The sequence below is a fragment of the Trichosurus vulpecula genome, chromosome 5 (genome assembly GCF_011100635.1).
Source record: "Trichosurus vulpecula isolate mTriVul1 chromosome 5, mTriVul1.pri, whole genome shotgun sequence".
Lineage (NCBI taxonomy): Eukaryota > Metazoa > Chordata > Mammalia > Diprotodontia > Phalangeridae > Trichosurus > Trichosurus vulpecula.
In genome coordinates, this window is record NC_050577.1 from 198,620,208 (window position 1) to 198,764,386 (window position 144,179).

The 144,179-nt window shown below is 39.2% G+C and overlaps 1 protein-coding gene and 1 pseudogene across 1 annotated transcript; one reads left to right on the top strand and one right to left on the bottom strand.

The window, feature by feature from the left end:
* Window positions 1-23,137: 23,137 nt before the first annotated feature.
* On the bottom strand, window positions 23,138-65,340 carry LOC118851152 (annotated as a pseudogene).
* Window positions 65,341-65,592: 252 nt separating this feature from the next.
* YBX3 (Y-box binding protein 3) lies at window positions 65,593-98,706 on the top strand. Its single transcript, XM_036758544.1, has 10 exons — window positions 65,593-65,910; window positions 70,117-70,180; window positions 71,146-71,179; window positions 76,483-76,572; window positions 80,530-80,652; window positions 84,775-84,966; window positions 92,738-92,838; window positions 94,255-94,426; window positions 97,166-97,260; window positions 98,171-98,706. The coding sequence occupies exons 1-9, from the start codon at window positions 65,682-65,684 to the stop codon at window positions 97,223-97,225; spliced, it is 1,065 nt and encodes a 354-aa protein (XP_036614439.1). The 5' UTR covers window positions 65,593-65,681; the 3' UTR covers window positions 97,226-97,260; window positions 98,171-98,706.
* Window positions 98,707-144,179: the final 45,473 nt, after the last annotated feature.

The following is a 144,179-nucleotide window of genomic DNA, read 5'->3' on the forward strand; positions in this document are numbered from 1 at the left end:
GAAATCTTATAAGTTACTTTTGATTCGCAAACAATCTTTCACTGGTAATTTGCTACCAACCATATCTACTGTAAGTTTCTCCTTTGCCATTGGGTGACCTGTGACTTTAATTCCTTAGAGATAATAGTATTCCACAACATGATCATAAAAAATACCATAAGGATATTGGTGTTTTTAAAAATGGACTTTTGTTTAGGCAAGAACTTGGGATCATTACAATTATTATACAATATCTGAAATGTAATCCAGGCTGCTTGTTTCTGCCTATTAAATTCTGGACTCAATTTATTATCCATTTGCAATGCTGATCCAAGATTGCTCTACAAGTTGTCCATCTAATGGCATAGGATAATCTAGACAATAGCCATTCTTTGTTCACTTACTTTTTATATGTTGATAATTTGACAGAATCCTTTTTAGCGATTGTCTCTTAAGAGGTTTGGAATGCTTTGGGCTCAATACAGCAAGCACAACATCACAGGTAAACAAGATCATTTGCTTATCAAATCTGGATATAACATATATCTAGGAGCAATAGATAAGACATTGGACTACGGAGTCAATATCCAAATTATACCTTGATAGGCTAGAACATTGGGACTGAATTTGACATGATGAAATTTAATAGGTATAAATGTTAATTCTGAGTTAAAAAACTGGCTTCATATTTACAAGATAAGTGAAGCATGTCTAGATAGTTTGTATGAAAACATATTCAGGGGTTTCCAGTATTAGTGGATAGTGTGGTTTGGCAGTCAAAAAACAAACCAAAACACTAATGCAATATTAGACAGCATTGAGATTCATAACTTCTTATAATAAGGAGGTGATGTTTAAGCTGTACCCTGCCCTGGTCACATCACATCTGGAGCGTTGTATTGAGGTTTAGGTCCTACAGTTTAGTGGGACGGCACTCAGATGAGGGCAAGCAAGTCAAATCATCCAGCATTTATTAACTGATTACACTGTGCCAGGCACTTTGTTAAGCACTGACGATACAAAGAAAGGCAACCAAAATGGTAAAAAATCTTTAGTATACTCATCTGAAGGATTGGTTCAAAGAAACAGTTTGTTTAGCATGGAGAGGAGAAGACAGGGTGAAATTATGTCTCTCTTCATGTATTTGAAGGTCCATCATGTGGAAATGAGATTAGACTTGTCCTATTTGGCCCTCGGTGACAGAACAATAGGTACAAGTTGTAAAGGGGAAAAGTTACCTTTGTTCATAACCACTCAATCTATATTCTCTCACTGCAATTTGGGGGAATATGTAACTGGATGATAACCATAAGTAAGGTCAAATAGAAGAGGGCAAGTTTTTTGATCATCTCATCTGTCTCCATAAGGTAGTACCTTACATCCTCCACAGTAAGGGTTGGGATACTGAAGATTATCCAGCAAAAGAGATTGAGGAGTATCCAGACAGGTGGGAGGAGAACCTGGAGAGAGCCATATCATGAAAACCTAGGAAGCAGAGGGTGTCTAAAAGGAGGGGGTGGTCAACAGTGTCAAAATGCTACAGAGAGGTCAAGAAAGATAAAGACTAAGAAGAAGTTAATTGGATTTGTCAATTAGAACTCACTGGTAACTTTAAAGAGAGTCACTTCAGTTAGGTCATGCCAGATTGTAAGAATGATGTGTCAGTGGCAGACAAGAATATGAAGGTAAAGAATGCCTATTTTTAGATGCTTCTAGTCACTTAAGTTTTAAGAATCACCAAAGATTAAGTAATACCTCTATACTATCTGATAAATAGCCAACAAACATTTTTTAAGCTCTTACTATGAAGCAGTAACTGTGCCAAAAGCTGGGGATATGAAGAAAAGCAAAGCATAGTTCCTGCTCTCAAGAAGCTCATATTCTAGGGGGGAAGACAGTGCAAAATATTGTACATATAAGATGTATGCAATGCAAATGGAACGTAATAATGCCACAAGGAAGGCACAAACAATGGAGGTTGAGGAGGGAAAACAGAAAAGGGTTTCTGCTAAAGGTAAGATTTGAGCTGTGTCCTGAAAGAAGCCAAACAGGCTGGCTTAGAAACCATGAACAAGAAACATAAAACATGAAAGAGTCGAATTTGAGGATGTACAGGGTCCTTCCAGTTCTTGCTAAATATTCTATGTGTCTATGAAACTTTAGGATTATGGTCATTGCAGTTCCCTTCATTACATTGTAGGCAAGCCACCCCGAAAGCAAACTTTCACCCCCAACATTTTGCTATGATTTCTAGTCTTACCGCTGTCATCGAATAGCTGAGCAGAGTTTGGTAAAACCAGCAAGGCAGCGAAAAGAAGAATCCGCAGCATTTTGGTGTTGGTTTCTTCTGAGCTTTGGCGGTCCAGAGAGGCCTCTTTTAAAGGTCTTTGTTAGTCCCAAAGGAACAAAACTGGTATTGTTGAATATTAGAGTCCTTCTGTGCTGGAGCTCAGTTCATTTGCTTTGGATGACTTATCACTGATACTGCTTAAGTCGTTTATACGGTATGAAAGTCATCTAATGTCAGTTGGCAGTCCCTCTTCCTTAAAATTTCCTAATGATGAGAATATATAAGTAAAGATTAAAACAACATAATCCTTTACTTCATTTTTGGGAGCCTAGCAATTTTGGATGCTAAAAGGGATTAGAGATAAGGTTACCAGCTTTACCAGCTCCACTCAAACCTTTTCCATTCCACCCCAGAGTTAATTTGTGTAGCAACCAGGGACCTTTTAGTCTAGAATCTTGGCTTTTGGGTGCCATCACATTGAAAGGAGCAGTAGAGAAATTTTTTTTCCTTCTACATATTTTGTTCTTTTCTAGGCTAATTAGACAACAGGTTTTTTCTGTTTTGACTTTTACAGACCACAATCAGTGGTGGGATTCAGTTTGGCAAAACCAGTACCTAGTTTTAGGTTGAGTTCAGAGAACCAGTTGTTAGCAGGGCAGGGCCTGCACCTGCCAGTTCAGCAGTGGTGGCGGTGCCTGGGCTCAGTTCTGTGGAGAACTGGTTGTTAATTTATTTGAATCCCATCACTGACCACAGCCATTTTTTTTTTTACTATAACTGGTAACTATAAGTAGTTGTGTTTTATGGTGTTTTGACAACATGGTGTTTAACAATGGGGCAAGGTGGTACATGGCTATAATCTGGGCTCCTAAGGAGGCTAAGGTGATCAGATCTCTTGAACTTGGGAATTCTGAGTTGCTTTGGGCTGTGCTGATTGGGTGTCCCCAGTAAGTTCAGTATTAATATGGTAAGTGAGGGTACACCCGTTTGCCTAAGAAGGGGAGAACAGGTCTATGGAGCAAACCAAGTAGTTCAAAATCTCATGCTTGATCAGAGAGGTATCTGGCTGGGTATTTTGCCTGCACTTTTAGCCTATGAGAGGTAAGGAGAGCCAGTCTTAAAAAAATAATAACAAAAATACAAGCCATTGTCGAATTGCTACATTCATTCATTCATTCAACGTGCATTTGTTAAGCAACTATTATGTGCTCAACACTAGTGATATAAAGGAAAAAATGAAAGCATCGATACCCTTAAACAACTTTTTTATATTGGGGAAACAAAATATACACCCAAAATAAAATACAAAATATAGCCAAAGTTGAAACAAAGTAAATTTTGGAGGGGGAAGCACTGAACAACTAGAGAATTCAGGATAGGCTCCCTGAGTACTAACTCTGTTCCTCTGGGACTATAAAAGGGAAGTCTGAGTCTCCAGAGCATACAGGAAACTAACTTTAAATTTGAGGGAGCTAGGTGGTACTGTGAATAGCATGCTGGATTTGAAATCTGGAATACCAAGGGTCACACATTTACTTCATTGTGTGACCCAAGCAAGTTACTATAACGTCTGTCAACCTCAGTTTCTTCATTTGTAAAATGCAGAAAAATAACACCTATCTCTTAACCTGTAGTGAGGATCAAAGAGATTAGCTATATCAACTTGAAATAAAGAATACTTCTGAACTAGCAAAAGTAGGATCTTTAATGAAGGTGAGGGAATTACAATCTGGGACCACCATGCAGCACCAAAGTTCTGGAGTATCCAAGAGAAACGGAGGTGGGGAGGGGCAAGGTTAAGTATACTATAACAAGTAGGAAGTCCTAAGGGAAATACAACTTTGGAAAGCTATCACGCAAGTTATTTTGCAAAACAACAGAAAGTCCATAGAGAAAGGTGAGGGAGGCTGGGGTGTGCTACATCTAGTCTGGATGGGGACCCCTTTCTTTTTTTAGCTAGTTTTGAGAGTCTTCCTCTTTACTGGTTTAGACTGACCTCAGGCCGTTTGCAGTTCTGGGATCAGGCAAGGTCAGTTTATAGTCAATTGCATTCAACACACGTATAAAGCATTGTAAAAGCCTTAAAGCAATGCTGGTGGTTGTTATTATTATTATTATTATTATTAAATTTATGGAATAAAACAAGTATTTCCATAACATAGTATAATAAAAACGATGATTGCACATGAAAAGGAATGAATGAAAAAAATGTAAAGGAAGGAGGGTTAGCAGTACCAGATGGTAAACTAAGGCAGTAATTATCAAAACTATCTGGTACTGGTTAAGAAATTAAAAAGTAGATCAATGGAACAGAGTAGACATATAATTTATAGCAGCAAATAAATAAAGTAAGCTTGTATTTGACAAGTATGAAGATTTAAGATTTGGGGATAAGAATTTATTATTTGGTAAAAATTTCTGGGAAAACTGGAAAGCAGTATGGCATAAACTGGGCATCAACCACTATCTTACACCATTTATCAAGATAAGATAAGGTCAAAATGAATACATGATCTAAATATAAAGAGAGATATTACAAAAAAATTAGAAGAATGTGGAACACATTATTTAGCAGACTTATGGATAGGCAAATAATTTATGAATAAACAAGGGACAGAGAGTAAAGTTAGGTGTAAAATGGATAATTTTGATTACATTAAATTAAGAAGGTTTTGTACAAATAAAACAAATATAGCCAAGATTAGAAAGAAAGCAAAAAATTGGGGGAAATTTTTTACGATGTTTTCTCAGAAAAAGATCTCATATCTCAAATATATAAAGCACTTTGCCAAATATAAAAGAATATGAGTCATTCTCCAATTAATAAATAGTCAAAGGATACAAACAGGCAGTTTTCCAATGAACAATTTATAGTCATATGAAGAGTGTTATTATTTTTATTAATTATTAAAATTATTATCCCTGTACGAGGTGGTACCAGGGCTGTGTTTTTCATGCTGATATGAAGCTGAGGTGAGGAGAGAATGCATTCTAGGCATGAAAGTCAGCAGATGCAAAGTCACGAGGACAGAGATAGAATGTCATTGACAGGAAGCAAGAAGTAAGGCAATTTGGCAGGAATGTAGAGGGAATGAAGGAGAGTTCGATAAACTGGAAATGTAAGCTAGAGAAAGCTTGTAAAATGCAATGAATGCCAAAGAGAAGTTTGTTATTTTCTCTTTGAAGCAAGAGGTGTTTTTGCAAAAGGGGAAAAATGTGTTTTAGAAATATCAAATGGGCAGCTGTGCAAGGGTAGATTGGGGAAAGAAACTGGAGTCAGGGAAACCAATTAGCAGGCTATTATAATAATCCAGGAGAGAGGTGGTGATGGGCTTCAAATTAGTGTGGTCACTATATGGGTGGTGAAAAAAGGTTGGGGGTGGGAAGGAGATATTGTAGAGGTAGAATCAACAAGACTTGGTAACTGGTTGTGTAGGATGAGTAAGAATGAAGAGTTAAAAATGACAGTGAGGTTGAGATCCTGCATGATTGGCAGGGTAGTGGTGTCCTCCAGAGACAAATGGAATTTAGGAAAAAGGAGGAAGATAGTGGATTCTGTTTTGGGCATTGATCAGTCAAAAAGAATTTATCCAGTTGCTAGGCATTGTGCTAGGCACTGGGGATCCATAGACTGAAAATGAAATGAAAATGAAACAATCTCTGCTTATCTTTGTATATAAGACTATACAGAATAAAGATATAAAAAATAAATGAAAAAATAGTCAGGATAGGAGGGCACTAATAAACAGCATGTAAGGGTGGGAGGAATCAGGAAAGGCTTCCTACAGAAGGTGGTTCTTGAATCAAATAAAATCAACAAACATTTATTAAGCCTCATATTCCAGGTACTGTGGCAAGCACCAGGAATACAAAGAAAGGCAAAACAAACAAACTACCCCCCCAAAACCCCAAACCAATCCCTGCTCTCAAGGGGCTCATAATTGGATGGAGTAAACAACATACAAACAACTATGTACAAACAAGATATGCAAAGGAGGAATTGAAGATAATGTCAGAGGGCAGACACAGATTACAGAAGTCCTGGTAAGACTTCTTATAGAAGAAGCGACATATTTCTCCATCCTAACTGAAGACAAAAACAATGAGACTTCTGCTCCTGCGCTCACCATTCTATCCAGTCAGTCACCGCTCTAGGAGACCTGAGAACGAGAAAACTGAAAAATCCCTGATGCATATCAGAGATGAAACCTTTTCTATATAAAAAGGAAAAGCTTATGATGTATCTCTGTTGATACAATCCCTGTGAGGCATCAGGGTGTCGCCATCCTCCACTAGAGGGGTTCGAGACAGTAAGCTTGGATAACTAGATGAAAACTGGGGTTGTTGCTCCCATCCAATCTATGATGCTACTACCCCAATTCCTACATTAACTTCTTTGAGAACACAGGTCTATTTACTTTTTTTTTTTGGAGGGGGGAAGGCAGGGCAATTGAGGTTAAGTGACTTGCCCAAGGTCACACAGCTAGTAAGTGTTAAGTGTCTGAGGCCTGATTTGAACTCAGGTCCTCCTGACTCGAGGGCTGGTCCTCTACTCACTGCGCCACTAGCTGCCCCTTATGTACTTTTTAGATAGCTAATAAAGACATCTTGAGACACAGGCCCGAGAAATGTCCCATCACACCTTTAGCCCTTCTGAGAACTCTGCTGATTGCAAAGACTATATATATCAATAAACTTTACCAGGATATGTAAGTTCCACATCCATGGCCTTTATTTTTCTTCCAATGTGGTGGTTTGCTGATCACAAAATCATTTAGTTGGAAGTTTGATTGCTAATAAAGAAATAGTATGCACTAAAGAACCTGATGAATTTCCTTTTGGGTTATTTCCTAGGGACCACAAAACTACCATTAAAACTCATTTCAAAAAAGTTGTACAACACTAAAACAAATGGTGCTAAGAGTGAGAGAAATTTTGTGTAACACCCAACCCCTACACCAATTTTCCTCCCATGTAAAAACAGGTCTGTTTGAGGAACTGGAATAGAAGGCAACTCTCAATGACCAGTAGAAATCAGGGAGGAAACCATTAGTGAGGACTCAGTAATTGCTCTTAGACCAGTCAGAGGCTACTACCAGGGATGTCAGGATCCAGAAAGCCAGAACTGGGATCAAGTATACACCTCCCCATACTGGTTTTATGAGGGCTTTTTATTCTGGAAATGATTTTTGCTATGGCACAGTCAACTTCCCTTGGTGGGAATAATACATCAACCCTATCACTGACCCATAAATCAGAGAGATGACTAAGAGCTAGGACTAGTAACCTCTAAAGCCCTGTGATTTCTGGTGTCATAAACCTTGTGCTCATCTTGATATAGTTCCTGTTAGGTCTTATAAGTTGGGGGACCCTTTACACTAGACTTCTCTGCATGGATAGAATTTTGTCTGCTTTGATAGCTTCCTTTGAGAGCCCTAGGAAAGAAAATCTAAAAGCAAAGCCAACCATAAGAACTAGGAGGAGGACCCTTGTTAGACATAATATTTAGTGTCCTGGATGTGTAGTGTAAGCTGGGCAGCTAGGTGGTACAGTGAATTGAGTGCGTGGCCTGAAGTCAGGAAGACTCATCTCCATGAGTTCAAATTTGGCCTCAGACACTCACTGGCTGTGTGACCCTGGGCAAGTCACTTAGCCTGCTTGCCTCAGTTTCTTTATCTGAAAAATGAGCCAGAGAAGGAAATGGCAAGCCACTCCAGTATCTTTGCCAAGAAAAGAGTCAGACACAACTGAACAACAACCACCACCAAAATGTGTAGCATATGGATCGACAGGAGTTGTGGTTCTATGCCTACTCCCTTCTCCACTAGGTAGTAGAAGACCTGCGTTCAAAGCTGTGTGACCCTGGGCAAGTCACTTAACCTCTCTCTATCTCAGTTTTTTCATCTGTAAAAAGGGGGTGATAATAATATCTGCTACCTCCAAGGGTGGTTCCTTAATGTTAGAATTTCAAAAAAGAAAAAAATTCCCAGTCTGTTTAAAAGAGTCTAGCTGCTTCAGAACAACCCAAATTATTCTCAGTTTAGAGGGCTTAACAAAGCAAAAATAAACTTAATAGATTATACTGTCAAATTGAGAGAGGTATACAACCTAGTTCAGATCCTAGAAAAATTAAGTAGTTTTGTTTCAAGTTATCTGTTTATGTTAATGAGTTTACATGCACTGACACAAGTATTTGTTCATGTCTACCTGTGTAAAGATATGATCTATCCTCAAATGTGAAAAGGTAGACCTAATAAAATTGGAAGCAGGAAAGTTTTACTGATGAGGACAATGAGACAGGGACCTTAAGTAACTTGCTGAAAACCACAATAATCAAATCAAATCAACTGAAAGTCATGTCATCATTTCCCTGATGTCATTGTCCTCTTTGAAAATGGAGGACAAACACAACCTGTGAGTAGACCGAGCTGCCTGAAAGGGGACCCAGCTAGTTGGGTAACTCAGCTTGTCCTCTCCCTCTCCTCCTCCTCTCCAAAAGAAGGTAAATTTTGATGGCTGGAAGCTATCCACTTAACTTGCGGTTTACTGGCTAGATTTCTTTCTTTCTTTCTCTCTTTCTTTCCTTCTTTCCTTCTTCCTTCCTTTCCTTCTTTCCTTCTTCCTTCCTTTCTCTTTCTTTCTTTCTTTCTTTCTTTCTTTCTTTCTTTCTTTCTTTCTTTCTTTCTTTCTTTCTTTCTTTCTTTCTTTCTTCCTTCCTTCCTTCCTTCCTTCCTCCTTCCTTCCTTCCTTCCTTCCTTTCTTTCTTTCTTTCTTTCTTTCTTTCTTTCTTTCTTTCTTTCTTTCTATCTTCCTTCCTTCCTTCCTTCCTTCCTTCCTTCCTTTCTTTCTTTCTTTCTTTCTTTCTTTCTTTCTTTCTTTCTTTCTTTCTTTCTTTCTTTCTTTCTTTCTTTCTTTCTTTCTTTCTTTCTTTTCTGACTTTGCTGGTGGGAACTTCTATTTTCCCTTGGGCTTCTGGCTGACTTTTTGTAGAGTTCTGAGGTGAAGGAAGTCAACTCACCATATTCTCTTGTATTTCTTGATTTCTGGTAATAATTTCAGCTTTTGCTGGAGTATGATACACTTGGAAGCTAGGTGGTCTGTCTCCATTGAGACAGTAATTTTGGCTAGAAGCCTAAAGCATACTTCTCAAAGAAGAAGAGCACCTGCCACCAGAAGGATACTATAGCCAAAGAATTAAAGGTAGCCAGGCATGACCTGGTCTTCCAGGGGATGTTTGCCTTGTGAGTTGCTTGGATGCTATAGGTTCAAAGTGAATAGAAATATGACACATCTTTTTAGTAGTCTCAAAAAAATTGCCTTAACCTTTCTAGGAGGACTATAAATCTTGAGGGCCTTTCAAGATGTTTTACGTTTCACATTTATGTGCCCCTTTGAGTCCCTAGTATTTTCTGTAGTAAAGGAAATAAATTTCTGTCCTATAGATGACACCTGTATTGTACATTGAATCACCTTTTTTAGTTACTCACTTTTCTCGGAGACCTTATACATATCTAAACACTATTTTAGAGAATTCTCTGGAGTTTTACCTTGGAATAGAGGCAGATCTAGAAAGACAGAAAATCTGAACACTACTCACTTTGGGGTAAGAGCCCTCAGGAAGAACTTGGAACTAAGTGATCCTGGAACCAGAACTGTTGTCTTTGTTGGGAATCCCTAGACCATGGACTGCAAAAACATAATTCCAAATAGATTACCAGAATGGTTAGACAAATTCATGGTTCTGTGAACTATGTGCTTGCTTTTATGTAATGCCTCCAACATCAACTGTGCCTGTCTTTTGTCAACTTGGCAAATTTGCTGAGTGTGAGGTAAAATCTCAGAGTTTTTTTGATCTGCATTTTTCTTATTATTAGTAATTCGGAATACTTTATTTGATTGTTAATAGTTGCAATTATTCTCTTTAGAATTGTTGCTTTATATCCTTTGAGCACATATATTTGAGGGAATAGTTTTTGCCCACACTTTTTTAGGAAATAGTTATAATTGGTGTCAATGTCCATTAACAGGACCAAAAGATCATAGGATCATAGATATATAGTTGAAAGGGACCTTGGAGGTCAATTAGTACAATTCTGTCATTTTACAGATGAGGAAATGGAGGTACAGAAAAGCATAATACATTACTTACATAGTTCAGTTAAGAGTTGATTAGATCACATGCCACATCATTTTCTCATTTTTATTCTTCTGTTTTCTTTTAATTAATTTTAATCTTTGTTCTGGCAAATTGGTTGACTATACAGAATGAAATGGTTCCAACATCAATAACACATTTCCCATTTGTTAAAATAGAGTCAGTTGGGGGCAGAGCCAAGATGGCACTGTGAAAGGAAGGAACTACTGGAACTCTCTCACAAATTCAGTCAGATATGTCTAAAAAAGTGAATCTGAGCAGATTTGAGATTTGAGAGAGTTAGAAGCTACTAGTAGACTGAAAGGGGCAGGAGCACAGGGCACGTGCAAGGGTACCAGATCAAACCAACCAGGAACAGCAGAGGAATCCAGCCAATGTGCCGGTCTGGGAGAACACTGGGAGAGTGAAATGCTGGAGCAGGAACAGGCCCAGGGTGGAAGTACCAGCTATGCTGCGATTGAACCCCAGGCATCTCAGCCCAGGACAGGAGTCTGTCGGAGTTACAGGAGACACCAGCTTAGAGCTTGTGGCTGTGGGAGCAGCTAGCCTGGAGGCCTCCAACCCACAGTCTGAAGGAAACTCGCCTTCTTGAACTTCTGAGAGCCATGATGGCCAGGCAAAATGGCTCGCATCCCTCCCTTGAATAAATCCAGAGAATACTACCTCAGAAGAAACAGATGAGCCAGAAGAGGGGCTTCAGTAGAGAAAGAAGTTGGGGAGAGGGCCTTTCCTGTGATGGCGGAAGGAGACTAGTGCAGGAAGAGAGGTGTCCCAGTAGACCTCGCCTCAGCAGAACAAGGAGAGTAATTGAGCCCCAGGGGGGTAGAGCTAACAAACGTCAATGCCAGGACCCCATATGTGGCTTTGCACAGCTAGGGGAAGTGGCAGACACCAGCACAGACAACAGCTGAGACCACCTGTGCTGTAGAGCAGTACTGGGGAAGAGGAGACTCCCAGCAGCCATCCTGCCCCTCCCCCACACCTCACAAAACCAGAGGCCATAGCACATAAAGCTACATCCCAACACAAGAAACTTGGGACAGGGCCCCCTGAGCCCCGGAAGCAGAAATCCATTTTAGAAACCAGGAGAAAAAAAAACACCATGAAAAAGAAGACTAAGAAGTTTTCAAAGACCATTGATTCACATTATAGAGACAAGAAAGATCAAAATAGCAATTCAGAAGAGGACAGCATGGACACTACACCCACATCTGAAACCTCAAAAGGGAAAGTGAACTGGTCTCTAGACCAAAAAGCATTCCTGGAAGAACTCAAAGAGGACTTTAAAAACCAAATTAGGGAGGTAAAAGAAAAAATGGAAAAAAAAATCACTGATGAAAACAATTTTTTAAAAAGTAAAATTGTTGAAATGGTTAAGGAGAATCATAATACAAATGGAGAATATGTTTCAATGAAAAGTAAAATCAACCAAATGGAAAAGGAGATAGAGAAGCTAAAGGAAGAAAGCAATACATTAAAAATTAGAATTGGTCAAGTAGAAGCTAATGACTCTATGAGACATCAAGAATCAGTCAAACAAAATCTAAAGAATTAAAAAAAAATGTGAAATATCTGATTGGAAAAACAACTGACCTGGAAAACAGATCCAGGAGAGACAATCTAAGAATTATTGGTCTACTTGAAAGCCATGATGAAAAAAAGAGCCTGGACAGTATCTTCCAAGAAATCCTTAAGGAAAACTGCCCTGCGGTTCTAGAACCAGAGGGTAAAATTATCATCAAAAGAATCCACCCATCACCCCCTGAAAGAGATCCCAAATTGAAAACTCCAAGAAATATTATAACCAAATTCCAGAACTACCAGATCAAGGAGAAAATACTGCAACCAGCTAGAAAGAAACAATTCAAATATCATGGAACTACACTCAGGATCAAGCAGGATCTTTCAGCTTCTACATAAAATGATAAGAGAAATTGGAATATGATATTCTGAAAGGCAAAGGAGCTTGAACTACAGACAAGGATCAACCACCCAGAAAAACTGAGCATAATTTTCCAGGCAAGGAGATGGACATTCAATGAAATAAGGGAATTCCAGAGCTTACTGATGAAAAGGCCAGAGCTCAATGGAAAATTTGATCTTGAAACACAAAACTCAAGAGAGACATAAAAAGGTAAATGGGAAAAAACCCTACTTAATAAGGCAAATTGGTTCCATTCCTATATAGGATTATTTTGTTTTATTTATGTTTCATACATATGTCAATCTTGAGAACAGTACAGCTATTATGACAATTGAAAGGGATATACATAGACTGTGGGTGTCAGTATAAAATAACTGATGTAATGATAAAAATATAATTAAGAGACATAAAGGGATGGTCCTGGGAGAAGAGGTAAGGAGGTAGTAGAAAAGGGTAAATTATATCACATGAAGAGGCACAAAAACATATTATGGTAGGGGGATAGAAGGGAGGGAGAAGAGCTGTATTTGAGCTTTACTCTCATAGGATTTGGTTCAAGAAAGGAATAACATACTCTGATAAAAAGAGAAATCAAACTTGTCCAATAGGTGGTAGGAGGGGAAAGGGGAAAGCAAGGGAGAGGGGGGTGGTCAGAAGGGAGGGAAGAAGTATCAGGGGGAAAAAGGTAAGATAAGAGAGGGGAATCAAGAGGCAGGGTAAACTGAGGAAGGCAGCGGTCAAAAGCAAAACTCTGTTAAGGAGTGGAAGGGAGAAGGGAGAAAGAAAAGCATAAACAGGGGGGAAATAGGATGGACAAAAAGACACAGATAGTAATCATAACTGTGAATGTGAATGGGATGAACTCTCCCATAAAATGGAAGCAGATAGCAGAATGGATTAAAAACCATAATCCTACAATATGCTGTTTACAAGAAACACATTTGAAACAGGGGGATACACACAGGGTAAAGGTAAAAGGCTGGAGTAGAATATATTGTCCTTCAGCTAAAGTAAAAAAAAGCAGGGGTAGCAATTCTAATCTCAGACAAAGCAAAAGCAAAGGCAGATCTAATTAAAAGTGATAAGAAAGGACACTACATCCTGCTAAAAGGCACCATAAACAATGAAGCAATATCATTATTTAACATATATGCACCAAATGGTATGGCATGAAAATTCCTAGAGGAGAAGTTAAGGGTCTTACAGGAAGAAATAGACAGCAAAACTATAATAGTGGGGGACCTCAACCTCCCCCTCACTGAACTTGATAAATCTTACCTCAAAATAAACAAGAGAGAAGTTAAGGAGGTGAACAGAATTTTAGAAAAGGCAGATATGATAGGCCACTGGAGAAAATGAATGGAGATTAAAAAGGAATATACTTTTTTCTCAGTGGTACATGGCACATACTCAAAAATTGGCCATGTACTAGGGCATAAAAACCTCACAATCCAGTGCAGAAAGGCAGAAGTAGTCAAAGCATCTTTTAAGATCATGATGCGATAAAAATGATTTGTAATAAAGAACCATGGAAAATAAGCTAAAAATTAATTGGAAACTAAATAATCTAATTCTAGAGAATGAGTGGGACAAAGAACAAATCATAGAAACAATTAATAACTTCATTCAAGAGAATGACAATAATGAGACAACATACCAAAACTTAAGGGATGTGGCAAAAGCAGTTCTTAGGTGAAGTTTTATACCTGTAAATGCTTACATGAATAAAATAGAGAAAAAGGAGATCAATGAATTGGGCATGCAACTGCAAAAGTTAGAAAAAGAACAAATTGAAAATCCCCAATTAAATACCAAATTAGAAATACTGAAAATCAAAGCAGAAATTAATAAAATTGAAATCAAGAAAACTATTAAATTAATAAATAAAACCAAGAGCTAGTTTTATGAAAAAACCAATAAAATTGATAAGCCTTTGGTCAATTTGATTAAAAAAGGAAAGAAGAAAACTAAATTACCAGTATCAAAAATGAAAAGGGTAAATTCACCTCCAAGAAGAGGAAATTAAAACAATAATTAGGAATTATTTTGCCTGATTGTATGCCCATAAATTTAAAAACCTTAGGGAAATGGATGAATATTTACAAAAATATAAATTGCCCAGGTTAACAGAAAAGGAAGCAAAATACCTAAATAATCCCATCTCAGAAAAAGAAATTGAGCAAGTCATCAATGAACTCCCTAGTAAAAAATATCTCCAGGCCCTGATGGTTTTACAAGTGAATTTTATCAAATATTTAAACAACAATTAATTCCTATACTTTATAGACTATTTGGAAAAATAGGTGAAGAAGGAGTCCTACCAAATTCTTTTTATGACACAAATATGGTACTAATACCTAAAACAGGAAGAGTCAAAACAGAGAAAGAAAATTATAGACCAATTTCCCTAATGAATATTGATGCAAAAATTTTAAATAAAATATTAGCAAAAAGATTGCAGCAACTTATCAGGAGAATAATACAGGTAGAATTTATTCCAGGAATGGAAGGATGGTTCAATATTAGGAAAACTATCAGCATAATTGATCATATCAACAACAAAACTAGCAGAAACCATATGATCATCGCAAAAGTTGCAGAAAAAGCCTTCGACAAAATATAACACCCATTCCTATTAAAAACACTAGAAAGCATAGGAATAAATGGAGCCTTCCTTAAAAGTATAAATAGCATCCACCTAAAACCATCAACAAGCATTATTTGTAATGGGGATAAGCTAGATGCATCCCCAATAAGATCAAGGGTGAAACAAGGATGTCTGTTATCACCCCTACTATTCAATTTGGTCCTAGAAATGTTAGCTGTAGCAATAAGAGAAGAAAAAGAAATTGAAGGAATTAGAATAGGCAAAGAAGAAACTAAATTATCTCTTTTTTCAGATAATATTATGATTTACCTAGAGAATCAAGTAAAAAACTACTTGAAATAATGAACAACTTTAGCAAAGTTGCAGGACATAAAATAAATCCACATAAATCATAGGCATTCCTATACATTACTAACAAAGCTCAACAGCAAGAGATAGAAAGAGAAATTCCATTTAAAATTACTCTAGACACTATAAAATATTTGGGAGTCTACCTGCCAAGACAACTCCAGGGCCTATATGAAAAAAATTACCAAACACCTCTCACACAAATAAAGTTAGATCTAAATAAATGGAATAACATCAGTTGCTCATGGTTAGGCCAAGCTAAATTTTTTATTTTATTTATGTTTTATTTTATTTATTTATTTATTTATTTTATTGTCATAAAAATGACAATTTTACCTAAATTAATTTACTTATAGAGTGCCATACCAATCGAACTACCAAAAAATTATTTTACAGAGCTGGATAAAATAATAACGAAATTCATCTGGAAGAACAAGAGGTCCAGAATATCAAGGGAATTAATGAAAAGAAATGCTAGAGAAGGTGGCCTAGCCATACCAGATATTAAACTGTACTATAGAGCAGCAGTCATCAAAACTACTTGGTAGTGGCTGAGAAACAGAGTTGTGGATCAGTGGATTAGGTTAGATACACAAGACACAGTAGTCAATGACTATAGCAATCTACTCTTTGATAAACACAAAGAATCCAGCTTCTGGGCTAAGAATTCAGTATTTCACAAAAATTGCTGGGAACATTGGAATATGGTAGGGCAGAAACTGGGCATAGACCAATATCTTACACTGTATACCAAAATAAAGTCAAAATGGTTTCATGATTTAAGAATAAACACTGATACTATAAGCAATTTGGGAGAGCAAGGAATAGTTTACCTATCAGATTTATGGGAAAGGAAAGAATTTGTGACACAGCAAGAGATAGAGAGCATTACAAAATGCAAAATGGATAATTTTGATTATGTTAAATTGAAAAGTTTTTGTATAAACAAAGCCAATGCAACAAAGATTAGGAAGGAAACAGAAAATTGGGAGAAAATCTTTACAACTAGTGACTTTGATAAAGACCTCATCCCTAAAATATACAGGGAACTGAGCCAAATTTATAGGAATACAAGTCATTCCCCAATTGAGAAATGGTGAAAGGATATGAACAGGCAATTTTCAGAGGAAGAAATTAAAGATATCTATAGGCATATGAAAAAATACTCCAAATCACTACTGATTAGAGAAATGCAAATCAAAACAATTCTTAGGTACCACATCTCTACTGTCAGATTGGCTAACATGACTAAACAGGAAAATGATAAATGCTGCAGAGGATGTGGAAAAACTGGAACACTGTTATATTGTTGGTGGAGTTGTGAACTGATCCAGCCATTCTGGAAAGCAATTTGGAACTATGCCCAAAGGGCTATAAAAATGTGCATACCCCTGACCCAGTAGTACCACTTCTGGGGCTGTATCCCAAAGAGATGACACAAATGGGAAAGGGACACATATGTACAAAAATACTCATAGCAGCTCTTTTTGTGGTTGCAAAGAATTGGAAATCAAGGGAATGCCCATCAATTGGGGAATGGCTGAATGAGTTGTGGTATATGAAGGTAATGGAATACTATTGTGGTATAACAAATGGGGAAGATACGGACTTCATAATAACCTGGAAAAACCTACATGATATAATGCTGAGTGAGCAGAGCAGAAGCAGGAGAACATTATACACAACAACAGATATATTGATTCTGTAATGACTAACCTTGATAGACTTGGCTCTTCTCAGCAATACCAGTTTTAAAGACAACTCCAAATGACTCATGATGGAGAGAGCTAGCTACATCCAGAGAAAGAACTATGGAGTCTGAATACAGATTGAGGCAAACTATTTGCTCTCCTTTTTTTTTTTGTTTTGTTTCTTCTTTCTCATGACTCATTCCATTGGTCATAACTCTTCTTTACAACTTGACTATTGTGTAAATAAATTTAATGTGAATTTATATGTAGAAGATACACCGGATTCCATGCCATCTTGGGGAGGGAGGGGGTGGGAAAGAAAATCTGGAACTCAAAATCATGTGGAACTGAGTGTTATAAACTAAAAATTAAAAATATTAATTTAAAAAAGGAGAAATATTACAAAGGGAAAATAATTTTCTGTTCAACCTTTTGTCACAATGTAATAGCATTCATTCAATTGGCACTTATTCCTGTCTGGCTATATCAAAATCTAATGGGCATATTCATATATATTAGCAGCAAAGATTTTAAGCACACCAGATTAAATCAATGTTCACTGACAAAAAAATACAGTCAGTTTTATTTTTGGTATGTTATTTGGTATTCATCATGTCCAACATCTCTTTTTTTCATAGAAAATATTCACGGTATAAATGAGCTCGACTCTATCATTTCTTAATGAAACTCCTCTATAACTTCCAACTAATTTTTTGCTGAATAGAATGCAGAAAAGAATTTTTTCTCTATGCCAAGGATTATGTTAAATGCTAGAATGTAAATAGAAAACAAGACATTGTCTGCTCACATTCTAATTGGGAGAAATAACACTATGCCCACTTTTGCACTGATATCACTGCATGTTAAAATACACACACACACACACACACACACACACACACACACACACACATATATAGATTTAATTTGGAGGCTTTTATCAAGTTCTTTATCTCCATTTTTATTGAATTCAGATCTCTACTTCCTCATCTTCTACAACAGATGTTGATTCTTTTTGTATTTTTTTTGCAGGGGGCAAGGCAGGGCAATTGTGGTTAAGTGACTTGCCCAAGGTCACACAGATAGTAAATGCGTCAAGTGTCTGAGGCTGGATTTGAACTCAGGTCCTCCTGACTCCAGGGCCGGTGCTCTACTCACTGCACCACTAGCTGCCCCCAGATGTTGATTCTTAAGCTTTAATCCTTTACTTCTTTTTCCTTTTAAAGATTCTTAACAATAGCCCATGGCATAAATCCCAACACCCTACAAAAACTTATATGAAGACATGACAGTACAGCCACTCTCTGTCTTCAAGAGGTGGGGAGAATCTGTTGTGGTCTTAAAAGCTGTTTTCTTTGTGAAAGAAAGACATATCTAATATTCTTGAATGTAAGGCAAGGCGACTGTAATCCCAAGCTCCACAAGTGATCTGGGGTGATGGTGGGCACAAGGGCAGAGATGTTGTTCTTGTCCAAGACCAAAGCCCAGTCACTGTTACTTGTCCTGGAAGGAATAAAGTGAATAATCTGTGGGAGTGGCTGCCACTATCTAACTTTCCTGGCCACTGTTCTCCTCAGCTGAAACACTGGAAGAAAAGGCATGTTTTGCACAGGTGCAGCTGTAGATGTAAACATTATCTTTGGTACTGAGGGAAATGTGGCCCAGCTGGCTGAGGGTATGGTGTAGGATGACAGGTCCCATCACTGAGGCATGCTGGATAGAAATAGTGTGGTCCACCCCAAAGTTCATGACTATGCCTTCATGTAGCGTGGAGTATGACTGGTAATGCATTCAAGCGATATGTGAAAATGATATGAAGACAAAGGAGTGTTGTCTGAGTAATTGTCCTATTGGGAGAGATACTGAAAGGAGCTTTATAAAACCCATTGTGCAAATCTGTGGTGCAGGTTATAAAACAATGCCCGACTACCTACTTCTTCATCTCATGATATATTCCCTCTAATTCTGGCATTTCTTTTGCCCACCACCAGCAATTTTGGAAGGCAAAAGATCAGATGAGGCTGATATTCTAGGGTGCTTCTTAATGTATTTGCTATTGAAGAGAATGATAATGGCTTCAAAATTCTCTGTGGACTCCATCCTTGCAATGCCAACTCCTCTAGGGGTCCTCCTTGTGTCTCAAAAAATGAAGCTGGAGAGGACCTCTCCAACACCTGCTCATCCATAGTCACTGGGAAGTCTGAAATGTGTAAATTCTGGGGGAAGTGTCCTATTCCTGTTGCTTTGTCATCTGTATCTACACCCTGATGACCTGAGGTGCAGTTGTTCTTTGATGTCAGGGAGAATGGAGAGAGAAGAAAATGAAGAGGAGAGAGAGAGACAGAGAGACAGAGAGAGAACTAGGTGTGGCAATTAGCTTGGGTGTCATGGACCTGCCATGGAGCCACGATTTACTATTTATTACCTATTAGTGGAGTGACTGTTCTCTAACTCCCTCATTTCTTTCTTAGTTAATTAAAGGTCAAGCTTGTAGACTCTCAGGTATTCTTGACAAATGCATATAATTTGTCATTTGGACCACGGCCCTACAGGTCCCATGGTTGGGCAGGATGAGAAAGGTAGGGTATTAGTATCACTCTTTTATAGACATATAATTGCTAGCTTCAGATCTCAATGGCCAGTATTGTACCTTTTGTTGTAAAACATGCCACAATGTCACATGATTAAGAATGGTCCTTCCATCAAGGAAAGATTATGCTTATATGTTTATGTTTATAATGTCATTGAGATTGGAAAGACAATCATCAAAGGAAAGATTAAAATAACAATAATTAGTTTCACTAGGAAAAACAGGAACAAAGAGCTATTCAGGGCTGACTTAGTTTCCTGGTTTGTCTGAGGTGGTGAAGGGTACTTGAAATAACTCCCCTCCTCCATCCCTCCCTTCCCAACCCCATGACTGCCTTGTCATGGCAGAGGGGCTCGTATATCTCAATTAAACATCGAGCTATGCTGTACAGGGTGTTTTAACAACCCAGCTAGCAGCTTTGATGGGGGCGTAAGATCCCTCCCCCGCTGCCGGGACCCAGGGGGCTGCCGGGAAAGCACAGGTTCTTTTTATCTGCTTTAACAAGGAAAGCATGGTGAAGGGGTTGACCAGCTTACTTTAATCCAGCATTCAGTTAGCATACAGACAACATTCATTTAGTTCAGGGGAAAACGCCAGCATTCAGTTAGCATTCAGTTAGTTCAGGGGAGCATACAGACAAGCATCAACAGACTAAATACAGATTCATTGACTTACTTCAGGGGAAAAAACCAGCACCCTGAGGTTCAGAACATTCATTTAGTTTGGGGAAAAACCAGTACCTCAAAACCAAAATACAAACAAATTACAAATAACAGACAGACCCAATACAATTCATAGTTTCCAACATCTGGGCTCCGCCCGAGAGCAAGGGCTGGCCCAGAGTCACGCTTCCCTGCCGCTGCTCCCATACCAACCAGAAAATGAAAGAGGGAGCTTCAAGCTGTCCTCTCCCCTCTTATAGAGTTTTTGACATCATCAAGCACCGCCTGAATGACCAGGGCTGATTGGTTCTTGACTTGGCCCCTCCCCCTAGCGTAAACATTAACACCTCCCCTCAGCCAGCCCCATGACTCATCACACAGGAAGTTTTCTGCTTCCTGACATGCTCTCTGGGCTTCCTGCCCCGGAAGAGCAAGCCACAGCATCCAGAGGCTCAATGAGGTAAGCTGAGTCATTCAAAGAAAACAAAGGCCATTCTGGTTACACAGGGTTACCCAAGACAGATAGTTTTTAGTGAAAAGCTCTGACAAATAGCTGAAGAAAGAAAGAAAGTGAAAAGTAAAGGAGAAAGAGAAAGATACTCTCAACTGATTGCAGAATTCCAGAGAATAACAAGGAAAGAGAAGTTTTTCTTAAATGAACAATGCAAAGAAACTGAAGAAAATAATAGAATGGGAAAGACAAAAGATCCCTTTAAGAAAATTAGTGATATCGAGGGAAAATTTCATGGAAAAATGGGTGTGATAAAAGACTAAAATGGTAGGGATTTAACAGAAGCAGAAGAGATTAAGGAGAAATGGTAGGAATTCACAGAAGAACTATTCAAGAAAGATCTTAACATCACCAATAATCATAGTGGTGTGATTACTGATCTAGAGCCAGACATCCTAGAGAATGAAGTCAAGTGGGCCTTTGGAAGCATTGCAAACTATAAGGCTAGTGGAGGTGACGGAACTCCAGCTGAGCTATTTAAAATCCTAAAAGATGATGCTGTTAAAGTACTGTACTCAATACACCAGCAAATTTGGAAAACATAACAGTAGCCACTGAATTGGAAAAGATTAGTTTATGTCCCAATCCTAAAGAAGGGCAACGACAAGGAATGTTCAAATTACTGAACAATTGTACTCATTTCACATAATAGCAAGGTTATGTTTTAAGAGTCTGCAGGCTAGGCTTCAGAAATAGGTGAACCCAGAATTACTAGAAGACCAGAATGGTTTTCAGAGAGGCAAAGGAAATAGAGATCAAATTACCAACATTAGCTGGATTACGAAAGAAAGCAAGGGAGTTCCAGAAAATCATCTACTTCTGCTTCATTGACTACACTAAAGCCTTTGACTGTGTCGATCACAACAAAACATGACAAGTACTCAAAGAGATGGGAATACCAGTTAATCTCGTCTCCTGAGGAACTCGTATGCAGGTCGAGAAGCAACAGTTAAAACTAAACAGCTGATCGGTTTAAGGTTAGAAAAGGAGTATGACAAAGCTGTCTATTGTCATCTTAGCTATTTAAATGATATACAGGGTACATCATGCAAAATGCCAGGCTGGATGAATCAAAAGCAGGAATCAAAATGCCAGGAGAAATAGCAACAATCTCAGATATATAGATGATAGCCACTTTGATGGCAGAAAGTGAAAAGGAATTAAGAAGCCTCTTGATAAGGGTGAAAGAGGAGAGTATAAAAGCTAGCTTGAAGCTTAACATAAAAAAACCCAATATCTTGGTAACTGGTCCCATCACTTCTTAGTAAAATAGAGGGAAAAGGAATGGAAGCAGTGTCAGATTTTATATTCTTGGGCTCAAAGATCATTTCAGGCAGTGAAGGCAGCCATGAAATTAAAAGATGCTTGCTCCTTGGAAGGAAAGCTACAGCAAGTCTGGATGGTATACTAAAAAGAAGAGACATCACCTTGTTGACAAAGGTCCATATAGTCAAAACTATGATTTTTCTGGTGGCAATGTATGGCTCTGAGAGTTGGACTATAAGGAAAGCTGAGTACTGAAAAATCAACACTTTTTGAATTGTGGTACTGGAGAAGACTTTTGAAAGTCCTTTGGACAAAAAGGAGGTCAAGCCAGTCAATACATAAAGAAATTAATTTAGGCTAGTCACTGGAGGTCAAATACTGAAGCTGAAGCTTAAATACTTTGGCCACACAATGAGAAGACAGGACTCAATGGAAAAGACCTTGATGTTAGGAAAGATTGAAAGCAAAAGGAAAAGGGGATGGCAGAGGATGAGGTAGATAAATAGTATCATGGAAACAACAAACAGAAACTTGGACGGACATCTAGAGATTATGGAGGATAGAGGGGTCTGGCATGCTATAGTCCATGAGATCACAAAGAGTCAGATACAACTGAATGACAACAATACTTGAAATAAGAGACCACAACTCAAATTTTGCTAATATTCATGATATGTATAAGCAGTTTATCTAATCTGTGCTTCAAAGTTTAAGAAATCACAAAAGCCCAAATGTTAGATGTCAAATGCTTGTGAATAACCGTTCAACTTGAACTTTCTCTTCTGTTTGCTTTTATCTTCAAAAGTCTCCAAAAGGTGAGTCAGGGCCAGGGCTCCTCAGGAACCATTTTCAATCACCTTAGAGAGAGTGAATTGTTAAATTTTCAATGTCAACGTTTACAATTCCAAAATTGCCGCTGAAGAACCAGAGCTTGATTTATTGCTTTGTTGATCATCTTCCTAAACGTTTGCCAGTAAAGCCCTGACCAAGGTGATTCTCTTCTCTTTCCAGACAGAGCCAAAACTGAGGGAGGAGTGGGATGCACTCGAGATTTAAATTTAGAGCTGAAAAGAACCTTATATTATTGTATTATATTGTACTATTGTTTAGTTGTTCAGTCATCTCCTTTTGGATGAGCCCACACCAATTATCAAAAATTTCTTTGCAAAAGAATCCCAATGCCCCTGAAGGATCCAAATCCAGGATCTTCATTTGATTGGGATATGGAGGTGGAGGGAATTGCTAGCAAAGGAGACTCTGGTCAACCACTGTTCCATTCTACTCAGAGTCAACAAAAGATCCAGAAGATCCAGGTAGATGAGCTCGTCTCCTAAAAATCCTGTGAAATAACAGGTGCTATTTGGCTTTCCTCCTAATACATCTAAAGACCGTGGCATCCTAAAACACTTTGAATGCATCAGCATAGATGAGATTAATTTAGTTTATGCCGAAGCAAAGGGGCACAATAAGCAGAAGGGACTTGCAGTCAGATCTATGCCCAGGACAATTCCTACTCCCGCCAAGGGCATTCCAGGAACTGAGGGAACTGTCATGGGTCAGGTTGGAGGGCCACATGTAGTGTATTTATTTGATATCTTTGATGACCACTGTATTATCCATCAAAATATAAACAGCCAAAGAATTCTATTTGTTAAATAAAGCAAGTTTGTAGTTTTTTTTTTTTAATGCCTGTGCAACTGTATTTGGTCCAAACCATTCACCAGTTGATTTTCCTTCTCCTCTGCCTATTTGTGTCATTTGATGGATAGACTGACAGCGGTGCCTTTTCTGTATAAGAAGGGCTGTAAGAGTCAGTGATATTCTTCAGGCTATTCTTGGTGCTCCTCTCTATACCAATCCTTTCCCAGGTGCTCATATAAGGGCCTGGGCCAGCATCATTTATCCACAACGAAACATGCATCCGCAGCCAGCATCTGACTATAGACCTGTTCCTCTTGTTTATGAATATTTTCTTTGGTATGTAAACCAGAAATAACTAGCTCAGACAGCAGTTTTGACTTTTCTACCTTGAAGGTCATACTGCTTCCTCAAGATCCAAATGGGCTCATCTGTTTCAGGTAATTCTTCTAGAGTCTGATAAAATAGTTATATGCCTTTCACACCTGGATAAAAACCCCGCTTCTCCCCTGGGCTTAGGAGTGTGTCCCCAGAAACCTGAGCTCAGTCATTACTGCACCCATCACCTCTGGTGCTTCTCCAAGGCTTTCACTCCATTCTCCAACTATCATCAGTGCATTCTGCTGCACTTTTCACATTGCATGATGCTTAGTAAATTTTGTCCCAGTCTCACATTTTGATTCTGTATGTCTTTATTTTTTAGATGTACTTTTTGTGTACAACAGCTTTTACTGTGTTTTTTATATTTTTCCTATATTTTCTTTATTATGTATCTCCCCTTCTAATCTATTGTGAATTGTATTTTCTGATTCATGGAATATATCCTTATTTTTTCCTCCTTCATTCTTTCTCTGTCCTTCATGGAGTTAAACCATGTGAAGAATCAGGTTTGAACTCTCTTATAACTGATTTGTATTTTATTGCCCTTATAGATATTTCCCCACATTCTCTTTTTCTACTGTGCTCCAGTAGAAATCTCAATTATTGAGGGAAACAATATCAGGTAGTAGAAATTACCCTTTGCCCCAAATCATGTAACCAACTCAATTCCCTGACCTTATTATCATCATTCTTATTTCCAAAGGCTATGCCATTTTGTCTCAGCCTAGGGATCCTGCTGTTGTTGGTCATCTATTGTTTTTGAAGAGGACCAGTGACATCAAGGGGTGATGTCTTGACTTGCATGTGAATTGAATTTAAGTGAGGCACAGTTACACAAAGTCACCAGCCTCACTCTCTCTTCCAGAGTCATCGAAATCCAGTGGCAGGACAAAAGTCAAGATGATTGACAATGACCCAGGATGCAGTGGATGATCTTAGTACCTTTGATGTCTGACCAAGCTGTAAGTGCTCCACAGCACCCGTTTTAGCTGCCTTCATGGCCATTGGAACAAATTGCTCTCATCCACCCCGAACACTGGGGAAGTCTTCACCTGCTTGGGGTAGACATCCCCTTACCTCACCAACAGGTTTGAGGCTGTTGGTTACCCTCAACTTGGTTTAGTCTTTCTGGCAAGATGGTTTTACTGGGTTGTGGCCCCTGCACATGCTACAGCTTCTTGGAGCCACAGGTGAGAGTTTGGTGGCAGGTAGACACCATAGGTGGATAAGCAGCCCCAAAAAGGGTTTAGCAAGTCCTCACACCAGAGGTGCTAGTTCTCCCTGAACACCCATACACTCCAGGGATCCTACAACTCAGAATCAAAGGGATTCTCTTTACAAAAGCATTGGCAATGTTAATTTAATCATTTCTGATTAAAATTTGGAGGAACAGGGTACCACCAATAGTCGGTCTGCTTGTGGAAGCAAGGGTTTCTGTAGTCCTGGTGCTAGGTGCATAGAAAGGTAAGGCATGTTTAAATTATTCATCTTTTCCCCCACTCTATCCCTCACCTTAGCAACTTCCAGAGCATTTTGATACTAAGGCTCATTCCAATGTATTATCAAGTGTGTTTGGGGCGGAGCCAAGATGGCAGCTGGAAAGCTGGGACTAGCGTGACCTCCCTGCCGAGTCCCTCCAATGTATTATCAACATCCCCTGGAAGGTAAAGTCTGGTCCCACATTAGTGACTAACTCTATGGCCCTGTACTGTACCTTTTATCCCAGTCTTAGAAAATTCCTGTCTCAAATCATTGTAGTTGAGCACAAGAGAGACTAGTTGATTTATCTGGACAAAACTACTGTCATTATTGGGAAAATAACCCAAAGCTTATTTCCTATTGTTTTCCTATTGATTAGTAATTCTGTTCGTTTAATCAACATCAAAGGAAACACTAAATCAGTGTTTCTTTCTCTAGGCCCATTTATTTCTATCTGGTGCCACCTACTGTTATGGAGAAAAAATTCCCTGTTTCTGTTGAATCCCACTTAAATGTATATTAACTGAGTTCTCCAAGTAATTGAGAAAATGAGTTATATTTATAGCTTTACAAAGAAATATAACGAAGTATTGGGCAGCTAGGTGGGCACCTGGAGTCAGGAAGTCTTGGGTTCAAACTCAGCCTCAGACACTTGCTAACTGTATGATTCTGAGCAAGTTACTTAACCCTGTTTGCCTCAGTTTCTTCATCTGTAAAATGAATCGGAGAAGGAAATGGCAAACTGCTCCAGTATCTTTGCCAAGAACATCCCAAATGGGGTCATGAAGAACCCCACATAACTGAACAACAACAAAGAACTATTTGCACTTTATTGCTCCTTTAGGAGGTATGAAGAATTTCCCCCATTAATTTGACAGAATTATAGATAGACCAATTGCTTGCTTAGGATTCATAAGCACTAATGACCTTCACTTCTACCTGTCTTGTACGTAGTCATGTATGTAGTTTAGGGAAAATTAGGCTCCTCATTTTCATGTTCAGCAGCACATTAACCCTGAAATAACAGGGATACTGTTATTTTTAGGTTTAGGGAGATTTGGTTTTTTAAATTATATTTTATTATTGTATTTATTTATTTTGGTTTAGGCAGAATAGACCATTGAGTTCAGGAGGGAATGAAGAGCAGAACTATTTGTATAGGAAGATTTGAAGAACTAGAGAATGTCAAGGTTCCTATCTGGGGGACTATAGACAACAGAACCATTCTATGATTATGGTACAAAATGTAATTAACCTGCTCACAAAAAGAAGTTGAGTAAGCTAAGCAGAGGAACAGCTTGGAAGGAGAGAATAAGTGATATCCCCCAGCAGGTAGACTAATTAGACTAGGCAATGTCCAGTGAGAGTCATCAGTCAAACATTACTTAGATTGACTCAGTCTAGCAGTGGAAACATCTGGTCAACACATTAGTTAAGGAACTTGTATGTATAATTCTCGAGTTAGAAAGATGAAATATGAAAACGTCTTTCTAAGATGTCTTTCATCTTTCTAACAGAAAGATAAAATAGAACTGTGTAGTTCTGGAGCTGTGAATTGCCCCCAAGCACTTGGGTTTTCCTCATCCATATACTTCCCTATTGCTACTATTTAAGGAGAGAAAATTCCCTGTTTCTGGTGAACCTCATTTTAATGTATCTCAATTGAGTACCCTGGGTAGCAGGAGAAAGAAATTCCCTCTTTCCCTATTGCAGAGTTCCTCTAGCCAGAGGTCTTAAGATCCTCCCAGAGATAATTCCTCCCACCTTAGTCAGTGTGACTGGAAGTTAATAAATCAGGAAGCAAGAAGAGCATAAAAAGTTTAATTAGCACCACAGGATGGGCAGTTGCCAGGGTGTTGCAACAATTTGGCTAGCAGCTGCTGAGGGGGTGAAAAACGAACACAAGCCCAACAACAGGAATGCTGCAAACTCAGCTTCTTTTGACCTGCTTTACTAAGGAAAGCAACGTTAAGGGGTTAACAATCTTACTTTAATCCAGCATACAAATATTATTCACTTAGTTCAGGGGAAAAAGCCAGCACCCTGAGCTTCAGAGCAAATACAAACAAATTATAAACATCAGCAGACAGACCTTGTCTGATTCAAATCTCAATGCATAGTCACCAGAGTTTAACACAGTCTGAACATCCTGGTTTATAAGCTGGAGGGCTTTTAACTACAGCTGCCCAGAGTCCCCACTTCAACATGCCTCCAAAAGTGACAGCCCTAAGCAAATAGCTCTGTTGTCTCTTTTTATGCACTCTTTTATGCACTCTGAGGGACCAGAACTTAAGCTCTTACTATTGGCTCTGGTCTTAGTAACTCCCTTTAGGACTCTGAGGGCTTCACGCCCACATAGGCTTAGCACCTAGTAGATAGGGATTTGGGCCTGGGACTTAGCACCTAGTAATACTCAATCAAAGACACTCAACTTAATTGATATTATACAGGGACATAGTAACAGCTCCAACAAACGGAGATACACACATGCTTAGGGTTTTATACAGCTTTAGGGTGACGTTATAGGGCAAAAGAAAGCTCAATTGGCCTATCTGGTGATTCTGCTCGGCCACTTTCTCTATTTAAGAGGTTGAGTAATAGGGACAAGTTGTCTGGTGATTTGGGGCAGAATATATTAACATTGACTTTGGAATGTCTTAATCCTGGCCTTCCAGGAATGGCCAAAGTTCAGGTTTGTTATGGTTTCTCAGTAGTTAATCTCAGAATATTCTGTTTGGACAGGAAATCTCTGAATCAGTCAAATTTAGTTATTACCAATAAGGAGAATAGAATATAGCCTGAGGGTCTGTCTCTACACAACCCAGTAGTTTTGTTTGGCTACTCTTCTGGAGCAGATGTTTCCTCCTAAACTCAGTACATAGGTTCATCCAATTTTTTCCACAATCCCATGAGCTATTTCCTTTCAAAGACTAATTTTCTCTTCCACTACTAGCTTTTAGTTTGGATTCACTCAAATTGATAAAAATCCTTCAAAGATGAACAATTTAAAGGCCTGAAAAGGTATGTTCAATTTTTGCTTGTTTAATAGGTTTGCTGCCTTTGAGAGAACAGTGTTCATACTTCATAAAGAGATCGCTGGGTATTGACACCTTATTGACATGTTATCTCTTATTCACTCTTTGCTTTCTGTGATTTTCCTAACTACAGTGGGAAAGGGAATCAAATTTCCCCTCTTACAGTTACACACTTAGGTCTCTATCCTAGACCCTTATACTTTCTGTTTGTGATCTCATCAGCTCCCATGCATTTAGCTAACTTCTTAGTACAGCTGATTACTATATCTCTATGCCTTAATCTCTCTTCTAAGTTCCAGTCTATCACTCATTGCCTTTTTAGACATCTCAAATTGGACCTCCCAAAGGCATCTCAAACTCAACACGTCCAAAACAGAGATCGTTCTCTTTCCTCCAAAACCCTCCCCTCTTCCCTTTCCCATTACTATTGAGGGTATCACTATCCTCCTAGTCATACAGGCTCAAAAACTCTCATCTTTGATTCCTGACTCACATTCACCTGACATATCCAATGTGTTGTCAAATCTTGTCTCATCTACCTTCACAATATCTCTCATAGACAATCCTTTCTCTCTCCAGTCACTGCCACCACTTTGTTTCAGGCCCTCATCACCTGTTGCTGGACTATCTGAATAGTCTGCTAATTGGTTTCCTTGCCTCAAGTTTCTTTCTACTGCATTCCATCTACTCAACTGCAGAAGCGATATTCCTAAAGTGTAGGTCTGGCCATATTATTCTGCCCCTCGCCTTATTCAATTAACTCTAGTGATTCCTTATTACCTTTAGGATCAAATATAAACTCCTCTGACATTGAAATCTCTTCACAACCCAACTTCCCTATCTTTCCAGTCCTCTAATACATTACTTCCCTCTACTAGAGGATCTAGACAACTTGCTTACTTGCTCTTCACTCAGTTCCAGTGCACAATCTCCTGTCTCCATGTCTTTGCTCCTTCATCTGTAATGTGCACCTTCGTCATTGCTTCTTGGAATCCCTGGTTACCTTTAAGACAGCTCAAGCACCACCTTCTGATCACTGTATCTTCTAATGCTTTGCCACCCAAAACTACCTTGTATATATTCCGTATATGGGCACCTATGATCTGTCTTTCCTATTACAATCATAAGCATACTGTAATATCAATTAAGTTGGGTGTCTTTGATTGAGTCTTACTAGGTGCTAAACCCCAGGCCCAAACCCTTATCTACTAGGTGCTAAGCCTATGTGGGCGTGAAACCCTCAGGGTCCTAAGGGGAGTTGCTAAGACCAGAGCCAATAGTAGGAGCCTGAGTTCTGGTAGCTCAGATGATGGTTGATGATGGCTAAAGAGTGTATAAAAAGAGAGAACAGAGCTATTTGTGGAGAGCTCTCACTCTTGGAGGCGTGTTGAAGTGGAGACTCTGGGCAGCTGTGGTTAAGAGCCCTCCAGCTTGTAAACCCGGATGTTGGGACTTTGTTAAATTCTGGTAACTATGCATCGAGATTTGAATCAGACAAGGTCTGTCTGTTGATGTTTGTAATTTGTATTTGCTCTGAAGTTCAGGGTGCTGGCTTTTTCCCCTGAACTAAGTGAATGATATTTTTATGTTGGATTAAAGTAAGATTGTTAACCCCCTTAACATTGCTTTCCTTAGTAAAGCAGATCAAAAGAACCTGTGCTGGCAGCTTTCTGTGTGCTGGTTGTTGGTGGGTCTTACACCCCTACGGCAGCTGCTAGAGGATTGTTACAACACATACTGAAGCCAGGGTTTGTTTCATTTTTTCACATTCTTGTCATGTATGGTGCCTGGTACATTGTAGGTACTTAATAAAATGTTTTTGGATTGATTGGTTGGTTGATCGAAACTGTACATTTTGTAATTATAACAATCAAGCTTGCCCCTCCCCCAAGAGACACAAGTTCCTTTACAGACCTGTGGGACTATGGATGGTCAATGTTGGGTCTGCTCTTGGACTAGGCTGATGTGTTGGTCAGTTTTGCTTAATGGATTTCCCTCCATTGTTCTCTTATTCTTTATTTGAAGAGTTTCTTTTTTGAGTAGGTGACAGAGAGGGCTATAGTGGGATATGAAGGTGATGTTAAAATAAAAGTGATAGGGCTTAACTACTGGACCTATGATTTATTGATATAGGAATTAAAGGATTATTCATATTGGCACTTTCTCTGCAACTTACATTCTGAGAAAGTTGCCTAGAGCACTGAGAGGTTAAGAGGTTTTTCCCAGGGTCATAGAGCCAGTATGTGTCAGATTCGGGATTTGAATCCATCTCTTCCTGGCTGCAAGGTCACCTCTCTATGCATATGCTGCCATGCTGCATCTCACAGAACAAGATCTATCAATAAAATTTTAGAAAGTGCTGTCCTCATAGTAATCCTGTTAGTTTTCCCTTTTAATGACTAAGAAAACTGAGGTTCATTGACATTAAGGGATTTGTTCAAATTCCCTTAGCTAACATGTTGATGAGGCAGGATTCAAACCCTTCTTGTTCTCTTAAGTTCAGTGTTCTTTCCATCACATTTTTCCCCTCCCAGGGGAAGCAGGGTTTATAATGTATTCTTCATGCCCATACGGGGTAGTGTATGATTCAAGCCACAGAAAATTGATGGCAGGAAGCATTCATGAAAGTGTCCAGAAGAGGGAGTTCAGAATGAAGATTTACAGAGGTTTGCAAGTAGGAGTATCCTTTCCTGGAAATTGTGTTGCATTATCCACAAGATGGCGATAGAGCTAAACTACAAATAAAGCTATAGGTCTCACCATCCTCTGAAGAAGGATCCTTTTTCATAGAATGTCAAGAGTTGATAAGGATCCTATCTACACCTAAGGCTCCCAGTAATTTGCCAAAGGATACAGCAGGAAAGTGACAAAGCCAGGATCCAAATGCACATCTTTGGGCTCTTAAGTCCCAGTGCTGATAAGAAAAGACAACTTACTTCTTTGGCCAAAACATGGGACAGACTATTAGAACTCCTAATTCTTATTACTAACTTATGGCACGAATATTTCCCTATGCTTCAGTTTAGTATCTGTGAGCAGAAAATGAGAGACATCATGTTATAGCAGACATGAAGCCAACCTTGGATCTGCTGCTGGGTTCAAATCCTGCTTCAGACACTTACTAGCTGGGTGATGTTGGGCAAAGAAGTCACTTTTAACCTGTCAGGACTCTGGTAATACCATGAAGTTAGAAGTTTCAGAGGGATTTCCGATCTGTATTCACAGAGGGAGTTTCCACATGGCAAGTTCCCACACTGGTAAAATAACAAGTTATAACAGAACAAAATAAATAAAAAGTAGAAGATAAAAATAGAAGACAGATAAGGTAGACATGTGCTTAAAACTAGAAAAAAATGAGATATTAGTTGGATATGAAGAAAAACTTCTTGACAGAAGACTGAGAAGCACTGGAATAAGTCACCATTCCCAATGGAATCTTTTTCTCAAAACCAGAACTAGTACAAGGTAGCCAGGGCTTTGGCCCAGGCACTGATATTAGAATGGGGGAAGGCATTTCTCTACTTTCTCACCTGGTTTACAGGCTATCGCCCCTAGTGTCCTATGACCCTCTTGTCTCTCAAAGACTGCCTTCTCATCAAGGTTGACTGCCTGGGAACTTGAGGCAGTTGGTACACTGTGAATAAGAACAGAATCAGTGAAGGCATCAACAGGGAAGGTGATATGTTCCAATCATTCCTCCTTCCTCAAGCCCAGCCCAGGCCCTCCCTGGTCCTCATTTTCCTTTGCCTTCCCCTCAAACTTTCTTCATTACAAGCTCTCCATCATCCTTCCTCTTACAAACACCCTTTCATCCTAGATCTCTTTCATATTTCTTCCATCTTCTGGATGCCCCAAGGCATTGCGGTACAGTAGAAACAACTTGGAATTACAGGATCTAAATTTGAATTCTGTCTCTGCCCCATATCACTTATGTTACCTTAAGTAATTCATTTGACCTCTCGGTCATATGAATGTTTGTTGCCATCTTTTATAAGACTGGCTCCAATTGCCTACCTGCATGTCCCATGAGCATCTCAAAGGCACCTTGCCCAGAGCTGCTCATTTTCTCACTGCTGTTGACACACAAATACAGAATAACAGTATTTTTTAATCAAAGAGACCTTAGAGATCATTGAGTCCAGTCCCCCCATTTTACAGATACAGAAACTGAAGCCTAGAATGATTGAGTGACTTGTCCAGGGTCAAACAGCCAGTAAGTGTCCAAGGCAGGATTTAAACTCCTATCTTCCTGACTCCAAGCCTATCATTCTAACCACTCACTGCATCTTTCAGACCGTACTTCTGCAACCATCACTCAGCAACCCCCTGTCTTCTTTTATAAAACTCACTCCACTCTGCCCACATCCTGGTCAACTACGGATCTCTAGGTCCCTCTCCTTCTCCCCCCAAGAAGCTTAGTGCTTGGTTTACAGTCTTTTTTTCCACCCCAAGCCCTATCACCTTTGACCACGATGGTTTTCCATTTCTTAATCTTTTCAAGTCCCATGACCTGTGTTCTTCAGTCTACTGCAATAACAGATAGCAATAGTCATACCTTAGAAATTTGTCCTACTCTCCCCAACCTGACTCAGTTGAATTTGCTCTAGGTATTTATATTTATAGTATGGCTCAGCTCCTTGCCTGGAAATTTACTCACCAAAAGGGAAGAAAACTATCTAGGGGGAGGATTTAATACCACAATCATATCCAGAGCACAGGAACAATAATCCTGTTTTCTCCATTTCTTTTTCTTCTGCAGGAGCACTATAAATTCTTTGGTGAGGATTTTCTGTGAAGAAAACTAGAAATGCTTATAAAACCAAGATATTTTTTAAATACTAATGCTATTAGTTAAAATGAACTATTTCTACTCTGGACATTACATTAAGGATCATATCACATACACTTAAAGAAAAAACTCCATGGACAATACTCCTTGAGCTTGGGAAGGGTAAGAAAGTTTGTTTGGTTTTTGTTCTCTTTTTTGTTTGTTTGTTTTTGTATCCATGAATGATACCATATGCCTTCTCAAAGAAATGTAGGAGCTCAGCCCTAAAGCCGGGCTAATTCTGGGTAAACTTGTCAAATGTCTTGTTGAAAATCAGACATACTATGCCCATATCAAACCCCTGCTCTACAGATCTAATAATTGGTATTGAAAAATGAAAGGAGGTTAGAATGGTATGATTAGTTCTTTATAATCCCATGCTAGCTCTAAGTAATCGCCTTTCTCTTTTCTCACATTGTCCCTTCTTTTTAATAAAGCATTCTAGAATTTTACCAGGAATCAATGCCAAATAATAATAATAATTCACATTCATATATCTATAGATCTGTCTGCCTATCTATGTTTATATAGATATATGTATAAGAGGTTTACAAAGAACTTGCCTCACAACAACACTACAGGATAGGCAACAAGTGTTGTTTCCATTTTACAGATGAAGCTACTGAGGTTCACAGATGTTGAGGACCTTGCTACCAGTCACACAGAGACCGGATTTAAACCCAGATTTCTGACTATAAGTCTATTGTTCTTTCTACAACACCACAATGTTAAATTCATCAACCTATTGTTTGATACATACACTGGCATCTGAGGCCCTCCTCATGTGACCCCAATCCAATTTTCTAGCCTTATTTTAGAGTATTCCCTTTCACATATTCCATGATCCTATCTAAATGATCTATTGTGTTATGTTCTTATGTTCTCCTGTTCCCTCCTGCCTCCATGTGTCTTACACCGGTCCCTATGATAAGAAGAGATGTCCTCAATGTCTCTACTTATTGATATCTTTCCCATCCTTCAAGGCCCAGCACAAGTGCCACCTCCTCAGTGCCACTCACCTTCCTTCGCTTACCACTCCCTCCTTGACCTCTCAAAGCAATTGTTTTGGCTTTGCTTCTGAAGTTAATTATTTTTCTAATTTGTTTTATAATTATTTGTAGAAGTATCTCCTTATTTCTATTATAATCCATTAGATTATAAGCTCCATGAGAGCAAAAACTCTCTTTTTTTCTCTCGCTCCCACTTTTGTGATCTCATCTCCTAAGAAATTTTTATTGAATTGAATCAACTTCCTCACTTTTGACAGGCGTTTGTCCATTTCCAGTTCTATGTCACCTTTCTGTTTTATTTGTTGAAGATGAGCAGCTAATGGCTAATAATAATGGCTAGCATTCATATAGTGCTTTAAGGTTTGCAAAGAACTTTACATTCCTTTTGGTAATGGATATGGGAATAGAATGAGCAGCTAAGTGGCATGACTAGGTGACGCAGTGGAGAGAATAGTGGGCCTGGAGTCAGGAAGCTTCATCTTCCTGAGTTCAAATCTGGCCCCAGTACTTACTTGCTGTGTGACCCTGGGCAAGTCACTTAATCCAGTTTGTCTCAGTTTCCTCATCCCTAAAATGAGCTGGTGAAGGAAATGGCAAACCACTCAAGTATCTTTTGCCAAGAAAGCCCCAAATGAGGTCATGAAGAGTCAGCCACGACTGAATAATAATAACATAGCAACAGAGGAACAGCACCTACGGCCATCTGGTGGCCAAACATTTCAATAGTTTATACCCAGACCTGTGTTAGAGAAAAATTATATATCGGTAAGATCACTCTTGAAGGATAATGCTGGCATAAATATCAAATCAATTCATCTTTGGGGCCATCCATTGTGAAATGTACTGGAGAGTGCAGAAGTGAACTGCTTGGCATATCTGGGAGGAGTTCCTCCAAATTTCCTTCTGTACCTTCTGTATGACCCTTTGCATATGACTCCAGAGAAGATCTGGAGCCTACATGGCATGCCTGTGTTCCCATGGTATCTATGTAGTCAGGCCCAGAGTACCTCAGGAGTTAATGAATAAAAATTATGTGTGTCACAACTTCAGTCTGAAAACTGTTGTTACCTTAATCAGGAAGGCTAGGAAATAGATTTGTAAGGCAGAAGGCAGCAGCCATTGCCGCTTGCCCTGACAAGGGTACCAGCATCTCTCCTCCTCCTATCTGTAACTAGCTTACAAAAGCTAAACTCATGCACATTGCTGGACTGGTATTTCTAGGTTGGTCTTCATTTTGTTGGACATGCTGTCATGAGAGGGAGCAAGAGAGCTGGAGAGTATGATGAGAACTTGGTGTGGCCAGACTGTGTAGCCTGGGTAGCTTCTGGGTGTTTACCTGGGTAGCTTCTCCTGTATCCTGTATTGTGTCTCTTACCTTGTTTCATTGTGTTGTGTATGTCCCTGGAGAGCATCTATTTCTTCCAGATGTACTGAAAATCTCTAAAGAACTTGTTAAAGCAAACTATATGCCAAGGGACTTGGGCAGTGTTAAGAACTGAAAAACTGTTGGCTGGGAAGATGTACCTTGTAAAGTATCTTGTAAGGGGATTCATTTGGGTGTTAGTTAGAAAAAGTCTGTTGTGTCCAAGCAAAATATATCAATAAATTTTTGAAAAGAAAGAAAAATAAAAAAAAAACCTGGATCTGATAAAATTTTAGAGATTTTTAGATAGGACTATAAGAAGATACACATTTTTAAATACTCCATGAAACTCATTCAAAAATTAGTCATACTCTAGGGCACAAAGAATTAATAAACAAATGTAGAAAGGCAAAAATTTTAAATAATTTTACAGCTCTTAATACAATAATATTATGATTAATAAAGCAAATCCTAATTTTAAAAATACAGCCCTAAATAATGAATAAAAATTACATCCTCAATAATGAAAAAATTGTGGTTGTATGGTTTGTCCTTTGTTCTTGAGAGGACCACGACATCAGGAAGATGATGCCATAACTTGCAATTGAATTGGATTTAAGTGAGGGAGGGCTGTGCAAAGTCACCAGCCTCACTTTCTTCTCCAGAACCATGTGGGTCCAATGGTCAGATATAGATCAGGACAACTGGAGATGGCCCAGAATGAAAAAATAAACCAACAGGACCATGCAGATTCACAAATAAAATCTATCAAACACTTATAAGACAAGATAGTTCCTGTGCTACAAAAGCCGTCATTAAAATTAGATTAAAAAAATACAATCTACCAGATTTCCCATAAATTAACATGGTTTTATTGCCAAAACCTGGGAGTGGGGGAGTTTTTGTTTTGGGTTTTTTTTTTTGGTTCTGTTTCTTCTTTCTCATGATTCATTCCATTGGTCATAATTCTTCTCCACAACTTGACTACTGTGTAAATTAGTTCAACGCGAAGTTATATGTGGAAGATATATCAGATTCCATGCTATCCTGGGGAAGGAGGGAGGAGGGGGGGGAAGAAAATCTGGAACTCAAAATTATGTAGAACCAAGTGTTGTAAACTAAAAAAAACAATTATTATAAAAAAAGAGAAAAGAGAAATAATAATAATAATAAATATTAAATAAATAAATAATAGAATAATAAATAAATAGTAAGATAATAAACAAATAAATGAAATAAAAATAAAAGAAATAATAAAAAGAGAATAATATCAACCAGGAACACTGATGCAAAAATATTAAACTTTTAAAAATTCATTGTGATCAAGTTGTGTTTATACCAGTAATACAAGTATAAGGGTGGGAGTTGACTTAATAAATCAATCTAATTGCCCCACCCCAAGTAAAATAATGTATGAAGATACTAAGCCCTGATACCTTAACCAGGTGAGAAAATTTCACTGGCTTTAGATTAAGTATGAAAACATTCTTGATCAGCTACAGTAATGTTGTATAGGAAGTCTGTTCAGATTGTCCAAGAAAACTTAGATACACCCTATGAGTTGTCTATAAAATATGGAGCCAGTTCACTTCTGAAAGGTTCACGTGCCTGGCAGCGGGGAGAAGTAACCCTACTAAACCCTCAGTTAAACCCTGAGAAGGAAGCACTTGAAGGAAAGATGATAAGCTACAAAATAGAAGCCAAGGCTGGGAGAAGACCATGTGAGCTTTAAAGGGTCTGGAGAATTTTGGACATTTTCATCAATGTCCTAAGAGCTACCCAAGACAATAGTAGCTGGCAGCAGTGTCTGCATTATGAGCCAATCTGCTACAAATTGTACCAGACTACAAAAGGAAGAATCAAGGCTCTACAAAAAACCTAGCAGAAAATCTATACCACGTCTATGGAGAACATCTTGAGGAGTACATCAAAAGGATTTCTTGGAATTCTGTGTTACTCCTTTGCTATGTATGTGCTCTAAGCATGAGCCCACTTTATCCTGGGTTATGTATCTGCCTGTGGGAGACTACGGCCCAGACTTTTGGAAGGATTTTTGTACCAAATATTTTTACTATCCTAATTTAGCGAATATGCCTTTCTTAAAGCAAATGAGCCTGGCAAACTAATTGCCATCAACTAAAAATCATAGCAAGAAGCACGCCAATAAAGACTTGTGATCTATAGAGTTAGAACCACCCCCCCCCAACCCGCCAAGGAAAAACCCTCAGGGATATACCTAGAACTCTGAGGGGATATAGTAGCTTTGTGCTGAGGACTCACCTTGTCAGACAAGGAGGGAGTTGGGGTAGTTGCCCCAGAACATTGACTATACATGAGGTTAAATTAATATTAGTAAAATAACTAGCACAATAAAATAATATTAAGAGTAAAAATACATAATGCTGATATTCATAAATGCTGAAAAGGCCTTTGACAAACTACAATAGTAATTTCTGTTAAAAAAAAATACTAAGCATCATATGAATGGAAAGGACTTTTCTTAGAATTATCAGAAACATCTACCTAAAACTGAGAGCTAGCATTATTTTTAGCAGAGAAATACTGTAAGCTTTTCTAATAAGATCATGAATGAAGCAAGCATGCCCAGTGTTACCACTGTTATTTACCATTGTACTAGAAATGCTAGCAGCAGCAATAAGACACGAAAAAGAAATCAAGGAACTAAGCATTACAAAGGAAAGATAAAATTCACATTGACTTGCAGATAATATGACAGTTTTTAAAATAAAACTTTAAAATAATGGAGACAATTGTTTTAATAAAGTAATAGGGTATAAAATAAATACTCCAAAGTTATAAGGATTTCTCTACAGTCTAGACAAAAATTGGGTAGAAGAGAAAGAGAAATATAAGAGCTACATAGATATAAGAGAAAATAACAGCAGGATACACTAAATATGTGAGATCTGGATGTGTTTGTAAGCATCAAGACAGGAACCAATGGATAAAAGAAATTCCAATGACATTATGTAATGTCTTGAGTTGTGCATGAATTGGATTTAAGTGAAGACTGAAGTAGTAGGTCTCGATCTCTGAGACTCAGAGTCATTGGAATCCAGTGGCAAGACAAAAGTCAGGGGGACTGGTTGTGGTCTGGCATCTTCTATGTCTGACCAAGCTCTAAGTACTCCACAGCACCTGCTTCAGTCACCTTCGTGGCCTGTTGGAACAAATTGTTCTCATCCATCCATTCCTCAGGGTTAAGTCTTCATGTGCTTGGGGTAGGTATCTCCCTAACTCATAGATAGGTTCAAGGCCTCTTGGTTACCTTCAACCTGGTTTAGCCCATCTGCCAAAATGGTTTTACTAGTTATGGCTGCTGCACATTCTACAGCTTCTTGGAGTCACGGGGGAGAGTTGGGTGAAAGTGAACACCAAAGGTGGATGGATAGCCCTGGAAAAAGGTTCAGCAAGCCCTTACTCCAGAGATGCCAGTCTTCCATGAACATCTCATACACTACAAGGCTGCTCCCAAAGGATAGCCTGAATTATTTTAGGGAAGCATGAGGTAAGACCCTTTGCTGAGGAATGGGAAGAAAAGTATTATACTTTTATACACTTAGTGAGAAGAGGAGAGAAGAAGAGAGACTGGAAGAGGAGAGACTAGAAGAGTTGCTGCATGGAATGGGATAAGTAGTAAGTGGCAGTAAGGGCTCAGATGAGATTAGATAACAAATTTGTATTTGGCCTAGTCAACAAGCTTCTGTGGCTTCCTCCATCTCAGTTTAGTAGCATGAACAGGAGTGGAGAAGAGAGATGGTGATGGTAATCCAAGCTGCGTCTAAAAAGAGACCCCCAAGCAGCATGAGAGTAATGGGGCAAAGGTAGGACATACCAAAAAGGAGAACTACTTTACTAAAGGACCAAGATTTTGAAGGAAAGATATTGAGGCCAGAGGAGGGATGATAGCCTGGGAAAGCAAGGAGGGGTGGAGTAAATTGAGCTTGGGGTGAGGACAGAAAAATAGGCTTAGGAGGAGTGAGTCACAGGAAGAACCGGAAGGACAGGAGGTTGTGGTCAAATAGAGGAATTTCAAAGTTATGGATTGTGGAGGTGGAATAGCTGTGGGTGATAAGATCAAGGGTATTACTAGCCCTGTGTGTGGCTGAGGTAGAGTGAACATATAGCCCAAAGGAGTTAGGAAGTTGATAAACTGTGAAGCAAGGGTATTTAAGGGGATGTCAACATGTAAACTGAAGCTCAAATGTAACTAAGGGTAAATCTTGAGATAGAGAGGAAGACTATGAGACAGATATTGAACTCTTTGGGAAAAAAGGCAGGGAGGAGAGAATATCCTAAAGAAAAAGTAGATAGCCACCAGGATATGGAAAGAATTAAAGGGAGACACACACACATATGTAGAGATATATACACAATGCACACATTATATATAGCATATATCCATTATATATGTGATGTGTATATACATGCATGCACATAAAACATATACACATTCTATATTACAGGTATATACCCATTCTATATAATATGTGTTGTGTTATATGTTATATATGTATATACACAATACATATGCACATCATATACACAATGTATATATGCGTGTATATTTTTGTTGTTTAGTTATGTCCAACTCTTTATGACCCCATTTTGGGGTTTTCTTGGCAGAGATACCGGAGTGATTTCTCATTTCCTTCTCTGGCTCGTTTTACAGATGAGGAAAGTAAGGCAAACAGGATTAACTGACTTGCCCAGGGTCACATAGCTAGTAAGAGTCTGAGGCCAGATGTGAACTCAGGAAGATGAGTTTTCCTGACTCCAGGCCCAACACTCTATCTACTGTGCCACCCAGCTATGTTTTTTATGTGTTCATGCATGTGTCATTTGTAAGTATATACATACAAGTATATGCATGCAACATGTTACCGATAATATTAACATATAACATTTGTGTTATACATTGATATTGTTTTATATTAATTAACTATATTAATTATTGTAATGTATAATATATGTATGTGTGTGTATATAAATGTATGTATCAGTGATTCTCAAACTTCTTTTTGCTCACTGTGAGGATTATTGAATGTTTAAATTGGCAACAGGACAGGAGAATAGGGGGACCTGCACGTGTGTAGTTTCCCTTCAACAGGAGCAGCTGTTTATGTTGAGTTCTTTGCAAGTTCAAGGTCTGATGCATTTCAAGGTAAGCAAGAACATAAGGTAGACAAGTTTTATTTGTGTTACGAATACCATACAGATGCTGGGAAAATAAAACTTACATTAAACAAGATTACTTATAAATTTTCTTTTATCTGCAATCTTATCCAAAATTTCCATGGAATATTAGTGTATTATTGTACCAGCCTTTGAAAACCACTCATTTAGCTAGAGTAAAGGGGAAGAGAATCACAAGAAAAGGTGCATCCAGTCCTGGAAAGAATGGCTTGGAATTCGGTGTTTTTAGGAGAGAACCAGACTTTTGTTACTTCAAGGAGATGGAAAAAGTATGAGAAGAAACAGTATAATATGAAGGGTAGTTTGTTAATAATAGAACAAGAATTCCACAGAGAAGAATGGAAGGAGAAGGTAGAATTGGATAGGGACCCAATATAGAAAAAACATGAAATGGATAGATATGAGGGAGCTGGAAGTCATGGGCAAGGAAGAAAGCTTTGTTCTTGTGTTGCAGAATCACAAAAATTCTGATTAGTATTATAGGGCAATAGATTGTAACACGTTTTCTAGTAATAATGAAAACGCTAATTTAATAATTATTTTCCAAGTAAGAGCTGGAAATGGAAGATACATGCTGCAAGAAGTGCAAGTGGTATCCTAAAGGGACAAATTTCAGTCTGGGAAATGGATAGATATAGAATGGATATGAGGTTTCACTTACCTTCCAACTCTGGGCCAACGAGGCCCCAGCAAAATGGATTAACTGAGGAGGGGGAAAGAGGATAGGTTTTCTCGGAGGCCTGAATGATCAGAGGGTTCTTCCTTACTCCTAGTAGTGAGAAGCAGAGAAGTAGGGGGTAGGAATAGTCAGTCAATTAGCAAGCTTTTGTTAAGCATTTGCTATGTGCCCATGTACTGTGCCAAGCACTGAGGATACAAAGAAAGGTAAAATAAACAAATAACCCCCCCAAAAAAACCCAGTCCCTGACCCCAAGAAGCTCACATTCTGAGGGAGACAACATGCATGCAACTATATACAAACAAGATGTAGACAGGGTAAATTGGAAGTAATCTCAAAGGGAAAGTACTAGCATTAAGGGGGACCAGCAAAAGTTTCTGGCAAGTGACAAAATGTTGGGCCCTGTCATCACCGCGGGATTGCCATTGGATCTCAAAATTAGATCTAGTTCTTGCAAGTCCAAGGCTTGGGATTCTGGGCCACAATTTACATATATAAATATTAGGTATAGTAATAAATTAGGAAAAGAAATCAAAGAAACAAACAAGGAAAGAGGCTAAAATAGTTTTATTTGAGTATACTATGATGGCTTATTTAGATTAAACAAGTGAATTAATAAAGTGGTTTTAACAAATATTTGGATTGTAGTAGTATGGCCAAAAAATAGAAAAACTGACATAAATTTCATACCATATAGTGTAAATAAATTCTCAATGTATCCATTATCTGTTAAAATCACAAATCATAAAAGATTTTAAACAATTAATATTATAGCTATGGAGAGTTAGAATACTCTTAATTATTCAACACACAGAAGAAATTATGAGTAAAAATAAATTAATTCAGTTATATAAATAATTTTTATATAAAAAAGCAATGCATCCAAAATTTTAAAAATGGGAGAAACAGATTAGAAAAATACTTTTGACACAAACATTTCTAGTAAAAGTTTAAAATCACAAATCTGCAAGAATAGATAACATCCAGTCTTTAGTAAATAAGTGGTTAAAAGATATAATCAAGTGAATCTTGAAAAAAAATTATCAGTAACTGAAAAATTGTTCAAATTCTCTGATAATTAGTGAAATTCAAATTAAAGCCACTATGAGATACCATCCCTGTTAAATTGGAAAATATAATTTAAAATGATAAAATTCCATGCTGCTAGATCAATGGAAAGAAAAATTATGAAGCTTGCAGAGCTATGAAATTTTTCTATGGTTCAATCTTTTTGGAAAACATCATGGCATTATGTATATATACACACATAAATACATGCATACATACATATATATGCATATTTTGTTTTTCGTTTTAAGTCATTTTCAGTCATGTACAACTCTATGTGACTCCTTTGAGCGTTTTCCTAGCAAAGATACTGGAATGGTTTGCCATTTCCTTCTCCAGCTCATTTTACAGATGAGGAAACTGAGGCAAACAAAATTAAGTGACTTGCCCAGGGTCACACAGCTAGTAAGTGTCGAAGGCCAGATTTGAACTTAGGTCTTCCTGACTCCAGCCCCAGCACTCTATCCACTACTGTGCCCACCAAGCTACCCCATATATGCATATAAATATATGTAATTTATATGTCTAGATACATAGACATCTATATATACATATAGACACACATACATATGTATATATATATATATATATATGTATATGTATGTACATATACATATCTACATAGAGATACAATGGAAAACCACATAGGATTGTACTTGGCGTCCTCCACCTAAACTTCTACTCTTGATATCACAGCGAGCCTCCTGGGATTGTTCTTGGCTTCCTCTGCCCATCTACCTACCCTCCATGAAAGCTGGGAATGGAATTTTAGAATAGAAAAAAACTCTTGTAATTCACCAGGAGAGATGGGTCCCAGAGGACATCTGAGAACAAAACGAGATACTCCTGATACCTGGGCATACTTTCCAGAGGTAAGAATCAGGAAAAGGGAAAACCCTTCAGTAGGTACTTTTTTTTCTTCCACAGCCACAAAGCTGGATATAAGGAGAGGCTGAGTCTAGAACCACCAAGATCAGAACACATTTAGAAATGATAAGTTCAGAAGAGGATATGAAAGCAAACAGGGCAATGTTATGACTATATTGTTAAAGGTAATATAGATGAAAATTTTTTGAAATCTTCAAATAATAGTTTATACTTTCACATGAAATCTTTCGAAATTCTTGCTCACGCATACCCTATTCCTTTATCTAAGGAGCAGGAATGAAATTGGGACATAAAGGGGGACAGGAGTGTATGTGTATTTCAACGTTTTTGTTGATCTCAACTGTATTTGTAAATATTTGTTAGCATATAGCCCTCTGAGGCAACCTCCTAACTCATACTTATGGGAGAGATTTCCAAGAGCACCCTGGGTGCAGGGTACTCTGTGAGCCTATACTTTAAGATGTGGCTTATGAATCCCCAATGGGGTGTTCACATTTCACAGTAAACCAATGGCGTAATTAACAATGGCATTTGCTGAAATGGCATAGTAAGAGCAGTAGTAATAGCACATTCCCCTATAAACTTGGGATGTATATTCCCACAAATACAATTGGCATTAGTGGGAAGAGTCAACTTTGAACTTTCTGTACCACAAGCACCTCCTCACCCAAGAAGTTCATTCCACCCCAAAGGCAGCTAGGTGGTGCCGTGGATACAGTGCTAGGCCAAATACTTTAGATTGCCAAATATTTTATCCATCTGTAGTAATTTTGAGTGGAATCTTTTTGAAAATCTCATCTTGATGGGTTTTATCAGTGATATACAAAAGGCTGCTGATTTATGTTATTTTATTTTATATTCTGCAACTTTTATGAATTCATTGTTTCAAATAATTTTTAGTTGAGTTTTTAGGATTCTCGAGGTAGACCATCAGATCATCTGCAAGAAATTACAGTCTCATTTCCTCTTCGCCCATGTTTATTCCTTCTATTTATTTTCTTATTTTTATTCTAATAGTTAGCATTTCTAGCACTACGTTAAGCCGGAGAGGTGACAATAAGCATCATTTCTTTATCCTTTTTCTTACTGGAAACATCATTAACCTTTTTCCATTATATATGTTTGGTTTTTTTGGTTAAGATAGACAGAAAAAGTCCATGTATTACCACAGTTTCTAATTTTTTTAATCATAAATTGTTATTGAATTCTGTCAAAAGCATAATCACCATCAGTAATATCAATTAAGTTGGGACTTTCTTACTGTTTTAAAATGATTAATTAAGTGTCTTTGAATCTTACTAGGTGCTAAGCCCCAGGCCCAAACCCCAATTAGGTGCTAAACCTATGTGGGTGTGAATTGGTAACCAAGGTGGGGCCCCAGGTGGGGCTAACTAAGGGAGGGCCTAGTTTACATGGGTTTGAGTGGCATGTTCGTGACATCAGAGGCTTTTAGACCACTTGGGCTTAAGTCGCTTCTTTGTGACTATTTCAGGTCATGTGGGTGAGTGGCATGTGTGACTCACCCTTGACCCTGAAAAAGATATAAAAACAGGGGTTGGCTTTCTCTTTTTCAGAGCTCTTACCCACAGCCATGGTGGTGTGCGTGACTCTGGGCCAGCCCTTGTTATGAGCTCCCAGGCTGAACCCAGATGTTGGTAACTATGAATTATATTTGGTCTGTTTGTCGATGTTTGTAATTTGTTTGTATTTTGCCCCGAAGTTCAGGGTGCTGGCTTTTCCCCCTGAACTGAGTGAATGGTATTTGTATGCTGAATTAAAGTAAGCTTGTTAACCCCTTAATGTTGCTTTCCTTAGTAAAGCAGATCAAAAGAACCTGGGCTTTTGCAGCGTACTGGTAGTATGCTTGTTGTTGGGCTTATGTTGGTCTTTCACCCCCACAACAGCTGCCAGCCAGATTGTTGAAACACCATCTATTGACAGAAACATGTTTTGTTACTTATTAATATGGTCTCTTATGTTTTTAATTGTCCTTATCTTGAACCAATTCTGTATTCCTATCATAAATCAAATTTAGTCACAATGTTTATTTTTGTATATATTAAACTATTGGACATCTCAGATTGGATGTGCCATAGATATCTTAAGCTTAACATGTCCAAAACTAAATTCACTATTTCTCCCCACCCCCCAGCCATCCCCAGGGCTTCCTAACTTCTCTTTAACTTTTGAGGATACTTCCATCTTCTTAGTCATCCAGACTTAAAACTTAAGTGTTATCCTCAACTTCTCACTCTCTCATTCTCCCTTCCCCCCAATATCAATCAATCAACAAACATTCATTAGGTACCTACTTTATGCCAGGCAGTGCTAGGGACACAAAAATAGGCAAAAGGTAGTCCCTGTCCTCAAGGAGCTTACTGTCTAATGGAGGAGAGAATATGTAAACCAATACATACAAAGGAAGATATATACACACACAATAGGAAATGATTAACAGAGAGAAGCTATTAGAATTAAAAGGTTTCTTGTAAAAAAAGGGAGGGGGGGGGAAGGATTTTAGTTGGGCCATAAAGGAAACCAGGGAGGTCAGTAGGTGGAGTTCAAGAGAGACAGTGTTCCAAGCATAGGGGACAGCCAGGGAAAATGCCCGGAACTGAGAGATTGAGTGTATTGTTTGTGTAACAGCCAGGAGGCCAGTGTTACTGGATTGAAGCACACATGGCAGGAGTAAGGTATAAAAAGACTGGAAAGGTAGGAGAGGTTATGATGGGTATGAAGGCTTTTGAATTAGAATAAAGGATTGTATAGGTTATAGGGAGCCACTGGAGTTTATTGAGTGGGGGGCGGGGAATGACATGATCTGAACTGTTCTTTAGCAAATTTTAGGATAGATTGAAGTGGGGAGAAATTTGAGGCAGACATATCCACCAGCAGCCTATGGCGATAGTCTAGGCACAAGGTGACCAGGGCTTGCTCCAGAATGCTCCAGCAGCATCAGAGGATCAAGAGATGTAGCCAAGGTAAATCAGCAGGCCTTGGCAACGGTTTGGATATGAAGATGTGAGATAGTAAGGAAGGGAACATGCCTCCTAGATTTTGAGCCTGAGGGACTATGAGAATGCTGCTGCCTGCCCTCCACAGTAAAAATGAAGGTAGAAAGTGGGGAGGGTTTTGGGGGAAAAATAACCTTTTGCTAAGGCCTGTGGCTTTTACCTTCTTAATATTTAGAACATATCCCCTTCTCTCTTCTAATGCTGCCGCAAACCTATTAAAGACCCTCATCACATCACACCTGGACAATTTCAATAGCCTGACACAAGTCTCTTCCCATTCCACTTCATCCTCCATTCAGCCACCAGTGTGGTCTTACTAAAAAGCACAGGTATGACCATTTTATGGCCTAACTCAATAAACTCTAATAGCACCCTATCACCTCTGCTGATATAGAATCCACTGTTTGGCTACCACCTACCAACCTACCAACAAACATGAAATCTGCTATTTGACTTTTAAAGTCTTTCATAGCCTGCCCCCCCCCTTTTTTTAACCTTTCCAGGCCTTTTACACCTTCCTTCCTTCCATGTACTCTTCCCTCCAGTGACACTGGTCTCCTTGCTGTACCCAGAAAGCAGCTAGGTGGCAAAGTGGATAGAAATCTGTATCTGGAATTAGGAAGCCCTTAGTTCAATCCACACTCATATATTTACCAGCTATGTGAACCCTGGGCAAGCCAATTAACCTCCCCAACTCAATTTCCTTAAAGAGTGAAATAATAAATAACATCTGTCTAGAAGGATTGTTGTGAGGACCAAATGGGACAACTTCTGTGAAGTGCTTTACAAACCTTAAAGTACTATATAAGTGCTACTATTACTGTTAGCTGTAGCTATCCAGTGACCCTAGCTTCCTTGCTGTTCCTTGGACACAACACTCCTTCTTCTGACTGGTGACATTTTCATTGGCTGTCCTTCATGCCTAAAACTCTCTCCCTCCTGGGAGTGCTTAAGTGGATTGGGACATGACAGGAAGTGGAAAGTCAAATAAAACTCAGGGTTTTTGAGTTTCCCAGATTCTCCAGGGAGATTTTTGGTACCATCCAATAAATAGAGGGAAATTAAAAGAATGAATGAATGATAGATAAGCTTAGCTTTGAACTTCTTGAGTTGCAGGTACTAGTGGAGATGTCCACCAGGTAGTTGAAAATGCGGAACTGTATTTCTGGGAAACATTTGGGCATATACATTTAGATTTGTAAGTCATGCACATAAAGTGTATAAATGAAACCATGCGAGTTAATAAGTTCAAGCTAGAGAACATCAGTAAGAAAGATCTGAAGACTATGGACAGAGCCTTTGTGGATCCACACAAAACAGTTTAATTTAAAAAAAAAAGGAAGAAAGGTCAATGAAGGAGACAGAACAGGGAAATGTGTTGAAAACTAGGAAAACCAGGAAAGTGCAATGTTTCACCAAAAGCCAAGGGAGTGAGTATACAGAAATAGATGGTGGTTCATAGTGTCAAATACTGTAAGTTGGTCAAGGAGGATGAGAATCAAGAAAAGATCTGGTGATTAGGAAATGACCTTGGAGAAAGCAATTTAAGTAAAGTGATGAGAAGAGGATCCAAATGTCAAGTGGTTGTGCGAGTGGGTGGTAAAACATGGAAAGAAGGAATATTTCCTGGCACAATGGAAAGATCAATGCATTTGGAGTCATGAGCCTCTGCTACTGACTACACAATATATGTGACCTCTGTCAAGTCATTTAACTTTTTTGGGACTCAGTTTACTCCTCTACAGGTTGACTACTAGATAATATCTAAGATAATTTTTTTCCTCCACTTATTTGCGGAAAGAAGGGAGCCAGAGGAGAAGAAGGGAATTTGCAAGTGGGAGAAGAGGTGATTTATGGAGCAAGGTCTTGAAGGAGGTGAGAGTGGATGGGGTGCTCTGAAAATCCGAAAGCACTAGTGTACATTTGAATTATTATTAAATTTACAGTTTTATTTCTCACACACGGTACTATTTTACACAGGGTCATGGATTTAGATTTGGAATGGAATTTAAAGAGTTCTTACATCTCCTTTTACAGATGCGGAAACTGAGGCTCAGGTAGTTTAAGAGAGTCATTATTTGAACCCAGGTTGTCTGACTCTAAAGCCTGTGTCCTTTTTATTATAATATACTGCTTCTAAATGTTCTTTTCAAACTGAAAGTGTTCTCCCTTTCTCTCCTACCCGCTCTATTCTCTACGCCTTTGCTTATACTGTCTACAATTGTTGTAAAGTAATACTTACGAAGTGATTAACACAGTGTCTGGCATATAGCAGGTACTTAATAAATGCTTCTCCAACTCCTCTTCCTGGTCTTCTATGCATTTAATTGGCTCCTCCTTCATCCCCATCTCCACCTACCTGTTGAATGAATCCTTCTATTCCTTCCAAGCAAACTCAGGTGCCTCCATGAAGTTCTGATGGCTGCAGCTGGGAATGATCTCTCCCCGAAGTCTTCTAATACAAGTTTCAATGACCATTTGTTTCTGCTTAAAGACTAGGGGATGCTCCTTTTCAGAGAAGCACTTACTTTAAGTTGGCACCGTAAGCAAAAAAGTAAGTAGGTCAAGGAGGCGGGGCTAGAAACCGTCAGTATTTGATCTGATCTCTGTGTCAACTTCCAGATGGTATTCCAAAGCCCAAGTTGCTAAACCAAATCTCTTTTTGCAGGCATCTTTTGGACCTCACCTAAATTTCCTTTCCAATCCCTCTGCACTTGCACAGACAGCAGCTGCTGTCTGGGTCTCTTGGTTCCCAACTACTTACTATGCTCAGTCCGGCTCATCTCCTCTATGATGTGAAATGTGAAAATTCCTTATAAAGCATTACTCACATGACTTGGTTTGGTATCCCATAAAAAACAATTCACAGGTACAAAAGGATTATACAGTCACATTATAGATGAGCATACATTTATAGCAGTTATTCTTTTTTAAAAAAAATTAATTTGAGGGTTTTGTTTTAATTTGAAGGATTTCTTTACTTCTTCCTCTGTAATAGATTCTAGTGGTCTTTCTTTTTTTAATTATTTTATTTTTAATTTATGGAATAAAATAAGCATTTCCACAACACAGCGAGGAGATCCTAATAGAGCTGCCCTCAGCCCCAATATTCTAACTTCCTTATAGGTCCCACTGAACAGCAGGCCCACTGCCCCTACCTAGCCACCACCCCACCCCTGACTCAATATCCTAACTTCTTCATATATGCCTCACTGCCCACTAGAACAACAGGTGTGTCCAAGAACTCATATTTCTCACAGAACAGCAGGCGTGTCCTTGTGATGGGATCCCAGCCACTGCCTCTAGCTAGCCACTGTCCCCAGACCCATTCCTCATATTTCCCACAGAAACATCCTGTGTGTCCAATCACTCAACCACAACTACATCCACCTAGTCTCAGACGGGACCACAATACTTAGCCAATCAGAAAGCAGCACCACCAGGATGCCCAAGCAGGATATCGACCCCAAAACAACAGAAGGTACTTTCCCTAAGTAGGCACCTGCCCAATAATAGCAAAAGCTGTCCTTTAGGTGAACTTGTGACATAGAGAGGTTTATTATAATACCATTATCATATATACATACATTTTCTGTATGCATCATGTGTAATCACATGCACAGTTCCATTATGGCTGAGACCTCTCCCCTATTACCTGATCTCTTAAGAAACCCCTCCTGACTTTTTAATAATCATAATTTCTGTTATATAATTGCATCTTTACCCCATAAAAACCTATCTTGCTTTCTCTGAAGTTACTGGTTCCTCTTGGAATTCAGCCTGCTTCATGAGAGGTGACAATCTCAATAAATGCTTATACTTGGATTAGAGGTGGTCTGACTCTGAATTCTTTGAGATGGTTCCACCACAACACATCATGAAACCACAACAATAGTACTTTAAAAAATATGATTGCACTCAAAACTGCAAATCTAGAATATATAACTTGATATTCCTTTCAAATATACAACAAAATTTCGTGTAAATTTCTTTTTTCCCTTTTTTCCCTTCCTTCCCTGCCCTTCACACCCCTCCCCCTACACTCTAGAGATAGCTACCATTAGACGCAAATAGACATGTCTATATCTATAGACAGATATAATTATTCTATACATACTTCTATTTATTATTTCTTTCTCTGGATGCAGATAGAATCTTTCTTTATATGTCCTTTATGTTTTTATACCTCCCTCGCTTCTGTATATAAATATATATATTCTTCCCCTCTCCCACCTAGAGAGTCATCCTCTATAACAAACACTTTTTAAAGAGAAAAGAAGAAGTTCAACAAATCAACCATCATATCCACTAAGTTTTACAGTAGGTGTTACAGTATTTCACACCTTTGGTCTCTCACATCTGCAAAGAACGAAGGAGGGCATGTTATCATATCCTCTTTGTTCTCTTTATCCTTACGCCCTCTTTGGGGCTAGACTTGGTCATGACAATTATACTACATCTAATTTTAAGTTCTGTCCTTTCATTTACACTATTGTAGTTATCTTTGTGTACATTATTTTCCTGTTTCTTTTTGCTTTGCATCAGTTCATGTAAGTCTTCCTATGCTTCTCTTTATTGATCTTATCTCAGGGATAGATTAGATCTGTAATTTCACTGGTCTAGAGAACTTTGGTGAAAGAAAATCCCTCTATCAATGAAGGAAATCTTAGAGAGTTGCTTAGAACATTAAGAGGTTAAATGATTTGCCACGGTCTCCAAACAGTATTTCTCAGGCAAGACTTGAACTCTAGTCTCCCTGTCTTTGAGTCTGGCTCTCTGGCTACCATACCACACTGGCTCTCACTTCTTAAAACCCAATAATAATCCCAGTACATTCTTGTTCTGCATTTTTTCCAGCCATTCCCCAGTTGATGGAAACTATTTTGTTTCTAGTTCTTTCTTACTACAACAAGGCTACTATAAAATTTTTGTCTATTGGGGCCTATCTTTGACTCCAGATATATACTTAGAGGGATATGGGTCAAAGGTCATGGCTATTTGAGACATTTTCTTAGCATAATTCAAATGCTTTCCAGAATGGTCGGATTAATTCAAATTTCCACCAACAGTGTATTAATGTTCCAGTCTTTCCACAGTTTCTCCAACATCAAAATATTAGAGTTGGCTCATCTTGCATTTTTCTTATTATTGATTTGGACCAATCTTTCATGGCTTGAAGTTCTTTTAGGAGCTTGTTGAAATCCTTTGACCATTTATCCAATGGTAAGTAGGCTATTGGTCTTATATGTTTTTGAGATACTTCTCAAGATACATAGAAGGAGTTTTTGCAATTATCTTTAAGTTAAAATGCCCCAGGCAATTCAGCCTTCCACTTCTCGTACTTTTGGTGCTTTCAGCCTAAGAACAGCGCAAAGAATACAAGGGGAAAGGAAAAAAAAAACCCTGCAACAAACAGTACCACACATTTATCATTTAATTTCTATTATAGCTATTTATCTATGTCCTTTTTCTTCAAGTAGATTTTACTATTCTTTAGAGTAGGAACTATTTCTGGATTTGGTGTGTATACTTAGTATCTAGAATATTATCTTACACATGTCAGACATTTTACAGATGTTTATTGAATTGAAGAAAATGTGATTGAATTTTTTTAGCAAGAGTAAGCAGGTAAGGGCTGAAAGAAGATCCTAGGGTTATTTATCTCAGATCTGGAAGGTAGAGTCAAAATCTAAGGGATTTAGCAATTGCATGATAGTGGTTCAAATTGTTACTAGCAAAAATCCTACAGACACATTCTAGGTGGCATTAGGTGGTATTCTAGATGAATAGAGCCTTGGGCACAGAGTCAGGAAGACCTGAGTTCAAATTCAGCCTCAGACACTTACTAGCTGTGTGACCCTAGGCAAGTCACTTAACCTGTTTCCTTCAGTTTCCTCAGCTAAAAAGTGGGGATATTAGCAGCATCCACTTCACATGTTGTTGTGAGGATCAAAGGGATGTTTGAAAAAGGGCTTAACACAGCACCTGGCCTATAGTAGGCACTTAATAAATGTTAGCTATTTATTTTTACTAATCAATACCTATCCTAAACCCAGTTGGGTCTCATAGTTGGCCCCAAGAGAAGTGGGAGAGAAAAGCTGGAGACCGAAGGATCGTGTTGTCTCTGTCCTTCCACCTACCAGAAATAAAGGATGAAGAACTAAAGACGAGAGAAGAGTAGCTGCTTCCGTGCCTGCCATAAGAGAGAACGAAGAGACCAGCAGGAGTACTTTGTGTCTTTGGCTGCTTCTGTACATCCCCTTGGGTGGTGTAAGAGGGGATCAGCACTGGGCTACAAATAAAAAGAAGTCTCTCTTCAAAGCTTGGCTCCGGAACGTCCTAGCTGTGTTACTATGGGCAACCTTTCTGAGGTTCCTTTTCTGTAACGGAGGGAGGGAGGGGACGATAGAGGAGGGGAAGGAAACAGAATGTAGGGAAGGGCAACGTGGACTTAGTCCTTGGAGTTTGTACTATAAGCCCAGCCTGGTATTAATCCATGGGGAGGGTCGATGAACCTGCTTGCTTGGTGAGCCTTCTTCCAGAGGGGCCACCCTTTACCTTCCTCACTTTAGAACACGAACACACACACACACACACACACACACACACACACACACACATTTACTATCTCCTAGTACTTTTATATGTACACTCAGTAAGCCTCTTCATTGGCTGCCAGAACTGGGTGTACATAAACAAGGCGTCAACAGATACACACTCGGTCTGTGTTCGTGTCTCCGTCTGTCTCTGTCTCTTCTCCCCTCCAGCTCTCCGGGTTTTAAAGCGAGAAGGAATGCCCCTCCCCCACCTTGTCACCACTTGGTCTCGAATACATAGGACTTTAGTTTCTTTTTCTGTCTTAGTTGTGTGTATTCTTCCCTGAGGGACTATCAGAGATGGTTGTTAACCTTGTTGAGCTTCCAAAGACTGGAAGCCTCCCGAGGAGTTTAGACATGGGAGTTGCTAGTAAAATTTGCCAGAACTGTCGCAGTGAACCCAGTGAGCCAGCTCAGCCTAGAGGCCTGATCTCTTTGATTCAGCCCAACAGTGAATCTTCCTCCCCATAAGAACACTGTGTTCTGCAATCGAGGGAGTGACTCCCTCACTTTGGGATGAGGGATAACCAGAGGTTTGGGGGAGCTAACTTGGTCATGAAGGCAGCTCTTAGAAGCATTTACACCTCGGAAACAGGCAAATGCTACAAGTCAAGGCTTGAGTTATTATTTTGTTAATTATCTTATTGATTGATGGAGAAAGTGGTAATAATTCACAATAAACTTAAATGTGTTGTGTGTACATTTTTTTTGAGAGCCAGTTGTTAAACATTTGCTAGTACACCTCGAGGTTTAACTAATAGACGACCACTATTCTTCATTCATATCCCAGGTTTGTCAGAACTTGAGAAAGGCACCCATCAGGTTGGATCAACCCCGATATTAAACATGGACGAGAGTCTTACAGTATAGACAAACCAGGCTGCGATCTGTATTACTGGAAGCAAAAGCAACATCAATGAAACCAAGTATCCACTTGAATATTTGTGTATTGAGCAGAGCGGCAAAAAGAGATGAATAAAACACTTAATTCTGAGAAGTAAGGTGTTACTTGTCCTAGACTAGTCGCCCTCATCTCTGGTCGTCACTGCCCTGCCCATATTTCCAGGAATTTCCCTGTTCCCTTCTCAGCTCCACCCTGTTTTCAGTATGTAAGCTTCTAAACGGCCGGACAGTATTTCTTTTCTGCTTTTATTTGTATCCTCAGCACTTAGCACAAAGCCTAGCAGGTAGTAAGTATTTAATAAACATTGTAAAAATAAAAAACTTTGAATGATTTAAGATCTCATGTCAATGTAACCAACAAGCATGAATCCACAGGAGCAAAGGTGAAACAGAACACAGGTGACAGACTGCAGAATGAGACATTCATTTTTGAACACGACCAATGTGGGGATTTATTTTATTTGACACACATAGGAGAGTTTTGTCTTGTTTTGCTTTGTTTTTTCAGCTTTGGTTGGGGAGAGTTGGGGGAGGATGAAGGTGAAAGGGAAAGGAAATAAATGTTTATTAACTGAAAAAATTTTTTTCCAAGACCCTCCCCCCAACACACCAACACATGCAGAGGCAAAGAGAATCATTTCTTTTTCCTCCATAGAAATCAGCAGTGACTCTTGGAGCTCAAATCGCTTGATAGACATGTTCTTACAATATGCCTGAGATGTTGTAAGAGGTACCTATTAATTTCTCTGGTGTGTGCGTGAGCACGAGCACCCTCGGTGGGGGGTGGGGGGTGGGGAGTATCTCCCTGAGTTCAAATGTGGCCTTAGATACTTACTAGTTGTGTGACCATGGGCAAGTCACTTAACCGTGTTTGCCTCAGTTTCCTCATCTGTCAAATGAGCTGGAGAAGGAAATAGCAAACCACTCCAGTGTCTTTGCCAGGAAAACCCCAAATAGGGTCACAAAGAGTCAAAAATGACTGAACAACAACAAGGCATAGGTGATTGTTGAATATTTGCTATTGATGCCGTTCATGCTGATGACCTAGTTCATGTGCCTAGGTTGCTCAGGACCTGTAACTGTATGTAACAGTAGTCCTAAGAATGCCTTGGCCTGCTCTGAGTACCTCTTGCCTTAATCTAGGTACATCTAGGACTAGGATCTTTATGATAAACATGAAAGGATTTACTGAATGTTATTTGATGGTCATGATATGTGCCCACATTTTTTTTTTACTTAGTTTCATAATAACTTTCTTCGTTCTGGTAATCGCCTTTCCCATTTGGAATATGAGACACAATGACAGAATGAACACAGCACTACTCAGGATTTCATTATCTAATAGTTCTACTTTATGGCAACGAAATGAAAATATAGGTTATAAAGGGCTTGCCTGTTTTCCGTTTGACCTAATGGTAAGGAGACCAGAATTTGTGGGAAAAGGGAAGCCAATATCTATTTTATATCTAACTAATCTTTGATTTCTCTTTCCCAAGTTGAGTTTCCACTCCCATTATACAGTCACACACACACACACACATAGAGTCTCATATTTATGCCTACTCACCCAGTCTCACCCACAGTCTGTTTCTGTCTCTCTTTCTGTCTGTCTGTCTCTCTCACACAGACATACCCCCCTTATCTCTAGAATATAGGTTGGGGGGAGAGTAAAGTATAAGAAAACTGAAAAGGTAGGAGTGGCCAGGTTATGAAGGGCTTTGAAAGCCAAACAAAAGATTTTATATTTGATCCTATAGTTATAATCATAGGGAGTTCCCGGAGTTTGCTGAAGAGGGTGTGTGTGTGTGTGTGTGTGTGTGTGTGAGAGAGAGAGAGAGAGAGAGAGAGAGAGAGAGAGAGAGAAAGAGAGAGTGAGAGAGAGAGAGAGAGACAGAGAGAAAGAGGGAGAGAGAGGGGGAGAGAGGGGGGGAGAGAGAGAGGGAGAGAGAGACACACAGAGAGAGGGAGGGAGGGAGGGAGAGAGAGAGATGGGCAGACTTTTGCTTTAGGGATGTTAATTTGACATCTGAATGGAGGATAGACTGGTAGAGGTGGGACTTGAAGCAGGAAGACCAATCAGCAGGCTATTGCGATAATTCAAGTGGGATGATGAGGACCTGCCCCAGGGTGATGGCTGTGTCAGAAGAGAAAAGGGTATAGGAGAGATGCTATGTTGGTAGAAGTGATGGGCTTGTCAACTAATTGGATAAGGAGTATGAAAGTAAAGAGTCTAGGCTGACACATGTTAAGGAACCTCTGTAATTGGGAGGATGCTGGTGCCTTTGACAAAAATAGTAAAGTTAAGGAGAGGAAAGAATTTAGAAGAAAAGATAATTAAATTTTGGACATTTTGAATTTCAGATCTTTACAGGCCATAGAGTTCCAGATGTCCAATAGGCAGTTGGAGATGTGAGGCTGGAGATCAGGAGAGAGACTAGGGCAGGATTAATAGATCTGAAAATCATCTACACATGGATGATAATTAAATCTATTGGAGCTGATGAGATTACCATGCAAAATAGTATAAAGGTAAAAGTGAAGAGGGCCCAGGATAAGAGGGACACCCACCAGTAGTAGGCATGGACCTGGATGAAGATCCAGCAAAGGAGACTGAGATGGAGTGGTCAGACAGGTAGGAGAACCGGGAGGGAGTAGTGTCACAAAAAGCTAGAAAGAAGAGGGTGGTCTACTGTATCATAAGCTGCAGAGAGGTTCGGAAGAATGAGGAATGAGAAATGTCCATTAGATTTGGCAACTTTAGTAACTTTGGAGAGAACAGATTCATTTGAATGATGAGGTCAGAAACTAGATTATATAGAATTAAGAAATGAAAGGAAAAAGGAAATGGCCTTCTCAAGAGGTTTAACCACAAAAGAGAGGAGAGATATAGGAAGATTGCTCTATAATACATCTAGGTTCTGATTAGTGCCAATAATGAAGTAATCTCATGGATTCCAATTCCACTTCACACTACTCAAAGTTATTGTGTAAAATAAGTACTTTACAAAGACAAAGTAGACATTTAGAGCAAATAAAGGAAAACAAGATTTCTGGTGCCAGGAAGTAAGTCTTTAGGCTCCTGTGAGGAAACCCAAGGAGCAGTAGGGAACACAGAATAACTGCTTTGGGGTCTGTAGTCCAGAGAGTGGTTTTAGCAGCAAAATATCAGTCCTAACACTGCACATACCTAACAAACCTGAATAACATCCCATTGTCTTGCTTCTTGCACCAGCTGACTCTGCATGGCCTTTGCCTCTCCTAGCTCTGGCTAGCTCCTCATGGCTTCCTTCTCCAAATTCATGAATCTTCTGTTTCTCAAGAAGCTGTTCTTTGAATCACATCTGAACTGACTTATTTTTTTCATTCTTTTTTTTTTGGGAGGGGGGAAGGCAGGGCAATTGGGGTTAAGTGATTTGCCCAAGATCACACAGCCAGTAAGTGTGTCAAGTGTCTGAGGCCGCATTTGAACTCAGGTCCTCCTGACTCCAGGGCCGGTGCTCTACTCATTGCACCACCTAGCTGCCCCTGGACAGACTTTTAAGGTTTACTTGTAGAAGTGGCCTCTCATTGTTCTTCCTTTCATGTTGTTTTCTTTCTGATTAACTCAAGGGACCTCATACTTCATAAAGGGATCACCTTGAATGGCTGAAATTTTATACTTAGTTTAATATCTTGTCACAGGCCCCTTTCATGTTGTTAGGTCCTTGGCTTTCAGGGCAGCAAGGTGGTTGAGTGGATAGAGCCCTGGGGCCTGAAGTCAGAAAGACCTAAGTTCAAATTTGACCTCAGACACTTACTAGTTGTGTGACTCAGAGCAAGTCACTTAAGTTTGCCTCCGTTTACTCAGCAGTAAAGTGTGTGTGGGGGGGAAGTACCTACCCCCCAGGGTTTTTGTGATTTTTAAGTCCTAAGGGGTTTTTCTGCAAGGAGCATGGTGAGGTGGTATGGTGTAATAGAAAAAGGACTCACCTTAGAGTAAGGAATATGTGAATTCATCCCTTGTACCTTCTTAGAAGGCTGGGGTTGTCAGGGCTTAGCACTATGGTTGCCACATAGTAAATGCTTAATAAATTCTTATCGACTAACTAACACACATTACATTGGTGACCCTGAGCAAGTTACTTAACTTCTTATCCCTTCAGGGACCTGAGACTATAAATGATAGACCACAAAGGGAGAAATCACTGGTATCGACCAAAAGAAAATAAAAAAGGTGGGGAGGGTGTATGTGGGGAGAGAGGGAGAGAAGGAAACAAGGAGGGTGAGGGAATTATTGGGAAATGAATGTACTGTAAAAGTAAAAATGTATTAATAAAACATTAGAAGTATTACTTTTCAATGATGTCAACTACTGACCCTAGAAGAACTAGGCAACTAGTATATTGAAAATATTGGGGAATAGTGGAAAGAGGGCTCTATTTAGAGTCAGAGGTATCTGTGGTTGAATTCTGAATCATCTACTTACTCACTCTCTGTAAAATCTTGAGTATGTCGCTTAACCATTGTTTGCCTCAGTTTCTTCATACGTAAAATGAGGGAGCTGGACTAAAAGGACCTCTTAGGTTCCTTCTAGCTTCTATGCATCTATGAATATAAATATAGTAGATTCAAATAATTGTTTGAACTACTTAACAAGGTTTTCTAATAACGATACCTTATATTTAAATAGTAATTACAAGATAGTTTCTCATGTGTTATTTTATTTGACGCTCATAACAATTCTATGAGATAGGCAGAGAAAACACTATTTTCTTTAATTTACAGATGAAAAAATTCAGGTGCCTAGAAGTTAAGTGACAGAGGTAGGACTGGACGCGTAGAATCTTAGAATTGCCAGGGCCTTTCAAGGTCATTTAGTCCAATTTGAACCTGGGGGTGGTGGGAATCCTATTTACAAATGGACTTCCAGCCTCTGGCTTGAAGATCGTTTGGTGACGGTGCTAGTGATGAGCTGAACCCCGTTCCTATGGGCTAGCAACTGATTGCTAAATTTTCAGTGTGAGCATTTACGCCTTGAAAATTGGCAAATACTACAAATTGGCATTTGGTTTATTGATTTGTTGATTTCTAGACTTAAGAAAGTGATGACGAAAATGTTAATAAAGATCAAACTTCATAGTATGTCCTGTTTACATTCTTCCCTTCCTCTCTCCCTCCCCCGCCTCCAGACCTAAAGGGGGTTGTTAAATGTTTACCAGCTCACTAATCTACTTCCTGGGGACAGCCAATTTCAGTTTTCTTTATATCAAGTTGAAATTTTCCTCTTTTTGCAACGTTCACACATTGTTGATAGTTCTACCATTTGGGATGAATAGAACAAACCAAATCTCCTTCATATGGGACAATTCCTCAAATATTTGATGAAAGTTATCAAAAGATCATAGAGATAGAGTTGAAAGGTCAACTGGTCCAATCCTTTACAGATGACTTCCCTTCTTTTCTTTTCCTAAGTAGAGTCCCAGTTCCTTCAACTGATCCTCACCAAGCATGACCTGTAGGAACTTTATCATCTGACTCATCTTCTGGATGCTCTTAATCCTAAAATGTAGCACCCATGACTGAGCATACTAGAACAATAATAAAGCAAAGTATGGGGTAGCTAAATGGCACAGCAGGTAGAGTGCTGGGGCTGGATTCAGGAAGATTCACTTTTCTGAGTTCAAATCTGGTCTCAGACACTAACCATGTGACCCTGGGCAAGGCATTTAACTCTTCTTGCCTCAGTTTCCTCATCTGAAAAATGAGCTGGAGAAAGAAATGGCAAAACACTCCCAAAAGGGGTCATGAAGAGTCAGACACGACTGAGCAACAAAAACCAGAGTATAACAAATATTTATAAAGTACTTGCCAGGAATAGTGTTACCTAATTCAATTTAATAGACATTTATTAAGTGCCTATTTTGTGCCACTGCACCTGAGTGCTTTCCCAGTGTTCAGGAGTCTATGATTTTCTTCTGAAGCTACTGTTTTGTAACTTCTCTCTGCAAACACTTGAGAGGTCTCAATTCCTAGTTTGAAAAACACTGTCAAAGACTGATGACATCAACCCTAATCCACATCCTCATTACTTCTTGCCTGGGCTAACATAATAGCTTCCAAATTGGCTCTGTCTATGCATTTCCTTTTCTGTAAGCTATCATCCCCATAGTTGCCAAATTGATATTTCTAAGCTCACAGGGCACAGCTCTGACCATGTCTGACTTCTGCTCAAGAAGTTTCAGTGGCTCCCTACTTTCATCAGGATCAAATACAAACTCCCCCTTTGGCCTTTAAAACCTTTTTAAAAAATCTTACTTATCTGTGAATATGTTCTATCCCCTCAAATAGAATATAAATTCCTGGTGGGCAAGGACTATCTCAGCAGATTTAGTGCCTGGTATAGTGTCTGACACGTAGTAGGCACTTAATAAATGTTTGCTGATTGATCTTAAGAAAAATAAATTGATTTCGTATCCAAGTTTTATTAAGGTTAGGGATAGGGACGGGATCTGTGATTTCAGTGGTCTAGAGTATTTTTGTTCATTCTGTATAATAGTTATCTAACACTACAGCATGTAGACCCAGCTGCTCAGTGCTTTTTTTGGATGAAGAAAATGAGTCCTTATGGGAGCCCTTCCAGCACGAATTCTGGGAAAGCCCAGGGTGAACCGGCTCCATGATTGTGTTAGACTCTCTCAAAGGGTGGGAGCCTCACCTGTTTATTTCTGAAGGGCTTGTCCTAAGGCTCTGAATTGGAATCCATCTGCCCCTTTCCTTTCTCAGTCAAAGTCAGTCCAGGTTTGTGAACGGGACACCCTTTCCAAAGGAAAAGCTTCATGCAGAATAAATGCTTGTCAATAGTGAATAACAATCATAATCATCTCTTTGGACCAGAAGGTCAATGAATATTGGTCAGTCTCCAGTAGCCTGATTATAATTAATCAAACTTAAAATCAAAATAATATTTATTTAAAGTTCTTATAGGAAGATATTATTGTAGTATTCACTTGCCTTAAAGCACTACATAAACGCTAACTACTGTTGTACTACTCTCTGTTATTGTTCAGGGATTTCAGTTGTGTCTAACTCTTCCTGACCCCATTTGGGGTTTTCTTGGCAAAGATACTAGAGTAGTTTGTTATTTAATTGTCCAGCTCATTTTACAGATGAGGAACCGAGGCAAACAGGGTTAAATGACTTACCCAGAGTCACACAGCTAGGAAGTGTCTGAGGCTAGCTTTGAATTCAGGAAGGTGAGTCATCCTGATTCTAAGCCCAGTGCTTTCTCCACTGTAAGTGCCACATAGCTGTATTCTCTACACAGGAACTAAGCTAAAACATGACTGTGTGTGTTAGGAGGTTATGAGCTAACAAATGTAGATAGACAACATAGGTATGATCAGTAGTATTACATGTAGAAGAGAGTTCATTTAGATTTTCTGTGTTTCTGATTTGTTTTCTGTGAATATATTTTAGTTTTGGTTATCTTAGAATAGGTAGAAGTCAGGAAAGAGTAAGATAAAAGACAGGATAGTTCTAGTACATGCAAAGCCAATGGACTCACGATGAAGGCAAGATATTAGGCTATTTGGTACTATTACACTTACTCGCCAAACCACCTTCTATTCATTTCTAATGCATAAGTATATACTTATATATACACTTGATGTCCCACTCTCCTCAACCTGAATTGTAAACTCCAAAAGGGCAGGGACTGGTTCAATTCACTCACTTTCGTCTTATATCCCTAGAGTTTAGTGCTTTGCCTGGCTTATAGTAAGCCTTAATAAAAGCTTGTTGATTGGTTGGGGGAAATTTATCATTTCGAAGGACTCCATTCTTTTAGGGTTTGGTAGAACACCTTTAAGCAGGATATTTTAGCGTATTTTCTCCTGGTAAAGTGGAAAACCCAGCTGAAGATAAAGATGGCTGGACTGCCTGCTTCACTCCCTGTTCTTATCTTTTTTGGTTAGTAAATTCTTTTTTTTTTTTGGAGGGGGGAAGGCAAGGCAATTGGGGTTAAGTGACCTGCCCAAAGTTATACAGCTAATAAGTGTGTCAAGTGTCTAAGGCTGGATTTGAATTCAGATCCTCCTGACTCCCAGGCTGGTGCCCTACTCACCGTGCCACCTAGCTGCCCTTTAGTAAATTCTATTGTCCACTGTAAGCAGTTTCTTCTCCCACCAAAATGGCATTATAGGCAAAGCTATGTGAGAGTGGTAGGTAGGAAGAAAGGTGTGAATTAGTTTTGTCCTGGGTAAATGAATGAAAGAAACTAGAGAAGGCATCAAAGTTTGTGCTTGGTTCCCAAAATTAATTCCAGAAAAGCAGAAAGGTTTCTCAAACCTGTATCTCCCTGGATTTAATGAGGATAACTAGCTTAGAAAGTATCTTCATTCACAAGTTCTAATGCACTTTGTTTTGAAACTCTCAACTATTATCATTTAATTGTGTATTTTAACTGTCTATGTGGGTTATCTTATCCCCCTCCTAGATTATAATCTTCCTGAAGGCAGGGACTGGTTTTTGCCTGAACTCTATGTCCCCCCAAGACACAGTAGAGTTCCCTCTACACTATAGGTTCTTAATAAGACTTTGTGGCATTGCATTTCATCAAGTAGAAATTCTTTTGCTTGGCCTTTTGAGGTGCCTTACTCTCTCACTCCAACTTGATTTCTCACTACTGTTCAACATGTTTCTCTTTCTCCTTCCCCTCCCCCAAGCAAGTCTCTTCACTGTCCCACAAACAAGTCGTGCTCACTCCTCCCTCTGTGCCTTAGATCATGTTACACTCCCTCCCTCTCATTTTGCTCAACAACCTACAACCCACATTTATATAACACTTTTAAAAAGCACTCTCCTCACAAGTCTGCCACACAGGTAGTATAATTATCCCCATTTTACAGATGAGTAAACTGAGATTCAGGAAGACAGAATGATTTACTCCTGGTTACAGGTTTAACATGTGGCAGAGCTGGGGATATTATCCAGGTTTTCTGTCTCAATACTTTCACTCCTAAACAAATTTTACTCATTATTCAAGGCCTTTCCAAGTGTAGCCTCCTGACTTCAGGTCCTCACAGTTCTGTTTCTTCTCTGAATACTTGTAACACTTGTACTGCAATTTACCACTTAATTATATGCCATTAAGACAGAGATGATTCCATTTGAGCATGTGCTTTGGCTCTGGGAGGGATGGGACAGAGGTGGCAATCCTTTGCTAATGAACACATAAAACCAAGGGTTTCTGCTAACCTTTCCTCTAAAAAAACATTCCCAAACAGGAGAATAGGCCACATGCCCAGGAAAGATAAATCACTAAATAGACTTCAAAAGGAAAAGTCTTTCTGTCATCTGTCAAGTTACCCTATGTAACTCTCTCAGATTTCCAGCAAAGTGGTGGGAGGAGAGGAAGGAGGATTGCCCGGTGGTGGTGGCTCATACATGGCAGTGAGAATGTTTTCCCTAATAGATGAACTTTAGCCTAGACCTCCAGTACTTAGATGACTCTTCTTTGCTTTTATTGCCCTGAATGTAGGTGACTGAAAAGTGATTTAGACATGGCTTTTTCTCCCCCTTGGCAAGAGTCTTGTGAGTTTGAGAAGGAGCTGGATGCTGGTTGCCCAACTGTCTTCTGCATCTACTACAATGCTCCTTGGAAAGGATGATTACTGACAGGAAGCTAAGCCCAAGCCTTGCTGTGGCCTCTCAGAAGCTACAAACCCTAGAATGAGCTGCTCAGACAGTGCAGATCCAAGGTGAAATGAAATGCCTGCTTGGCAGACAAGACCGCCAAGTGTTTCCTGTTTCCATGTTTTTAAATATCATATTGCCAGGATGGTGTAAAAGGAGTTATTGTTTGATGCTGTTCAATGTCCATTTTGGTTTTAAGCATTTCTTTTTGTTCTGCAGGAAGTAAAGAGCTGTCTTATATCTGGTCTACTTTGTATCCTTATAATCCATTTTGGGGAAACCACAGGCAGGCATCAACAACCCTAAGATTTAAGAGACTTTCCATAGCGATCCAGAGTGGGGGGGGGTGTAATATGCTGGGATTGGAGGAGAGCTTGTTTCACTTAAGGACGGAACTCTTTGTGAACCCAGAACTAGTGGTCCTGAGTCCATGCTTTCTGAAATATTGTTGTTCCACACATGATAATCTTGTAAGGCTTGATCCATTCATTGTATTTTATTGGAAACACTTATCAGGTGCTTTAATAGACGAAGAGTAGAAATTGAAGGGTCTAAATCCAAATCCCAAGTTGTTAGATCTAGCAAAGAGAATACAGTGGTCTAAAATGCAGCAATGGTGTGTGTGTGTGTGTGTGTGTTGGGAGGGAGGAGAGCTAGGGTCTGACTGTATCCTGTTGAGTTTTAAATGTCTACTTAGCCTTTGTTACAGAGAGATAGCAAATACATAGGTGCCCCACTTAGGGTCATAGATTTCAAGCTGGAAGGGACCTCAGAGGTCCTCTAGTCCAGCTCCCTCAATTTACAGATGAGTTAAGTGACTTGTCCAAGGCTAGGAAGGTAGCAAATGTCAAGAGGTGGGGTGGGAGCAGAAATCCTCTGATTCCAGTTAGTGCCGTTTCCTTGAAAGAAGCCGACTTCTAAATTCCTAACACTAGGATCCTAAGAAACTGGACCGTTTGAGGATCTGTCAGAAAACATTTTAACCGAGGTAGTCCATGTGGCCAGGGGGCTGGGGTCCTGAGTACAAGGATAGCCACTCCTCTGCTTCCTCACTTCCAGTAATGAAGGAGTGGAGGAAAGAGGACTGGTATTGAGAGTCATAAAGCGACTCTTTTCATTCTACTTCTGCTATTAAGCACCTTGGGCAAATCACGCAGTCTCTCTGGAACTCAGCGTCTTCATTCCAAAACCTTGGGGTTTGGACTCAATGAGCTCTGAGGTCCCCCCTCCAGCTCTAGGGACTTCGGGTTCCCTCAACAACTCTAGAGACTTCAGATTCCCCCACCCACACTCACACTCCAGCGCTGGGGACTTCGGATCCCCCACCCCAGCTCTTCGAGCTTCCCCGTCCCCGCCAGCAGCCGACTCTCATAAAGCAGACGAGAGGTCCTCGGGGTTGGGGTCAAGCGGCAGCCTTGACCAAGACTTAGACCTCAAGCAGGAATCCCATCCGGGAGGGCTCTCAGCGGCTCCTTTAAATGCTAATGAGGACTCACCAGGGCTGGCAGCAAAACAGCCCGAGCTTCTCTTCCCTCCTCCCACCATAGCCCCCACCCCACCCCGCCCGGTCCGGCCCGGCCCGCCCCGCCCCGCCTCTTCCCCATCTCCCCTCCCCCCACCCCCTCCCGGGCACCTAGAAAAACTTGAGCGGGCCATTTTCCGGGCAGTAAGATCGAGCGCGCGCGCCGCCCCGACAGCTCGAGCCGCCGCTGGCAACATCCCCGCGTCCCCCCCCAGACGCGAAACCGGCCCCCTCCCCGAGCCCCGGGCCGCCTACCCCAGCATCTCCAGCAGCAGCCGCGGCCGCGCCGGTACCGCTGCCACCACTACCACCAACCGCCGACCAACCGCCGCGGGTGGCCGAGGGAAGAGCGACGGACGGCGGCATGAGCGAGGCGGGCGAGACCACCCCCCAGACCCCGGCGGCGGCCCCAGACCCCGCGCCCAAGAGCCCCGCAAGCAGCGGCGCCCCCCCGGCTCCCGGCCCGGCCGCCGCCGTCCAGGGGAGCAACCCCAGCGGCGACGCGGCGGCAGCCCCGGCCCCGGCTCAAGCTCCAACTCCAGCCCCAGCCGCCGCCTCCGCAACCACGGAAGATCCGGAAAAGAAAGTTCTCGGTGAGAGCCCCTCTCCCCGGGCGCGCGCGGCACTGCGGTCGTGGCTGCCCCCGGGAGAGCGCGGCCCCACGTGGGGGGTCCGGAGGAGTCCAGAGCTGCGAGCACGTGCTGGGTAGCCGGGCCCCGCGCGTGTGAGTGTGCGCACGTGTGAGTGCGCGAGTGTGTGTGTGCGTGGTTGACAAGCGTCTGCCCCCATCCCCTTGAACCAGGCAAACCCCCTCCCACCATTCCTCAGGTGAGCACACCCGGAACCGTCCACGTGCTCTTCTGTATGTGCGGGCCCCCCCCCCCCCCACCAAGTTCAAGTTTTGTGCTCCAGTCCAGCTCCCAGTTCCTTTCCCTCCCCCCGCCCCCCCCCCCCGGACCATCCCTAGTGAGGAGAGAGAAGCGTCGGAGAAAGTCTCGTGGAGGGGGTTTTAAGGAAGGTGAAAGACTGGGAAGGGAATTCAAGTTCACCTTCCCGTGGAGAGGATCGAGCGCGTTTGTATTGGAGGAAACAGAAGGATTCTATTAAAAGGGAGGCAGGCAAAGGGGGGCGACTTTTCCCTTGCAAGGTGCATGTGTCGGGTCCCGTACGCCCTTTCCCTCGTGGGATAGACGCCATTTCTTGGCCGAGCCACGCATCTTACCGACAAAGGGGTGTTGCTTTCCTGTCGGAGAATCCTTCCCAACTCGCTGACACAAGCCTTTCCATCATCTGTTCTTACCCCTCCCCCACAGTGAGAATCCCTTATGGCTAACCCGGTTGGGTTGGGCTTTCTGCTTCCCTGCCAGCTCTTTGCCCCTCCGCTTCAGGACCCGCATATGCTTACAACTGCTGTGACACAAAATCCTGTTAATGTGGATGGTAATCAGCCTTATCCTGGAATGGTTGGCAGGAAAATGGGCGAAATCTGTCGGTTGGACAGGAATAGAAATCCTTTAAAGGCTTGGGCACATGGTGCTCCTCCCCTCCTCCCCTGTTGTTACACGCTGTTGACGGTTTTTAGGGAAGGCAAGAACCAGGCTGTAATCAGGTGTGTATGCTTGCGTGTGGGTGGCGAGTGAGATGACTAAAGGGTGTGTGTGCGCTGTCATTTACTCTTTTAAACTCAAAAGTTAGTCTGTGGGTGTGAGCTGCGTGTATAGAAAAACATATGCCACTCCCCTGATACTTACTTTTCTGACCTGGCTTCTAGAGCCATTAATGGGGGTGGAGTGGGACTGGTGAAGACCTGAGAAAAGAGTGAAGGGCTGCTGATGAGACTACCCCTACCCTGAATATTGCGTTCATAGCAACCGAGGAGCATCAGTTGGGCATAAGGAAGCTTGATTAAAAAGTTAAATGCACAGTCTTTTGCATATGCAAAAAAAAAGTCTTGAATGTCATTAAAATTGATGGTATTTCACGTGCTTAAAATATGCCTCATTGAGAGATGACTGCAAGAAAGTATTCCTGGGCACCAAGTCCTAGGAATTTCTTAGATAAGTATTTTTCTAGTATCCCTACCTTATCCCCCATAGGCATTTTGTTCTCTGCCTCTTAGCTTCGGTAAACAAAACTTGGGTGGAAAAAAAATTTGAGTGAAATCATGAACATGGAAATCCTGCACGTACACACCCACACACCCTTTTTTTTCGGGGGGGGGGGGGTGCCGCGGATCGGTGCATGTGAAGATAATCTTCCCTGAATGGTATGGGGAAGGTGTTGCATGTGTATTGGGTTGGGAGAACTGGATTTAGGTTTAGGGTGGGGGAAAAAAGTTAAATTTACAACTTTTCTCCAGCAATAAGGACCTTCCCCCGCCCCCTGCCCCCCCCCCACATATGTTGGATCTACTCTGCAGAACGGTATAGTGATAGTGTAACCTAAGTTTCATGCTGTTATGCCTCCTAGTCGAGGGATAAAATACACCCGTAACTACAATACAAAATATTCTAAGAGAAATGCATTTAAAAATAAAGTGTTCACAGATTCCTTTGTTTCTAATCTAGTCTTTAGTAATAGCCACATTTGCAAAGGAGAAAGTGGTGAATGAGATGCCAGAGAAAGAATGGTAAACGCTGTCTTCTTAGTTGTCCTCAGTCTTCATGTTGAAAATCTGAATACTAAGATAAATTACTAGTTAAATTACTAAGATAAATTACTAGTTAAATTAAGGACTACATTACCATATTTGAGGAAATTGGTTTAAAAACGGTTTGGAGGGGTGGATTCAGACTGGTGGCATCTTTCCTTATATCTTCAAACTCATTCCACCCCTCTTAATAGACAAGAGATTATGCTTCCTTTCCCCCACACAGATGAAGGGCTTATTGGCTAAAACCCCACAACTCTAAATCTTTTATTGTAGTCATGGTTAATAGATATGCTTAATTCAAACCTTTGGATTGGTGTCATTCAGAATAAGCCTTTGATTCAGTGGGATTTCTATACAGTTTATGCATTTATGCTCATTATAGAAAGGCAACACAGATCTTTGTCAGTTACCAGGTACACGCTAAGACTGGTGTGGTCTTCTGTCCCTGATACATTCCCACACTTATTACGCTTAAGACAGAATAAAGTGAGAGCCAAAAAAATACATTTTGTTAAAACTGTGACTTTTAATAGCATATACAAAATAGTCTTTTTTCCGATTCTTTTATTTGATACCACTTAAATGAAATTTCCAGACTACAGTTGCTGAAATCACTTACCTAGTACTTGTTATATTGAGGACTATAGAATGAATTTGTCATGTCTGAATTGGAACTTTTTTTGCCAGCAGAAAAACTGGAAAAATGAAATCCTTCCTTCAACTATCTTTTAGGTTAGGTCAGAGATGTCCGAGAGTAGAGGCAGCATTATTCCTTTGGTCTTCACTTAATTCCTCCTTTATTCTGCTTCAATTGAAACAGGAGGCAAAGTCTGTTTGCACTTAGTGTTGCTGATTCTTCCTTAGACAACTAGGAATACAACTGCAAAAGCACATCAGCATGAGTGCATTATAATCACCCTGGTTGAAGTTAAGAGTAAAATAACAACTTGATGCAGATTTTTAGAGAATTAGTGATTTAACACTAGAGTCCTGAATTTACAAACTAATAGCTGAGCAACTCTAAACTTTTCTGTGAGGAAGCGTGTACATTGTTATCCACATGTTGACTAGAAAGAGTTGCTCTGTCATGATGCCTCAGTCTTCCTTGTTCATTAAAAAGGATAGTTCTATCTAGGTGATTCAGATATTCAGAAGATAAGTGATAGTTTCACTTCTGTTGGTACTGCTTATGTAAACTTGTGTCTGTGCTTCTGAAAAATATTTCATTCTGATGTATCCTCTGAATTTTAGTACTAGCTTGTTGAAGTTTTAATTAAAATACAAATTTCACCAAGAGGCAGATTTTTGATGGCATGCAGAGTTGGTTTAAAAATCTTGCAAAGGCCTTGTGTGTAAGAGGAGTGAATAAATCAAAAATGGACTGTTAGGAGGACAGGTTATCCTACTGTAGTAATAAGTTACCTAAAGCTTGATAAATAGCCCTGTAACATGGTAGGTGTGGTGGTGGAGGAGGAAGAAGAGGAGTAGGGGATGGGCAGCAAATTTGAGAGAGTTCAGAGAATGTAGAAGGAAGAAAAATGGTTTTTACTTCAATTAGCTACAGGAGGATATATAAACTTGATTCATTTAGAAAAGGCCTGTTACATCATGTCTTATGGTTTTTGTACCAGGACCACACCAGGGCAGCCTCAGTTCTGTTTTTGACTTGGTGGCTCATGTTTAGTCACCTATTTGGACAGCCCCCTCTCTATTCCTGTGCCTCGTTCTGCCATGAAAATGGGGATGCTATAAGGCATTAATTATATATCAAAATGAGAAAAGATAGATCTTGTTAGTTCATCTATCTCTGTTTTATCTGAGTATACTCTTATGCTTTAAAATCTTTGGATATTGAACATAAAGAGCACTTTCCTGTATTCTTTTTTAGTTACTACAATAATAATCTAGAATATTCTGGCTAATCTTGAAATCTATTTCTGTTGAGTGACTACTTCTATTTTATACCAAGAGCAAGGCCTACCTATTCTCATTCTTTTGCTCATTTTCTTCTGTCTTTTGTATTTAAACTGGTAGTGTTTCATCCTGTGTGTTTGGGTTTTGAATAATGCCTAGATTTCCGTTAATGGGAATCCTTATCTGTTTGTAGGCTATCAACTGACTTAATATCTCCTTAATCTTACTTTAGCCACCAAAGTCCTTGGCACTGTCAAATGGTTCAACGTCAGAAACGGATATGGTTTTATCAATCGGTATGTATTTTAATTTTACAGTGGCTTCTGTGGTCCAGCAAGTAGTTTTATCAGACACTTTCATTTAAGACTTATTAATTAATGACTGTTAAGGTTTTTGAGTGCTATAAAACTATTGCTTCCTAAAAGTAAAGAATAAATTTATTCTTAAAGTAGTCTCTGCAAGAAAAACTGTTTTAAAAGATAAAGTGGGGAGAAATTTTGAACTGGAAAATACTATAGAGGTTACCAAGTTCAATTCCCTCAGTTTATATATATGAGGAAATGGAGGGCGGCCCAGAGAACTTAAATGACTTAATATCATAAAACTTGTAGAGGCAGAGTTGGAATTAAAACCCAGGTGGTAGATTCAATATAGTATCTTGCCAAACTAGATTGTCTTTTGCCCTCATAGGAATTGGAAGGGGATTTGGGTCTCCTTGGAGTAGCTCTGAGAAGATAATATTATTTTTGACATTTTCCCTGTGGTTTCCCACCCCCTTCATTTGGGGGGGCTGTTTTGAATATCAGTGTAAGGAGAGCCTAGCTCACAGCTGTGCCCTGTCCTTTTGACAGCCGCTCTCTGCCTTTGCTGAGAGAACAAACTGGAGCTCTGGTTACATACCACGTGGGGTAAAAAGTGAAGGGAGAAGAGGTGCTTGTGTGTGTGAAGTGTTTTAAAGTTTGGATCTCAGTCCATTGATTGTGTGGGTGTCAGGGGTTGACATTGGGGGTAGTCTTTGTTGTTAATTAGCATGAGGAATATTAAGTCTTTAGAGTTGCAGGGGTAGAGTGATTCCTAGAGAGCTTTGAAAAATTATTTGTATGTTCTTTTACCTTAGAAAGAGGTGCTGAACTATTTTCTTAGTTATTCTCTAGAGTAGGATTCTTGTTCTTTATGAACACAATCTAAAAAAAAAATTAATCCATACTTAGTAATTGCTTTTTAATTGTGAGATTGTTTTTTTTCTTTTTTCCTCCCACAGAAATGACACTAAAGAAGATGTGTTTGTACATCAGGTAAGAGGGATGGATGATAGTAGAGCTGTGCATTTCCTAACCCAGAATATTATACAACTTTACATTTAAATAATACAAATCTAAGAACTCATCTGGGGTACTCAGCGTTATGAGACTTTATGATAAATTGTGGAGGAATGGATAAAATGGTTAAATAAATGCCCCTATTTTGCTTGTTAAAGTGACTTATTCTTATCATCCCATCATTCTTACACAGACATACCTTTTGAAGTTTTTGTCCTTGGCGTAATAATTTTCTATCTTTTGTTGCCCGTATTACTATTAGCAAACGTCCTGCTTCAACTCAACAAACACTTAAGTGCCTTCCCTGTTCCTTGCTTGGCATGGGGAGATATAAAGGGATATAAAGACAAAAACAAAAAACAATCCCTGCCCTGAGTGAGGCACTTTATATTTTATGAAGTCACAGGTTTTTAACCCCTGGGACCATGGATAGATTTCAGGGGACTTCATAAACTTAGAAGGGCAAAAATTCATCTTTATTCTTACAGTTGTCTAACTGAAATTTAGTGTTAGGCTTCACCTAATGTCAAAAGGGTCCATGGCACAGAAAAGGCTAAGAATGCCTGTGCTACATGAATCCTATACACAGATCCCCACCAGTAAGGATCTTATGGTCTACTAGAAGGAATGTACCCAGATATGTATAATATAAATAAAATAGAGGGAGAGCACAAATAATGGGGAATCCAGGAATTGAGGGAAGAATTCTTGAATGATTCAGAGAGGCAGAGATGGAGAGTGGCTTGTGCAAATGGAGAGGGGTAGGCAGGAGGTGAAGTGTGGGATTTGGGGAATGTCTAGTAATTGTCTAGAACATAGTTTCTGAAGAGTTAGTAGCATGCAATAAGGCTGCAAAAGTAGGTGGGAGTCTGCTGAGCCTGAAATGTCAGGCTTAGGATTTGTATCTTATCCTGTAAAGCAGTGGGGGAGCTAATGAAATCATTAACTCCTCTGCTTCAGAATGCTTTCTACTGTCTTTTAGCCTATCTTTCAAGTGTGACCATGCCCTTCTTTGTGGCCCTTACCTTGTATTTTCTGCTTTGTCCTTTGCTGAAGGAGCCATTCATTCTCTTAGCCAGTTGGTCGATTCTGTCTATAGCTACAAATGAATATATTGAAGGGACTGCGAGACTAAAGCTTCAGTTCACAGTGCATTATTCAGCCTTGTTAAGAAAGCTAAGGGTAGTAGTATGGTATTCTGGTCGCATGATTTGGATAAGTCATGTGACAGGAGCATATCCTGTGGGTTTCATTTGAAAATAGTTCTAAATCCTCTGGTGGTTAAGACTGGAGGAGTAGGAATGGGCACAAAACAAAACACAGATCTCTTTCCTGCAAGTGATGCTCATCCGTACATCAGCGAGGCATTCAGGGCTTGGCCGCATTCAGGATTGCAGAAAGAGGTTCCTCTTTACTTACTAGAAAAGTTGTGTTTTTTAAAAAGCTTTTGTGTGGATTGATACATGTTTGAAATAACTGTCCACAAACCTTTTTCTTAAGTCTATGATAATAAGTAGGAAGAGGTTTAGTTGATTGGGACCCTGTTCTGGAATCAGAGGTCAGGACCACCCTGGGCAAGTTGCTTGACCTCTCAATGCCTGAGGCAACTCTAGCAGGTCTGCTTTGGTTGGTAGCCCTACATCAAAGAAATCTCAGGTCTAGACAAAAAAATTGGGAAATTGAAATATTGATTCAATCTGTAATCTCTTAGCCCTTTGTCACTACTGAACTGGTAATTCTCAGTCTTGGTGAGGAGGAACATCTGGTTTACTCTACTTGTACCTCCTGTTACCTGCACTTGGGTTGCTTAGCAGAGAACAGGTGCAAAATCCTGTCTGCTTTTGTCACTCCCTGAAAGTTTATGCTGTATAACCTGAGCTAGGGCTTCACTGTTGCTTGATAATTCAGGGCTGTAACAAGCATGGTGCTGGCTTTAGTAAAGATCAGGGGTGTAGAAAAATCACAAAATGTATCTGCTGTCTCAAGCATGTGCTGACCCCCTCCCTATTATGAAGGGGGGGAGATAATTTTATATTCTTGCCTTAGGCACAGAATTAGCTAGTTGTGGTGCATGAGGCAATCAGATGCTAGCTCCTTCAGCTCCACTGTAAAAGTGTCATAGAATCCTTTCAATTTTTTCTTCCTGTCTAGGTAGGGCAATTAATCCCTTTATCTGCTTTAGTAATTTTCCTTGTCCCCTTCCCTTTTGTCTTTCTTTTTATTGTCTTCCTTTCCTTCTGCTTGTAAGTCCCATTCCCACCCTCTCGCCTCCTTTTTAAGGCTTACCATGACTCTGCTGCCTCATTCATCTACCATCTCATTTCTCCTTACCCATCATGGCCAAATTTTGGGCCAGGAAAAAGTGGCATTCACATGATATTCCTCCTCATATCCCTGCAGCTAGCTCCTTTCAGTATCCTTAACCTCCTTGACCTCTATGTAGCAGTTGTCATTACTGGCTCCCTCCTAAACAGTTGCCTTTTTCTTGGGTTTTGGGATACTGTACTTTCCTGATTCTCTTCCCACCTCTTTAAAAGCTCTTTTTTGTCTGCTCGTCTTTGTCCCATCTCAGTAAAGTCCTTAAAATTCTGTCTTTGCTCTCCCTGAACAATCTCATTTACTCCCATGACTTCACTTCCCACATATATATTTATTGTTCTGATCCCTCTCTAGACTTCATAGAGTCATAGATCTAAGAGCTGGAAGGGATCTCAGGACCTCTAGTCTACCACCTCCCTCATTTTTCAGAGGAGGAAACTAAGAACCTTTCTAACATTACCTGTAGTACCTTAAACTGACTGTAGGACATTGCCACTGGAATCTTCCCCTTTAGGCTGGCTATGTCAAAATAAAGTGGATCCGATTGTACCCTCAAACTTGCTTTTCATTTACTACAACTTTCTGTCTGGGGCATGACCCAGGTCTCCCCTATTGGCCACTTTGCTGGTATCTTGCGCTCTTCTGTTTCTCTTATGCCCACATCCAGTCAGTTAATCCAGTATTATGGTCCTGACCTCTCCATTCAAACCTTTCTCCCTTGTAGAGTCCTTCTTAGCCCCCTTTCTGTACTATCGTAGTAGCCTTACACCTATAGTAGTATTAAGGATGGTCTTCTTCAGCACAAACTAGGTCACATCAGTGCTACTCAAAACTTTTAAATAGTTTCTTATTGAGTGAACAGTAAGTAAAGTTTAGATTCCTTAGGGTGCTGTTGTGAGGCCTCTTGTACTCTGCCCTTACTTTTTAATCTTATCTTCCCTCTGCAGTCCAGCCAAACTGGGTTATTTGCCATCCCCTTTATGCACGTTCCCCTCCTTCTTTGGTTCTTCCTGTCCCTGTGACTGGAGTGCTATCCCTATCATACCCTCTGTGTGTTGAAAATTCTTAAAGGCAGTATGGTACAGTGGAAAGAGCCCTCACTGGCCTTGCAGTCAGGGGCCCTGGGTGCAAAGCCTGAATCTGACCCAGACTATTTGTGTGACCTTGGGGCAAGTCAGCCTAACTTCCTTAGATCTCAGTTTCCTATTGAGAATTAAAGTAAAGAGGCTGGCCTAAGTGGCATTGTAGCCAACATTTACAGATCACTTGAAAGTGGTCAAAGCACGGTATAGACGTTATTTCACAGGTCTGGCTGTAAGGTTTCTTTTTGGAGCCATTTCCATTCGACCTAGAAACCTTTTATTGGATTAATTTAGTGTGGCTTCTACCTACCTCCTAAGGCCTACACATCCTAAGTAAATAAAGCACTCTCTGGAATTGTCTCTGTTTCAATAAGGAATCTCTAAGTTCTCTGTCTAGTGTCCAGTCTTGATTAGCCTGTAAAAATGATCTGATTACAATGATGCAAGGTTGTGATTCATCCAGATGTGCCGAGGCCTGCCCTGTTTAACAGGAAAAAGGAACTAGGAGACAGGGAGGAGTTGTTATTAGAATAGTAGCTGCATATGTATAAGCACACATCCTGTCTTTAATTGCTTCCCCCGCCCCCCTTCTGTGGGTGATGCCTCTGCCCTGTTGGCTAACTCTCCCTCTCCTTCTCCCTCCTACTCACTGAGAATAGGGGAGGGTCTGGATTACACATACTTAATCGCTTTAAAATAAGATTGGCCTAGTTGTATAGAAACTGGGCCTCTGTTATCTTATAAGTTACACTGTAGCTCTTCAAAAGGGAGAGTTGGACATTAAAAGAAATTATGTTTTCCCTTCTTTCTTTTCCCTTAAGTGTGGGAGGATGGGAAGCAAGTGAGAATTTGTACAAAAATAATGTTGAGCTATTTTGACTTGTGGTTACAATATTTTCATTAATCTGATCATTCGAGGGAACATTTAGGAATAGGAAGCTATGTGGTGTGGTTGAAGTCAGGAGACAGGAAAATGAGGCTATCAACAAAATGATATTTAAATTATGTATCATTTCTATCTTCTTAATTTTCCCATACAACTTCTAAATGAATCCAAGGAGGGGGTGAGTTTTTCTAGTATCAAAATATTTTCTCAAGCTTTTCAACCCTCTGTATATTTTTTATTCCTCTGGTTTACACTTTGTATCTCGTATTGACTTATTAGCATGCTTTGCCTGTCTGACTGTGGAAGAAACTCTCCATTTGAGATTGTAGATATCCTCCCTATGCCCCCAATACACACTTCGACCAAGCACTGTTAAAGGAGCCTTCATTTTAAGTTTTTTTTTTTGAGGGGGGAAAGCAGGGCAGTTGGAGTTAAGTGACTTGGCTCAAGGTCACACAGCAAGTGTCTGAGGCCAGATTTGAACTCAGGTCCTCCTGACTCCAGGGTGGTGCTGTACTCACTGCACCACCTAGCTGCTCCAGGACCCTTCATTCTAGCTGAAGAAATCACCAGGTACAATTTTAAAAGGCTATGTGTGTGGTATGAAATCCCTCGTTTTAAGAGGGAACTTGAGGATGTTTCTCTATCATGATATGGATTGCACTTATTTTTAAATAACAGGAAAAATAAATTTGTCAATCCTGGTTAATAATGATAATAATGTTAGTCCTACCAAGTTGAATTTTGAGACTAAGAAATAGTATCCCATTCACTTTAAAAACTAATTACTTACATGCTAACCCTTTAAGTAAAGCACTGCTCTCTTATCCTTATTGGTATATCACCCTAGTTGGGGAGTGGCAACTTTTTAAATGTCAGTAACTGCTGGTGTTCTATTAAAAAAAAAAAGCCTTCTCAGAGAAACAGTTTGGGACCATGGGAGCAAAAAAAAAGGGATTCTATTGGTAATTTTTCTCTGTTTCTCTCAACAGACGGCCATCAAGAAAAATAATCCACGGAAATATTTACGTAGTGTGGGTGATGGAGAAATTGTAGAGTTTGATGTGGTCGAAGGAGAGAAGGTAAGAACAAATTTATCATTTACATCTTCTCTAACTGTATGTGATCCCTTATGTAATGCAGGTCTTTATACCATTTTCTTGTCCCCTTTGCAACACCTTCTTGGACAGAGTAGGATGATTTTAATTATCTGATCTTAACTTCAGGATTTGGCTTTAGAGAAATTCTCGGTGGGGTAATGTTACAACCTGTCCTCTTGTAGAATAATCTCCAAAACTAAGGTGGTCAATTAGAGTTAGGCATGACAGTTTAAACCTGGAAAGTGCTCTCGGCCCAGCCTCTGTCTTTGTGGAGCGGCACTGGCTATTTTTTACTTTGGCCAGACTAAAGCAGAATGTAGAATGTTCATCCACATTGAACAGGAATCTGCCCCCTTCTAACTTCTACGCTTTGGCCAGTAATTGAATAATCTCCTCTCTGTCCTTTCCCCCAATGCCTCAATTATCTTTCCCACATGAATATGGAGGTGAGTATGCTTTTCATCCCAAGCTAATCTAACTTGAGAGTTGACCTGAAAAAAGAAAGAACAATGCAAAGATGGAATGAAATGTTGTAAGTGATGACCCTGCTGTTGCCATTCAGGTTTTGATTGTGAAATCAGTTAGATACAAAGCAAACAATAACCTTAGTAGTAATGAAGGATTGGCTGGGGATTCTGGAGGGTCTATAGCAGGGGTTCTTAATCTTTTTCTGACTTAGGTAGTAAAAACACCCTCTCATAGAAATGTTTTTTTTTTTTTTAATTAAGATTTTTTATTTTTAGTTTACAACACTCAGTTCTGCATGATTTTGAGTTTCAGATTTTCTTCCCCCCACCTCCCCCCCAAGAAGGCATGGAATCCGATATATTTTATGCATATACCTTTGCATTAAACTTATTTACGCAATAGTTAAGTTGTAAAGAAGAATTATGACCAATGAATGAATCATGAGAAAGAAGAAACAAAACAAACAAAAAAAGAGAGTAAATAGTTCTTTCTCTGGATGTAGATAGCTCTTTCCATCATGGGTCCTTTGGAGTTGTAATTGAACCTTGTATTGCTGAGAAGAGCTAAGTCTATCGAAGTTAGTCATCACAAAATCAATATATCTGTGATTGTGTACAATGTTCTGGTTCTGCTGCTGTCACTCAGCATCAGATCGTGTAGGTCTTTCCAGGTTATTATGAAGTCCGTATCTTCCCCATTTCTTATAGCTCACTAGTATTCCATTACATTCATATACCACAACTTGTTTAGCCATTCCCCAATTGTTGGGCATTCCCTTGATTTCCAGTTCTTTGCTACCACAAAAAGAGCTGCTATAAATATTTTTGTGCATATGGGTCCCTTTTCCACTTGTGTGATCTCTTTGGGATACAGCCCTAGAAGTGGTATTGCTGGGTCAAAGCTGTGCACTTTGGGCAAGTTTCAAATTGCTCTCCAGAATGGCTGAATTAGTTCACAGTTCCACCAACAATGTAACAGTGTTCCAGTTTTCCCACATCCTCTCCAGCATTTATCATTTTCCTGTTTTGTCGTATTAGCCAATCTGATAGGAGAGATGTGGCACCTGAGAGTTGTTTTGATTTGCATTTCTCTAATCAATAGTGATTTTGAGCATTTTTTCATATGCCTATAGATATCTTTAATTTCTTTCTCTGAAAACTGCCTGTTGATATCCTTTGACCATTTCTCAATTGGGGAATGACTTGTATTCCTATAAATTTGGCTCAGTTCCCTGTATATTTTAGAACAATGTTTTTACATGCATAAAATACATAAGATTACATAGGAAATCTTTTATTGAATTACAGTTATGAAAACATTGAGGGGAAAAGAATTTTAAAAACCCCTGGACTATAAGAAGTCTTTGCAGTAAGATACAACATATTACTAAACTGAGTATGTCTCTTTTGTTGCATTTTTCAGTCATTTTGGTCCATGAATTAAAGTAACATTTTAAATCCAGTACTATATCATCACACTTAAGGTATTATCTGGTAGTTTTGCCCATTGATGGATATTTATTTTTCAATTGCTTTAATTAGGAAAAAATGCTTTCAAAAGCATGCTACAACTGAAACTGAGCTAAGAGTGGGTCTAAAACAAGTTAAATGATAATTTTGCTATATGCTTTGCCTTAGTTAGACCACACTGGGAGTAACTAGAGAAGAGAAGACTTTGGAGGAAGACATCATAGCTGTTTTCAATTATTTGAAGGGTTCTGATGGGCAAAACTAGTATTACTGTGGATGGTTGAGGCAGAGAGGCAAATTTAGTCCTGTGTAGATTGGTCAGCAAGCACTTATGAAGCCCTTACATATTAAGCTGGGGATGCTAGAGCAAGGGGAAAAAAAAGAAGCCCTCTATCCCCAGAAGTGTGCATTCTTTTGGAGAGACAATATGCAGACATAAAAGTATGTATGAAATAATTTTATGTGAGAAGCATCAGATTGTTGTTGTTCAGTTTCTTTCAGTCATGTCTGACTCTTCGTGACTGCATTGGGGGTTTTCTTGGCAAAGATAGGGAGTGATGTGCCATTTCCTTCTCCAGCTCATTTTACAGGTGAGGAAATTGAGGCAGACAGGTTAAAGTGACTGGCCCAGGGTCACACAGCCAGTAAGTGTCTAAGGCTGGATTTGAACTCAGGAAGTTGTCTTCCTGACTCCAGCCAGCCCAGTGCTGTATCCATTAGATTAGATAAAGCTTTTTTGGGCTTACTGGGGGTTCAGCGCTGTGTTAAGTGCTGGAAATCCAAATTACAACCCCTTTCCCTCCCAAAAAAGACTGTCCCTATCCTCAGGAAAAGGAAGTTGGGGAGGGTAGAGGGGCAGATAGGAATAAGGTAGGAAAAGTAGTTAGAAGATAGAGTCAGGAGCGGAGCCATGTTGGAGGTGAGCTTCTTGAATTAGAAAAAGCCTCATGTAGGATATGGTACCTGACATGACCTTTGAAGGATACCAGGGATTCTGAGAGGCAGAGATGAAGGAGGGAATTAATTCTAGGCATGGGGCACAGCCTGTGCAAAGGAACAGGAACAAAGGCTGAGCTGTTATGTGTGAACAGACAGTTGGGCTGTATGTCAGTGTATGGTGAAGGGAATAATATATGGCTAATAGCCAGGCTGTGTGAGGAGCAGGGCACTAATGTGCTTGTGGAATGTCATTTAGTTGTGTGGAGGACTTTTTGAGAGAGAAGAGACACCAATTAGTAGTCTGTTAGTAGTCTAGTTGTGAGGGCTTGATACCCTAAAAGAGAGGTGGTAGCTGTGTAGAGAGAGGGCTTGAGATGTAAAGAAAACTCGAGCTATCCAAAAGTGGGATGGGTGGCCTTGGAAGGTGACAGTTGTAGTCTTTTTTTTTTTCATGAAAGGCCAAAAAGGAAAGATGGGGTATCTACTTAGCAGAGATGTCAGAACAGTGGTTTATAACCTTTTCAAGCATGTAGACCCCCTTTTAATGTCAAATTTTGTAAGTGCCCAGTGATCATACTGTGTTCTATGAAATGACAAAGCTGTACTAAATCCAGGGGAAAAAAGCAATATATCATTCTGTCTATAGAAAGTATGTTAATTTGAGTCATTTTTCGAGTTCTACTCATTGCATATAAATTCAACTCCAGGGGTCTCTGGTCCATCGATTGGCATTAGATGACCTGAGATCTAATTCCTGAACATCTGTTATGTTTGTGTGTTACTTCATAATAATGCGAAGGTTCCAATTCCATTTGTAAGGCGGCTGAAGCTCAGAGGTCACCTAACCTAGCCTGGGACCAAGAGGGTGAGATGTGGGTGTAGGTCTCAGCTGGCTGCACATCCAGGGTCCAGTAGGCACATTCCATGCTGTAACTGTCCACATATTTTAAAACTATCGTCATTTCAGTTCATAAGCAGTTAATCCACGTTATCCACATATCCATACTAACTTCTTAATGCCGTTGTTTCTTATGGTTTGTTAAAAGTAGAATTTTCTTTTCAGGGGGCAGAAGCAGCCAACGTAACTGGCCCAGATGGAGTTCCTGTGGAAGGTAGCCGCTATGCTGCAGATCGGCGCCGTTACCGACGTGGTTATTATGGCCGGCGTCGTGGGCCTCCTCGTAGTGTGAGTAGCCACAGAATCTCAAAGGCCAGTTCATATCTGAATAAAAATCCCTTCAATGACATACCCAATAAATCATGATCTGGTTGGAGGAAGACCTGGTGATGGAACACCTACCATTTTGTGAGATGGCCATCACCACTCCCTTAGTGTTTATTCCAGGATGCACATCCTTAGTTCCTTTGACCAGTGCTCATGGAATTAATGATCATACCTTTCATCCTTTTACTTGTCATTGTGGTTGCTCTCCTGGAAGCACTGCAGTTTATCAATGTCATTCCTTAAATATGATGCCTCAGAATGTAACATAATAATCAGTGTGGTCTGAACAGGGCACAGTACAGTGGAACTGTCAGCATTCATTGTCTTCTTACAGCCTAAGATTATGTTAAATTTTTTTGGTTCCATATTATATATTTGATTCATATTGTACTTGCAATTTGTTGAAGCTCACTGAATCCACTGAAGGTCTTTTTCACGTAAACTTTTCGTCGTCATGCCTCCTCAGAGATGACTTTGCACATCACTATTACATTTTATTTAGCCTGCTGAGATCTTTTTGGATTCAGACTGTTAGCTTTCTCTCCTAGCTTTGAATCATCTTCAGATTTTATAAATGCATTGTCAGTGTCTTTATCCAAGTCATTGTTGAAGAATGAGATACATCAAAAAGAGAAGTGAGGTTTGTTTGTAATTGCAAGCTGTTTATGAAGCTCTTGTTGGCTTTTCCATTTCTAGCTGTTTACTCATCCTCCCTTTCAGTAATTACTTCTATAATTTTGCCAGGGATTGAAGTGAACCTTACTGGACTATAATTTGTAGATGCCATTTTCTTTTATGTAAGTAAGGACAAAGTTTGCCCTTTACAGGTTTTAAAACATTTATTAATTGATGAGTTTTCTCTGTATCCATGTTGATTTCTTTATGTATCCCTTCAATTAAAATTGTTTCTTTTTGTCTGTAGGATTTAATTTTTGAGTATTTTTTCCCTTTGGGGCTGGCTTAGGCTATGTAATGCTAGTGCATGGGATTTCAGCTATCTAGCTTTGTGTGCATGAACAATTTATGATGCATCTTACAGCATTCCGTACTTACCTCTCCACTAATCACTACTGTAAGACCCTAGATCATCTGTGAATATTTGGAATTGAAGATTATCAGATGATAATTTTCTGTTAAGACTTTTGAAGTCCTGGAATTAGGACCTGAGTCCAAATCCAATCTCAGCCACTTACTAGCTATTTGACCCTGGTCAAGTCACTTAACCCTGATTGCTTTCCACCCCTACCCCCCAAAAAAGACTTGCCAAGTAAGCCTTTTATTTTTGTAGAAATCAATTGCTAGATACCATTATTGGTTAACCCACAGATATTTTGGCTAATTTGAACTTTCAGATATCCTTCCTTGATTAAGCGTTGATGATTTCATTGTGGAATCCACATCACGCACATTGAACTTATTTAATATCAATTAGGTAGTGTAGTCCTACCATTCCACTTGGTGTGTATGCCTTGAAGTCAGCATGAGATGAAAATTGTGAATTTGCACTTCGCTCTGTTTTTTTATGGTCCAGTCTAACTTTAGAACCAGTCTTTTTCCTGAAGTTACACTTTAGGCTCGCTGACTTCTATTAATCTGCATTGTTCAAAGGTGATATGCTGTTGGATATGCCTTGGAGACCTGCTGTAGAGAGAGGACAATTTTAACTGATTTTTTACCTCATGCAGCTTGTTTTTTTAAAGAACCTAACTCTCACATATGACAACTTTCAATGTCAATCTTAAAGGTTATAAAATCAAATGCAATCCCCAGTGGTTTTTCTTTGTTAAGGTTCTGTTCCTTTGGGTTTTGATTTGACTGGAGCTCTCTTGGAAGACACGATGTCATTTGTATTTATCTGAAGGGATCAAAGGTGGCCCAGGTCCATAATCATAATAATAATAACCTAACATAGATATATCCTCCCTCTCCGCCTGTCTCTCCCTCCCCCCTCATCTCTTCCCTCTTCCTCCCTCCTCCGTCTGAAGCAGGATTCAGACTTAGGGCTTCCTGATTCCCAAGTTCACTGCTCTATGCAGCACACCACCAAGAACACTCCTCATCTTAAGTACCCAAGGAAGATTAGGTTCTGGTTTGGAGACGCATATGCAGAATTTTTTTTGTCGCCATAAGGGATCCAGCAAATATCTCAAAGGATTAAGTTATCTGGCAATTATTCCATCAAGAATTATGCTATCACAACTATTCCAGGGTTCTAGAAATACCTGATAGATTTATTTCATGATCCTTCACTAACTAATCCCATTACCTCATGTCTATTCTCCTTTGTGTTATACTGTCTTCGCCCTTCTGCCTTTCTCTTTCCCCCTTTTCCACTCCTTCTACACTCTTGGATTTTTTAGGTGTTTCCTTTATTCTCTCCCTTCCCCATCTACTCTCTCTTTAAAAAAAAAATCTTCCCTTAATCCCTTGCACAGTAAGATGTAGTTTTGGGGTGAGGAGGATGTTAGCCGTCAAACTGGGGCCCCTCCAAGTCCTCAAAATGCTCTAGAGCTGCCCCTACAAGATTAAAATGTCATTGGGAAATGTTTAGCAAAAGGAATAAAACTAAGTACTTTACAACATAAACAAGGCTAATATTGGTTTTCCAAGTCCGTGTGCTGCCTGCAGGGATGTTCCTTAGCTATACTATATTGCTGGTTTGAAGGGGCAGCTAGGTGGCGCAGTGAGTAGAGCACCGGCCCTGGAGTCAGGAGGACCTGAGTTCAAATTCGGCTTCAGACACTTGACACATATAGTAGCTGTGTGACCTTGGGCAAGTCACTTAGCCCCAATTGCCCTGCCCTGCCCCTCCACAAAGTTCTAGTTTGAGATTTATAAGCTTCCCTAGGTGGAAATTACTCTTGAGGAAATAAACCTAATTTAATTATTAAACATAACAAAAGAATCTTTAAACACTTTAAAGTGTAATTGCACTTTAAAAATTCTAGTTGTTTAAGCTATCTCAAGAAAGTTTGCTGAGAAGCAGGAATAAAACTTCTTTATTTCCTAGGTCTAGACTAGTGATAACATTCTCTGCTACTGTAAAATTTTAAAAATCCTAGCCCTCTGGTGGCCACATTTTCTTTTATGGGTTTGAGCAAGTGTAAAATATAGGTTCAGTAGCTGAATCTTTTTTTTTTTTCCTTTCTTTTTCTAAACATCCTTTAATAGAGGAAGCTTCACTTAGAGTATTTTCTTCCTATTTCCTAAAGACTAGGAAGACCAGAGAATAGTTGGGATTCCCTTGGTAGTCACCTGAGTGGTTTTTTTTAACCTTTGGAGATTTTTGACATCTTGGATTGTATATATGGAGATTGCTATTAAACTTCTATGAAGAATATGGACTGGCTTTAAATAACTTTTTACTAATAACAATATTTTTTCCATATTGGTATATTGTCGAAATAAGTTAACGTGTTTTTTGATGTTTATATTATTTTACTTATATCATGTTACTTGCCTTGTTTTTGCAAAATAAGAATTTGAGATAACATCTTAAAATGTTGATCTGTGTTTTTATATATGTGTAAGTCAAATAATTGAGTGCAACTTACAAAAAGCTAACCTATTCAACCTTCAGGTCCCATTTTCAGCAGTTGCTTGCCACATTCTATCATTATGAAGGGATAGGACTTAGCATGATTTTTATGCCTAAGTTATAGTGTAGCTAGATGAAGAATACTTGAGTGAAATGCTTACATTCTTGTCTGCCACCTTGGATTGGAATTAAAACTAATTAGGAATAGTGGTGGTATGATATTTCAGGGTATTGATGGAAGTAATTTTGTTTTGCAAAATCAGGAGTACTTGGGATTGTGGATCAGCAAATATTAAACATTTACCCAAATAGCCATCAAATCTACCATGAATTGCTTTCATTCTACTTTGTGCCTACCACCTCACTTGCATAGATTGGATGTCCTATGCTTGTCAGCTTGGATGCATAGGGTAATCTCTTCTAGATATAGGAAGCTTCTTTTTCTTGGGACTCATACTCTGCAGTATTCCTGTAGCCTTTGCTGCTGCCCTTGCTTAGCTTTCTTCCTTGCTATTCTGATTCTTTGCATTTCTTTGCTTCGCTAGTACCCTGGGGAGGAGGAGGAAGGGAGTGGCAGCAGTGAAGGATTCGATCCCCCTACCGCTGATGGGCAGTTCCCTGGGGCTCGGAGTCAGCTTCGCCGCCCACAGTACCAGCAGCGGCGGTTCCCGCCGTACCACGTGGGACAGACCTTTGACCGTCGCTCACGGGTCTTTCCCCATGCCAACAGCATGCAGGTAAAATGGTACCCAAGTTCTCATTGCCCTGCCGCTGCTCTTACCCTTCGATCCGTCCTGTTTCACCATCCTTCTCCTACTACTCTCTTCTTCCTCCTCCTCCAGCTGGGTGAGAGCAGAACCTTTTCTTTGCCCCTCCTAAAAGCTACAAAGTAGCCCATACTCCTAGGTACTTCTGCATGGCCATCATATCTAACAGCAGTACTGCTTTAAAAAACAAACCACTTTTGGATTTGCAGAGTCTCCTTGGGTAGGGGGAAAAAAACTGGAGTGGGGTTGCAATTTGCAGTCTGCCGCCTACCTATGATTCTCTAAGAACCTTTTAGATTGCACTGAAGCTATTTGGTTTCCCTCTTTGGCTATATCATCACCATCAGTGTTTACTCTTTCTCATTGACCATGAAACTTGCATCTTTTTCTTTCCTTCACCTCAAAAAAAAAAAGTATAATGACAGAATGAAGACCTTTTTTAGGTCTGCAGAATTTTTTTTTTTTTTAACCTTTGATGTGTTAAATTTTAGTGATGAGGTGGAGGAGAAGAGAAAGTACTGGCCCATGGAGGAATTAGCATAGCGCTTGTGTAGAAGGTGATCCTTGAGGTGAACCTTGCAAGAAGGTAACATTTCTAAGAGGTGGAAGTGAGGAGGAAGTGCATTCCAGACATGGAAGAGCCTATGGAAAGACAAATAGATGGGAAATGGAATGTCATGTAGTAATAAGCAGGCCAATTTGGCTTGAACATAAAGTGTGTGGAAGAGATTAACATGTCGTAAATAAAGTTGGAAAGGTAGGATGGAGCCAAAGTGTGAAGGGCTTTAAGTACTGCGCAGAAGCTGTTTGACCCTAGAGGCAGTATCAAGCCACTGGAGCTTTTTGAACCGGGAAGCGATTAGTTTGGCATCTGTGTGAAGGATGGATAGGAGCAAGGATAGATTAGACTAACTGGCAGTCGATTAGAATTTTGTAGCTCATTCATTTCAGTCATGTCTGACTCTGCGTGGCAGAGATACTGGAATGTTTGCCACTTCCTTCTCCAACTCTTTTCACAAGTGAAGAAGCTGAGGCAAACAAAGTTAAGTGACTTGCCCAGGGTCGCGCAGTAAGTGACTAAGGCTAGATTTGAATTCAGGAAGATGAGTCTTCCTGACTCCAGGCCTGGCACTCTATCCAGTGTACCCCTTAGCTGCCTAGGCTATTGGAGTAGTCTAGGCCTAGTTCAGCCCAGGCCTGAACTAGGATGGTGACCATGTAAATGGAGATGAGCTGGAGGAAATAAACATAATCACAACTGGGAAATGGAAGTTTTGGGCATGACTCTTAACAGGTCATGAACCTGGGTGATGGTGGTACCCTTGAGAAATAAGTGAGTTAAGGAGGATTTGAATGAAAAATTATTTCTGTGTTAGACATATTAATCTTCAAAAGGTGGAGATATCTACAGGGGGGAATTATTATTCTGCATTTGAAGTTTCCTCAGGGAGAAAATAGTCACTAGCATGGAAATTATAGGAAGAAGCCACTTCCTTTCTAGAATTTTTGATAGAAAAGGAGAAGAAATCTGAGTATGGTTTGCACTCTATATTTGGGGGAAAGCGTGTTTCAAAGGATTCAAAAGAAAAATAGGGTTCGGTGGGATGGAGATGCTCAAGAATGAGATGCTGAAGATACGAAGGGAAACATTTACAATACGGAAGAAAAATAACCTCGTACAAAGAATGGTCAGGGGGCTTTTCAACCAACTCAAGAGAAATTAATGGAGCACGGAAGCAAGGCCAGGGAAAAGAAGAAAGAGGTCTATAACAAGTGCCAGGAGTGATGAAGCTCAAGATGAGCTGAGGTTGGTGAGGGAAGCCAAGGAATGCTTATTTGTATAGCCATGTTGGGAGAAAGAGGAGGCTCCAAGAAGTGAAGCCCTCTGCTTGGGTGGGCAGGATGATGGGGGATACCTGAAGAATGAGCTGGTCAGTTCTAATTTTGTTTTCTTTATCAAGGATAAAGTTCTTTTGAACTGGAGAAATGACCAGTCAGGAAACACTGCCCAAATGAAGTATAACCTTGAGTACTGGCAGATAGGATTGCTGAGCACTGCTGTTGGTAATTTGAAAGATCATTGAAAATAAGAGAGACACCTCAAAATCGAAAGGCAGATGTCCTGATTTTCAAAAAGAGGAGAACGGGGATCTGGAAGTGACAGGCCAGTGAGTTTGACTTTGATCTCTGAGAGAATTCTAGAAGAGATCATAAAGGAAATGTTTTGTGACATTTAAAAAAAGGAAACAAGATAACCAGTTGGAACCATAATTCCATTGAGAATGGCTTGTGCCAGACTAACCTCAGTTTCTTTTTGACAGGATTACTGAAACTGGTAGATGAGGAGAATATTATGGTAGATAGTTTTATCTAGATTTTAGCAAAATTTTGGATGAAATATCTCAGAGGAGCTGGAAAGAATAATTAGACAATAATGTATTATAGTTTCAAAATTTGTTGAATGGTCATACTTGGTAGTTAATGGTTTAATGTTGATATGATGTATGTCTCATGTGGTACTCTGGGAATATGCTTGGCCCTGTGATTTAACTTGGATAAATGCGCAGATGCCTGGGTGTGCTTATGACAAATGTGGTAGGGATAGCTAACATACTGGATGAAAGATCCAAAAAGTTCTTTGACAGGCCATTGGGCTGACTTTAATAAATTCAGTAGGGAGAGATGTTAACTCTTGTACTTGGGTTGCCTCGTAAGTAGAAGATGAGGGGAAACATGGTTAGATAGCAATTTTGAACAAGATATGGTTGCTTAGTGGACCCACAAGTTCATTATGAGCCAGCAGGGTAATGTAATATTGAGCTACATTATGAGGGCCCTATCTTTCATGAATGGGAAGGTGATAGTTCCACTGTATTCTGTCTTCATAAGATTTCATTTAGAGTATTGTCTTCAGTTTTGGGGGTCATGGTTTTAAAAAGGCATTGATAAGCTGGAGGGTCTACAGAGAAGGAAAACCATAGTGAAGGGCCTTGTGTTTATAACGTGAGGATCAGTTGAAGGAACTGAGAATACTTAGCTTGTAGAGGAGACAACCCAAGGCCACGTTCAAGTTTTGAAGGGCTGTCATTTGGTGAAGGAATGAGATGCGTTCTGTTATATACCACAGGGCAGAACCAAGAGCAGTGGTGAAAGGTGCACAGTTTTGGAAAACTTCTGCACAGATAGAACTTTCAACGTGGAATGAGATGCCACGATAGTCTCCCTTTTTTGGGAAGTCTTCAAGCAGAATTTAGATGAGAGGTGTCAGTATCCCTCTGCTGTTTGCATTCTTATTGCATATGGGTGGGACTAGTTGGCCGCTAGTTGGGTTCTTTGAACTCTTGAATTCTGTGATTCTGGACAAAAGAAAGACAGTATCAAATGATAGTGTTTTTTTTTAATGGTGTTTGTGGATATTTGTAGTTGGAAGAAAAAGAGCCAGTAAATGGAGAGAGCAAATTAGAAAGGGATTGATTTATTGCACAGGCAAACTCCTGCAGAGCATAGTATCCTAGCACACAAGCAGAGGGTAAGGGAGAGAAAATCAGAGATGAGAACGAAAGAGAAGGTGCAATAGTGATGTCATGGGGGTTTGAGGTATAGGGTATCATGGAAGAGGGAGCTCATTGTGAATAGCTACTTTTCTCAGGTAAGAAAGAGGCAGAAAGGGAGTGCTGAGGTAGGGAATGTAGGAGGCTTGAGGAGAAAGGAAACGGTTTGTTTATTCAGTAAGCATTTATTAAGTGCTAACTGTGTACCAGGCTCTGTGCTGAGCAATAAGCCAAAAGATAGCCCTTGCCTTCAAGGAGATTATATTCAAATGGAGGAAGACAACACGTACAAAGAGAGCTGAAAAACAGGAGTAGGACGGAGAGAAGGAGGTATAGATACCTCTTTCTGGTGGGGCTTGATGGTGTGGTAGCATGGTGGCTGCTTCTAACGGTAAGGGGTGGCTGGTCTGGGGCCTCTTGCAAAACAGATTCCACTCAACCGGTGGGAGAAGGGGTCCTTAGAAGCCGAGTCAGGAGGCAGCTGAAGTATGAGCTATTTGGAGTCCCTAATGGAGAATATGGTAGCAAGTGTGTTTGGAGATTGCCTCGTGACAGTGAGGGCCCACTTGAATTGGTAAGAGATTTTTGGTGATCCAGTCAGCCAGCACAGTTAAGTGACTTCAAGTGCTATTCAGCAACTGCAGTGAATATAAGCAGAGAAAATGGCAAGATGGGGATATCCACAACTGGAAGAATGAATAGAATGCAGGGGATTTGGGCCGAGAGAGTATCATCAAGTTGGACTGGTAAATTATAAGGTCAAAATTGTGAGGGAAGGAAAATGAAGCCAGAGTTGGGGTTATGGTTCATGGGAATGAACGCTTTTTAATGGATGAAGGTTACAGGGAGGCTGAAGAGTTAAGTTTAGGATGAGTAAAACACCGGAGAGGGAGTTATCAATTATGTCCCATTGTATAATTGGATATTGTTCTTTTCTTCAGCTTCTTGTCTGTCCCACATGTATGTTTGTGCTTTTTGAGTCTCCATTTTCTCCCTCCCCTCCTTTAGCAGCTGCCCCTGACAAGAATGCTAAAAATAACTGACAGATGACATATACGGGAGGACGAGTACATGACACAGTAGATTCCTCTAGGGCTCCGCTCTGGGCTTCTAGGAAATGGAGCTGGGAGGAGTCGGTGAGGTTTGTCATGGACTTTTATTTTTAGTGAGTTAGTACTGCATGCTTGAAGTCATCTACTTAGTATTTAGCATTTGCATAACACTTGTGTTTGCTCAGAGTATTTTTAGGTATTCCTTGCCAGACCTTTAAGGTGGTAGGTTTTATAGACTGGCACACTTCTGACTCTGAGTAGTGAGACATCTTGTGGGCAAGGTCACTTGACTGCAGAACCTCAGTTTATTTACTGTTTGTACAGTGGGGCTCCTGATGCCATGAGTAACTGCCCTTCCTCACAGAGCTGCTCTGGAGATTCACTGAGCTTGTGGAAAGCAGCTTTGTGGAGTTCAAATGTGGCCTCAGGCGTCTACTAGCTGTGTGACCCTGGGCAAGTCACTTAACCCCATTTGCTTTAGTTTCCTCATCTGTAAAATGAGCTGGAGAAGGAAATGGCAAACCACGCCGTTGTCTTTGCCAAGAAAACCCCAAATAGGGTCACAAAGAATTGGACATGACTGAATAATGACCGAATAGTAATAATAAGTATACCCAGACACCAGAGGGAGGAGGCAGCCAGGAATTGTATGCTTTGTCCCAAGTCTCAGAGATTTGAAAGGGATGTCAGAAGTAACTTAGTCCAGCCTGTACCTGAGTATAAAATTCTCTTAGCCTCTACAAATAATTATCTGTGTTGGAAAATTGACTTGTTCTTCATCTGGATGTGTTCTGTTCAAATTCTGTAGCGTAAGTATGTTGTAGACCTACGTATACAGTGTCAGCAAGGTTTAAAGTTGGTATACTTGGAGTCCAGAGACTCGAGTTGGAACCTTCCTTTGACACTTGAGTGACTGGCTGAGTGTCCCACAATTAGTGCTCTAATTTTCCCCTTCCATAAGATGGGGATAATACTAAATGAGCTACCAGCCTTGCAAGGCTATTGCGAGGCAAGCACTTCATAATCCTTTAGGTGTTATATAAATATGAATTATTATAGACACATTGGCATGGTGCCGAGGAAAGTCCAGCGTGGTGTGCTTAGTACGTCAGACTTCAGCATGCTATGCTTCAAAGCACGTTTAGGTGCTGACATTATACTGCTGACTATGTCATCTTGTGGGTGGGAAAATGCAGGTTAGAAATCTTTATATAATTTGTATTTAAGAGAAGTCTGTGTACTCTGAAGTATTTTGAGGTGGGAGAAGAAATCTTCCTTTGGTGTTTCAGGAATGGTTCATGAAAGGTATTATTTGAGTCAGACCTTGAAGCAAGTAAAGAATGGATAAAAAGAGATGGGTAGATTGAAGAAAGAACAGTCTATTCCTGAAGATAAGACAGTTGGAGCAAAAGAAAGCAGAGACTAATTAGATACACAGAGTATTCCAAAAGTCATAATGCTGTTTTAAGCTCAATGTGTGGGACATGAGAAAGAAGGAAGAATTGGACAAGGGCAGAGAGGAAGAGGAGTTCAGTTTTGGACACTTTGAGATATTAGTGGAACATCCTTTTTAGAAAAAGAAGACTGGAGAAATCCACATTATTTTATCATGGTGAACAACAGTCTTGCAAGTTAGGAGTTTTTCAGCTCCTACAATCCAGGGTAGTGGACCAAAAGAGGAAAAGGGAGCATTGGAGAGAAAGTGAGAGCTTCTTATATTGATGAAATGCCCATGTCTTCTCCACCTTTCCCTGCCTCTCAAAATAGTTTAGGGTAATTATGAGAATCTAGTGAGGGTATCTTAAATCTAAAAGTGCTAAATAAATGTCAGCTGTCAGGGGAGAGGTATTTTTCTTTTTTCATATTCCTGAATAATTTTAAGTGTTATGCACCTATTATGGCCAGACTGCTAAAATGTGGGATACAAAGCCCTCAAGGAGCTTATTATCTTTTATCAAGGGAAACAACATGCACACTTTATTTATTTTTAAATTTTGAGTTATAAATTCAAAAAGGCCACGTTTGGTTAGATCATAGAGTGTGTCATTTAGTAAGGCTGGGAAAATAGTAAGTTGGAGCCAGTTTGTGAAAGGTCTAAATGCCATACAGAGGAGTTAGCATTTGACCCAGGAGTTAATTGGAAATCCACAAGAATTTTACCAAGAGTGGAGTGACATGAAAAGATGAAGGGATGGAGGTAGGGTGGGGTGGTCTACTCTCCTTAGGAAGGAATAACTTATTTAGACTATGAATATTTATTTGAGATCAAGGAATAAGAGAGATGCATAATACAAAGCAGGGAAGCCAGTTACTGGTTTGGTCTTGAGTAAGTGTCATATTTTCTCCAAATCTGACTTAGGTAAAACTTTGAGTGTGAGTATTTCAGTGTAAAATGTATATAACTTTTTAACCCTTCCAAGGAAATTTTAGCATGATACAGTGGAAAAAGCACTGGCTCTGAGGTTGGAGGATCTAGACTCAAATTCTGCATTTGATGCTTGATTTTGGGGAAGCCATTCCATCTTTTTGGACTTCTTAGACTTCTCTTTACTCACTCACCTGTAAAATGATCTTTGAGGTTCCTTCCTGTTCTAGTACTATGAGCCTGTTTACCTCAATGCAACAAAAAGATTGTAGGATCATATTAATAGGAGTTGAGGAAAATAAAATAAGGCTTGTATTTGAAACTTGTCTAGTTGAGCCATCTTCATTCTGTAGGGAAATCTCAACTTCAGTGTATACCTCCATCCCTTTCTCTTGAGTACCAGGTCATATTTTATAAGGTAGAGGATACAGTTCAAATATGAGTTATTGTATAACTGCAGTGCTGTACAAATCTTGTTTGATGCTTTGGGATAAAGCAATAGATACTTCTAGTGTTACTAAATAGTTGGGCAATGTTTTTCCTTGGCATATAACTTTAGAAATATCCTCCCTCTTTTTTCCTTTGCCTGCCCAGTAGTTTTACTATTTTATTATTAATAGTAATAGCTTTACAAGTTGGTCATTGACCTTAACATACTTGGTGTTCTTTTGTATTGCAACTATAACTTTGAATCCTGCAGTCTAGAGAAGGCACTGCCTGTCTCTGCTACTCTTTTGTTGGTTATCTTGACTCTCCTACTTGTGTCCCTTTAGGGTGGTGAGATCGGGGAGATGAAGGATGGAATCTCAGAAGGGACACAACTTCAGTCAGCATCAGCACACCGGAATCCCAACTATCGTCCACGATATCGAAGGTAACAATGGTCATCCATCTGGCCTTAGAATGGAGGGGCAAGAAGGTATTGTGGGATTATTTGGTGTGACTTAATTACGTTAGAGGGCAAATACTGCTCCATCCTTCTGAAAGAAAATTAAAGGCATGTACAAGTACCTGGGGTTCCCGATGTCTCATTTTATATTTCTCTATGATGTACAGTCGTATACTGTGCCAGAGCACCTAGGTTGCTGAATTTTTGAGTGATTTGTCCTTGTAACATGGGAGAAAAATCACTCTACTGTTTCCAAAGTAATTAAAAAAAAGACAACATTGGGAGATTGATTAGCCACATTTCAGGTGTTCTCCACAGGTAATGATTAAAACCCACATATGCCTGCACACCTTTTGTTCCTGTCATCTGTGGCTCTTTATTGGGGACCTTTTCTGTTGTGTGCTGAAGGCCTTCTCTAGGAATATGTGTGTTCTGTGGATGTCAGTGAAGGAAGGAGATCCTTCTGCTGTCTGAGCAGCCGCCTCCCTTTTCTAGGCACTCATCTTGAATGATGTGTGCTAATTGTGGTGCTTGATATTTCTATAGCACTTTCATGCACATGATTTAATTTGTGTCTCACCACAGTCAGGTTGAAGTGAGGCAGAAATAGGTCCTAGTATTGCCTCCATTTTATAAACAAGAAAACTCTAGCTTAGAGAAGTCAAACCTAGGGCTCTGACCACGAGGCCGGCACTTGACAATGATACTGGGCTGCCGAGTCATTGCTTCTAATGTAGTCTGCAACCACATATTATGTTAGATTCACTTTTTATTACTATCTTTGGTTTTCCTGTCACCCATGTTTCCCCCTGTATTTTCCCTCCCCTCTCCCAAAAAGCCATCCCTTATAACAAATTAACTTAAGAAAAAAGAGGAGCAAGAGAAATCATGTATTTTTTCTTTTTGGTCACCTGTAGTTTTGCTTCCTCTGACATCATGGTGTTCCATGATTAGCATCATGGAGAGAATATTGGTGTTGGAAAGATGAGCCTTATTGTGAAGGTTATGCATTGAAATTGGATGTTCAGCCTGTTGAGTTGGTATAGCTTTTATTTGGAGATTTCGGTCTACTTTGCGCATGGTACCTCAGGCATTGCAGTAAACAGGGTTCTGCAAAGGGGGTGGAGGTGGGGTCCAGTACCCACAGACTTTTGTAACCGAGTTACACAACTGGCCAAGGTAGAGCTGGGAGTGCCTAATGCTGGTCACTTGATTCTATCAGTCAAATTATAACTATCCCAGCAAGTTAAAAAAACAAAACAAAACAAATGCCATATTTTAAACGTTTCTTTCTACTTCTGCCATTTTTTAGATGTTCAGATTTTTAAACACCTCCCCCCACCCCCCATTCTGTAACCCCATTGCCTTTATTTTTTTTATTCTTAATGCAATCCTCTGCAGGGGCCCTTCTCGACCACGCCCTGTCCCACCTATTGGAGAGGCAGAAGACAAGGAGAACCAGCATGGGGCCAACGGCCCCCAGCAGCCGTCAGTCCGTCGTGGTTACCGGCGCCCATACAACTATCGTCGCCGACCTCGTCCTCCAAATGCTTCTTCACAAGATAGCAAAGAGGTAATGCAGACTTTGGAGAAGTTAGAAAGACGGTTTTTAGTTCAGTTAGGCGTGGACGCAGGAGATCTGTGATACAGTGGAAAAAAAGAGTAGTCTTTTTAATTAGAATCCTGCCTTGGCTGCTCACTGCCCACAAAGCAATGGTGAGTTATCTAACCTTGGGCGAATCATTCTGACCTCTGGGCCTCAGTTTCTTTTGTAAACTGAGTTAAGACTCCTGGAAAAGACCAGAAGTCTCTTTCACCTCTTACCTTTCAAGTAACCACCCTGCGAAGAGACTCCTTTACCCATTCAAATGACAAATTAGTGATCTTTTCAAAAGATATTAACTTGTTAAATGAGAAGCATAAAGAAGTTTAGTAACAGAGGGTGGTACTTCAGCAACGTAAGGAAAATGTCAGCTGTATCTAAACACAAACCCCATAAATGCCTTTTCCTGCTGAAGGGCAGGTGCTTTGTTTGTGTCACATCGGCAGAAAGATCGTGATTTTAAATTCAACTGAAATGTGTTGCCACTGTAATGAAGATTGCAAAGGGGCTATTATGTTCTCCATTCCCATTTGAACCTTACTGCGTTCCTTTGAAATTCATGACTTCTAGTTCCTTGCACATAGTAACTAATAAATTCAGTAGGGATCAAAAGATGGAAAGGAACGTTAGAGGTTATGTACTGCAGCTCCTTTGCTTTAAAAAATGGATATCTTCCTTTTTTTTTTTTTTTAAATTCCCACTGCTTCTGAAGAGCTAAAAATAAATATCCCATAAAGGTAGTGGAAAGTTGTGTGGGTAGGGTGGGGTGTTAAGCAGCCTCCAGCATATAATCAACTAGGAATTCTTGCGTTTGTCCTTCATTCTTGAAGAGGACCATGACATCAGGGAAATGATGATGACTTGCAGTTGACTTTGGTTTGAGTGAGGGAGGGCTGTGCAAGGTCACTAGCCTCACTTCCTCCTCCAGAGCCATCTGGATCCAGTGACCAGATACTCATCAGGACAACTGGAGATGACCCAGGATGCAATGGGAGACCCTGTATCTTTTAGGCTAAGGTCTTTTCAGGTTCTCACTTTGAGTGAGGCAACACCCTTTCAGCAAATAGGCCTCTTTAAGAAGTGAGTCAAGGGATGGCCCCTTTAATTAAAAAAAAATAAACTGGGAGGGGAAGACCCTCAGAGTTGCTGATCAAAAGAGAAATAGTATTTACCATCACTCTAGGAGGGCCCAAAAAATAGCCATTAAGTAGAACTTGGACAGGGATCTATTGTTGTCCGATCTATGAGCTCCAGAGTGAAATGGGTTTAAAGTTTGGTCTTTGAGAGACTGACGGACAGACAGAGACACACACACACACACACACAGAAGAGAAAGGCACAGAGAGACAGAGACACACATACAGACAGAGAGAGATCTATCTAGCCAGTAAGCCCCAAATTAATTGGGTGTCAAAATTTACCTTAACAAGAATAAAGGGGTGAGTGAAGAATGAGAAGCAGACAGCTATACTTCTCCGCTGGTGTGCGTAAGAGGTTAGAAGAAAGGAAAGAAAAGTCTGGCACGTTGGGTGGAGTCCCTAGGGCTCAGGAAAGGCAGGCATGGAAGGGAGCAGTCTGTATCATCAGAACTCCTGAGTTAGTGAGATACCAGATCTATCTTAGTATTTGAGTGGTAGAGTAAAAAAAGGCCTAGGAATTTGGATATGTGGATTTTCATTTGAGCTTTCTCATAATTTGCCCAAGTTCGCTGCGCCCCTGAGGAACTGGTCACTCATCTGTAAAACAGAAGTGTTGCAGAAAATAATAGCTAGCATTTTTTACAATGCTTTAAAAGCTGAGAAACACTGTATACATGTGAATTTTTTGTATTTTCCTGGGCGAGGTGAGTACTCTTATCCTCGTTTTACAGATGAGATCGTCTAAGTGACTTGTATAAGAAGGGTGCCCATATTTGGTCTTGGGGAACTATCCTGAAGAAAGGGTGTGTAGACAGACCCAGATACTGCTGATTGGGAGGTAGCCCCAGTGTCACTTCCAAGCAAATTAGTCCCTTTTGTAGCTTCCCATTTACATTAATTCTTGATAACTAGGTGTTGATGTCAGTTCATGCTTGTCACCCAAGAAATCTTAGTATTTGGGAGGGTGACATGGCCTGAGATGGCATGTGTTAACTCTTATATCAAACAGATTTTTTGGGGGGAGGGATTCAGGTGATTGAAAAAAGTCTTGAAACAAACCCCCATCATGTTAAGGATCATCTAGTCCATTAAAGGGTGGTGAAATTGTAGTTAGAGGTCCTGAGTTTTAATTTTGTCTATCACTGCCTTAGTGACTACAGATCTATCCAGTGGCCCTGCTGAGGACTGCCCTACCTGCCACCCTTTTTTCTTTGGAGGAATAAATTTTCCACTATGGAGCAAATTTCTTGGACAAAGGATAATTGCTAAAGGCTCATGTTGCCCTTTGTAGTTGACAAATCCATTTAGAGTATATTGGCTTTTCAGATATCTCACTTTTTAAAAAGCATTTCCTCTTTTTTTTTGGAGGGGGTAAGGCAGAACAATCGGGGTTAAGTGACTTGCCCAAGGTCACATAGCTAGTAAGAGTGTCAAGTGTCTGAAGCCAGATTTGAACTCAGGTCCTCCTGATTCCAGGGCCAGTGCTCTGCTCACTGTACCACCTAGCTGCCTGGCATTTCCTTTATTAAGGTAACAATCTGACCTGATTTCCCCCATGTTTTCTCCCAAGGTGGCTGAAGCACCAACTGAAAACCCTGCTCCAACCACTCAGCAGAGCAGTGCTGAGTGAGGTCTGGCTCTCTATAGACACCTTTACCATTACAGGTAAAAAAATAAAGCCAGGATGTGTCCTGTCCTGGTTTCCTCTAACTATTCTCAAATGTGTAATCCTTCTTTCACAAATTGAATCTAACTGGAGTTCATAGCCTGAACTCTCGGTTTTGGGGTAGTATAGATGTAATGAGGGGAGAATGTTTAATTGTTTGAATTTCTTAGTGCTGGTTATGGGGGAATTACATAAATAATTCTATGACTGTTGCTCTAATCTGAATTTGTCCATTCTCAGAATAATACCATTTGTTACAGCCGAAGTTCTAAATATTCCCCAGTGCAGCCAGTCAGCTAACATTAAAGTACCTTTCCTGTACCCAGCCCTCAAGAACAACAGTGTTGTAACTTTGCCCAGTTTGGACATAGCCTGCTCTTTACCTTAAACTGTGCAGAATGAAATTGCCCATTTTGGAGGAGGAGGCAGCAGGACAACCCATTTATTTATTGTGTTTCTGGCTCTACCATAACTTTCACCATAAAGTGGGGAGCTATAGTGAAATTCAAGTCGCTTGATTTTTTTTTTACCTTTTTAATTCATAATAAAATTGTTTTGAATGTGATACCTTATGATTTGTCTTGTGCCGTAGACTTTTTCCCCTATGTTTTCAAAGTTGCATTATAAATTGACTTTCTTACTAGCTGAAAATTTGTCAGAGGAACTTTTCCAACTCTGGGTAGTAAGCAATTTCTTCATTGACTCTTAGGAAAAAGCCATTTCCAAGGGAGACAGCTACCATGCAGTAGCTTTTTTTTTTTAAGTAGTAATATTTAAAAAGTAGATTTAAAGTAGGAATAGTTTAAATAGCTTTTTATGCTTCAAATGATTGTACGCATTTTATATTTTCATAGTGCTTTTGTGCTTTTAAGTTCAGATATTTGAAGTTTGACTCTGTTTACTTTACAGGTGTACTAAAACAAACAAAAAACATGAAACCTTAAACACTTTACCAACACCAAAGAAACATCCAAGCAATAAAAAAGAAGAAACTAACCAAGATTTTTGAGAAGATCAAAACTTTTTTATTCTTAAATTACAAACATGGAAAAAAAAATCCTTACCAGCAAGCTTGAGATCCCAGGAACGTCTGCACAAAAAATAATAGAAAAGGAACAGCCTCCTCAATTTCAGCAGCAACTGTGGTTTTTTCTGGCTTTACCATTTTGCTATTGTGAATCGAAAGAGAAAATTTTGGCACCAACTCTAAAGGGAAGGACCCCAACCAAAGAAATTATAGTAAATGCTTTGTTTTTATTTTTATTTTTATGCTGGTGCTAAACCTTTACAGGTGTGGTTTAATTTTTTTCTTTTGCCAATCCTGTATTCTCAGGATGTGGGGAGGAGAAATTTTCTGCTTTATACTATGTGACAACTATTGGAAAATGTGCAGCATGAATGACCTTCCTCAGAAATAAAATGACTTCACTGAGGGGAAAAAGAAATCTAGCTTTGATGTAGTTCTTTTGTGTTGGATCTCTCTTCTCTTCCTGAAATCTGTATACTTTTGAGGTGCAACTGTGTTACTCATACGGGTTATAAATAGACTAATAAAGAGAAACTAGTGAGGTGCCCTAGGAAAAGACTGAGGGAGCAGTGTCATTCAATCTCCATTTAACCAACCTGGAATCCTACTCTGATCGTGGTCGGTGAATCCTGAATCCGTGAGATGAGATGAGTAATTCTAGTCTTCAGAGAATGTCAGACCTTCTAAGATTCATTGATCCAGTAGAAAGATTCTTGTAAAGAGCTGGTTTCTAGTTCAGGGTTTTAAGCCTGAGGCTAAGGGGAATGAACTTCAAGATTTTTGGGAAATATAAGGCATTTTGTGAAGTAATCTTCAAATAGGAACCACCCTGGTAATCTTGCATAAGTCACAAATTTCTTGGGTCTGTTTCTTCTGCAAAATAAAACTCTCATTTTTCAGATCTAAAATCTCTGAAAAGGGAAATACAAAATTAATCCTTCCTGGAAGCTAGAAGTATCTGGATGATCTCACCTTGTCTTTCCTTCTTTCCTTGTTCCCTCCCTAGCTAAAATTTGTAGAGGTAAGGGAACAGGAGTATATTAGTTAAATACATACTGTATGTGAATGTTCTGAAAATTCAAAAATTATATATGCAGAAGATAATTGTATCTCTCAGATTTATCCATGGTGCTTTCAGTCTTCGCTTCCAGGTTTAACAGGACTTTTTGTTCTGCCCCAATATATGTCCCTGTATCCCAGTTACTAATTAGGAGAACCAAACAAATCTAGAAAAGTTTATCTGTGCCACTTTTAAGCTACACAGGAGCCACAGACTTAAGGCTATGAAATTTTACCTGTGTTAAGTATCAGAATTTAGTCATTTAGTCAGTGCCTTGTGTCCTTTCTGTGTATGTATTCATTAATTTAAGATCTTGATGTCTCCTTGATAATTTATATGTGGATGTTAAAGGTTTATAGGATCGGCAGGTACTTCATATTTAATAACTTAAGTAAAAACTTGAATTCGTGCGTATATATATGTGTAATACATATATGTATGTATATATAAAATCTCACAGTTATAAGGATTGCCCACAGCCGTTAGCACTCAGATGGATTAGAATGAACTTAAACTTGTCTGAATACCAATACACTTTACTATAGATCTGGGCCAAGTTCTGTTTCTTTTTCTTTAAAGTGGCACTCTAGTTCATATGTAAACTGTAGCCTCTGATCATCTCTGTTTTTGGCCTCATTTGCCAGGAATATAGTTAAAATAAGCCTTACACAATTCTGTTCTAAACTTTTGGGTACAGAGTGGACCTGGTGTGTTAAAAGATGGTAGCATTGTAAAGCTGGAGGTTACTTGAGATTAGAGGAGGACGAAATTTGGAGTACCTTCATCCTATAAGGTGGTAGTATGAGTGGATATCAGCAAAATAGGTAATCACATTATTATATCTTAGATTGTAGCCAGAGGAGATAGAAAACTGCTTTGGGCAAGGAAGAACGTTTTGAAATACCATGACGCCAATATGACAGTTTCACTCCCCTGATCACATCTACTGTGAATCACTAATAACCACCCTATCAAATTCCATTTTGAGCCTTGGTGGTAGCAGCTTCTGTCCTGTTTGGTTCATGACAATGACCCAGTTTGACCCTTCCCTAAATGTCAGTGGAGAGGACAAGCTTTGAGCTCATTCATCCACCATCATCCACCAATGCAAAACTGGCTTGGTTTAAATGGGGTGGGAACAAAGCCATGGTATTGTAAACATAACTGCTCTTACCTCTCGTCCACACTTCGATACCTTGACCCCTTAGTTCTAGGCTGTTTCCAGGCTATCAGCCCCGACACTGGCTACATCCCTTTCCCTAGCAACTTCTTGGTGAACCAGTGAAGCTCTGTGCTTGAGTTCCCTTGCTCACTTGTGTCGGCCTTTGTGTCCTGCGAAGCCTTGGTCTGATCTGCTTGTCTATGTGTGTCATGGACTGAGTCTGCCTTTTGGAAAGGGTGAGATGGAGTAGATTGGTGGCATTCTGAGTGAGATATTACTGGAAATGGAGGTGGGATAGAAAGTGTGATGTGCACACCATGGAAAGAAGCCATGGCCACTTTACCTGCCCCATAGACCTAGCTCAACTGGATCATGCAAGAAGATGTAGGTTTAAGATGCTGTGCCCTTTGATGTTAGGTTCACTTCCATCCCTTGAATATAGAGTTTTATATTCATTCCTATTCAGTTTTATCTTTTTTAGGTTTGGTCAATTCTAAGATCACTTTGTATCCTGATTCTGTCATTAGTATTAGTTTCTTGTTATCTATTTGATAAATTTGCCTTGTTATGTTTGTCTTCATCTAGGAACAGGGCCAATGATAAACTGTAGTGTTAAGGTCTGCTGCCCTCTAGGCTGGTATTGATAAATCCAGTCAATCATATCATTCAGACTTTCTCTCCTTTCCTCATTTCAGCACAAAGATGTGATGAGACACTTTGTTACCTCATTGAGATCCAGATATGCCATGTCTATAATACTGAGTCCTAGGATAGATGTCCTATGGAGAGAGGCAACATGTGGACTGGCCTTGGAATCAGGGATTGCCTGTGTTCAAGTGCTGTTTCTGAAATGCTGGTTCTATGTGATCATGAATCATGGTTAATTGACTTAATCTGAAGGGACCCTAAACAACTCCATGAGTTATAATTGCTGATTAATTTCCATGCTGGTTGAAATAACCCAGAACTTGACCTCCACCCTGGTTCCCCAGCGATCCCCCTTCCCCCCCCCCACCCGCCTGCAAAAAAAAATGACCCTAAGATTTGCCTGAGCTTTTCTTTTTCACAACAGGCATGGAGAAACAGAAGCATGAGGTCTTTGTTGTGCCCACAAACACCCATATGCTATGAAAGGTTTCCAGTTTAAATGTGGAAGTAAGTTTTGTGGGGTAATTGATTTATTTTTGGAATTTGTCAAGCTTTGTGGTGATAACCCAGTCATAATGAGCTCATAGTTAATTGCACCCTCAGGGTTGAGAAATTGAAGGACACAAGGAAATGTTTCCCAAATTTCATAAAGAAAAAATAGAGTTTGAAGGAAATAAGGTAGCCATCTAGTCCTTTGTTTTATAGGTAAGACCCTGAGAATTTAAGTGACTTGGCCAATGTGACACAGAGAGACAGAGGCAAGGTTTGAACCCAGACTCTCTGATTCCAAAACCAGGGTGCTTTCCGTATTGCTTCCATGTATCATACACATCATCTTTCATATAACCAATCAATGGGTGAAATGTTCCTTGACCTTTCCAGCCTTTTGCAGTATTTGAAAATGTGATGCCTTAAGGCAGTGATGTAGATCATCTCCATTTTTTCTTTTTAAATACTTAACTCTTGTCTTAGATTTTCCTGGTGCAATGACAAGTCTTTTTTTTTAAATAATATTTATTTTTCACCAATTACTTGTAAAAACAATTTTAGCATTCATTTTTAAAAATTGAGTTCCAAATTCTCTCCCTCCCTATATGTCTCCCCCTCCCTGAGACGGCAAGCAATTTGATATAGGCTATACATGTGTAATCATGTAAAACATTTCCATATTAGTCATGTTGTGAAAGAAGACAGACAAACCCCACAAAAAAAAGTGAAAAATTGTCTGCTTCGATCTGCATTCAGACTCCATTAGTTCTTTCTCTAGAGTTGGATAGCATTTTTCATCATGAGTCCTTTGGGATTGTCTTGGATCATTGTATTGCTGAGAATAGCTAAGTCATCCACAGATGATCACATAATACTGTGGTTACTGTGTACAATGATCTGGTTCTGCTCACTGCATTTTGCATCAGTTCATGTAAGTCCAGGCAAATCAGCATGTATCTGGGTGAAAGTATTGTTCTTTGATAGCTGTGTGGCATGTTTCATGTGAACCTGATACTCCAAAAAGCAAAATGTTACATTTATGTTACTAGGAAACCAACAATAACATTGCAAAAATTAGAGTGGACCAAGTTCACACTCAGCAAGGATGAAACAGCTCATCTGCTCAGTGTCAGATGGAAAACAAGTTTATTAAAATAGGCTATAAAAATTAAGCCAGCTGTTCTCTGACACCTAAAGGTGTCACTGGGGCTATGGTAGTGACAAAATCAAAGGAGTTAGGAGGGGCCTTACAGAACATCTAATTCAAATAACATTTTACAAATGTTGGAACTAAGGGGTGGGAAATTTAATTTTTGTTGTTCAGTTGTTTCAGTTGTGCCTAACTCTTCATGACCCCGTTTGTGATTTTCTTGGCAAAGACATTTGAGTGGTTTACCCTTTCTTTCTCCAGTTCATTTTACAGATGAGGAACTGAGACAAATAGGGTTAAGTGAGTTACCCAGGGTCACTCAGCTAGTAAGTGCCTGAGGCTGCATTTGAACTTGGGAAGATGAGTCTTCCTGACTCCAGGACCAGCATTCTATCCACCAAGCTACATAGTTGAGGTGGCTAGGTGGATAAAATTACATCAAATTACAAATTACATAGGTGGTGGTAAGTGGTAGAAGTAACAGTTGAACCCAGGTCTAATGACATAAGCTAGACCACTTCCTGATAGCAACCTAGCTTTATTGAAACTTTTTACTTCGTAGTCTTCTTATTTTGAGGGGAAATTATGGTTGGTTTCATGGATCGTTTTCCTTAAATCGTCATCCCTAGAAAGCAGATTGTTAAGATGATTGAGAAAGGGCCAGTCCTCTCCATTTTCTTTATAATTAAGATTTTTTTATTTTTAGTTTACAACACTCAGTTCCACATAATTTTTGAGTTCCAGCTTTTACCCCCTCCCCAAGATGGCATGAAATCCAATATATCTTCTACATATAACTTTGCATTGAACCTATATACACAATAGTCAAGTTGCAAAGAATTATGACCAATGGAATGAATCACGAGAGAGAAGACACAAAACCAAAAAAACAAACAAACAAACAAAAAAACAAAGGGAAATAAAGGAGAGCATACAGTGTGCCTCAGTCTGCATTCAGACTCCATAGTTCTCTCTCTGGATATAGATAGCTCTCGCCATCATGAGTACCCTGGAGTTGTCCTTGCACCTTGTATTGCTGAGAAGAGTGAAGTCTATCCGGGTTAGTCATCACAGAATCCATGTATCTGTGGTTGTGTACAATGTTCTCCTGGTTCTGCTCCTGTCACTCAGCATCATATCACGTAGGTCTTTCCAGGTTATTTGTGAAGTCTATATCCGTCCCATTTCTTATAGCACAATAGTATTCCATTACCTCCATATACCACAACTTGTTCAGCCATTCCCCAGTTGATGGGCATCCCCATGATTTCCAATTCTTTGCTACTACAAAAAGAGCTGCTATCAATATTTTTGTACATATGGGGCCTTTTCCCACTTATGTGATCTCTTTGGGATACAACCCTAGAAGTGGTATTGCTGGGTCAAAGGGTATGAACATTTGTATAGCCCTTTGGGCATAGTTCCAAATTGCTCTCCGGAATGGCTGGATCAGTTCACAACTCCACCAATTTTCCCACATCCTCTCCGGCATTTATCATTTTCCTGTTTTGTCATTTTAGCCAATCTGACAGGAGAGATGTGGCACCTAAGAGTTGTTTTGATTTACACTTCTCTAATCAGTAGTGATTTTGAGCATTTTTTCATATGCCTATAGATATCTTTAATTTCTTTCTCTGAAAATTGCCTGTTTGTATCCTTTGACCATTTCTCAATTGGGGAATGGCTTTTATTCCTCTAAATTTGGCTCAGTTCCCTGTATGAGGCCTTTATTGGAGACACTGGTTGTAAAGGTTTTCTCCCAGTTTTCTGCTTCCCTTCTAATCTTTGTTGCATTGGCTTTTTTATACAAAAACTTTTCAATTTAACATAATCAAAATTATCCATTTTGCATTTTGTAATGCTCTTTTTCTCTTGTAGTGTCATGAATTCTTTGCTTTTCCATAAATCTGATAGGTGAACTTCCTTGCTTTCCCAAATTGCTTATAGTGTCAGCCTTTATTCCTAAATCATGTACCCATTTTGACTTTATTTTGGTATATGGTGTAAGATATTGGTCTATGCCCAGTTTTTGCCCTACCATTTTCCAATTTTCCCAGCAGGGTAAGATAAGGGAGGGGAATCAAGAGGGAGGGTAAACTGAGGAAGGAAGCAGTCAAAAGCAAAACTTTGTTGAGGAGTGGAAGGGGAAAGGGAGAAAGAAAAGCATAAACATGGGGGAAATAGGATGGAGAAAAAGACATAGATAGTAATCATAACTGTGAATGTGAATGGGATGAACTCTCCCATAAAACAGAAGCAGCAGAATGGATTAAAAACCATAATCCTACAATTTGCTGTTTCCAAGAAACACATTTGAAATGGGGATACACACAGGGTAAAGCTAAAAGGCTGGAGTAGAATATATTGTGCTTCAGCTAAAGTAAAAAAAAGCAGGGGTAGCAATCCTAATCTCAGACAAAGCAAAAGGAAAGAAAGATCTAATTAAAAGAGATAAGGAAGGACACTACATCCTTCTAAAAGGCACCATAAACAATGAAGCAATATCATTGTTTAACATACAGGCACTAAGTGGTATAGCATGCAGATTCTTAGAGGAGAGGTTAAGGGAGTTACAGAAAGAAATAGCAAAACGATAATAATGGGAGACCTCAACCTCCCCCTCTCTGAAACTTGATAAATCTAATCTCAAAATAAACAAGAAAGAAGTTAAGGAGGTGAACAGAATTTTAGAAAAGGCAGATATGATAGACCTCTGGAGAAAACTGAATGGGGATAAAAAGGAATATACTTTTTTCTCAGTGGTACATGGCACTCAAAAATTGGCCATGTACTAGGGCATAAAAACCTCACAATCCAGTGCAAAAAGGCAGAAGTAGTCAAAGCATCCTTTAAGATCATGATGCAATAAAAATTATTTGTAATGAAGAACCATGGAAAAATAAGCTAAAAATTAATTGGAAACTAAATAATCTAATTCTAAAGAAGGAGTGGGCCAAAGAACAAATCATAGAAACAATAACTTCATTCAAGAGAAAGACAATAATGAGACAACATACCAAAACTTATGGGATGCAGCAAAAACAGTCCTTAAGGGAAGTTTATACCTCCAAATGCTTACATGAATAAAATAGAGAAAAAGGAGATCAACGAATAGGACATGCAACTGAAAAAGCTAGAAAAAGAACAAATTGAAAATCCCCAATTAAAAACCAAATTAGAAATACTGAAAATCAAAGGAGAGATTAATAAAATTGAAATCAAGAAAACTATTGAATTAATAAATAAAACTGAGAGCTGGTTTTATTACAAAAACAATAAAATTGATAAACCTTTGGTCAATTTGATTAAAAAAAAGAAAGAAGAAAATCAAACTACCAATATCAAAAATGAAAAAGGTGAATTCACCTCCAGTGAAGAGGAAATTAAAACAATAATTAGGAATTATTTTGCTCAATTGTATGCCCATAAATTTGACAACGTTAGGGATATGGATGATTATCTACAAAAATATAAATTGCCCAGGTTAACAGAAGAGGAAGTAAAATACCTAAATAACCCCATCTCAGACAAGAAATTGAGCAAGCCATCAACGAACTCCCTAGTAAAAAATCTCCAGGACCAGATGGTTTTACATGTGAATTTTATCAAACATTTAAAGAACAATTAATTCCTACACTTTATAGACTATTTGGGAAAATAGGTGAAGGAGTCCAACCAAATTCTCTTTATGACACAAATACTAATACCCAAACCAGGAAGAGTCAAAACAGAGAAAGAAAATTATAGACCAATTTCCCTAATGAGTATTGATGCAAAATTTTAAATAAAACATTAGCAAAAAGATTGCGCAACTTATCACGATAATAATACGCTATGACCAGGTAGGATTTATTCCAGGAATGGAAGGCTGGTTTAATATTAGGAAAACTATCAGCATAATTGATCATATCAACAACAAAACTAGCAGAAACCATATGATCATTTCAATAGATGCAGAAAAAGCCTTTGACAAAATATAACACTCATTCCTATTAAAAACACTACAAAGCATAGGAATAAATGGAGCCTTCCTTAAAATTATAAATAGCATCTACCTAAACCAACAAGAAGCATTATTTGTAGTGGGGATAAGCTAGATGCATTCCCAATAAGATCAGGGGTGAAACAAGGATGTCCATTATCATCCCTACTATTCAATTTGGTACTAGAAATGTTACTTGTAGCAATAAAAGAAGAAAAAGAAATTGAAGGAATTAGAATAGGCAAAGAAGAAACTAAATTATCACTTTTTTGCAGATGATATGATTTACTTAAAGAATCCTAGAGAATCAAGTAGAAAACTACTTGAAATAATAAACAACTTTAGCAAAGTTGCAGGATATAAAATAAACCCACATAAATCCTAGGCATTCCTATACATTACTAACAAAGCCCAACAGCAAGAGATAGAAAGAGAAATTCCATTCAAAGTTACTGTAGACACTATAAAATTTTTGGGAGTCTACTTGCCAAGACAAGCCTAGGGCCAATATGAACATAATTATGAAACACTTTTCACGTGAATAAAGTCAGATCTAAATAAATGGAAAAATATCAGTTGCTCATGGTTAGGCTGAGCTAATATAATAAAAACCACAATTTTACCTAAATTAATTTGTCTATTCAGTGCCATACCAATTGAACCACCAAAAAATTATTTTACAGAGCTGGATAAAATAAAAACCAAATTCATCTGGAAGAACAAGAGGTCTACGATATCTAGGGAATTAATGAAAAGAAATGCTAGGGAAGGTGGCCTACCCATACCAGATATTAAACTACTATAAAGCATCAGTCATCAAAACTACCTGGTACTGGCTAAAGAACAGAGTCGTGGATCAGTGGAATAGGATAGGTACACAAGACACAGTAGTCAATGAATATAGCAATCTACTCTTTGATAAACCCAAAGAATCCAGCATCTGGGCTAAGTCCCCTCCATTCTTAAGAATGTTGGCTGGAAGCACTAACTGGCCATCAGGGGGAGCCACCATATTGTACTACACTTACCTTCCCACAGAACATTCTGTCTATGAAACTTAAGTTAGCACCCAGGTGGTGTAGTTTGCGCTTCCTAGCCAATGGGAGGGTTAATAAGTCAATAATATTGTATTATTAGAGAATCTGCGAAAATTCAGAGATTCTAATATGGAATTACATGCATATAGTGCTTTTAATCATGAGTTGACCAGAAGGAGATGAATTGCTCCCTTTCCTCTAAACTTCACATGTTCTTTGTCAAATTGGCCATCTCAAATGTCTTGAATGCACCTCTTTTTACTGCCACTGCCATAACCCTAGTTCTATTTTTGCTGCCATCACTCTACTTCAGGTAGAGTGATCCTTTAAGATTTTTCCAGTGCTTTTTTTTTTTTTAACACCACAGCCACTTGCTTCCTCTCAACTGACCCATGGAACATTTGCTTGGAATAACAAAAATCAGTTTAGCAAAATCAGCTGAGAGGGACCTTGTTCGAGAGTACATGCAACATTTTCCACCTATGATCCCCCATTTCTCTACTTAGAGGAGGCAAATATGTTTCATCATCTAACCTCTGGAACCATGATTAGTCATTGCATTTAATTTGAGGTTTTTTCAGTATTGTTTTCCTTTATAGTATGTTACAATTTGTATAACTATTCCCCAATTGGTGGATGCTTACTTGTTTCAGTCCTTTTCTGCTATAAGACAGTATTACTATGAATATTTTTGGTATATATGGGACCTTTCAGCCTTTGATCTCTTTGGGATATACTGTAGGTATAGCCATACAATCACTGGGTGAAAGGGTATGGGTATTTTAAGGGCTCTTTTTTCAGTCTAGTTCCAGATTGCTTTCCAGAATGGTCACATGACAGTATGTTAGGTACATACAATAATAGTATGTTAGTGTGCTTGTTATACTGCAACCCTTGCAAAACTGACTTTTATCCTATTTGATAATTGGATGGGCATAAGGTTAAATCTAAATATTTTAATTTCTCTTATTAGTAATTTAGAATTTTTTTCTGTTCATATTTTTTCTTGTGAAAATTTTATTTATATCCTTTGATGACTAGTGGGGAAGATAGTTTTATATATTTGTGTCAATTCCATATATATTGTATACAAATGCCTTTTATCAGAGATGTTTGATGCAAATTTTTCTCCCTATTTAACAACTTTTGTTTTTATACTAGCTGAATTGATTTTATTTGTACAGAAACTTATTTGTTTTAGTTTTTGTGATATTCTCCATTCCATAAGTATTCTCCCTCACCTGTACTTGTAAAAGCAACCTCCTTATGCTCTCCTCTAGGCCTAGGAATGATATTGCTGGTGTCAAAATGTATGCATGGTATATGTATAGACTCTTTTCAAATAGTTCCAAATTTCTTTCCAGAATAGCTAGACCAGTTATAGCTTTACCAATAGAACATTAGTGTGCCTGTTTACTCATAGTCCTTCCAACAATTCTCACTTTTCCTTTTTCATCATCTGTGCTAATCTGATGCATGTTTGATCCTAGAGGTAATAGGTACCCAGCAGAATTCACTGAACAGGGGAGTGACAAGTTCAGACCTGCATTGTAAGAAAATCATTTTGGTGGCTGTATGGCAGATGGGGTGGAATGATCCTTCCTTGGTGGGGGGGAGGGGAAAATGGGAAATTTTTCTCTGAATATCACATTTTTTAATACTTTCAGTTGGAGACCAGTAGTTTGTATTTATCTTTTTGAAAGCTGTCATTTTATTATTTTTCTATTGGAGAATGACATGGTCTCATTATTTTAATTTATATATTATATATTTTATAATTTATATCAAATTTAATATAATTTATGTTTATATATTATATATTTGGGCCAATTCCTTATAGATTTTGGATGATTCAACTGACATTTTGCTGCTTCATAGTTCTCTTCATTTACAGTGTTGTAATCAACCTGTATATTGCCCTTTTTATACTTTGTTCACTTTCCATCATTTCATACACATCTCCCCCTCCCTTTTTACTTCTTCTGTCTTTTCTGGAGCCACATTCCATTTATTAGTAGCATCCTCCAAGGCTGCTTCTATTGATACCCTCAGCTGCTAGTGCCTTTCCTTCCCCCTGCCTCCCATTATCTTGGATCTATTTGGTATATGCTTAAAGATGCATGTGTTGTCTCTCCTCATTAGATTACAAGAGTGTCAAGGACAGGACCTTTTTCCACTTTTGTCTTTGAATCTCCCAGCACATAGCAAAGCATGTTAGGTGCTTAATAAATACTTGTTCTTTGATAGAGAAATAGATTCCACCAAGTCTCAGTGAGATCAAATTTTGCCTTCATGCTTTAGAATTTATGGTTTACCTTTCATGTCATCCGTATGTTGTATATTTATGTACATACATCTGAGGCTATGGAATTTCTTGAACTTTGTTAACCTGTAAGTTTCTGGGTGTTTCCCTTGCTATTGTTCTTTCTCCAATGAAGCTGTTCTCTTTCTTGACTAGCTTGGTGGGGGTATACATAGACTTTTTTCCCCTTTTCCTTTCTTCTCATTTTAAGGTCCTTTTGAAATTTATTTATAAGACTTAAGAGGCAGCTAAGTAGTACAGTGGATAGAGTTCTCAGACTGGAGTGAAGAAGACTAATCTGCCTGAGTTCAAAGACTCAGACACTTATTAGCTATATGACCCTGGACAAGTCACTTAACCTTGTTTGCCTCAGTTCCTCGTGTGTAAAATGAGCTGGGGAAGGAAAAGGCAAAGCATTCCAGTGTCTTTGTATTTGTCCTTGTACATCTCTTGCCCTCTTTTTCTTTTTTGAGTCCTCTTTCTTAAATTTTTCTTCCTCAAGTTTTTCTTCTTGAAGTTGTGAACCCAGCTGACTGTTCTGGAGAGCAACTTGGATTTTTGGTCAAAGGGCTATCAAATTGTACATATCCTTTGATCCAGCAATACCACTTATAAATCTGTATCCCAAAGATATTTTTTTCAAAAGGAGAAGGAACCTATTTGTATGAAAAATATTTATAGCAGCTCTTTTTGTGGTGACTAAGAATTGGAAATCAAAGGGATGCCCATCAATTGGGGAATGGTTGATCTAGTTGTGGTATATGATTATAATGAAATATTATTGTGCTGTAAGAAATGACAAGCCGGATGATTTCTGAAAAATCTGGAAAGACTTACATGAACCAATATAGAGTGAGTGAGCGTAACCCAGGAGAACTTTGTACACAGCAGCAGCAATATTGTACAAATGAATTGTGAATGACTTAATTCTTCTCAGCAATACAGTGATTTCAGACAATCCCAAAGGATTCATGAAAAATGCTATCTGCCACCAGAGAAAGAACTCATGTTGTCTGAATACAGACTGAAGCATAGTATTTTTCACTTTCTTTCATTCTAGTTTTCTTGCACAAAATGATTAATATGGAAATGTTTTACATGATTGCACATGTGTAACCTATATCAGATGGTTTACCACCTCAGGGGGTGGGGGGGAGAGGGAAGAAGGAATAGAAATTGAAACTCAAAACTTAGAAAAATGAATATTAAAATTTGGTTTTACATGTAATTGGGGGGAAATAAAATGCTATTTTAAAAACAAAAGTTTTTCTTCTTGAGTCTTCTTCTCCTTCATTAGCTCAGATATTTCTCCTCCTTCAGTTTAGTACTTTTCTTTCTCTTTTTTCAGATTGAAGCCTTTTTTCTTCCTTGTCCTGCCTTTTCTTTACTCCATGTCTAATCAGTTGCCAGTTTTTACTGATTCTGCCTTCACAGCATCTCTCTCATTTGTCTTCTCTTCACTCACAAGGCCTCTACAATATGTGCCCAAATCAAGGCCCTTATCACTCTGACCAAGACTGTTGGGATAACTTTCCAACCGGTCTCTTTGTACCAATTTCTTTTCTCTTCTCTCTATTGTTTCCCTTGGTTATCTTGTCTGTGCTCGCGAGTTTACGTAATCATGTCTATGCAGATGTCTCTCAAGTCTCCAGCCTCTCACTTAGGCAGCTAGGTGGTGCAGTAGATAGAGTTCTGAGCTTGGAGTCAAGAAAAGCTGAGTTCAAATCCAACTTTAGACACTTGCTAGCTGTGTGATACTGGACAAGTCGCTTAACCTGTCTATCTCTGTTTTCTGAACTGTAAAATGGGGAAGATGATGACACCTACCTCCCAGGGTTGTTGTGAAGATCAAATGGGATATTTATAAAGCATTTAGCACAGTGCCTGGCACCTAGCAGACTCTTAAATAATGCCTATTTCCTTCCTTCTTTTCTCTCTCCCTCCCTTCTTTTTTTTCTTTCCTTCATCTATCTTCTGAATTCCAGTCCTTTCTCACCAACTGCCTGCTAAACATTGCCAATGGAAGTATCATTAGTATCTCAAACTCAGAATATCCCAAACTGAACTTGTTATTTCTCCCATAAACCTGTTTTTTTGCCAAATTCTCTTTCTGTGGATTCATCATCTTTCTGGCTAACCAGGTTTATAACCACGGAGTTATTCTCCATCTCCCTCTTCCTCATTCTCGTCTCATACTCATCCTCTTCTCATATGGCCTTTATTCTAGTTTAAGCCTTTGTCACCTTTCACCTAGCTATTGAAATAGTCTCCTAATTGGTCTCCAGAAGGAATAATATTATATGGGACTTCTATAAGTCCTATGGTGTGTAAAGTGTTTACATAAATTATTTGCTTTGATTCGCATAGCCCTACGACACGTCGCCCTGTGAGGGAAGTGAGCTTTGGAGAGATTAAGTAATTTACTCATAATTTTACGACTAGTAACTATCAGAGGCAAGACTTGAACCCGGATCTGATTCCTGACTCCGGAACCCTTTCAACTACATCATACTGAAGAATATTAAAACAATTCGATATCCAAAGAGAAACTAGGACAACTGTTGTTATTGAATCAGCTGACTCTTTGTGACCCCATTTAGAATTTTCTTGACAAAGATATTGGACTGGTTTGCTGTTTCCTTCTCCAGCTCATTTTACAGATGAGGAAACTAAGGCAAAGAGGGTTAAGTGACTTGCCTAGGGTCACGTAGCTAGTAAGTGAGGCCAGATTTGAACTCAGAAAGATGAGTCTTCTTAACTCTAACTAGGCCTGGTGCTCTATCCACTGCGCCACTCAGCTGAATTTAGAAGCTCCTCAGTTTCTAAATTGCAGTAGAGGTTCTTACAGTTGTTTCACTGGGCAGGTAGGTGGTGCAGTAGGTAGAGTGCTGGACCTGGAGTCAGGAACACTCATATTCCTTAGTTCAAATGTGACCTCATCCTCTTACCAGCTTTGTGACCATGGGCAAGTCACTTTACCCTGATTGCTTCACCCACCCTCCACAGAAAACCCCAAATGGGGTCATGAAGAGTTGGACGTGGATGAAATGACTGAACAAGAAGAATTAAAGGACTTCCCCTTCATTTAGTTGATGTGTTCATAAATCTTTATGCTTTGCTAACATAGGAATACATCTGAATTAATGAACTCTATTATCTGCCTCTTTCTATGATTTAGGTCCTGGGCTTTCAAAGACCAACTCTCTTCCACTCTCCCACCAATTAAACATTTTTTCTCCCCACAAGAAGAACACTCTAGTAGAGGGACCTTAGGTGAAGAAGTCCCAGGGAAGTGGTGCTACATGCTGGAACAGATGAGTAAAGTGTTATGAGGGGAGCCATGGGACCTGGGAAAGCTGTGGGACTACTCCCAGGAAGGATGGAAGTATGCCTCTGTGAATGGTGTAGCAGGGAAAAACCCCACTTGCCCTGTGCTAGTAATGGCTTTATTTAGAAAGTTCTAGAGAATCGACATCAACAAAAAAACTTCATGAAGACATTAACTTCAGCAAAGTAGTTGGACACAAAATAAATGCACAAAATACCACTATTTTTTTGTGTATATCACTAAAAATAAAGCCCAAACAAACCAGGAAGAAGGAATAAAAAGGAAATTCCTTTTAAGGTAACATTCATTAAATATCTGAGAATCAACCTGCCTTGAAATGTACACAGGACTTGTACTAATGTTATTACAAAAATAGTTTAAACAGAAATAAAGGAAGGTCTTGGTAATTTAAGAGATTCAATATTTGTGGCTGAGCCATGCCAGTAGAATTAAAATGATGCTACTATCCAATTTAAAACAAAACTAAGCAGATTATCAAGGAGATACATTTTAGATATAAGTAAAATAATGAAATTCGTGTGAGGACAAGACCTTGCCAAACAGTTTATCTTTTTTATGGAACTTCATCTATTGTTCAGGAAATATTAGAAGGGAGAGGAGTGAATTCTTTGAGTCTTTTGCATGCTTGTCTAGGCATTCCCTTTTTAAAAATACATTTTATTTATATCTTTGTTATCACAGGATCTTCATTTCCTGATATCTCCCTGCCTTTCCCCTACTCAATGAGCTATCCTTTATAACGGAAGATATTTCTAAAAGGGGAGGGGAAGTAATTGAATCAATTTGAACAGCATATATAGTGTTCAATATGCTTTACTCCCCATCTCCCCGATAAACTTGTGCAAAGGAGTTCATTTTCCTATCTCTTCTTCAGGGTTAACACTTGGTGATTGTAATTACAATGTTTTTCTTTTCTTTTGAGGCAATTGGGGTTAAGTGACTTGCCCAGGTTCCCAAAGCTAGTAAGTGTCTGAAGCTGAATTTGAACTCAGATCCTCCTGACTCCAGGGCCAGTACTCTATCGATTGTGCCGCCTAGCTACCTTGTGTTATTTTTCTTTGTGCTTTTTTGTTGTTTCCATTTCATTGTCATTCCATTGTTTTCCTATGTTTGCTTACTCCAATTTGTATCCGTTCATATAAATCTATCTTCTCATGCTTCTGAGTATTTAGTCAGCCAGTCAACAAACATTTATCAAGTACCTAAAATGTGCCAGGCTACATGTTGGGGATACAGAGAAAGGAAAAAACACCTCTCTGTCCTCAAGGAACTCACATTCTAATGAGGAGACAGCATGCAAACAACTATATATGTATAAGAGATCTAAGTATAAAATGGCAAGTAATCTTAGAGGCGAGGTACTGGCAGTGGAGGAAGGAGAAGGTAAAGAGCCTCTTGCAAAAAGTAAGATTTGAACAGAGGCCAAGTAAACCGGGAGGTGGAGGTTAGGAGCAACAGTGTTCCAGGCATGGAGGATAGACAGTGAAAAAGCACCTTGCCTGGAGATGGAGTGTCATGCACCAGGAATGACATGTATGCCAGTGAAGTTAGATTGTAGAGTACCTGGAGGGGAGTAGGGTATAAGAAGACAATTTGTTTAGCCATTCTCTGATCAATGGGGCTTCATCCTTGTTTCCAGTTTTCTTGCTACTGCAAAAAGTACTGCTATAAATATTTTGGGAAATGTGCCTTCCTTCTATCTTTGATCACTTTAGGCTATATGTCTAGTGGTGGGAATTCAGTGTCAAAGGATATGGACATTTTGTCACTTAAAAAAAAGCATAACCCCAAATTACTTTCCAGAATGGTTAGAGTTAGACCAAATCACAGTTCTACCAGCAATGCATTAGTATGCCCATCTTTCCACAACTCCTTCAACAGATTATTTCTCTCTTTTTTTCATCTTGGCCAGTTTATTGCAGAGGTACCTAGGTGGCACAATGGATAAATCTCTGAGCTTGGGGTCAAGAAGACTTGAGTTCCAATCCAGCCTCAGATACTTACTAGCTGTGTGACCCTGACAAGTCATTTAACCTCTCTGTCTCAGTTTTCTCAACTACAAAGTAGAGGTAATAACCGTACCCACCTTGCAGTGTTGTTGTGAGGATGTAATGAGATAATATATTTTCAGTGCTTAGCACAGCGTCTGGCACATAGTAGGTGCTATATGAATGCCTATTCTACAGCCATATGGGTGTGATATTAGACCTTACAGTTGATTTGATTTTCATTTTGCTTACTACAAACAATTTGGAGTATATGCTTTCCCTTTTTGCAGCCCTAGACTCACAGAGTTTCAGAGCTGAATCACAGTGGCATCTAATCCATTCCCATACCTGAACAAGAATCACTATGACCACATTCTTGATATTGAGCCTGTATCAGCCAGTCCGACCAGTTCAGAATCTGCGTAATGGTCTTACCAGCTAAGCCACATCTTTCAGGATACATTTTGTCCGATGTTTTGTTAAAATCCAGGTAAACTATGTATAGCATTTCCCTGATCTACCAGTCTAGCAACTCTGTCAAAAGGAAGTGACTAGTCTGGCAGGACCTGTTCCTGAAGCCTTCACTTCCCTTTCTAGTGTTTACTAACCATTACTATTAGTAATATTTGGTAGCATTTTGTCAGGAATCAAAGTCAGGTTTACAGACCTATTGCTGGCAGATTTCATTCTCCCTTTTACATACGTTGGGAAAGTACTTGTTCTTCTCCTAATCTTTGGTACCTCTCCCCTGCTCCACAATCATTCAAAGATTACTAACAGTGGCTCAGCTACACAGTAATTTCAGTATGTAAAAAGATAGTTTACCTGGGCTAAGTAACTGGAATTTATTAAGGGTAACCAAATGCTCTATTTTCTTACTCGTTTGGGCCATCGCCTTCCTATTAACCATATTCGTTCTATCCTTTCCAATCCAAAGAACATTTTCCTTGGCAGAGGGAATAAAAGCAAAGTGATAATTGAAGAGAAGGTTCCCTCCCTCCATTATCAGTTAGTCTTTTACCATCCACCCTAACCCCTCTTTGATTCTCCTGTTTTGCCAATTTGTGTGTGTGTGTGTTTTAATGTTATATGTTGTCTTTAGCTTTCTTTATAAATTTCAGCTCATACTTAGCTTTGGCACTCCTGATATCAATCCTTAGGATCACAGAATCACAAGTTTAGACGTGAAAGGGACCTTAGAGGTTGTTGAATCTAATCCTTTCATTTCAAAGGCAAAGAAACATTCCCAGAGAGGACTTCACCAAGGGTTACACAGCTGGTATAGGACCATGCTATGTTTCCATTTCCTGTACGTCTTTTAAAAATTAATTTGTCTGATGAATTCCGGTTCATTTAATTTGGCTGTGAATCAGCATCATTCTCTTTGGAAAAATCTCTTTTCTCTCCTAATCAAAATTATTTCTCTCTGGATCCTCGAAGTTGCATTTGTGGAAATTTCTCATCCCTCCTAATTACTATCTTTCTAAAATTTTAATCCATGGAATCCTGTATATCCTTCCTCTTAACTTTCGACAGCTGCTTTCCCAATGTCTACTGTGCCTGTCAGATTACTCTCAGCTTTCCCTCTCCTTCTCTCTCACAAATTATAAAATGGAGTGGTCAAATGTCACCCCCAGCCCCCTCCAAGGTTCCCACAATTCCCACTCCAATAAAAAGTTCTTGCTTGCTGGTGAGTCAGACCCAAAATACTGATAACCTTATTCTTTCTTCCAAATTTTGAAGGTTGAAATTATTATTAAGGTAAGTTTTTAGCCACTCAGCTTTTGATAGAGAGAGTTCTAGCAGCTGGCTGGATAATTAAAGTCCTCCATCACTCCCATATTGTGACTCCATGACAGGCACAACGATCTGTTTCCCAAATACATCATCTATTTCTTCTTTTTGTCTAGGTTATCTGCAATATATGCCAGTGACAATGCTTCTGTTGGTCTTCACCCAAACGCTCTCTACCATGTACAATGCCATTCTCCTCCCCCTCCACCAAACTACCATTTTACTTGTCCTGGTTCTTTTCAATGAGATATACCCTTTTAGTGCCACCTTCCAGTCATGAGACTCTTCCCTTCAAATCTCAGTGATATTTATAAGGCCAAAGTTACCTCCTTGTCCCCCAGGCCTGCTCATCTAGTTCAGTCCCTCTTCTTTACAGAAAAAGAAACTGAGGCTGTGGAAAGTTAGATAACATGCCAAAGAATTAGAATTTAAACCTATGTTCTCTGGCTCCAAATTTATACTCATTCCACTATGCTAAGCTGCTTTTCTTTCAAGTCTGCCAGGTATTTTCTGTTTCTACTCAATTTTTTAAATTTCTGTGGCTAACATGTAATAATGGTGAAGTAGATCTGGAACTTTAAAAGAAAGGGAAGAGAACAGGGTCTTCAAATTATAAGCTGGCTAACTTTACTTCAAACTCTGGGGAAATTCTGGAACAAAATTTTAAACGGATGGTTAGTGAACATCTAGAAAAGTAAATAGGTACCACAAAAAGTTAGCGTGGCTTCATCAAGAATAGGTAATTTCCTTGTCAGGAATTGGTCTAACACATGTATGTAGATCTGTTTGGAGTAGTTGTAGGGAGAGACTGGCTATAATTCTTCTTGCTAGTCTGCTGTCTTGGTTCTACCTACTTTTTTTTTTTAAAAAAAAAGGTATTTAGTTTTTTCCAGTTACTTGTAAAGGTGATCTTTAACGCTGATTTAAAAAAATGAGTTCCAAATTTCTTCTTTCCCTCCCTTCCACCCCCACCCTAAAACAGTAAGAAATTTGATATAGGTTATATAGGTGTTATCATGTAAAACCTATATCCATATTAGTCATGTTGTGAAAGAAGAAACAGACCAAAAGAAAAAAAATAAAGTAAAAATAGTATGCTTTGATCTACATTTAGACTCTGCCAGTTGTTTCTCTGGTTATGGATAGCATTTTACATTATGAGTCCTTCGGAATTGTCTTGGATCATCGTGTTGTTGAGTAAATTATTCGTAGTTGATCATCACACAATGTTGCTGTTATTGTGTACAATGTTCTCCTGGTTCTGTTTGTTCACTTTACTTTGCATCAGTTCATGTAAGACTTTCCGGGTTTTTCTGAAGTCCGCCTGCTTGTCATTTCTTATAATGTAATAGTATTCCATTACATTCATATACCCAGCTTGTTCAGCCATTCCCCAATGGATGGGCATCCCCTTAATTTCCAATTCTTTGTTACCACAAAAAGAGCTGCTATAAATATTTTTTGTACATGTAGCTCTACCTACTTTGACAGAACATTGGTAACCTTAGAGAGACCAGTTTCAGGACAGAGGTGTAGGGTCAGAAGCTAGATTTCAAGGGGCTGAGAAGTGAATAGGAGATGATAAAAGGAGGACATAAATAAGTGTGGATAACTCCCCCCCTCCATTTTTTAGGAATTTAGCTGGGTTTGAATCTCAGCTCTTTCACTATGGTGGGATCATGGGCAAGCCATTTCACTTGTCTTGGCCTCAGTTTCCTCATTTGTAAAATGAGAGGTTTGGGATCCACAATATTCAACTTCCAAAATTTATGGACTAGATAATCTCTAAGGTTCTTTCCAACTCTAAATTCTATTATTTTAATTGAGATCTCATGACCTTAGTATGGGTCTGATCTTTTCTTTAGACACTTTAGCCTTCATCATCTCTGGGTGATTATTCCTTTTGCCTTTTTCTCTTTGTTGGCACTCCAGCCCATCCATCCAGTCATATTTTCTATTTGGGAGTGAAAGCAATGGAAGCTATTTTTTTCCAGTAAGAAGATTTTCCCCATGTATCATTGCTGTTGTTCAGTTGTTCTAATTGTGCCTGACTCTTTGTGACCCCATTTGGGGTTTTCTTGGCAAAGATATTGGAATGGTTTGCCATTTCCTTCTCCAGTTCATTTTACATATGAGGAAACTGAGGCAAACAGGGTGAAGTGATAGTTATTAAGTGTCTGAAGCTGGATTTGAGCTCAGGAAGATGAGTTTTCTTGACTTTAGACGTGGCATTTTATCCATTGCAGGACCATCCTACTACAACATTTTGGGCAGCTGTTGTTTTGATTGGTTATTCAGAGATAGCATGGCCAGAAGAATGAAGTTCCATGTTAGAGTTATTCAGTTCCTGAAAAGAGGATAAGGTATATCATATTACAAAATCTAATTTAAAAGGAGTTTTAGAGAAAGCAATAGCTGGAAATACTTTTAAAAGATCCTGGTTCTCCTCTTTACTTTCCTCTTGACCTTTCTTACTTTCTTGCCTGTATTTCAGTTTCCCTGATGTTAGAACAGGTATAAGTAGTAGCTCCCTGTCCTGAAAGAATTGAAAGGTTTAATATTTACCAGAAAGATACTAGGTATCTTTGAGTTAGAGGGGAACTGAGTGAAGACCAAGTGCTGAAGTACCCCTTATTCTCTCAGAGGCATTAAGATCCTAACAATTTATATGGCATGGTAAAAATGAATGGGAAGGGCACGGAGGCCAAGAGCTGAAAAAGGCCTTAGGAAGAAAGAATGGAGAGACCAGGAGGACACCGGGTAGAAAAAAAGAAAGGTTAGGTTATGTGGGGAAGGAAAAGCAGAGACCACAGGGTGCACTTCTGTGTGTCTTAATACTCTGAGATCAGCATATGAGCTCTTGGGAGCCAATAAATACAAGGCATTCTCCAAAAATACAAATTAACTTCCATTAATTTGGCCTAGAGTTGAGGTATCCTTGGTGAGGTATGATAACCACACCCTGTCATTGGCAGACACTTCGCCATGCTAGGAGCAGATATTACTTTGTTCTTGTGTTCACTGAGGCTCACCCAGTTTCACTCTTTTTGGAGGGATGGTTTCTGTTGAAGGCCCCAGGGTAAGGGGGTGCTGTTATGCTTCCTTCTGGCCCAGCATCAGATTTTTGCAGTCTTGTTCATTGTTTAAGGACATTAGCAATTGTTCCTCTCATCTTTGTTACCTCCCACTGTCCTTCTGACACCCAAAGAGTTGAATTGACTATCTAGGGGATGTAAGCCAACACTTGAGCTGCTATTTACGTGCATCTTCCTTATTAATCACTAAGTTTCAAAGTACATAATTGATTACAGAATCTCAGAATTAAAAGAAGCCCTCTAATCTAACATGTACTTTATAGGAATTCCCAACAAATGGCTACCCAGCATTTTCTTGAAGAACCCTAATGAGAAATTTTGGAAGCTCTTTTGTTAGGTAGTTTTTCTTTATATAGCTATTAAATAGAGGCAACTACATGGTAGAGTAGATAAAGCATTGAGCCTGGAGTCAGGAAGATTGAGGTTCAAATTTGGTCTCAGGAATTTACTAGCTGTGTGATCCTGGGCAAGACATTTAAGCTCTGTCTCAGTTTCCTCAATGCTAAAACATGGATAGAACACCGAGCCTGGATTTGAGAAGACCTGAGCTTAAATTCAGTGCAACATTTACTAGCTATGTGAGTCTGGCCAAGTCTTGTAAGTTCTGTCTGCCTCAGTTTCCTCAATGGGGCTACGTGGCTCAGTGGATGGAGAGCTGGGCCTGGAGTCAGGGAAGACTCATCTTCCTAAGTTCAAATCTGGCCTCAGATTTAATAGCTATGTAACCCTGGACAAATCACTTAACCTCGTCTGCCTTAGTTTCCTCATCTGGAAAATGAGCTGGAGAAGGAAATGGAAAACCATTCTACTATCTTTGACAAGAAAACCCCAAACGGCATCATCTAGAGTCAGATGTAATTATAATGATTGAACAAAAAAAAGTGGATATTACCTACCTTCCAGGGTTGTTGTGAGCATCAAATAAGATATTTTTATAAATATCTTAGCATAGTGCCTGACACAAAATAAGTGCTTAATAAATGCTTATTTCCTTCCTCTCTTCTTAAATCTTCCTCTTTACAACTTTCATGCTTTGTTCCTAGTTCTGGAGCCAAAGCAGCTTCCACTGGAGAACTCCTTCATTTGAACAATCAGTCATTCATGACTGTTAGTTCTAATTATTAATTAGAAGTAATTTAGTTAGTTCTAATTATTAACTAGAAGTAATTTAGTTAGTTCTAATTATTAACTAGAACTAATTTAGTTAGTTCTAATTATTAATTAGAACTAATTTAATTAGTTCTAATTATTAATTAGAACTAATAATTAGTTCTAATCATTTAACCAGTTCCAATCCACCTAATTTTATTTTCCCTATTTCTCCAATTTGTTCACAAACACAGCAAGAAAGACTTTGTCAGAACCTTTGCTGAAATCCAAGTGCCCTGTATCTTTGCCATTCCCTAGTTCTACTAGCCTAGAAAATCTGTCCAAAACCGAACATAAGGTTAACCTGGCATGATCTATTCTTGATGAAGCTAGATTCTTAGTGATTAATTTCCCTTTCTAGAAAGGGTCACAAACTCTTTGTGTAATATGTAGTCTAGAAATTTATTAGAAATAGGTCAGGCTCATTGGCTTGTGGTTTTCAGACTAGATGCTTAAAAAATTTGGGACATTATTTGCCCTTTTCCTGTCCTGTCAAACCTTACCTGCTTAGTGACAGTGGCTTAGCAACTCTAGCTGTCATTTCTTAAATATATTTTATTTATTTCATTAAATATTTCCCAATTACATAAAAAGCTTTAAAAATCAAATTAACCAGTGATTTATCTATTTTATTTCTTTCAAAAAATAAAACCAGCTTCTAGTTTTATTTATTCATTCAATGTTTTGTTTTTTTAACTTTCAATTTATTAATCTCTCCTTTGATTTTCAAGATTTCCATTTCAGTATTTAATTAGGAATTAATTTTTTTCTATTTTGTTTTAGTTACATGCTAAATTCATTTATCTACCATTTCACTTTTTTATTGATGTACATGTTTAGAGCTATAAATTCTCCCCTAAATGCTGCTTTGGCTGCATCCCACAAATTTTGATTTGTTATCTCATTATTGTCATTCTCTTTAATGAAATTATTGATTGTTTCTAACATTTGTTCTTTGACCCACTCATTCTTTAGAATTATGCTATTTAGTTTCCAATTACTTTTTAATCTATGCGTCCATAGCCCTTTATTGAATATTTTTTATTACCTTATGATCTGGAAAGGGTGCATTTAATATTTCTGCTTTTTTGCGTTTGGTTGGAAGGCTTTTATGCCCTAATACATGGTCAATTTTTGTGAAGACACCATATACAGCTGGGAAAAAGGTATGCTCCTTTCTATTTCCATTTAATTTTTAGAGGCTTATCATATCTAACTTTTCTAAAATTCCCATCATTTCCTTAACTTCTTATTTGTTTATTTTAAATTTATGGAATAAAACAAGCATTTCCACAGCATACTGTGACAAAAGATATAGTTGTACATGAAACTGCAAATCTATTATGTACAACTTGCTATTCCTTTTAAATATATGAAAACATTATCATATAAATTTTTTTCTTCTCTCCCCTCCAGATGGCTACCATTAGACACAAATATGTGTACATTATATGTATGCATGCATGTATATATGTATATATAAAATATGTAAAATCATTCTATATATAGTTCTATTTATCAGTTCTTTCTCTAGATGCATTTATTTTATGGTTAGATTGATCTAGCTCTGAGTGCGGAAAGTTGATGTCCCCCACTAGTATAGTTTTACTGTCTATTTTCTGCTATAATTCATTTAACTTTTCTTTCAATAATCTGTATGCCATTTGTTGCATTGTGGTTTTGATATTACTTCATTATCTGTGGTGAGCTGTCATTTCTTTTAGAACTCTGGGATATAATATAAGTGAATGTGTATGTATGTATATATGTATGTGTGTGTGTATATATATATATATATATATATATATGCAGAGAGAGAGAGTGAGAAAGAGAGAGAGAGAGAGAGAGAGAGAGAGAGAGAGAACACAGGGTGAGTTGAAGATGAAGGGAAGATATCTAAAAGAAATAAAATCGAATTAAGGGATGAGAGAGGAATATATTGAGAGAGGGAGATAGGGAAAGATAGAATGGGGTGGATTATCTCGCATAAAGGTGGCAAGAGGAAGCAGTTCTGTGGGAGGAGGGGAGAGGGCAGGTGAGAGGGGAATGAGTGAATCTTGCTCTCATCAAATCTGGCCTGAGGAGGGAATACCATACATACTCAATTGGGTATCTTACCCCACAGGAAAGAAGAGGGAAGAAGATAAAAAAAGGGGGGGGATGATGGAGGGGAGGGCAGATGGGGGTGGAGGTAATCAAAAACAAACACTTTGGAGAGGGGACAGGGTCAAGGGAGAAAATTCAATAAAGGGGGATGGGTTGGGAAGGAGCAAAATATAGTTAGTCTTTCACAACATGAGTATTGCAGAAGGGTTATACATAATGATACACATGTGGCCTATGTTGAATTGCTTGACTTCTTAGGGAGGGTGGGTGGGAAGGGAAGAGGGGAGAGAATTTGGAACTCAAAGTTTTAAAAACAGATATTAAAAAAAAAAAGTTTTTGCATGCAACTAGAAAATAAGATACACAGGCAATGGGGCGTAGAAATTTATCTTGCCCTACAAGAAAGGAAGGGAAAAGGGGATGGGAGGGGGGTGGGGTGACAGAAGGGAGGGCTGAATGTGGAACAGAGCAACCAGAATATATGTCATCTTGGAGTGGGGGGGGAGGGTAGAAATGGAGAGAAAATTTGTAATTCAAAGTCTTGTGAAAATCAATGCTGAAAACTAAATATGTTAAATAAATAAATTTAAAAAAAAAAGAACTCTGGCATATAGTTCATCTGGGCCTGATGACTCAATACGTTCACAATATCAACTTCTTGTTAATCATTTTCATCCTATTTCTCATAGTCTAAAGTCCTTGGCATAGAAGCCAGAAGCTAGATAAGGGTTAAATAATTCTATTTCCTTTGACTTTCATTTTAATTTCCTCACTCACCCTGAGCATTAGTTGTAGTTTTTCTTTGATCCTCCTCTTTCCTCCCATTAATAAAAGGCAAAAATGCCCTTTTGATTGTCTTTAACATTTCTAGCCTCAGCTTCCCCTGTCTCAGATTTGAAGGTGGGGCAGGCACTCCCTACATCCTATGCCGTGTTTCTTTTATTCGCACTTCAGCAATCATTCTTTGTTGTTGATAATCAGGTCCACAATATAAGGTCCTCTTGTTGGTTCTTCCATCTATTAAGTATGAAATTATCTTCAGGGGGCAGCTGGGTGGCGCAGTGAGTAGATCACCGGCCCTGGAGTCAGGAGGACCTGAGTTCAAATCCGGCCTCAGAAACTTGACACGCTCACTAGCTGTGTAACCTTGGGCAAGTCGCTTAACCCCAATCACCCTGCCTTCTCCCTCCAAAAACAAAAGCAAGCAAGCAAACAACAAAAAAAACAAACCCCAACAACCCAAAAAAAGAAATTATCTTTAAGACAAGCCAAGAATTATGAGCTAGTCTGCTTTTGACAGAGAGCTCCAATATGTGGCCAGTTCTCCATGGCTTTGAGATATCTAACCAACTCCGAAGGGCCCCAATTCTACATGCCTCTTATGCCCTTATGTGACCAGGAAGATTGTTCACATGTCTTAAGCCCTTGCCCAATTAATCTTAGAGACAGTTTCCTTGATTCAGAAAAAGATCTAGCTTAACCTAATGGAGGAATTGGGAGAAATAGCCATGAACCAGATGAAAATGTTATTGGGAAATATTTAACAAAAGAAATAAAAATACAATATAATATAGATAACATTACATTTTAAAACTAAGTCAATATGGAGCCTGCAGGGATCCCTATGTATAGATAAGGGACCTTGTTTCTATTTGAGTTTGATACCAGTGTTGTAAAAACAGTGAAGATCAAAGAGGGGGAAAATGAGTCTTGTACAGATGCCTAGACAGAAAGAGGACTTTCAGAGACAGATCACAAGCCTGTCTTGGTTAGATATCTCAAAGCCTTGGGAGTCACCATATCCTATTAATGATGCTCATTTTAGAATGGAGATGGGAGGTGATGTGTTTACCTGGCCTAAAAGAAATATCCTTGTTGTATATTCTTTCTTTTTTTTCTTTTATTATTACTTATTTAATATTTTTAGTTTTCAGCATTGATTTCCACAAGATTTTGAATTACAAATTTTCTCCCCATTTCTCCCCTACCCCACACTCCAAGATGGCATATATTCTGATTGCCTCGTTCTCCAGTCAGTCCTCCCTTCTGTCACCCCACTGCCCCCGTCCCCTTTTCTCTTACTTTCGTGTAGGGCAAGATAGATTTCTATGCCCCATTGCCTGTATATCTTATTTCCCAGTTGCATGCAAAAACTTTTTTTGAACATCTGCTTTTAAAACTTTGAGTATCAAATTCTTTCCCCTCTTCCTTCCCCACCCACTCACCCTAAGAAGGCAAGCAATTCAGCATAGGCCATACATATATCAATATGCAAAACCCTTCCACAATACTCATGTTGTGAAAGACTAACTATATTTTGCTCCCTCCTATCCTGTCCCCCTTTATTGAATTTTCTCCCTTGACCCTGTCCCTTTTCGAAAGTGTTTTTTTTTTTATTATCTCCTCCCCCTATCTGCCCTCCTTTCTATTGTCCCCCCTTTTTTATCCCCTTCCTCCTTTTTTCCTGTGGGGTAAGATACCCAAATGAGTGTGTATCATATTCCCTCCTCAAGTCAAATCCGATGAAAGCAGGATTCACTCAATCCCCCTCACCTACTCCCTCTTCCCTTCCAATGAACTGCTTTTTCTTGACACTTTCATGTGAGACAATTAACCCCGTTCTATCTCTTCTTTTCTCCCTCTCTCAATATATTCCTCTCTCATCCCTTAATTTGATTTTCTTATTTTAGATATCATCCCTTCATACTCAACACACCCTGTGCCCTCTGTATGTGTATGTGTGTGTATATATATGTATATATATGTGTATATGTATATATATGTATGTATGTATGTATATTCCCTTCAGCTACCCTAATACTGAGGTCTCATGAATTACACACATCATCTTTCCATGTAGGAATGTAAACAAAACAGTTCAACTTTAGTAAATCCCTTATGATTTCTCTTTCTTGTTTACGTTTTCATGCTTCTCTTGATTCTTGTGTTTGAAAGTCAAATTTTCTATTCAGCTCTGGTCTTTTCACTGAGAAAGTTTGAAAGTCCTCTATTTTATTGAAAATCCATATTTTGCCTTGGAGCATGATACTCAGTTTTGCTGGATAGGTGATTCTTGGTTTTAATCCTAGCTCCATTGACCTCCAGAATATCATATTCCAAGCCCTTCAATCCCTTAATGTAGAAGGTGCTAGATCTTGTATTATCCTGATTGTGTTTCCACAATACTCAAATTGTTTCTTTCTGGCTGCTTGCAGTATTTTCTCCTTGATCTGGGAGCTCTGGAATTTGGCAATAATATTCCTAGGAGTTTTCTTTTTGGGATCTTTTTCAGGAGGTGATTGGTGGATTCTTTCAATTTCTATTTTACCCTCTGACTCTAGAATATCAGGGCAGTTCTCCTTGATAATTTCTTGAAAGATGATATCTAGGCTATTTTTTTGATCATGGCTTTCAGGTAGTCCAATAATTTTTGGATCTATTTTCCAGGTCAGTGGTTTTTCCAATGAGATATTTTACATTGCCTTCCATTTTTTCATTCCTTTGATTCTGCTTTATAATATCTTGATTTCTCATAAAGTCACTAACTTCCACTTGCTCCAATCTAATTTTTAAGGTAGTATTTTCTTCAGTGGTCTTTTGGACCTCCCTTTCCATTTGGCTAATTCTGCCTTTCAAGGCATTCTTTTCCTCATTGGCTTTTTGAAGCTATTTTGCCGTTTGAGTTAGTCTATTTTTTAAGGTGCTATTTTCTTCAGTATTTTTTTGGGTCTCCTTTAGCAAGTCATTGACTTGTTTTTCATGGTTTTCTTGCATCACTCTCATTTCTCTTCCCAATTTTTCCCCTACTTCTCTTACTTGCTTTTCCAAATTCTTTTTGAGCTCTTCCATGGCCTGAGCCCAATTCATATTTTTCTTGGAGGCTTTTGATGTAGACTCTTTGACTTTGTTGACTTCTTCTGTCTGTATGTTTTGGTCTTCTTTGTCACCAAAAAAAGATCCTGAAGTCTGAGTCTGAATCTGAGAGTGTTTTTGCTGCCTGGCCATGTTCCCAGTCAACTACTGGACCCTTGAGCTTTTTGTCAGGGTACAACTGTTTGTAGAGTAGAGAGTACTTTGTCCCAAGCTTTAGGGTCCAAGCACTGCTATTTTCAGAGCTATTTCTACATAGCCAGCTCTGCCACACCAGCACTCCTTCTCCCCCAAGAACTGCCAACCAGGATTGCAGCCCAAGTCCAGGCAGGGCAAAGCAGGCCTTACACTCCTGCTCTAATCTGCCATTTAATTCCTCCCACCAGGTGGGCCTGGGGCCAGAAGCAACTGCAGCTGTAGGTCTGGAAGCAGCCTCAGAGCTGCACCACCTCCACACCCCCCGGGGTGGTAGCCAACCACAAACTCCTTTGACTCTGTCCCAGCAGCTTTTCTCACTAACCTTCTCTGTTGTCTTTGGTGTTTGTGGGTTGAGAAGTCTGGTAACTGCCACAGTTCACTGATTCAGGTGCTATGTCCTGGTGCCGCCCACACTGGGCTCTGCTCTGCTCCCAGATGTGTGCGATAGACCCTTCACAGTGACCATCCTGGCTGTCCTGGGCTGGAGCCCTGCTTCCCTTTGCTATTTTGTGGGTTCTGCAGCTCTAGAATTTGTTCAGAGCCATTTTTATAAGTGTTTCTAGGGACTTGGTGGGTAGCTTAAGCAAGTCCCTGATTTCCAGCCACCATCTTGGCTCTGCCCCCATATATTTTTTCTATGATATGGCTGAGCAAACCCACTTTTAAATTGTCAAGTGGCCATTTCAATCCAGTTTCAGAACTAAACTACGGGTGGTGAGGGGTGGGGCAGATCTAAGTCAGGTGTAGGCCAGGACAGCTAGAGTAGTTAGCAACTAGAACAAAATAGTATTATAATGCCTTTGGCTGTGTAACCTTGGGTCATTTCACCTGTCTGCCCCCGCTTTCTCATCTGTAAAATGGGGATAGTAAAATACCCCCCAGAGTTGTGAAGATCAAAAGACATAATAATTGTAAAGAACTTAGGACAGTGCCTGGCACTTAGGAAGTCCTATACAAATCTTAGCTATTATTGTTTATTATAATTATTATTATATTAAGAACTGACAGGAATTGATAAGCTAGGACTATGGGTGGAAAGTACATATTCAACCTGTAATTTTCACTGGAAAATGTGCTGCATGTTACTGAGATCGGAACTATAAGATTGAGGGCAGAAGTATGGATGAAACTTGTGAACCAGATATAAGAATGTCCTGGGTTTATCCTATTACTGCCATCCAGAGTATGATTTCATCCACAGAGAGAGGAAAGGGGTGGGGGGGGGGATTTCACTGAAAGGTAACTAGGTAGGTTGAAAGAGAATTTTAAGTAGCGACCTGATGATTCACTAAAACAATAACCTCTGAAGGGGGCCAGTGGGACCAATGTGGAAACTCACTTGGTGCTAGATTTCTATTGACTCTCAGAAGATTTCCTTTTACAGAGCCAGTTAAATCAGGTAGAGACTTCAGATGGAGACCTCCCATAATCTCTGCATAGGTGGCTAAGACGGGAAATTGTGCATTCCTGGTCCCAAAAAGATGAATTTCTGTTGTAGCTGGTTTTCTACTGGGGCTCTGCAAGGGAGGGGGTGATATTCCTAAAGGAAATGGGTTTAATCTATTTTGGCTATGTGCCACCCATTTCCCAAATGGCTTGCCATGCCTTTGAAAGGGGCAATTACATACTGCCTTCCAGACAGATCCCTACCCAAATGATACCAGGCTTTAGCTGTGGGTCTCCTGGCTGCCAGTCTTACAGGAGCAGGCAGTTCATCTGATTAAATTTCAGCAGGAGATCCAGACAGTGGTGGCCAGGACAGCATGAATAGGTAAAGAGGTAGGAGGGGTCAGGGAGCTCAAACCTAGGGTGAGTGGTATAAAGTTATTTACTTCACCAATGCTTTTTTCCCCCTTTTTCCTTCTATTCCTGTGTTTGAACCTAGTCAGAAAAAGTTGGCTCCTCACCTAGAAGGGAATCCAGTATACCTTTATTATCCTTCCCTAAAGGCTATGTGAATTGACACATTCTGCTGGGCAGAGACCTGAAAGAAACTTCTCTTCCCAAGGGCATAGATGTATACCACTACACCCATAATATAATGTCAACCAAGCAAGAGGAGGCCAAAAGTGGCTGAGACCCTAGATTGAATGGAAGCCAATGTGACGGATAGTGGTGGGAAATCAAACCTCCAAAAATCTAGGATTCAGCCCATTCCAGTGAAGGTTTTGGCAATGCAGAGGCTGGAAAAAACCCAGGTAATTTTATTTTTTTTACATACCTAAGTTTATTATAAATTTTACTGATATAAAAGATGAGTGGCACACAATTTACAAACAATAGCAAGCTATGCAATACTTTTTACTGTGAATTCCATATAGCTAATTGACTTTTTAAATATATTTTTTATTTTTAGTTTACAGCACTCAGTTCCACAAGTTTTTGAGTTCCAAATTTTCTTCTCCTCCCTCTCCTCTCCCCCCATCCCCCAAGATGGCATGTAATCCAATATAGGTTCTGCATATACCTTCACATTAAACTTATTTACACAATAGTCAAGTTGTAAATAAGAATTATAACCAATGGAATGAACCATGGGAAAGAAGAAACAAAACCAAAAAAGAAGGGAAAAAAAGAAGCAAATAGTTTGCCTCAATCTGCATTCAGACTTCATAATTCTTTCTCTGGATGGAGATAGCTTTTTCCATCATGAGTCTTTTGGAGCTATCTTAAAACCTTGTATTGCTGAGAAGAGCTGAATCTATCAAAGTCATCACAGCATCAATACGTCTGTGGTTGTGTACGATGTTCTCCTGGTTCTGCTCCTCTCACCCAGCATCACATCATGTAGTTCTTTCCATATTATTATGAAGTCTGTATCTTCCCCATTTATTATAGCATGATAATATTCCATTACATTCATATACCACAACTTGTTCAGCCATTCTCCAATTAATGGGCACCCCCTTGATTTCCAATTCTTTGCCACCACAAAAAGAGCTGCTAAAAATATTTTTGTACACATGGATCCATTTCCCACTTGTATGATCTCTTTGGTATACAGCCCTAGAAGGGGTATTGCTGGGTCAAAGGGTATGCACATTTTTATAGCCCTTTGGGCAAGTTTCAAATTACTCTCCAGAAGAGCTGGATCAGTTCACAACTCCACCAACAATGGAACAGTGTTCCTATTTTCCCACATCTTCTCCAGCATTTATCATTTTTCTGTTTTGTCATGTCAGCCAACCTGATATGAGAGATGTGGTACCTAAGAGTTTTGATTTGCATTTCTCTAATCAAGAGTAATGTTAGAGCATTTTTTCATATGACTATAGATAAATTAAATTTCTTCCTCTGAAAACTGCTGTTCATATCTTTTGACCATTTATCAACTGGGGAATGACTTGTATTCCTATAAATTTGATTCAGTTACCTGTATATTTTACAGATGAGGCCTTTATCAGAGACACAGGTTGTAAACATTCTTTCCCAATTTTCTGCTTCCCTCCTAATCTTTGTTGCATTTTCTTTGTTTGTGCAAAAACTTTTCAATTTAACATAGTCAAAATTATCTATTTTGCATTTTGTAACGCTCTCTATCTCTTATTTGATCATAAAGTCTTCCCTTCTCCATAAATCCGATGACAGGTAAACTATTCCTTGCTCTCCCAAATTGCTTATGGTACCAGCCTTTATATCTAAATCATGAACCCATTTTGACTTTATTTTGGCATAGAGTGTAAGATATTGGTCTATGCCCAGTTTCTGCCATGCTATTTTCCAGTTTTCCTAGTAGTTTTTGTGAAAATAGTGAGTTCTTAACCCAGAAGGTGGATTCTTTGGGTTTATCAAAGAGTAGGTTGCTGTAGTTGTTGACTACTACATCTTGTGTACCTAATCTATTCCACTCATCCACCACTCTATTTCTTAGCCAGTACCAAGTAGTTCTGATGATTGCTGCTTTATAAAACAGTTTAATATCTGGTATGGCTAGGCCACCTTCCCTAGCATTTATTTTCATTAATTCCTTTGATATTCTGGACTTTTTGTTGTTCCAGATGAATTTTGTTATTACTCTATCTAGCTCTATAAAATAATTTTTTGGTAGTTTGATTGATACAGCTCTAAATAAGCAAATTAATTTAGGTAAAATTGTCATTTTTATTATATTAGCTTGGCCTAACCATAAGCAACTGATGTTTTTCCATTTATTTGGATCTGACTTTATTTGTGTGAAAAGTGTTTTGTAATTGTGTTCATGTAGATCCCGAAACCCAGGTAATTTTAGACATAATCCAGAATAAATCAATTCTCCACAATCTAAAAAAACCCCAAAAACATTCCCGAAGGATATGGGACTCTGGGTTTTGGAGTATAAGTATTCCTCAGCTGGGTATTCTGATGACCCCTCATTCACTGAGTCAACTAAAAGTCTACCTCTTTCAAGTGGGGACAAAACAAGCTGAGTGGGCTGTCCAACAATCTATCTTTGGGCTTTATGAGATTACTTTTTGAAGTCTCTGTTCATAGAGACCAAGCTGACTGGAGTCTTTGGGAGTTACCTAAGAGTGTCCAGACCAAACAACCATTAGGTTTCCAAAGGTGCAAGCTCCGCAAAGTGTTAATTTGTCATATTATTTTAAAAAACAGTTGCTTGGTTGTTCTTGGGCCCCAAGTGCTTTTGAAAAGATGCCACAGGGATATATAATCACTCTTTGTCCAGAGTTATCTAGTATGAGTGGGATGATGCAAGATGGCTTCTCTAAAAAGATGGACAAGACATAGGAAGCTTCTATCATCAAATGTGAATGTACCATTCAAAATCATGACGACCTGGATCCCTCATGTTTTTGTACCCTTCACTAAAAGGATGCAACTTTGATAGCAATGGATGTGTCTATTAGCCCAGTGGATCCCACTTATGAAAGTCTTGTTCCTAAGGAACTTTGTTTTGCTTGGTTTACCTGTGATTCCACCCCCCATAACAAAGATATATGCATCTGGACTTCAGCAGCCATTAATATTTAGTAAAAGAGGGTAAAAAAGGAATGGAAGGCCTGACAACTCTTGGCAGTGGGCTATGCTGTGGGCCTCATGGCTGGCATGCAAAGGTTGCTTCATCTATACTGATTCCTTGGCAGTGGCCATGGATCTGGCCAAGTGGCCTGGGGCTTTAGGGGGATAGGATTGGGCAATCAAAGATTTTCCTTTTGGTGTCCAAACCAATGGAAGAATTTTGTAGATGCCTCCCACCTTATACAGTTTTTGTTATACAGCACCCATGAGAGATATCATATCTCCTCTACTAAACTAAATAATCGTTTTTTGGAGGGGGGAAGGCAGGGCAATTGGGGTTAGGTGACTTGCCTAAGGTCACACAGCTACTACATGTGTCAAGTGTCTGAGGTAAGATTTGAACTCAGGTCCTCCTAACTCCAGGGCCGGTGCTCTACTCACTGCGCCACCTAGCTGCCCCCTAAATAATCATTTCAAAACTTATAAGCATAGCAGAAATTGGGTAGTTGATCTGTGGCCAGTCTGGACATGGGACCCATGAAAACATGTTGTAATGGGCTCCAGAGATGTGATCTCCCAATTAAGGGCAAGATTGCTAGCTACTCCTGCCCAAGTGGGCTTTTCATGCCATTTGCTATGCCCTTGACTCACGTTATCCTCCACCTCTCCACAACTGGAAAATTAGTCCTCTTATTTCAGCTCAGGGGAAGAGTTTTGACCCTGATAATCAACAGCTTCATTATCATGCCCCTGGTTACCAGGTTTGGGTGTCCCACCTCCCACAAACCATATCCATGATAAACCAATACCACTTTAGGGAGGATGAGGGATTTCTGCTCTAGCAGTTGCTCATATCCAGCCTCCAAGAATCCTATCATCATCATAATGAGCAAAGGGATGGCCTGGCTAAAGGGGTGGCAGAAGGATATATGGCTTCTATTACTGGCTTCACCTTTGACTTGCTGGGTGCTATTAGACAAGTCATATTTTCTAGATAACTTTGGCATCCCTGTAAGAAAAATGGCAGTGATGATAAATCATGGGGAAACATTGATTTTTCATATCAGACTTGAGATCTTGCTGTAGGGAACTCCCATCGAGGAAGTTCCTTCTGCCAATGCAGCAGCAACTGCTCTGCAGTTTATAGACTTACAGCATTGTCTGTGCCACTAAGAAAGAGGTTAAATGACTTTCTTAGGGTCATACTTGAATTGATTCCAGGGCCAGCTCTTTATCCACTGAACCATACTGTCTTTCTAGGGAGACAGATAGCCTATAGATTAGTTTGGGCTACTTTTGCAAGCCTGAAGTTTTTGGGAAGATACTGTGGCCCTTGTCTAGTGTATCATCTCTAGGATCAAAAATAAAACCCTTTGAATGTTTGGCTTACAAAGTTCTTTACAACCTAGATCCCTCCTACTTTTCCAGTTTTATACTTTACTCCCCACCTACGTACTCTGCAATCCAGTGACCTCCTTATTGTTCTTCAAATGAGGAATTTTGTCTTCATACTAAATGCACTCTGGACATGTTCACTGACTGTTCCCCATTCCTAGAATACTCTCCCTTTTCCCCATCCACCTCCTAGACTCCCTGGCTTTCTTCAAATCCTGGCTAAATCCTATCTTCTATGAGTATTTTTTTTTATTCTCCTTAACATTAATGCCTTCTCTTTGCTGATTATCTTTAATTTATCCTGTATGTAGATTGCTTGCACACAGTTGTTTCTATGTTGTTTCCTCCATTAGAGAAGTGAATTCCTTGAGAGGAGGTATTGTCTTTTGCCTTTCTTTGTAGCCTCAGTCCTTAGTACAGTTCCTGGCACTTAGTGGGTGTTTAATAAATGTTTATTGACTGATCAATGGAAAGTTAAAAGTAGTTTACTGAGAATTGCATTTTTCAGAACACAGTTCTCTTTCTATTTTCACTCTTCTTGGATTAACATTAAAATTAGTGTGTGTTCTGCAAAGCTAAAGTGGAGTAGAAAGTGACAGCAATTGTAGGGGTACGGAACCTTGGCCTAGAAGGTAGTATAGATAATCTTCAGGCAGATTGGGTAATCAAAAGTTGATGGGTAATCAAAAGAAGCTGATGCAAGGCTGTGGCCCTGGTGACAGGCTGTGACTGTATATGAAGATAGTGTGTGAGATAAGTTTCTGGGAAAATTTAATGATTTCTAAAATGGGGAGTAATAAAGATGGCCCAGATAGAAAAGAACTAGGTAATAATCTGGCTGTGGACACTAACATGAGGAAGACCTTGAACTTGGGAATTGAACTTCGGGGTTTTTCCCTTCAGCCTCTGGTCAGTCCTGATCAGTAAGTAGATCAATTGATAAACAAGTATGGTATTGATAATTGATTTTGGTTATACGATATTGATGTGATATTGATAATTTATAAAAAAAAAAGAAGAATGGTACCTGTACATGGCTCCCAAACAGTGACCCCAATGATAGATCAGGGTAAACTGTGGGAGTTTATATGTTTGAGGGGATTGACAATAGGGTTCTTTGGTCAGCTTGGCTAATTATACCACTTCCTGGCAAGTACAGCAGTTTAGATCACCTCAGACAGGGGTGGGGAACCTGTGGCCTTAAGGGACCCTGAGGCCACAGGTTCCCCACCTGTGACCTAATAGGTGGGAGGAGGGTGGATGGAGAGGATGGGCAGGGGTCTAATTACCTCAGTGGAACAATGTGACATTTCGTTGTTGTAAACTATACTTACTTTGTATGCTCCTCCAAAATAAAGGAGTAATAATGACCTGACACTCTTAGAAATTTTGCCCAAGGCCTTGGCATCCTGGGAATGTATCTAGCCTTGCTTTGTAAGAGATGTTTGACCTTGCATAGGACACTTTCCCAGAACGGGACAGAGCATTATGTGTTCTCAGTACCCAGAACTCCCATGGCCTATTTCTGAGCTTTCATTTGTGCTGCATCCATTCACTTATCTTCTTGCCCCATCCATTCCATCCCTGATACTTAGTCCCCTACTTGAGGTTGAAGATTTTGTAAAACAAAACAAAAGAAAACAAAAACTGCTTTCAATTAAGCAATAAAAGACTTAGAATACATGCTTGGCCATTTTATAAAAACCTAATATATTTAGCTAATTATTGTAGCAGCCCTCCTTCATCAGTTCCTGTAGGGATTTCAACAGGGCTTGATCTTCTCAGTCTTTAGAGATTCTTCTATGAGGCTATTCTTCATAGTAACCTATTGGTGCTATTTAGCACAATTCACATGGATACATGACAAGTGAAGTAAAGATAATGAACTAATGAAAAGAGGTGAGCTAGAGCCCAGGACTGTGTTAACTTTCTCTTAGGTTTTTGTAAGCCTTATCATATTTTCACAGGGTTAGGAAGAGCTGACCTGGATGAACAGAAAAGATCTTATTCACAAGAGAAAACTTTTAATTTCTCTGTCAGTTCATTCCCAAAGGCACAACCAGCATCTGTTTTTTTTTTCCCCCTTGGGGGACATTGTGGATAGGGTGGGAGAATTATCAGCAGTAGCATCAATAAACATTTGTTGAAACCCTACTGTGTGCAAGAGACTAGGTACTAGTGGGAGAGAAATCAGTGTCAGGAAAGACTGGTCTGAGAACAAATGTTTCTATGTCTGTGAACTTTGGGATTGGAGCAGGGTGGAGTCCAAGGCAGATTGTGAAACTTTGCTTTATAAGGCTGGACTCTGACCCCTAGAAAGGAGGAAGAAATGAGAGAGACCAAGAGGGAGAGGGAGGGAAAAAGTTTTCATCTTCCTTGATCTATTAGAAGTCCCTTTCCACTCTCTTCTCTTGTGCGTTGCTGGTCCACATAGTCTAGAGATACATAAGGGGCAATCACAGTTGTAATCTTAGGTGAGGCTTATTGCGCATTATCAAAACACAAGCAAATTAGCTCCATAATCATCTTGTGCTCCAGATTCTTGACTCTAGGGTATGCAGTGGAGCCTGGGAGATGTTTAGTATTTGGGGAGCACAGTTTCCCAGAAATGAATGACCTCACCTTAACCAAGATTTTTCTGCACCAGGGGGAAGAACTTTCTAGCTTTGGAGTGGATGTGAGCATTTCCTTATGTTGTCACACCTTCCTAAGGTAACCCTGTGCACAACTTTACTAGAAATGGAATGAAAACATAACAGTGATCCCTTTCTGCTACACTAATGGCTATGGAGTGAGTTCAGACTACTGTCCTGCATATTCAGCTTCAGACTCTGTTTTCGGGTTCTTCCTGACTTTCCTAGTTGTTTCTGTGTCTCTGATAAATACTTGACCTCCTTCTGACCCTTTCATTGAGATTTCCCCTCCAATGAGGGGGAGCCCATTGCCTAGAGAGGCAGTTTGTTTCACTATTAGTTAGAAACTCTTTCCTGACAATAAGCCCACATTTTCCTGTTTATACTTTATACCAGTTGTTCTTAGTACTGCCCAATAGAGCCAAAACAGAACAAATATAATCTCTCCTTCATGTGGCGCTCTTCAAACACTCAAAAGCTATCATGTCTCCACTGAGTCTTCTGCTTTCCAAGATAACCATCACTGGTTCTTCCAAGTGGTCCTCTGGTGGTATGGACTTCACCATTCTGATTGTCTTCCTCTAAACATTCTCTGACATAGCAATATCTTTCATAGTACCCCAGACTGATACTCTGGATCTGGTTTGAGCAGAGCAGAGTGAACACAACAGGATTATTACCAATTTATTTCTGAAAGTTTTGTCTTTCTTAATGAAACCCAAGATTTCATTGACTTTTTTTGGCTGCCATATCACACAATTAGCTTCCACTTGAGTCCACTAAAACCACCAGATCACCTTCCCAGACAATCTGCTATATAACCATAACTTCCCCATCTTTTACTTAGGAAGATGAATTTTTGGAACCCAAGTGTAAGACTGTAATATTTATCTCAATGAAATTATCTCTTATCTTATTCAGCCCAATTATCTACTCTGAAAAGATTTTTCACTTTGGATTCTGGCTGTAATCCAGGTTTTTGTCACCTGTGAATTTGACAGGCATATCATCTATGCCTTTGTCCAAGTCACTGATATGTTAAGTTAGCACAGGGCTAAGTACAGATCCCTGGGGTATGCCAGTGGAGAGTGCTCCTTCTAAGGTGAGATGAAATTGTTAAGGATTATCTGTAATCCATTTATTCAATCAGTTTAAAATCCATTTAATTGCTCTACCATCTAGAATTCAGCTCTCAATATTTTCCCAAAAGAATAGTATGTATTATCAAATACTTTGCTAAAATCTAGGTAAAGAACACAGCAGTTACCTGCTCTTAGTAACTCTGACAAAAAAGCAAATGAGATTAGTCTCACCTGACCTAATTTTGCTGAAACCATGCTAACTTATGGTGGTCACTGTTTCCTTTTATGGATGTTCATTAATTATCCTTCAAATAATAAGAAGCAAAGCTTGCATTAGAGCATTTTCCCTACGGAGATGGCAATGCACACTTTGACTCTATGGGGAAGGACCAACCAGGATCCTCTCCTCATGCTTTGAAAAGGGACCAGATCATATATGTCCTTTTCTATGGAGTTGAAGTATGCATATCCAGCTTCATGGGAAGTGTTCCCATCCAGCTTCCCCTCTCCTCCACCATACTTGTGTTCCAGATCTTTGCCAAAGAATTGATGTCAAACTCACTGACCTTTTCAACCTTCCTACTGCTCTCTCAGCCTCATATTTCATTGAAAAAACTGAAGCCTTTTACTGAGATCTGTTCTCTCCCTGTTCTCTCCTGCTCATCTCATGTCACCCAGATGCCTCCTCCTACTATATCCTCTACCCTTGTCTCCCATGAAGAAGTGACCCTTTTCTATGCCAAGGCAAACCTCTGCATGCACAGATGATCCATTTCATCATCTCTTTTCCAGAAGGGTGCCCCTTCCCTCGTTTTTCCCTCTCACTTCAGTTTCTACTTGATGTCAAGATATTAGGAGACACTTTTCCAGAGCTAAGACCCAGCAAGCAGGCTATGCCCCGAGCTTGGTACAACAACAATCCTTTGTGCTCACCCCCTGGATGATCTCACCCTCTGGCAGAATGTGTTGCTTTGGCCAGCACCAGATGTTCTCCCTATTTCTCAGGGACCTGAGAGCCAGAAGCAGCCGACATACAATTGCACAGAGCAATCAATCATACCTCCTGACACCTGTGCTTGTGCTAAGTGAACTAAACCAGAGGCTGCACTCCTGTTCCTGCTGCACTAACTCTGGTTTTGTACCCCACTGAGCAATCACAAGGCTCAACGATCTTTATGCAGTGATTAAGGACTGTTCCCACAGGACTCAAGATCACATGTATTGTCCCCAAAATGCCTGCATGTGTGAGCCATTTACTCAAGACCCGAGGATGACTGTGTTGGGTTCCACCTTTTTGTGGTTTTCAGATTTATAAGCCCTACCCCTGCCCCAGCATATTAAGTCTAGCTTGGGGGAGCAGGGGAAGGACTTTGGTTTGCAAACCCATTTTCCTCACTTTGAAATCAATTAAACCACTATTTGATTCCTGAATCTCCTGCTTGGCTCTGGCCACCCACACATTGGAGACCAGTCTAGTCCAGACTACATTTAAAATTCTTTTGTCATTGCCTATTAGCTGCTTCTGTACAATCTTCCCACATGCCCATGTCTTCCCCCATCCTCAGAAACCCATTTAATCCATTTATTTCCACTAGTTATCTTCGTATATCATTTCTCCCTTGAAAAGGTTGTCTAAAATAGATTAGTAGCTGACATTTATTTACAGTAGTATTTTAAACATTGTGCTAAGTGCCTTACAATGATTATTTCATTTGTTGTTCACAACAACGCTGGGAGATAAGTACTACTATTATATACATTTTATAGATAAGGAAACTGAGGCAAACAGAGGTTAATGACTTGCCCAGTGTCACACAGCTAGTAAATGTCTGAGGCCAAATTTGAACTCAGGTCTACCTGCTGCACCACCTAGGTTCTCTATTTCCTTTCTGCTCTTTTTAACTCTCTATAGTCTGCCTTCCAACCTTATCACCCAACAGAAGCTGCTTTCTCTAAAATTACCAATAACGTCCTTCCTTCTGTGCATTAAAAAAAAGATGATGCTCAAATGACCCTCTTTTCTCTTATGTCTTCACCCCTTCCTTTCTACCACAGTCACTGGAAAAAAAAAGAAAAGCAAGGACCTTGTAATAAAAGTGCATAATCAAACATAAACAAATTCTGAAAATATGTCTTATTCTGCTTCTAGAGTCTGTAAGAGCATCATGAGTCCTCTGGAATCATGGTTGGTCATTGCATTGATCAAAGTTCTCAAGTCTTTCAAAGTTATTTTTCTTTATATTATTTTTTCTGTATAAATTTCAGGATAAATTGTTCTCCTGGTTCTGTTCACCTCACTGTTGCATCAGTTCATACAAGTCTTCACATCCCCACCAATACTTGCTATTTCCCTTTCTTGTCAGTTTTGACAATCTGATCTATGTGAGATGGAATCTCAAAATTGTTTTAAATTTCATTTCTCTTATTATTGATTTAGAGTCCCCCCCCCATATCATTGTTGATACCTCAAATTTTTTATTTTGAGAACTACATGTACTTTAGTCATTTATCAGTTGGGAGATGGGCATAATTCTTATATGTTTGAATTAGTTCCTTATATATTTTGGAGAGCAGACCATTATCAGAAAAACTTACTGCATAGATTTTAACAGTTACTTATTTTAATTGTATAGATTTTGTGCAAAATTTTTTCGATTTTATATTATTGAAACAGTCCATTTCACCATATGTGATGCTTTCTATTCCTGTCTGGTCATGGATTTTTTTTTTCCTTTTCATAGCCATACATAATATTTTCCCTTTAAAAAAATAAAAAATATTCTGAAATTAAGAAATAATAGAAGCATTTCCATAACAATAGAATAGGGGGGAAAAGATAATTACACATATTACTTTCTTCCATTCTCTAATTTTTTTTCCATGTGACCTTTTATATGTAAATCATGTATCTTTTGGAACTTAAGTGCTATATGGTATGCAATGTTGTTCTATACCTTATTTCTGCCCAACTGCATTTTAGTTTTCCCAGGAGTTTTTATATAATAGTGATTCCTTATCCAGTAATTAGGGTCTTTGAAGTTATCAAAAACTATACTGTCATTTTCGTTTATATGTTGTGTATGTAATCTGTTCTACTGAATGATTAAAAAAAAACCCTAGTTTTTATGATTACTGCTTAATCTGATTACAACATAATCTGAGATCTAGTACTTTTAGGCTTCTCCTTTTCCACTTATTGTCTTTGTTTCCCTTTAGATTCTTGACCCAATTTTATTTCTTTAGGTTTTTTTTCTGGCTTTATAAAATAATCCTTTGGTAGTTTGATTCATTTAGCACTGAATAGGTAAATTAATTTAATAAATATTGTCTTTTTTATTATACTGACACAGTTTATCCATGAACAACAACAAAAAAAGCATTTCTCCAATTATTTGGGTTTGTCTATTTCTGTAAATAATACTTTACACTTATATTTATTTCTGGGTATATCTTAGTATATAGACTCCCAAATATTTTGTGCATTCTCTTATTATTTTGATTTCTCTGTCTTTCTCTTCTTGCTGGTTGTTTGTTGACAATATTTTGGAATGCTAATGATTTATGTGAGTTTACTTTAGATTCTTCAGTTTTGTTGAATTTATTGTTTTATTAATTTTAGTAGTTATTTAGCATTCTTCAAATAGATGATTATATCACTTACAAAAATGGCAGTTTTGTTTCTTCTTTATATATTTATTCCCTTGATTTCTCTTTCTTGTCTTATTACTATAAGTAGCATTTCTAGCACTATGGTTAATAGTAGTGGTGATAATGGCATGCTTGCTTTACCCCTGATTTTATTGGAAAGGCCTCTAATATTTCTCCATTTCATATGATATTTGCTCTTGGTTTTTGATAGATACTACTTAAAGAAGAGTCTATTTTTTTGAGGGAGGAAGGCAGGGCAATTGGGGTTAAGTGACTTGCCCAAACTCACACAGCTGGTAAGTGTGTCAAGTGTCTGAGGTCAGAACTGAACTCAGGTCCTCCTGATTCCAGGGCCAGTGTTCTACTCACTATGCCACCTAGCTGCCCTGAGAAGAGTCTCTTCTTACTTTTGCTAACATTTCATGTACTATTAAAATTATTATTCTTTGAATCTTTGAGAAAATTCATTTGTAAATCCATTTTGTTCTGTTTCTTTTTCTTCCTTAATTTCTTTTTCTGATACTGGGTTATGTACTTTATCTATTTCTTTTTTGTTAATCTGTATAGTTTAATTTTTTTATGTATTCATCCATTGCTCAAAGTTATCACTTTAGTTGACAAAGAATGTGTAAAATAGTTTTTTAAAAATATTAATCCATTAATTTATTTTTAGTTTTTAACATTCACTTTGATAAGATTTTGAGTTCCAAATTTTCTCACCTTCCACTCTTCCCTCCACGCCAAGATGGCTTGCAATCTGCCATAGGCTATACATATACTTTCATATTAAACATAATAAAATAGTTTTTGATTAATATATTTCTCTTCATTTGTTACAAATTCTCCTTTTTATTTTTTTGATGCAAAAATTCAGTTTTACAATTTCATAAAATTTTTAAAATAGCTTCCAGTTTTATTAGTTCAGTAGTGTTTTTGCTTTCAATTTTGTTAAACTCTTTTTTGATTTTCAGAATTTCTAATTTTTTGTTTAGTTAGGGGTTTCTGTTTTATTTTCATTTTTTTAGTTTCATCCCCAATTCAACAATTTGTTCTTTTTCTCTTTTGTTGATGAAAACATTTACAGGCATAAAATTCCCCCTGTTGTTGTTCAGTCATGTCTGTATCTTCATGATCCCATGGACAATATTATATTAATAGTATCAATGGTGTTTTCTTGGCAAGATACGGGAATGGTTTGCCATTTTCTTCTCCAGTGGATTAAGGCAAACAGAAGTTAAACGATTTTCCCAGGATAATACAACTAGTAAGTGTCTGAGGCAAGATATGACTTTAGGTCTTCTTGACTCCAGGCCCAGCACTTTATCCACTGAGCTTAACTGCTTTCAAATTTTCCCTAAAATCAGCTTTACCTGCATCACATGTGGTTTGCCACTTTGTTTCATTTTTGTCATTTTCTTTGACGGGTTTTACTATTCTTTTTATAATTTGTTATTTGACACATTAGTTCTTTAGAATTAAATTTCTTAGACTTCAGTTTATTTTTAATTATTTCCTCTATGGCTCTTTAGTAAATATAATTTTTATTGCACTGTGATTAATAAATGATATATTTGATATTTTTGCTTTTCTGTGTTTTTAGGGAGTGAGGTTTTCATGCCTGAACATGTAGTCAGTTTTTGTAAAGAATGCCATGGACAACTGAGATTATTTAAACTCCTTTCTGCTCCTTTTTGGTAGTCCTCAGAGACCCATTATATGTAATGTTGCTAAAATTATATTCAGGTCCTTAGTTCCTTTCTTGTTTATCTCTTGGTTAGACTTGTCTAGGTGTGAAACGGGTACACTGAGGTTCCTCACTTTTGTAGTTTTACTGTTTATTTCTCCTTGAAATTCCATTAACTTTTCCTTGAAGTATTAAATGCCATGCTATTTGTTGAATATATATTAAGTATTAACATTGAATCTTTGTCGATGGTGCCTTTAAGCATAATGTAGTTTACTTGCATATCTCTTTTTATTGTTTCTATTTTTTTATCTTAATCAAGTCCAAAAGTATAATTACTATCCCTGCCTTTTTGAAGCATAATAGATTCTGCTCCAGTCCTTCATTTTAATTTAATATGAATATTTATGTTTTGAGCATGTTTCTTATAAACAACATATTATTGTTCTCTGCTTTCTACTCTATTCCATTATACCATTTTATTTTATGGGTGAGTTCATCCCATTCACTTTCACCATGATGATTGTTAGTTATGTATTTCCATCTTCTGGTCTTGTACATTTTCATCTTTGTCCCTACCTCCTCTCTATATAAATAAAAAGAAAGTGATAATAGAGATAGAGTTTGCTTAACTCTTGTGATCTATGAATGAAGCAGTATCTTTCTTTTTTTCTTAATACTTAATAGAATTTTTTTTTTTCAATTACATGTAAAGACAGTTTTTAACATTCACTTTTATAAGATTTTGAGTTCCGAATTTTTTTCTTTGCTCCTCGCCTGTGTCCCCAAGATGGCAAGCAGTCTGATATAAGCTATGCATATTTTTAAACCTATTTCCACATTAGTCATGTTGTGATGGAATCAGAACAAAATGAAAAAACATGAGAAAGAAAAAAAGAGAAAATAGTATGCTTTAATCTGCATTCAGACTCCAGACTTCTTTCTCTGGATGTAGAAAGCATTTTCCATCATGAGTCTTTTGGGATTGTCTTAGATCGTTTTCTTGTAATTTTTTTTGAAGGGGGGAAGACAGGGCAATTGGGATTAAGTGACTTGCCCAAGGTCACACAGCTAGTATGTCAAATGTCTGAGGCCAGATTTGAACTCAGGTCCT

What these genes read in the sequence shown, in the direction of transcription:
- YBX3 (XM_036758544.1), top strand. Translation starts at nt 65,682, where the DNA reads ATGAGCGAGGCGGGCGAGACCACCCCCCAGACCCCGGCGGCGGCCCCA. An exon ending in GGATATGGTTTTATCAATCG is followed by an intron (nt 70,181 to 71,145) that starts GTATGTATTTTA and finishes TTCCTCCCACAG; the next exon opens with AAATGACACTAAAGAAGATG. An exon ending in ATGTGGTCGAAGGAGAGAAG is followed by an intron (nt 76,573 to 80,529) that starts GTAAGAACAAAT and finishes TTTTCTTTTCAG; the next exon opens with GGGGCAGAAGCAGCCAACGT.